The 110900-nt window shown below is 32.7% G+C and overlaps 6 protein-coding genes and 3 non-coding genes across 11 annotated transcripts; 4 read left to right on the forward strand and 5 right to left on the reverse strand.

The window, feature by feature from the left end:
• The first annotated feature begins 418 nt into the window (after positions 1–418).
• On the forward strand, positions 419–1993 carry LOC141445941 (uncharacterized). 2 transcript variants are annotated; one of them, XM_074112165.1, is made up of 2 exons: positions 419–748; positions 1133–1993. In XM_074112165.1, the coding sequence occupies exon 2, from the start codon at positions 1161–1163 to the stop codon at positions 1944–1946; it is 786 nt and encodes a 261-aa protein (XP_073968266.1). In that variant the 5' UTR covers positions 419–748; positions 1133–1160; the 3' UTR covers positions 1947–1993. The 2 variants fall into 2 exon arrangements, with proteins under 2 accessions (XP_073968266.1, XP_073968267.1); XM_074112166.1 differs by having other exon boundaries at positions 1142–1993.
• Positions 1994–4209: 2216 nt separating this feature from the next.
• On the reverse strand, positions 4210–48594 carry LOC139996433 (dynein beta chain, ciliary-like). Its single transcript, XM_074112143.1, has 21 exons — positions 48457–48594; positions 47970–48122; positions 46706–47052; positions 41763–41919; positions 39580–39812; positions 37623–37912; positions 35655–35803; positions 26491–26736; positions 25655–25879; positions 23950–24151; positions 22663–22829; positions 20013–20425; positions 18931–19201; positions 12984–13246; positions 11601–11911; positions 10986–11101; positions 10591–10802; positions 8899–9102; positions 7402–7473; positions 6996–7211; positions 4210–4924 (listed from the first exon to the last, which is right to left on the reverse strand). Exons 1-21 carry the CDS (start codon positions 48466–48468, stop codon positions 4660–4662), a joined length of 4524 nt encoding a protein of 1507 aa, XP_073968244.1. The 5' UTR covers positions 48469–48594; the 3' UTR covers positions 4210–4659.
• Positions 16024–17542, reverse strand: LOC139996571 (uncharacterized). Its single transcript, XM_074112167.1, has 3 exons — positions 16919–17542; positions 16502–16835; positions 16024–16401 (listed from the first exon to the last, which is right to left on the reverse strand). Exons 1-2 carry the CDS (start codon positions 17074–17076, stop codon positions 16652–16654), a joined length of 342 nt encoding a protein of 113 aa, XP_073968268.1. The 5' UTR covers positions 17077–17542; the 3' UTR covers positions 16024–16401; positions 16502–16651.
• A 3703-nt stretch (positions 48595–52297) lies between the features above and the next one.
• Positions 52298–52404, forward strand: LOC139996787 (U6atac minor spliceosomal RNA). The gene has a single exon (XR_011802365.1). It is a non-coding gene; the product is annotated as a U6atac minor spliceosomal RNA (small nuclear RNA).
• Positions 52405–60426: 8022 nt separating this feature from the next.
• Positions 60427–62699, reverse strand: LOC139996554 (uncharacterized). The gene is made up of 4 exons (XM_072020982.1): positions 62333–62699; positions 62201–62273; positions 61722–61895; positions 60427–61167 (listed from the first exon to the last, which is right to left on the reverse strand). Exons 1-4 carry the CDS (start codon positions 62559–62561, stop codon positions 61140–61142), a joined length of 504 nt encoding a protein of 167 aa, XP_071877083.1. The 5' UTR covers positions 62562–62699; the 3' UTR covers positions 60427–61139.
• A 5235-nt stretch (positions 62700–67934) lies between these two features.
• On the forward strand, positions 67935–68041 carry LOC139996785 (U6atac minor spliceosomal RNA). Its single transcript, XR_011802363.1, has one exon. It is a non-coding gene; the product is annotated as a U6atac minor spliceosomal RNA (small nuclear RNA).
• A 4342-nt stretch (positions 68042–72383) lies between these two features.
• Positions 72384–72490, forward strand: LOC139996786 (U6atac minor spliceosomal RNA). The gene has a single exon (XR_011802364.1). It is a non-coding gene; the product is annotated as a U6atac minor spliceosomal RNA (small nuclear RNA).
• Positions 72491–85506: 13016 nt separating this feature from the next.
• Positions 85507–88434, reverse strand: LOC139996434 (dynein beta chain, ciliary-like). The gene is made up of 4 exons (XM_072020803.1): positions 88235–88434; positions 87471–87662; positions 86053–86262; positions 85507–85785 (listed from the first exon to the last, which is right to left on the reverse strand). Exons 1-4 carry the CDS (start codon positions 88388–88390, stop codon positions 85507–85509), a joined length of 837 nt encoding a protein of 278 aa, XP_071876904.1. The 5' UTR covers positions 88391–88434.
• A 3990-nt stretch (positions 88435–92424) lies between these two features.
• On the reverse strand, positions 92425–100492 carry LOC139996548 (dynein beta chain, ciliary-like). 2 transcript variants are annotated; one of them, XM_072020965.1, is made up of 8 exons: positions 99687–100492; positions 99219–99377; positions 98614–98844; positions 97747–97854; positions 96266–96485; positions 94718–94870; positions 94226–94434; positions 92425–92788 (listed from the first exon to the last, which is right to left on the reverse strand). In XM_072020965.1, the coding sequence occupies exons 3-8, from the start codon at positions 98806–98808 to the stop codon at positions 92549–92551; spliced, it is 1125 nt and encodes a 374-aa protein (XP_071877066.1). In that variant the 5' UTR covers positions 98809–98844; positions 99219–99377; positions 99687–100492; the 3' UTR covers positions 92425–92548. The 2 variants fall into 2 exon arrangements, with proteins under 2 accessions (XP_071877066.1, XP_071877065.1); XM_072020964.1 differs by lacking the exons at positions 99219–99377; positions 99687–100492 and having other exon boundaries at positions 92426–92788; positions 98614–98973.
• Between the last annotated feature and the right edge of the window lie 10408 nt (positions 100493–110900).

The following is a 110900-nucleotide window of genomic DNA, read 5'->3' on the forward strand; positions in this document are numbered from 1 at the left end:
GGTGCTGTAGTATCTGTTCTGTTGTGGAGTGTTTGATTATATTTTTATCATATTTTTATCATTTTTATCATATTTCGGTTCAGTTTCATTCATAATCAGAAGAACTTCTAATTTGTAGAGTTAACGAAAAAGTCAGAGTTCTTCTCTGCGCCTCAATTACATTGACACACCATAAACCGCTAATTAGGATTTCAGCCCCTATGCACGTAACTTGTACCGATACCTTGGGTTCTTTCACTCAGATAACATATATTTCGCTCCATTATCCTAAAGGCGGTGTTTTTATGGGCGTTGCCAATGTTCAGGAAGGCAACTAATTCTTCATTGGTCAACGGTCTATCATTCTATTACGAATAGGATTCTCGCCTATGGTATGTTAGACGCTGTATTTAGTATTACTTATTCAAACGTACTAGAGTAAACGTCTAACCGCCTTTAAAGTTATTCACATTCTGTTGTTGCGCGATCTCATCTATTTTATACTTACTATATGAATTGTACAGTCCTCTTTCTCTTCCTTATTGTAATTATTTTATAAATTGCGAATATCGGGCGGCTCGGCGCGTTCTTTATTTCTTCTTTCCTTAATTTTCTGAGTTTGAAAATTTTAATTGGAGAATCGACAACAACAAAGAAGAATACCACGAATTACTGATCGACAGTCAACATCAAATCTGCAGAGTGAAGCGTGGAACGAGTTTTGAGGAAATCTTTATTTCAACTCGGATCAGACTAACCGGATAGTGAGGTAAATTTTAACCTTAATCCTTCATTTTATCTTTCACGTTCTAAAGGATTTCAGAGATACTGTTTTTATTAATACGTTGCTATAAAATAAGTGTGTGCATATTTAAAATTAGATGTTATTTATAAGCAGTACTATAATACAATACAATACAGAAATGTATTGTAGGAAGATATATATCCTAATAGATTTCTTATATGTAAAATTTGAATATATATACATATACATATATTAATCCATCTGTTAATAGAACAGTTTTGAACTATTTACACTCAAAATAAGACTAACAAATAGGAATGGAAAATGTACGATAGTTATATAATACAATAATAGTATAATAATATGATATAATATGATAAAAAATAATTTAATAACATAATAATTCAGGACATAAAGGATCAAGAAGTGAATCGAGATGTCTAAGAAAAAGAAATCGCAAGCTAAAAAGAAAATTGTTTGCCAAAGATGCCACCGGGTAGGACATACCAGAGAAAATTGTTACACGCTTATATGCGACTACTGTACAAAAACAGGACATGAGATCCTGGAATGTAGAAAATTACAAAATGATAAAAAATGTATAATGGAAAATGCTAGGCAGCTTTGCAAAGACGATTTTTCAAAAAATATACTATATGGTGAATATCCCGAGAACCAACCTACTACCAGCGACGGAACAAGCTCGTATAACGATACAGAAATATCAAGCCCACTAACAGTAGGAAATTGGCGTGAATTGTTACTGTCTTCTGAGAAAGATATTATCGAGATCACATGCGAAGAATTGAAGAATCGAACAGCAAAAATGGTGGTTTCTACAAACCTACCAATTTCATTAATAAAAATAGGGAAGTTAAAGGATAATGTAACTACTGCTAGAGAAGTCCTTATTTTAGAGGATGCATTCAGCTCTCGGGTTAAAACCATATGTATAATATGCTTATGCATACGCGTAAATAAAGAAACTATACTACATCCTTGTCGAGTAGTTTCTGATGACTTTTACATAGAGACAGATGGCGTATTAGGGCGCGATTTTATCATCAAATCACAAGTCACGTTTGGGGAATACGTAGAATTAGCTGGAGTACAAATACCATTCATCGGTAACAATCTTGTACGTCAAATACTAAAAGTTGATAATTTGATAGAAGTCTCGATCAAGGAATCAGATTCAGAGACAATAACAGATTCAAGTTAACTAATTAAATTCTTAAATCAGGTATTTCTCTCGCGTTATAATTTATATTATAACTAATTTATATTATATTATAATATTAGTCAAATGAGGTAGGTTATAGTTTCTAATAGCTAAATTTTTTAATTTTATATAGTAAATGACAATCTACCAGATTTCTATTTATAATTTTTTATTCTATGCTATTTTATTTTGCTAAATTTTTACCGTTTTATGAAGAATTAATTAAAATATTAACTTTTATCTTATGACATACGGATATATTCAAGGAAGAATTAAGTTTATCATTTCTTTTGCGATATTTTGACTTTTCAAAACCATTAAATAGATCACAACGGATGTGGAAGCACTTCAGATGTCATATTATTACATCAGAATTGAATTTAATGAAATAGTATTTAAAAATGTAATTCAATTATCCTTTCAATTATATATATAATAAGTTATACCCGAAAATCTAAGACTATTGATATTTAACCGTATAATATTGATAGAAGTACGTCAATCTGATACATATTTCGATTTATGTAATATTCAAATCAACGCAATTATCTATTATTTGTAAACACTGCGCGACACATAGTACAAGAGTTATAATTACGACTGAAAGAAAATGTATCATTTTAATTGTAAAATTCACAATATAGTAGATTAGTACACATCTAAATATAATTTAACGTTAGCAGATTTTCCCGAAAATACATATACAAATGTAAAATAATTTTAAAAAATCACAAGATGCATGTTCAATTAGCAAAAGCTTAACAGAATTAAAAACATACATTATTGAAAGAGATAGTACCGCCCCTGCATAATGTTATTAAATAGTCGTCTTACTTATTTAATTTATTTTTAGAAGAATAGCAATATCATTCATTCAAGTAAAAGGTTGATATCCATAAGTAAACTGCGAAAGTTTATCCTTCTACGAAAAATTTAAATGTGTAAAAATGTAGATCAAGGTAGAAATATCTAAAGTAAGGTAGTCATTTTGTTTTGGAAGGTAAATAAAATCTCTCCTTAGACTTTAGGTATTTTTTAATTGCATTTACAAACATCTAAATTTACGTAAATATTCGTAGTTTACAAATAATCAATTAACAGAACCGCCTATACCAATTATCCATATAGATTGAAAAGAAAATGTTTCCATTAACATCTAATGTACAAGTATAATTCGAACAATTTATATCTTATATTTTCATATTACCGATGTACACGAAATTCTTATCCCATTTATATTGTATTTTGTATTTGTATTGTATCACGTTGTTTACAGAATAAAAGAAGGATAGATAATTCGTAACATACTCATCGAAAATCAATAATCAATACTGAACGAAAAACTAGTCCGTTGTTATGACATTACTAATGTTTATTTGCAAAGTGTTTAGTTCCTACTCTTATCCGTAAATATCATCAATATCAAGCAAAAAGAATTTGAAGTCTTTGTATACTTAATGTCACATTTTAGTCAATTCATGTGAATACCTTTTAAGGCGTTAATAATATTGAAAATATTCCAGATTAAAGCATGTTTCTGTAAATGACTGATTTTTTGTACTTAAAACAATATTCGTGGATAAGCTTTCGTCTCTTTTATGCCTCTGTCTATTGTCCACTGCAAGTTTGATAAGAATTCAAAATGCGAATGAATTGCTTATGATATTGACAAATATGTACAAGATCGTGTATTTTATATTTAATAAATTTTCGCATTCATTGATCAAGCTATTTTTTTATGCTATTTAAATTCTATTTTATGTGTTTGTGTGTTTCTCTGCACAAGAAAGTAGGGAAAATTTTTAGGAGCATATAGCACCCATTAAAACAAGTAAAGAAATCTCAATGAACATAGGTACAAATGGGTTTATGGGTTTATTAAAACCTTTTTTGTTTGTTGTAATCATTACTACGCGTTCCTAAAGTTTTTCCTATTGTTCAACCTTTTTGTGCACTCTGTATATATCAAAATTATAAGAAATTGTATAATATAGGGTGTCTCGTCTCAATAGGTCCACGTAAATATCTGCTAACCTATATATTATTCGAAAATGTGTTTCAAATAAAACTTGCTTTAAACAATATATTTTACGAATATTAGAAGAATATCGACAATGTTACCTTGATGGAAGCATTTGACAGGAAAGGTTTATTAATAAATCTTATGACGATTTTATCTAGACGGACGTAGCTTGGAGGTTTCAATGTTACCTTTACTTTTTAAAGTGGAAACATACATTTTCTTTATTCATCATTCGATGCATTTTTTAATTCTCTCTAAAAAATGATATTAAATACCAGGAAAGGTAACGCTTTTATATTTATGTTTCGTTAGTCTTCTATACACTCCATTTCATGAAATTAGTACTGAAATATCTTTCAAGCTCTACTGTATAGAAAATATACAGTTCCATCCAAAAAAAGGGTCACCTTGAGGTGTTGAAAAGTCCTCCACACGGACAAATCTTATGGTTGTCATTAGACGTCCTCCTTGAGACAGAACAAGTTTTACTTGAAACACTTCTTCGAATAACATATTGTTTACATTAGATTGTGGTCGATTAAAATGAAATTCCTCGTATAATAAAGATCTACGTAAAGCATTTACAGCAGATCCTTCAGTAAAAAGAAAGGGTGAAGTTCTAGAAACGAGTCGAAGAATAAAAACTTAAATTATCTTATTCTAAAATTTGTTTAATATCTAAAGAATCTTTTAAAATGAAAAATTGTTTAAACGAACTTGGAGAGGTATATCAGGATCCAGTTCAAAGGCCTGTATCTTCTCGCTCCATGGAACCAACTTCTTTGTTTCGTTTTCGATGAAAAAATTAAATACGTTGCTGCCAGTAGGAAACTTAACAGACTTAAATTCATTTTGCCACCACTTATTAAACTCGTTTCGCCAATCGATCAATTGATCTTGAAAGGTCGCTGATCCGAACGCCCAAATACAGGCAAATGCAAAGTATAATTCGTACCTATTTGTAGAATGGCATTGAGGACAAAGAAAAGTATTTAAAAACGATTAGAAATACGATAAATTCGAGAGCAGTCCGAGAAGCCGAGAATCGGCTTGTTATAAAGAGAAAAAAAAAACATATCGGCGAGATAATAATAATGCAAGGATGAAACGTTTTTATTTTTAATTTTTGTTGACTAAAACTTACGCCGATGTAATCGTGAGGCTTTTCTGATTAAAGCAAGATCAGACACGATATAAGTTGCAACATGTTTCCTTATTTAGTGTCACTAACTTATTTTCTGTCTATTAGATTTTTAATTTCTATTAAATATGTACGTAAATATGATATAATTTAGGGGTGTGTGAATTTTACTCGGGATCGAGTTGCGATCCCAGTAGTTTGTAATGTTCGGGTACTTGAAATAGTAATGGGATCAGGTTAGGTCGGAATCCCGAAAACTTATAACGTTTCCATGAGATTTTGTCTTTTTTATTGTAGAAAGACGTGAAAATCATTCTGAATCTTGAAGTTAAAGTACAAAATCTGATTGTAAAATTCAGAAACAGCATGATACTTGTATGGTTATAAAGTTTTGGTTCCTAACCTGAGCCGATTACTATTTTAATGACGTATAAACATATTCGTACACCTACTATTTCGGGACCCGATTTTCAATTTGGGATCGGAGGATCCATTCAGAACATAATTGTTCTGTTTTCATGCACCTAAACACTGCTTAAGTGTACTAAAACAGTAAAACACTGAAATTTCATTTAAATTGTTACAATAAATATTTACAATTAGTTCAAGTACAAGTTAACCTTAAACTTAGTTTCAGTACAAGGTAAGAAAAAAAATTCGTTCTAAATTAAACTGCCGATTCCGAATCGAAAATCGGATTCCGATATGACCCAAATATCTTTGTATGTTGACAAACTTTCCGGATCCAGACCCGGGACCATAATTTCGGTTACTCGCACAATCCTAAATTTAAATTTCATCGTGTTTGGTCTTATTTCAATCAGAAATATTTCACAAATACGTTAGCGAAAGTGTCGCGACAATTATCGGTATGTATTTTTAATTTTTCTCTAGAACTAAAATTAAACTTAACCTCAATCTAGGAAAAACCCTACAAAGTAATAATTGACAACATATTTAAAGCTACATGTGAAATTTATAATTGTGATACAAAAATTGAGAGGTTAGCGAGCCATAAGTTAGATCCTGATAACGATCCATATGACTATTGAGTTTCATTCTTTTCATTTATTTTTTATTTGTTATTTTTAGTTATTTGAATTTATTGCCGACAAATATTAAATTAAATTTCTTTCTTAACTGTTTCCTGTTTACTTTCTGTTACTTAATTTGCGTTTATGCACTTAGAATTCTTTGTGACACTTTTTTAATGATATCTTATCATTTTAAATAGCCTTTATCAATATGTTGCGGCTAAAAAAGAAAAAAAAAAAGAAATGAATGATAACTATCTATGATAGTCACTAAATTGTATGCTACTACCAATTTATTGTATTTAAGGGAACTTGTCAAATGAATATATTTTGATTTTTGAATGAATTATTTTCTAAAATATGTCGAATTTTTCAAACGACGCCGCATATCATTTTTTACTATGTTTTAGTTGCTAGAAAAACGAATTCAACGATCTATAATGTAATATAATGTTCAGTTGACTTTGAATATCAGAATGAAGCGAAAATTTATGGAAAGTAATAACTGCATCCCGCTCTGTATCGATCCTAAGATCGACTCAAGTTCTCCACAAATCGTTCCGTTATGAAATTCGAGATCTATAGAAGGTTACATTTTCGTAGGTCGCTGAATTCGTCTTTCTAAAGGCTACAACAGTAAGCAATAAAAAATATACGTTATCATTAAAAAAACTGAAGGTTAAATTGATATCTCAGAAAGTATAATTCATCAAGAAGATCAAAACATATTCATCTAATTAATTCCTTTGAATACAATAAATTTCATTTGAAATGTTTGTTGATAATGTCGATAGATAACGAGTTCTTTCAAGCGTATATAAATTTTAGTACTGCTTAGGTCTTATTTATACCATTCCTTTGGACAATCCGGTGTTACATTTTCCTTAATCAGAAAATAGTCCAGTAATTTACAAAGCATTTCCACGTGACATATTTCTGGTAATGGCGTAATTTTTTTAAACCTGGATTTTGTCATTTCTACAAGGGATGGTACATATTTATCGAACAGAATGGTTAAATTCGCTCTCTCAGCTGGATCTCTTGTTTCTATCCAGCTGGTTGCAAATCTATTCAAATAATAATAATAATGATAATTCATCAATTAAAAACAATTATATAACATATATGTATGTATAACACATACAACATATATAACATAACTTTATAGTAAAAAATTAAAAATATTCAAGTTCTGCGTGCTATAATTTAGTTAAGAGAACTTATACGAACTACAAAAGTAAATAAATGTTTACTTACGGATACCACCCAATATCTTGTGGATTTATATAAAGAATTCCTGCTCTAGAAACAGTAGCTGGCGTTGCTGTCCTGAAATTTATTTTCCAATCTTACTTAATTCTTGTACGATAAGAAATATTCATACATATGAAAAAGACATAAAATATTAAAAGATGTTAATATAGAAATACAGCATTTCTACATGTATTAGAAGAAACAGTATAGCTAAAGACAATAAACAGACATATTGGGTATGTATATCTATACAGTATGTCCTGTTTCATTGGGAACGCTCATTGGAAAAATAGGAATGATACGAAAAAATGTTTGAAATAAAGTTGTGTAGTGCGATGACATACCGTACTTTTATCAATTTGACTATCCGCTATCGAGATATAAACTTTTAAATTCAGCGGAGCACTACGGTAAGCAGAGCAAGGAATTACCTAACCTAAAATTGATTACACGGAACTGACTGTTTTGAAAACATAAAAAAACTCATAAAGCTCATACATCGATAGCCAAAACGATGGTACAAAAGACAGGAGTTTGTAGTGTTTTGCAAACTGATCGTCAACTACAGGGATATGTAATCAGAAATAAAGATACCCATTTACAATTGTTTTCATTTCAATTTCAATTCGATATCATATAACTTCTGTTTGAAATATTTTTTCATATCGTTCGTATTTTTCTAGATATTTGAGCATTTTCAGCTAAACAGGATATATTGTATAATAAATAATCGTGTCGCGATACGTAAATATTGAATGTGCTTTAGCTTCCGCTTATAATTTGAGGAAAACAGTCACAGGAGATTAGTCTATTTTCCAATCTTCTGAAAATGTTCCCGGCAATACGACATCGTTTGCAGTAAAAATGTTGCGTCGATGACTGATAAGAAGATCGATAAGAAATCTATGTTCTAGCAAATTTGTGCTCGCAAGCTAAAAATCGATTGCCACTCAATTGGTACTTAAAAATACTGATTTACGATCGAGATTTGTGATCTCAATACTAATAGATTTCTGAAGAAATAACCATTATCGTAAATATGCAAAAGTGAGGACCTCGACTCCAATTTTGTTGAATTTTGGATATGTTGTAGAAGGGAGAGTCTCGAGTAACATACGCTTCTTCCGAGGCATGGAACGATCGTGTTTAAAAGTTATTACAAAAAGAAAATGATATTTGTTAGATTACGCTTACTCCAATATAAGTAATTACAAACGAAATTTCATATACATTTGTATATAATTACGATCCTAATAGTAGTAACCAATGATTAGGTTAGGTTAGATTCCATAACCCAAAACATCCAACTTAACATAACTTTTGAAGGCCTCGGACAAAGTGTATGTTATTTAGTCTCTGCCTCTCTACAACATATCTTAAGATCAAAGTCATTAGAATTGAGGCCTCCTTTTGTGGTTAATAAGCTATAATATTTATAATGATAGCTATAGTCATTAGATAAAAAAAAAAAAATACCAATGATAAAGTGCTGCATATTACCTAAGATTTGAAATCTCGAAGAGAAGCCTCATGTGTTCCGTTAAAGCGATTCTTTCGTTGCTAGCCAAAGTTAACACTTTGTTGTCATCCATGACAGTGTTTAATGACTCGATCCACATCGGATCTATATCACCGTCAAAAATGATCCATTTTGGATCATTTCCTGTCATGTTTGCCTGATCTCTCATTATCACGGAGAACAATCTGATTGATCAAGATAATTACTTATTAAATATTTGATATAATAAGTTAACGATTAAAAGATGGTAAAACTACGTATGATATAATTCATAGCGGGAAAATTGAAAATATGTATTATATATAAAATCATGTATATTAAATTAAAGTTTTTTAAATGTTAGTAAAACAGCCTCGTTCACAGGTATTAAGCCACTTACAGAAAATACTTGTATGTGTCGTATGCATAAGTATGACTTTTTATAAGTTAAAAAAGTAAAAAAAGTTTGAAAGTTGTTGAAACTATTAATAATTATTATTTAGTTTGAAACTTATATAAAGATAGGCAAAGATTATAGAATCTTACGATAGATAAAGCATTTATATACAGATACCCTCCCTATAATATGATAGTTAGATTTCGAAAAATGCTGTAGAAATGCGGAACAAAGAACTAATATAAAAGTGGAGGTTAGGTTCCAATAGTTAATAAGTATAGCAATATTGCTGTAGTAAATAAGTATATTTAATAATTCTTTTTAACTGTTTTTCGATATCATAATATACTATAATACACTAATATAGTATTCTATTCTATCATATTATATTATACTATAGTAGTATATATAATATAATATACTAATGTAGTACTAATATTAATAAGTGTATTACAAAAGTATGCTATTTTTTCATAGCCAAGAGAAATATATTTATTAAAACAATTAATAATTAATTCAAAGTACTACACATTTATATATTAATATTATTTATGTTTTAAAAACTGTCATGCACATTTTATATGAAAAATAATAAAAATCTTTGATTTTCTACTTCGATGTAGCGAAGACATTTTCGAGTACAAATGGTTAATACTCCTCGAATTAAGAATAAATTCAAAATTATAATACTTCTAAATTCCGCCTGCAAATTTGAGACAACACATATGCTTGTTCGAATGAACGAAATCGAATGACGCTGCTTGCACTTAACGATTCGTGTTTTTTTTTTACGGGAATTCCCTCAATTCTCAAATCGTGTTGGAGCGAATTTGTGTTTGTAAGAGTACCATATTATAGAGGGATACCTGTATCCAATGTTATAACATTAAATTTCTTCTCGTTAATATCTACTATATCTCTCGATCATTGCTTTGACCAATTCAGGTATTCGCGTTATTAATAAATTTTAATAAATGTAGGCAAACTTCTCTGCATTTTGCGTTTAATTCATACGAAATTTTTTAAATAAATTTGAGTATATAATCATACATAACAAACGTATGAGTTTTCACACGCATGCACATACTATATTTCCCTTACACTCTTCCTATATTATAGTATATTCTAAGAATGCAAAATTATGATTCCTGAATTTAAATCGATCATAATATCATCTCGTCTGAAACTATGAGACATTCTAACGTTATTGAATGGGATTTATATAACATTATGTAAAAAATATCATTAAACCTAGTGTTGCTGTAAAACCTATCGTTAATAGTGAGATGAATCAAACCCGTCTTTCCATTCCCGCGTTGCAGGATTGATAATTCCAAATAGTTCGTCATTAGTTACTGCTTTCGGATTCAAGTCATTATAATATGGCTTTAATTGTTGATTAAAGTATGTTCGATTAAGTGTTTTCCAAACTTCCGTTTTTCCGGTTCCAGCAAATCCAACAATGAAAACTGAATGACGAACATGAAGCAATTCCTCTAACTGTACAACCTAACGAATTTAATATAGTTTGAAATTTTACATAAACAAAATTATCCTTCATATTACAATGTCAACTTTCCTCAAAGTTATGTACAATAAACGACTTTAAACATAATAAATATGGGTATAATTATGTATACAACTTTAATACCAGCTATTAAACATTACAACGCAAATCTGTTTTACTCTTACTTTTAGTACAAAACCGTCTTCTGGTTGCAATTTGAGATCCAGAGTAGATTGTCGGACCGTTGATTCAAAATCTAAATCCCTTTTTCGCGGAACATCCAGAGCGGGAAACAAGTCGCCTATAGAAGCAGATGAACTAGGAGATTAACTTAAGTGTATAAACGTATAGGTTAACTTAGAACATATATACTATACATATGTATGGATAAACATTATACTCAATATGATCTTGTTTTTGAGTTATAAAGTCTATTTGTCATTTGGTGGTGAATTAAGATATTTCTTTAATCACTGGAAAATGTACTATTTGAAATAATGGTACGTATTTCTTTTACGCATGATAATATCTCACTTCATTTTAGTTGATTAGCAAAACAGTTTCTAAAGGTGACTCCTTGAAAAGGTATTCCCAAAAAGTAAATGTAAAAGGGAATAAGATAAATATTGTTGTACGGTAATACAAGTCACAATCCAATAAAAAAGAATATAAACAAGTTGGGAAAAAATAGTAAAAGAAAGTTAAGATTCTTGAGAATTGATGGAGAATCTTGCATTTAGTTTCAATTATGTAGATTGTAAATTTGTAAGGCAAATTTGAACTACAAGAAACCAATTTACCAATAAGTCCCATAAAAACTGGAACATCGTCGGTCACGATTTTCGGTATATTGAAATCTCTGAGAGCTCTCATTAGCACCTGATCCTCAGCTCTCCCGGGATCGTCTCTCTTTAATTTTCCTGCAACCACTAAAACCGACTTAATCGCCCGTAGACCCCAATCATAGTGATCTTGCTTCGACAAAAGTTCTCGGCAAAGCTGGTACAGCGTTATGAATTTTCTTGCTAGTAATCTAGCTTCCTGGAAACCCTCCGCTACCAGCATTATTTCGCAAATTAAGTCAAAATCTGGAACTACCATGGCGCAAGGCCTTTAAAACAAAAAAAAAGAAAACAGTGATAATTTTTTCTACAATAAAATAAAATTCATATATTTATATATATAAGAATAAACATTTTACGGTGAATGCGGAAAAATCAAAGATGATGAAGCTCAGGAAAGACACACGAAGAAAGAGAAAATTGAAGTAGTACTGGAAGAGAGCAAGGATGAAAAAAGCATCAAGGAGCTTCGTGCCTAAATGTACCACTGCAGAGGTAAGTGGAAGCATGGTAAAGCATGTAAAAGAAGGAAAAACAAGGCGAATGTGATACTTAACCAGATCCGAGGAACTAGGAAAGGGAAACTTAGAGATAATCTCAGATTAAGAATGTTCCTGTTTGATGTGCTGGTGATAGGAGTACTCATGTATGGTGTGATACATTAATGTTATGTGTATATCAAATTGTAACTGAAAATTTTATTTTGAGATGATATAAAATCTTATTCCATGTATGATAATTGACCTTCTTCATTTAACTATTACTTGTACTTTTAGTTATTAACTTGTCATATTCTTGAGTTATCAAACTGTGTTATCCATTGATTTCATTGTTATACACAAGAGTAATAAGTGAGAAAGTAAGAAATAAATTATTTATTAATTATTATCCTTAAGTAAGAAATAAATTATAAACAAATAATTCCATTTGTTGAAGCTAAAAATTTAAAAATCATATGTATATTTTTCACTTTTAAAATAATAGTATTAATTATACCAATAAAAACAATAATAATATCTTAGATAGGTATTGAAACAGTAATATTATCAGCGCCAAGCATATTCATTATTAATACCCTATATTAGTAAAGATAGTATTTTTTACGATAATATGTATGATTATGGCAAATGCATGTAAACGTATGTATACGTCCTTCGTCGTTATATTTTGACTCATATTAATTTTTCCTATAATAAATTTATTATATAGCCTCATTTTTTAAAATAAAATGCAGTATTTAACCTCAATATTATAATATTCTAATATGGAATGTAATTTGCTGTTTCGATGTTGGTATGATTATAGTCTTATGTAAGTACAAACATAGATGATTTAACGTACCTGAACAAAGTTTTCAAATTTTCGGGCAATTCCGTCCTTCCGGCATAACCAGGATTCATAGTAATGAACATTCCGACAGTGGGAACGAGATTCAGTTCTTCTCCGAAGAACAAAAATATCGGTTTGCGGCTTTTCACTCCGTCTAAAACTGATTTAACTTGCACAGCCACCACCGAAAGTACCTCCACCGAAATTCTGTTGAATTCATCGAAACAACCCCATGCCCCTACTTGAGCAAGACCTTTGTAAATGTTTCCGCAGGACTGAAAGAAAATGATAATATCACTTACGTTCAATCAACATTTGAAACGAGAAAATATATCTTCACGTAAGGGTCACCAGAAAGCTTACTATATGAAATAGTATAAAACAACACTTTAAATCTAAGTACCTATTAAGTTGTATAAGAAGTTTACTCGTATTTCTTTAAAAAAGTATTAAATATCGCTACATTTGTTTTACGTATGTAAGATATATTTAATCAAAGGTAATTCTTTATCCCATCACTCTGAAGCTTCCATTAAAAAATTCTAATATATATAATACATATGTACATTCGGATAGCCTTTCGGTCAAGTCGGAGAATGTCGTGCAGCCTCGGACGAAATATACGTGACCGTAATTCTATTCGAGGTTGTGTTTGAAATTGATTATTACGTTCATAATGTAATCTTTGATACTCGGTTTTTTTAGGCAACCAAATACTCAACAAACATGTGTAAAATCTTTCTCTGTATAGAAGTATGAAATAAGATAATTTTCTCTCGAAGAAACAAAATTTGAATGTAAGAAATGCAATTGTTTCTGCGACTTTACGAGCGAGAGATTATTCTCAACATCGGGTACTTGCTACGTGCTATTGCTACGAAATTTGGAACAATTGGGTTTTCTACATTCGGATTTAAAATTGACTGTATATTTGAATCATTATTAAACATCCAGTAACTATTTCTTTTCTATGCATGTAATTAGTATTGTAATATTAAAAAGTAATTTGTTAATAGAGTATATTTTTCAATTTCCATGAAATAAGAATAAAATTTATATGCTTCCTATAAAGTAAATTAAAAACAGGTTACATCGAACGAAATATATTTCATATATATCCATTAGAAATATTATTATTTCACAGAAAAATTATCTTATTTCAAAGTTTCATATAGACAAAGATTTTGCATTTGCCTGTTGGGTATTTGATTGCTTAAGAAAGCTGACTATCAAGGATTGTATTATGAGGATAACGCGATCAATTTTATTCTAAACACAATCTCAAATCGAATCATGATTATAAGTATCGCGGTATCTCGTCCAAGCTCGTTCGTTTTTTTCGATCTGGCTCGAAAAAGCCCAAAAAAAAACTACCCGAAGCAACGAGGCAATTTGAGTGTACGTACGTACGTAACCACTCGAATCTGCTCGAATTTTTACGGCCCAACCCGAACATGTCCGAATTTGCCCGACCTCTTTAGGCCCAACGCGAACCCGATATATCGTGTACCGACATACTACTTTGTAATTTAATATGTAATCTGCCTTTACACTCATGAACAATTTCGAGTAAACTTATAATATTAGTTTTCTTTTTATTATTAAATGTAAAAAATATAATAATAATTATAATAAATTATAATTATAAACAATATTTATTCATACTATTTGTCGTATGTTCATTCACTGTAGCTAACATGAGTAACGTCTCTATAATATCGTTAAAACTGCAACACCAAGAGGCGAATAAACTTAATGCATAACTTAACACAATTAGATACTAACACTTGGACACTAAAAATAAAACATTGTTGGAAATTCATAATAAAACGACTATCTGATGTACCATATCGGAACACTATCTTTTTTTATGCAAAATGAGTCACATAATATGGGAGTACAAGTATTTATGTTTCCATAAGATAAATTTGGAGTTTTCAGACTTCACTTTCGTTCATGCAAACGTAATGCTATATTAAATTCAAAACTTAAGATTCAAAACCACAATAGCAAACACAATGTGTCTCTTGTAAACATAAAGTAATTTTATTAATATAGCTTTAGATATAAATAATTGTTTAATATCTTTTTTATTATTTTTTATTATTGTTTTATATCTTATTTACGAGATTTGTAACAATTTAGGTACTTCAGCTATGATTTATACGAGGTAAATCACAAAAATTTCACAATCACATGAAAATTTATAAAAACTTATCTTATGCTACTTTATAGAAATCGATAAAAAATTGATGTAATATCGGAGAAGACGCATGATACTGAAATTTGAGAAGCTTTATTTTACAGTATTGATATTTGAGAAGGTAATTTAGATCTTTAAATATGTGTTCTAAATATGATAATTCCCTGTGGTTTCAATACCTATTTCAATTACCGTACATGGTCGAGCCTGAGAATTGATTGCCATACAATTGCGTAAATCAAATTGTCTGTGTAGTAAATATTGGACGAATGTCAGAAATTCGGTTTCTCATACCTTCTATTGTCATTAGCTGTCCGTAATATATCGTTTTCTATTGCGTACCACAGAAGGTAATATACCGACATCAAATTGGGAAATCGTGATGGTCATAAAAACTCTTCATAACTGTCCTTAATTGTCAAATTGCATGTAAGTCAACAGAAATTAAATACTTTGGTCGCCTCTTATGTAAGTTACGATAACTGGGGTACGCAGTGAATCTAAGGAAAAGGTTTTCGCGAATGTTTCGTTAATCAGAGCGAAACTTCATTTATCCGATACCGTGCACGGACAAGACGGGTCGGATATTTGGCACAGTTGGATAATAATAGACATTCGCTAGTTGTTCCTTTCCTCGCTGTTATTCGTACAATCGGAATTAAATGTAACTGGATTTTGCTTTTCATCATTTGATTGAAATTCGGTCACTACTGATATTGGAATACGTTGTTACGTAAAAGATTAAACTGAATTTTTTAGATACAGTGATGCGTGCAGTATTCGAATAAATGATGAGGCATATAACTATTTGGATGAGGAGATTTTCAGTTAATAGAGACCGCATCTCTCTTTATTATTATTATTCTATATTTCAAAACAAATAATACAAGAACAATCACAAAGAATACGATACAATATAAAAGGAAATCTTTTTTAAATTAGCTATGGATTTTACATCTTTTTACTAATAAGCCAAATTTTGTTACTACATTGAACTACGTTGAATTATATTCTGTTTGTGCCTCAAACCACCTAGTCCTCTTTCCAATGCTATTAACTCTTTTAATACTAAACACTATAAAGAAGTCTTTTCATTGTCACTTTTGCTGTACTCTCCTTTTTCTCAGTACGAGGACGTAAAATGTTGATATTTATTCAAATTTCAAAGCTTTCTTGTACAATATACAAGGTGTAACAGAACATGTGAAACACGCCTCAGGAATTGACCTGAAAATAATGAAAAAGGTTCATATAAACATTTGTTCTATTTATTTTCATTCATGAAATGTAAGCAATTGTTTGTTCTGATTTTGTGTTATCTACTTACCCTTAAAAGGATGCTCAAAATGATCACCTCGCATTTCAAGGCAAGTCTGTAGACTTGTCACAAGTCCTGCCATGGATCCAGTTGTACTCTGAATGGTTCCTGATGTTATTGATAGCCAAATTTACCGATAGGCTTGTTTCATTCTGGATGTTAGTATTTCAACATTTCCAATAGATTGTGTAGGTATACGATATATTTGTTAGAGATAGACCATACATTCGTATGAGCACCTTTTGCTGTTTTCAGATGTGCAATCAGATCCAGAATCACATATGTTCTGTAACATCCTGCATATCTAGATACTGATTCCTTTATTGCTGATTTATTATCATTGCTATAAAACAGAGAATAGGTATTTATTTTTCAAATCCATTAATAACGTTTTTCTGCTTCCTGAAACACTTGGGTAATTCTCACACTTGCTTCTTTCTGTTTTTGATGTCATTAATCATAGATCTTCTAATGCTGTACACCTTTGCAATTTTTGCAACACCGCCACACTTTTCTTCCAACTTTTGAAGTATCTTTCCTTTCCATGTAACGCTCAATACATCACGTTTTCTCTTTGATGTCATCAGAGACAAGAGACATTAACTTGTAGAATATTAGATTCGTTCTGAAGTCATTAGGTGATATTGACAAAATCCGCATTCACTTAGTTGCCAACCCAATAGTATGAAATTACTCAAGGGACATATAATGGTAAACGACACAAGTAAAAAGTATTGTTTCGTTAATTGAACGTGTGGATAGTGAAACATGCGGATAATAGATCTTCCGTTACTGGAGGTTCAACTGCACTAAGGCAAAAACATTTATTCATGTAAGTGGCATGTCGCGTGGTCTAGAGTTGGGTAATTTATAATAGGAGTTCAGGATAAATCGTGAATTATGATGATACCAGTCTGAATGAAGGGAGTTCGAATAAATGGAATTCTGTCGTATTAAATTTATAACAAATATGTTGTTCGTTGCTAAATTTAGGAAAAGCTCGATATAAATTTTAATATTTTGCAAACTTTTCTTATGGAAAATATATCACTCTCCCAAAATTTTACAAAAAATTTAGATATTTCGTTTTTAAATTATCATAAAAATTACGATATTTCGTACGAATATAAATTATTTGTCAAAGTAAGTTTATGGCATTTGTGATCTTCGTGAAACGGTGTAATTTATGTATTTAACATCCTTCTGTGATATATATGTATATACCTTAATATCTGGACGTAGTAGTCAAGTCACGTGTCTTATTCTACATTTTCAATAAATTTTGTATATTCCTTGAAGAGAAACATGAAGTAATTTTACAGAAATATTGTTCAAAATTTTCTGCTGAAGCAACGACCTCTACCTACCTATTTCTAATTGTATTTTATTGATTATTTTAAACAAGAATAAAACAATTTATTAATTTAAATGAATATTTTTGTCATTTCAATTAAAAAATTTAAAAATTATATATACAATATATATAATATAATTCTTAATCAATTATTAATTAAATATATATATTATTGTTATTATTATATATATAAAATTCATAACGTATAGCAATGTAAAATTAACAAAATCAATACGTTGAAAAGTTACTTGACTCGACGTACTTGCTTTATTAAATGCTTAAACATAATTCACTAAATACTTAAATACCCAAGAAGTAATATTAGCTCGTTACTTAACATTTGTATCATAATATGTGAAAGTCAAGTAGAGAAATTAATTTGTAGCCAATATACATCTCTTCATAGAAGGAATGTCTGAAACAACTCCAAGCATTATGTAACTCATATTCAGATGCACAGTGAGTTAAAACGTTTATTTATATTAGAGTTTGTTATAGTGAGACATAAATCAGCACGTTATGTCAAACAATAATTGGTATTAGCTTATGTACAAAAAAAAGGTACAAGTACAATTCAATTTTCCAAAATGTTATGCTACATTACTTCCATAATATGTAACATTCAACTTATGATTATTAATAATTAGATTTACATTTTTTAGGAAGTGGAAAATTCTGGTACAAGTTGGGAGCATATGAAACTTTTTGCATAGTTTAAAAATATATTGAGAAAGGAATGTGTGATAAAATGAAACAAATAAAAAATGTAACTTGTGTTCTTACTATTAAGCTCCTTATTCATTAATTATTGCAAAATAATTATTTAATTTTATTTAGACATATAAAATTTATTTGCTCCATACGAAGTACAGTAGAATTTCCAAAAATGACTGTTGTAAAATGACTGGTATAAACTTTACGTAAAATCAAAATTATAAAATAGAATTATAAAACAAAAATACAAAATAAAACTAATATGTTTGTTATAAAAATAGATCTCTACGTTCCAAAAGTTGTGTAAATTTTAATTTCAACGTGGAAGTTTAATATTAAAGATCTACCTATAAAATAACTATGAGTTTACCTTATAATCCATTTGTTCGGAACAGTTAAACACATAAACCATTTGGCCCAATGCTCTCCCTAAATCTTTCGTGGTTTCTGTCTTGCCAGTTCCAGCTGGGCCAGCTGGTGCTCCACCCATTATAAGATGCAAAGATTGTGTTAAAGTGATGTAACATCGATCGGTTAATGGTGTTATCACCAGCCGTGGAACATTTCCCAAATATTCGTAATCGTATTTGAAGGAGGCATCGCAGATATCAGCGAAACAATCACCAACTTTGTCGTCCCATCTGTAAGTTTTTCGGTCATTTGAAGCGAAACAAAAGAAGTTCATAAAATGTTGATAAATAGTTGAGTAAAAAACAAGAGATAAATCGAGGCAATAAATGAGTTTGCCTTTTAAGATGAGCTAGATAACAAACAAATTTTCCAAGCAATAGTTTCTAAAAATATCACAAAAGTAAAATAATCTGTAAACAATGACTAAACAAATTTGATAAAAGAATTATGAAATTGAATATGCAATTAACGTAATTATGTGCAATTTTTATGTTATTAAATTTATTCCATTGTTCATCCAATTCGTTCTATTTAATATTTTATTTAGCACATTTATGTTGAAATTTTAAATATATAGTTCATAATCAATTGCTTTATTTATACAGTGCAACCTCTAGTATCTGAAACACTAGGGAGACATGGCTATTCTCATAATTATTGTACCATTCAGGGTGAATCACAAAGACTGAGCCACCTAAATAACTCTTTCAGTTTTAAAGATACAGAGAAACGTTTGAAACAAAGTTGTTTGATTCTTGCAGTTTTTACATTATCGTTAATGTTACAATTTGGTAGTACGATGTCATGACACATAAATTATATTGACACGTATAATGTCAACTTTATAGCATGACAATGTACGAACGAAATGAGATTAAGGAAGGACATAACTACAGATACACTTCAAGTCAATTTGTTTGTTTGTGTGATCGAAGAGGACATAAGAAAATATAATGTCCGGATAATGGAAGGTTTGCATAGTGGAACGTTCGGATACTAGAGGCTCCACTATACGACTAAATCAATCGTCGTCGAGTTTACCTGTGCCTGAGTTGCGATTGCCACTGAAAACTAGAATAGTGATCTGCCTTCATCGCGATCATTTTCGCTACAACGTCCCTTGCATGCACGTCGATTGTACAGATTGTCATGATCTTCCTTCTATCGCTTTCACTCAAATCTCCACAGAGAAGTACTATCAACGCGTTTAGCTGATTAATTTGCTTTCGCTGATAATCTTTAAACGCATTCTCGAAACCTTCCTCTAATCTCATAAAGGCCATGTTTACTTCAGTAGTCCACCAGATTTGAGTTCCGCATAGCGCGGGTTGAGCTCGATGATCGAAAATCCATTGTTCACGTGGTTTCTCGTCGTACGTAGCTACTGCCTGAGATATATGATGCCTTACCGATCTCTTCATTGCATCTGTTACGTTGTTCAACCAAACTTCCACCTAAAAAAATAATAGGGAAAATGAAATATGTTTTATGATAAATGATAAAAGTATTTGCATCAATGTTATTGACACTTCAAACTACTAGAAATTTTAGTTTTCTACTACGGATACATAAATCCAACTTGGTCCATCCATCTCTGTATACTCTGCCAATTTCGACCGGTAATTTTAAGTAACACTTAATTTCTTCCATATTCTTTTTTAAATTTTACTTTGCTTGGTAAAACAGCTGTTGTTTAGAAGACCCACTTCCCATAACTCTAACCTGCATACATGTTATCGAGGTCACCCTTCCGAGTGACCTTCTAAAGGTTTTAGTCACCACTCGTTGTTCGATAAAAAGTTATTAACAGAATAACCTAATTTCTTCAAAACGAAAATGGCAGACCCAGTAATTCTCGCATCTGGAAAATCTTACAACTGTTACAAGCGTATTACCTTTGATTAGCTAAATACTATTTATTTGGTCTAATTCAATTTTGAATACCACGAGAGTAAAATGAGTATTGCGATCCATAAGTCAGTGAATTTTTGTATATACATATCTTTTATTTATATCCATTTTGTATCTTTTGTAATTTTTTTACGTTTTTTTTATTGCAAAAAAATTTAAGCACTTGGCTATCGCTTGTATCGTAAATTAGGGATTGTAAGAAATATCTCAAAATCTTTCCAATTTCTTTCAAATCCAAAACAATAGGAAGTTAAGCCACTGAATGGAAGACTCACATTGCTAGCCGCGTTAGTGAAAAAACATATTGCCAGTAGAAAGTTCGAGTCCGTACGTGATATTGCTATACATGTATATATACACATATATTTGATTGCTTGGAACGTTCGATCTTTTGATTGTGCTGGTCGTTTGAAACCAAGTTTGTGTCTTGTTGAGATCTTTTTACTAAGGAACTCAATCAAAAAGAAGCGCGACGGATAATGAGAAACATATAAGACAATGCATAAAACATATAGACTCGACCTGTGGATTGCTTCTTTGTTCCACGTTTTAAACAGAGCAATCGTTACGGAACACGTGGAATGGTAACGATCTGCACTTGTCACTTTGTCCATCCGATTTCTCAACCCTTGCGTCAGGCTTGATCCTTACCGGTAACAAGTTCGAAGTAGCGAAAAGCGTATTTGCATTTAGCTATCACGCACGATTAGACGACGAACGTTCTATTCCAGCTCTAGTGATATCCGTGATGTATGTTAGGTTTGTATGTTACAACGAGTGTTAGGTTTTCTGGATAAACCCTAATATCTTCCCGTATGCCGACTTTGTCGGTAATATATACATATTGTGCACTGTTTTACCGTCTGTTGTTTCTGCATCTGCGGGTTACATGGACATTTTGCGGCCGATGATATTGAGATAAGCAACGTAAGAGATTTGAAGAGATTTTGAGAGATAGTAACAAATTCCTCTATTGGATCTTTTATATTAATGTAAACATTTATATTTATTTAACGCCTCATTTTAGGTTTGAGTTAGGTTCAGTTCGCTAATTCTAGTCTAACTACGATTCGTATGGAATAAAGCAATTACAGATCCAACATTTACTTTGTGTAACTTCTTAAATTATTAAGTTTCTTTGGTTATATAATATTATTATTATTATTATTATTATTTAAGTACTTCGTAACTTCTTAACATCACCAATCGACTTGGAATTTTCTTGACAATTGAAATCATCATGTAGAATGATACGCAGTAAAAAATCTAAAAAGCGTGTTGGAAGTAAACGGATTATAGGATCCTTTTACACATTCAGTCATTATGACTGGCATTTGTATAAGTAGCCACAAAAAAAGTTATTTTGGTTTTGAATAACTAAAAAAAATAAAATAAAATTCATTATATGTTTTCTTTAGTTATAGCTGTAAAAGTCATTACATCATTGCGGAAAATAAATGTAACATGATTAGGAATTTTAAAATAAAATTGTAAAACCAGTCATTTTAACTGGTGTGGTAGTTCTAGCATTAATAAACAACGGGCGATGGCAAAAACCTTTTAAACAAGATAAGACCTTGATAACATATGTGAAATTGAAGGAGATAGATTCCATAAACAACAGTTTTATCTAAGAATTTTGGAGGGTTTTTTAAAACCTAAAAATATCCTTAAAAAACTGTGTGGTCTTAAACGACTCAGTATGTAGACGACGTTGGTAAAAATAAGGTTGCAAACGGAGGGTTGAAAGCCTATCTTCATATTTATTACCAGAAAGTACCTTCCCACTGCAATCGCAAGTCCCATGAATAGCCATTTCCTCACCGTCTTTGGCAATCATAACTCTCGCCTGTTTCGTTGGTTTCCCACCATCCATTTTCCAATGTAATTTTGCAATAGAATCGTACAGCTTTGACAGATGTCTACAGACCAATTCAGGATTGTTTCCTAAGGAGAAGTAATGTATTTAACAAATTTCAAATTCAATTAATTGTTTACAAAAATGCTTTACTTAAATCAAATATTATTATGTTACTAACGTTGTTCTGCAGTATGTTTTGTTCAACTAGGACCGTCCAAATACCTGGAAAAATACGAATGATACAAAGAAATGCTTCAGACGAAAGCTGTATCGTATCGACTGGAACATACTGTTCTTTTATCTATTTGACCTTGTAATGGCCTTGAAATATCCTGTAAAGGTGGCATTACAATTCTTAAATAAACGCCGCTATTTTTTATTACATATTCTTGTAATTAACAATCAAACATTTACAAAACACTTCAAACTCACGTCCTTTGCAAAATCCGCTATCGAGATACGAATTTTAACATTTGGTATGCCACCGGCATTGGCATTGCCCAATGTATACCATGGGAATAGATAAAGATGTTTTCCATAATTCTACCATAATTATAATATACATCTATTCGTAATTATAATTCTATTTATAATTGTGAAAATTTATAATTATAATGTAATATAATATATATAATTCTACATTAGTTCTACCACTGATATGTCATTGTCAAAACACAATTTCGCAATTTTCTAATGTTTTTAGAACAGTCAGTCAGTCTTTTCCTTGCTTTTTTTTTTTTTTTTTTTTTTTGAAAATTTGGAAACGTCTGAATGTTAAATACAAGAATATGTAATCAAAGATGAAGCAATTCATTTGAAAATTTTAATGTCATCCTTACAGGACGTTTCAACATGATCGCAAGATCAAACAGATAAAAGTACAGTACGTGTTCTTCTATACCAAACAGCTTTTGTCTCAAACATTTTTTTCCTAACAATCGTATCTTATCAGGCAGTTAAGCGTCCTGAGTTAGATAGAACATATTATACATTTCATAAGTATATCATATATAAGTTGATACGTTTGTATCAACTTGAAAATTTGACGTGACTGATATCTCATCATGCGCTATTATTGTGGTAGCAAATTCAGTTTCAAGATCGAGGAAGCGAATATGAGCGAAAAACGCATCATTTTCCCATCGTTCCTTTTTTTTCGCAGGAAAAGGCAATAAGAATTATTTATAGCTATCGATGTTTTCTAACCATTGCTTAAAATATCAAGTAAATCTGCTGCGGAGATGAAATAAAACCTTGGGTAAATTAATCTCTTTGTTTCCAAGTAATCGGCTAACGCTTTCTCGCAGAAATTCAGTTGCACTTGCAGCTCTTCTAGCTTCTCTAAAAGTTTAGGCCGGTTGGTTGCTTTGACGATATTCAAATTGCTCAACATTTCCTTCAGCAGTTCCTTAAAAATTGTTACACGTATCGTTATATTATGTTCTAATGTTCTCAAATATGTTTGAAAAGATATTATTTAATGTGTTAATTTCTTTAAACAAATGCTTAATTTAATAAAATTGTGGCATACTTAGATAATCTATACATGTATTATAATTTAATTGTAATGTAATTAGGTAATTTATATTTATAGAAAAGATGGACTGTGTTTTGCAGTACAATTGAAATGGAGGAAATTCGAAAATTGGAAATAAAGAAAACATTGAAAATTGGATTAGAAAACTTTCATCTTCAGGAAGAGTGCATTAGAAAATTAATCAAAAACGTGAGCACTGAATTGATAACTGTTGTTTTTTCTTTTGTCATATGGTTATACATGTATATTTATCTAATGACTCTGATTATTAATTAAAATTATTTCAAACCAGCATTGCCAGCCGGATGATACTCTGGCCCAACCTGTGATAATTACAGATGTAACCAATCTGAGTGGTTACATGAATGGTTACATGAGTTAAGTTTAGCTTGGACCATATAAAAATACATCCGGCTTCGTCAGAATGAAACGTAATCGTGACATAAATTGTATTCAAGTATTTTGCGAATATCTCGGAAACTGAAGCCGAGCGGCGGTTACATGCACAAAAAGAAAGTTGTTCAGAATGTTGGTCTTGACAACACATTTCACGATCATCAAAATCGGTGAACTCTTTTCTATATAATTACTATATTTAATTAGCTTGGTATTATTGCGTTTGATTGAAAGCTTATTACCTATGTATAGTATAATGTTAATTATATTAATATTATTAATAATATTGGAGGATAATATTATACCGTATATACGTAATAATATTATACATACAGAAAAGCTTTGTCGAATCTTTAGATAAAAATAAACTTTAACGCGAAGAATTATTAAAGTTTATTGTTTCGTTGCTCTATAACATAATGTTCGTGGTTGTTTCTGATTCAACATCGCTTTCGTGAATGTATCGTTTCTATAAAATTGTTTGTTCTTCTGTTGCATTAAATTCATTTACTAATCCATTTGCCAGGTTCATCTTTGGGACCTAAATTTCCTTTCTGTTATTTTTCAATTTCGTACAGATCCTCATCAAACATTCGACATAAATTTTAGCCCCAACTCGTAACCCATTCATTCTTCCTTTTTATTTCTATAACATTATAGCTATCTCTCTCCTTAATGAGTTAGGTTCAGGTATGAGTTAGGTTAGGTTGTACCATATAAAAATGTTATAAAATTAAATTTATGGAAGCTTTCTGCCAATACCTTGGCAATATATTTCAAGGTCATTGAGATCCGTGCCCTTTTGTGTATAATTGAGGAACATGCTTAAAAAAATGCAAAGAAATGTATTTATTGTGTGAAAACATTTATAAAAGACACCTAAGTATATTTTTTTGAAAAGAAAGATTTTTCGTATTACGAATGAAATTATCAAAGAAAATTTCGGAAGATGTTAATACAGTTAATAGAAGTACATACTTTGAACTCTTTATCAATTTTTTCAAACCGCTTGGTTTCTTCTGGAAGTTGGCTCCTAATATCTTCAGAGCCAATGAAAATGCTTTCAAGATAACCCCAAGCTCGTTGAACTTCGAACCATGCATTAATCACTGCATCTGCAGTGCTTAGTTTTCTCTGCCAGTCAAGAATTTCACCAAGAAAATATCCAACGAATTTCGAACCCAACATGTTTTGCAGTTGCACCTATTATAAAGCAATAAGAAAGCGATATAGCACGTTGTCATAAGTTAAATAAGTCAACACAAGCAAATATCAAATTATTGGAAAATAAGCGAATTAAATAGAGAACTAAAAATAATAAAATTAAAAAAATAGATGAAGAGGAATTTCTGAGGATACTAAAGTAAAACAAAACGAAATATCATTAATATACAAGTAGATAAATCACGCTGTGGTGAAGATCAATGTAATAAAAAGTAAATCGGTACATATAATTTATAAATTAGATACTTACTAACATTGGATGAATTTTAATTTTTATAAAAAATTTTTATAAAATTAAAATTTATATGTATAATGAAATTTAATCTCTCTACACGATGCTGAGAAAAGTTACAGCATACTGTAGACACTTATTATTAACGCAGAATGTCTTAATAAATTGAATATAACAATAACGACAGTGACAAGAAAACTGTAACTAAAGAAATTTTACAAGATAACAAATAAAAAAATAGAAAAAAAGTTCATAAATTTTTGTATTGTTTTGTATTGTTTAGTTTATTGCGTATGTATTTTGTATTGTGTATTTTATTATTTTATTTCTTTGACGAAGAAATATCTTGAAACGGTACCTGATTGTCCTCAAGGGTTTCAATAGTTTCCTCATCGATTTTAAGAATATTTAATTTCGTACGTTCGTGTATCTCTTTCCCAAATTCGAGCGTACTCCAAGTGTCGTTAAGTTCCTTTAGCACCTTTTCCATTGCCATTTCCTTCACTGATTTAGCAACAATATTTTTAACTTCTTCCTCATATTTGTGCAATTGTAACTTTAGCAAGTCTTCCAATGTTGTATTATCGGTCATGATAAATACCACCTACAGAATAATTAAATTCTATGATAAAACAATTACCTCTAATAATAAATAATATCATATTTATTATATTATATTATATTTATTATTTATAAATATATTATATTATGTATTTCGTATTATAGACAGTAATTTAAGTAGTGGAACTATTCCATAATCATACAGGTTCTTAAATTTTGTGTTTACAAAATTTTTCCATTTAAGGTCTTATTTTCAAGAAAATAAAATTTGAACATGTTTAGTTAAGAACTGGTTTGATAAACGCGAGTGATACATTTCCAAATTCATTTTTCTCGAAAATAAGGCATTTCGCGATAAAATTTTATTCTACGCCTTTGACTTATTTTTACATGTAGTTCAAACTCCTATCGATTATTTATTCTTGTACAATTCGAAATTAGCCGCTTAAATATTGTTGTCAAAACTCGATTTTGTTAGAAATAAAACGTCATATGAAAAGATTTTATTATATACTTCCGACTTATTTTTTTATGTAGTATCGCCCGCTACCCGGTTGTACAATATCATCTGTCAGGCCTCGGCCGGTATACAGAATGTAACGAAAATTGTAGTACAAGCTGGAAGGGGCTGATTCCCCATGCAAAAACAAGTGAAAAATGTAGAGTAGCAATTTTTGATACAAGGCTTCGTTTTCGAGAAAATCAATTATAAAATTTCGTTCGTCTGACTCTCGTTATTTTCAAAGTACACGCGTACTTATATGACGGAACCCTATAGCCCATCTTTTTTTTTTTTTTTTTTTTGGTAAGTTACGTAATATTTTACAGATTTGGATACACATATACAATTTATATAATATAAATAGTATTATATTTTTATATATTTTTTGTCAATAAATATTCAGTAATAAAAAAAGCTACTTCGGCTAACGCCAAACCGCGTTGAATGCACTGGTTCTCGTATCAACCAATAATTGACGAACGTAGCTGAGGTATTCCTACATTTCAAATATAAATTCATTTTCTTCTCTTCTACCAGCCAAACGAGCCAAATCTCCTCTTTTTTACCGAGGCCAATTTGCAGTTATCGCATTAAAATATTCATTTACCGCTGGTAGCTTACTTGCGACGTAATTTGTGTAGATATATATATATCGCGAATAGGGAATATAATTCGTAACGGTACATCGTCTTAAGAAAGTATTGATATCTGTCTGGAATAAAATCGTCCAGGACTTGATGGGAGCGTAAAAGTAACTCATATCATTAGTATCACCAGCTTTCGTGTAATGGAATTGCACATTCTCTTCTCCTTCACGCCTTTTCAACTCTTTATTACGGTCGTTTCTATACAAATGCGAACGATTAAAGTTGTACGCGCACCAACGCTCTACAGGTTGCAAATCATCCATAAAAAGGAACAAGATAGATACATATAGTTAATGTAACTAGACAAATTAAATTTAGTAGGATTAAAAATGATTTTGTTGATACCGATCGTTCGTCGAGTCTACGTACAAATTTCCAACTGCTTATCGACTGAATTTTCTGTATCATCGTCAGATAACTGTTTCGAAGTTAGATAACCAAAATGATATGTTACGCGGTATCGTCAATTTCATTTTCTCTGTTACTAAAACGTGTACGAAGAGGAAAGCAGAAATGTACTTCAATTTCTTATCGAATAAAGGCATCTCTGAATCTTTTTAATACGATTAATGAATACTATTAATGAATTTCCGTCTCAAACAACCACTGACCGAAGTATAATTATTCAAAAATAATTCAAAGAGAATAACTAGATATACGTCGTATATCAATTTCTGCAGTATCTTCTATAGTATCTGTCCAACGAAATATTGTAAAAGTATATACTATAGATAAAGAAACGCATTCGAAGAATAATTAGAAAAACATTATAACTAATCTTATTTCAATTCCTACAATATCCTCTGCTCCTCAACGGAACATTGTAGAATTATGTACTACATAGATAAAGCAATACATTGGGAATCTACAATTGCCATAAACTTCAATTATAATAATCTTCTTCCTCGCTTTACCGGCCTTCGGTTTTCCGTCTGCCGGTATTGTCCAACATCATCGTTAAGCCGAATGCAGAGATGACTAATGCCAAGGATCGGAGGCGGGGCTCTTCCAACAGAAGATCGTCCTTTACCATTGTAACGAGGCGAATCGTTACTCTTCATCACGGGTATAGACCAGCTGGCCGAGACTAAGAGAGACGGACGAACAAGATCGTAACCTGTGGCTATCTGCATCTACGAACAGCTACCGGTGCTTCTCGTCGATGGATTATCTACGACTATACACCCGCCGTTGTTGTCTGGCCGTGTGGCGCTGAAACGCCATAGGGACGTGGACTTCCGATGTTGGCCAGCCGACAATTCCTCTACGAATTCCGTTCCGGACGAGCAATTGTCATTATCTTGGTTAACTCGGTGGATTCTTTCTGCCTCTTCCTTGTTTCCCCACTCGATACGCGCCTGTGTCAGAGATACGATCGACGTGGCGGGTTCGGTCGGTACCGTGATCGATCAACTATTGGTAATTATCGGCTGATTACACGGAGCCAAAGTCACGCGTTAATTAAATGGTTACGCTGGCGGTGAGAATTGGAGCTGAACGTATCTCACAGGTTCATGCGGCAGTTAACCGACGTGTTTTTTCATTACGGCCTTGTTCGTACGAGCTTCTCAGTGGCTTCCGATGTCGAATTTTATCGACGGAGATGCGTCAGCTAATTTACACGGAAAGTATTCGAACGATTATTCTGTAAAATTTGTAACGCATATGTATGTAGTGTTATACGGAACTCGTTGAAACTTCGTTGGTACTTTTATTAACATTAATATTTTATTGGCATATAATCTATCAGTATTGTAGCGGTAAAACTAGCTAATGGAGTTTTGTAAATGCTTTGTATAACACACATGACGCAGTCATGAAAAGTTTCTACAAGCTTCTCAATGTTACATGTGTTGCGGAACACAATCACTTAGTTGCCAACCCAATAACTAGAAAATAATAACTAGAGCTAATGAATCGTAGTTTATCTTCGGTCGAGACATTTATTAATTTTCTTTAATGTTAATATAATGGTCACATTAACAACCGAAGAGATGTTAGCAGGTTTAATTCTATAACCTTCATTCGTTACATTTTGAAAACTAATTTAATGGTTGAGTAACTTTCCTCCATGGTATATTATTATAGTGTATTATATAAATTAAAGAAGATAAGGCAGAACACGTGCGTGGTGGGGCTAAGACAAAAGACAGAGAGATGCTAAGGGACAAAGATGAATTAATAGTCAATGTTAGTTGAGAAGTCAGAGAGCGTAATTCGAGTAGTCAGGGAGTGCAAATTGCGTTGTCGAGAGAGTGTAGTCAGTGTTAGAGAGAGCGATGAATCCGTGGTGACGAGAGTTGCAAATTAACTATCTAATTGTCTTAATTGTAATACGTTATTGTGATTAGTTCGCGTTAAACATCCATCGTCAACCTAACCTCAACATCTGTTTAATCCATTTATTCTAAATAAATTAATTGTAGTAATGATTCTACAGTATGAACCGAGAGAAAATTAATGTGCGAACCGATTTGCGCCCTATTAACGTCGCCTAGACACAGCTATAGTGGAGTGCAAAGGGTTAAACGCTGCGGATATTAACCTTGCACTTCGTCAACCAGTTATTCGACAGACGCGTAATCGGCGACGAATTGATTGATATTTTTGAAATCGCCAGTACTTATTTAATAGAAATGTCTACGAATCGAAAGAAAAGCAATTTGCGCGCTATTAATCTCGGCAAGACGTTGCTCTAGTCGAGTACAACGGGTTAAACGTTGCTGATATTAACCTTGAACTTTACCAGCGAATTACTCGTCGAACAGATACGGCGTACTGCGGATTGAACTACGGGATTGATGAATCGATCGAGTTTTTAAAAAGCAGAAGTATTTGCTTCGTGTGAATGTCTATGAATTGAAACCAATTTTAACGTTATCAATATCGCTGAGACGCCGTCTGCAGTGGAGCGCAAAGATCTAAACGCTGCGGATATTAACCTTGCACTTAGTCAGCAAATTATCAGACACTTTATGGTATACGAGATGGAATCGAAACGCCCATCAATCGATTGTTTTTTTTTTTTTTTTTAATGACAGTACTTATTTTACGTGAACGTTAACGATTTGAAACCAGTTTGCAGGTTATCGATATGTGGGGCAGCCAGCTATGCTCGTTAAGGTCCTGAAAGGAGGCACATACCTGGACATATGCCTAGCAGATTTCGCGACTAAAATTCAAAAATCTACGACCAAATAGCACTCTCAAAACCCTAGACTACGACAGCGACCATAACGCCATAGTCTTCCACATAAACAAGTACACATCCGACTTCCTAACAATTGAAACTCAAACCGAAACTCCCAAATACAATTACAAAAAGACAAATTGGAAAAAACTCCAAAATCTACTGGAACAGAAATGCGATCTAAAGATCTACAACAACGTCAACCTAACAAACAGACAAATCGACACATACATAGACGAAATAGCAAAACACATAGAAATCGCACTCCAAAAATCTATCCCAATCTTAAAACAAAAAAACTCTTGCGATCCCTATATCAACAATAAAATAAAAGGACTACAGCGAGACAAAAGCTACATACTCTCGAAAATAAACAATATAAAATACAACTACTCATACGACAAAAGAGAGGAACTGGAATTCCTCAAATACCTACTACACAAAATAAAAGCACATGAGAAACAAGAATTCACAAACTCTAGAAACCATTACTGGACAAACAAAATAAAAAACATCTGCAAAAACGACTCAGCCAACATGTTCCCACAAATAAATCAAATCTTTAGACCAAAAGATCAAAACCCCACCCCACCTCTCAAATTACCCCCAGAGAAAGCCCCCCTCATCCAAGAAGCAGGTATAGCGATACACAACACCAACAAAGACACCGAGGATAACTTCATAATAACTAAAACAACAGAGAAACTAGACATCATCGGCACCCACTTCTCCAAAACACACACACAAAACGAACATATGAGCTGAGAACAACTAAACAAAATCATCATCGCCGAAACAAACAAACTCAAAAACGAAATAAAACAAGACATAACTCTAAACAAAACAGTCTGCACATTCTCAAACGAAAACACCTCAGATAACCCTAAACAACCAGATCCAGAAATAAACTACTTTACAAACTACAATCAACTAAACAAAATCTTCTCCAAACTAAATAATAAAAAATCCTCCGATTTCGACGGCATCCCAAATATCCTACTCAAACGCCTCCCGAATAAAATAAAGTGGTACTACACAGTACTCTTTAACAACGCACTAAACAATACATATTTCCCCAGAAAATGGAAAAAAGCCAAAATAATGGCCATCGAAAAAGAGAATAAAGACGGCTGGTTACCCGCAAACCTACGACCTATAAGCCTCCTCCCCAACATTAGCAAGGTCTACGAAACAATTATAAACAACCCCCTAACCTCCTTCTGCATAAAAAATAACATCATACCAGAAAACCAGTTTGGCTTTCGATACAAACACTCCACAATCCACGCAATAAACAAACTTACGTCGGATATCTGCTGGGCGTTAAACGCAAAACAACGAGTAGCCGCCTGATTAATAGACCTAGAAAAAGCTTTCGACACAGTCTGGATCCCAGGCCTCATTTACAAATTAATAAAGAAAAACTTCCCTAGACACTTAATCAAAATAGTCTGGGACATGATCACAAACAAAACCTTCGTAATGTCCGAAGGTTTTCATACATCAAACACAGAATTCGCCATAAAAAATGGATTTCAACAAGGGACAGTGAATTCCCCGTTACTCTTCAGTATCTACAATAGCGACCTACTAAATCTCTGCGACCTGAACAAATCCACCCATAAACGCTCCATAGCCTTCGCAGATGACCTAATCATCTACGTAACAGGCCGCAAAACCAAAGCAATAAAAACATAGCTACAAGAGCTTTTCGACAAAATCAACGATTACTACCACACATGGAAACTAAGAATCAACGCAGACAAATGCAAAACCATACTTTCAGACCCAAGTCAAGCGAACTCGGCGCAATAGAAAGAGAACACTGTAAAAAATTTCAACTAAGTAGAGAAAACAAACGAAGGGGAACTCATACCACGCAAAAGTTGCGTAAAATATCTAGGAGTAAATATAGATGACAAATTAATCTTGAAGAAACACATCGAAATACAACTCGCCAAGGCCACTAAAGCTTTCTGGAGAGCAAAAAGACTATTCTATTCTAAACACCTCAAGAGCAACAATAAAATCCTATGCTACCAAGCTCTAATCAGACCGATCATATCCTACGGCTGCCCAATTTGATACAACATACCAGCAGCCTTAATGGAAAAAATTCGCATATTCGAAAGAAAATGCATTCGAACTTGCCTGGGTACAGATCCGAACACAGCGGATTCAAAAAATATATAAAAAACAAAACAATCTACGACCTAGCCAACATTCACCGCATAGACTGTCTTAAACTTAAACGGACAGACCCCAGACACCAGGTGGAGATACAACATGGCCCTCCCTCAAAAAGACACTAAAGACAACCACAGAAAAAACACAAAAAAATACTGGTGGATACCAAATCCATAATAAAACAAGAGAGAAAACCACTAAATCAACAAAATTCAACACTGCCACCGTACAACCTAGGTGCAAAATTTGTAAATATTGTAAATATTGTAAATAAAACTATTTAACCCCCCCCCCCCGAAGTCCCACAGCACCCAAAAAGTAGACTACTGAAGCGTCCTGTTTTGCAGCCAAGTTTTCAGGACAGAAATAACAACTAAAAACAAGATCACACAAAAGCTCCGCTCCCCAGCGGCTTAAATCCAAAGAATTTAACACAAAGAAATAAAACACAAAAAATTGTAAAAACGCCAAGACACAATACACCATGGCTACGTCGTACCGTCGCGTATCGGTACTTTTGCCTAATACATCTTATTATAATTCATAATTTATTGTGAATTACTCAAATGTAATAAAAAAAAATCTTGGTACAATAAATAAAAAAAAAAACTCATTCTCGTCCGATCACGAAAGTTAAGCAGCGCTGTGCACGGATAGTATTTAGATGGGTGACCGCTTGGGAATTCCATGTGGTGTTGGCCTTTTTTTATTTTTCCAATCTGTTTTAATTTTTTTTTTTTTTTTTTAATAATCTATTTCTAATAATCTACTTTAAACATCGAGAAGAAAAAAATGTTTTGGTATTACACGACTATTATCGTACATTATATCATTCTCTCATACACGTACAAATAAATTATCACATGTCTTAAAACTAAGAGAAATCCCGTTTCTTGATATGTTGAAATTTTACAACAGATTAATATCAAAAATTGTTATTCTATATTTTCGACTTTGCAGGAAAGTCACGCCCATTCGGCTTGTATTACCGAACAAAGTACCTAAATACGAAGAAACCTATTCAACCGACTGTCGTTACTTCCCAAGTGCACGCGTACTTGATGAAGCTTCATCGTAGATTTTCTCGAAAAAAATCTTGTATCAAAAATTATGAGTCTACATTTTCGACTTACTTTTAGAAGGGACTCTACTCCTTTCGTCTTCTACCACGATTTTCGATTATACTCTGTATAATTAACTGTAGTTTTCATTTTAATCGAAAAACTAGAAACAAATACAGAGTGTTTCATTTTCATCGGTCTACGCAAATCCTAAATCATATATTAGTCAGAAAAGTGCTTTAAATAAAATTTACTTTGTTTCGATGTTGCAACTTTGAAACTCGACAGTGCAATACAAGGAATGATCTAACCTAGGTAACTACTCACAACCAACTGACTGTTTTGGAAACATTAGAAAACAGTATTATGAAAGATATCTTTATGTGTTCCCGTGGTATACATTAGGTGACGCTAATGCCGGAAATATACCGAATTTGAAATTTTATCTGTCAATAACAGATGGTGTACAAAACACAAGTTTATAAGGATGGGGGTATCTATTGAAGAATCTAATGTCACTTTCACAGAAGGTCTAAAGATCACCGTAAGATCAAATACACAAAAGTATAGTATATCCCCATCGATATCGTATAATTTTTGTCTGTAACGTTTTTATTCATGTTTTTCGAAATATTTGAGTGAAACAGTATATACTGTATATATAAAAAGGAATAACTATTATATAAATACTCATAAAATATGATAATATATTGGTAGATATAAATAAAACAGAATGTAAAAAGGATAAATGCATGGACGTAACTTCTAAGAAGAAATACGTAACTTTTGGCTTTATTACGAGCCAATTTGACTCCGAGCCAATTATGCAATAATATTTGATTCTAGATATTTAAAGAGGTAAGAGGATTCTTGCACTTTAGAAATAGCTTGCAGGAATGATATACATTTAAATTAAAATTAATGTAGATAATATTAATTAGACATTGTTACTGCATTATCAATATTGTTATTTTCGTTTAATTTTCTATTATTATTATTATGTAATGCTATTTCTATTTGTAATTATCAATATTGCTATTATTATATTTTTCATATTTTCATTATATTTATGATACGCACATTTAATATTTATAGGTTAGATTATCTCCTTGTCGTTGATATTTAATAACTATCTGTCAAGTTTTCGGTTCGTTTCATATTAAATACTGCGCAGCTTTCATGATATTGTAATGTCTGTAATTAAAATTAAGGCCTAACCAAGACTTGGCCTAGTTAACCGGAGATCTAGCTTGGATTCAGTGCGTTCAAGTGTAAGCTGAATACTTGTTAATTAACACAACAATTAACTTGCAGCAATTTAGGAATAGAAATTGAGTTAACCTAAGTAATAACACGTAAACACAGAATTATTACCTTCGTTTCAGCCATTAATTCCCTCCAATGCCTGTCTCTAATTGCTGGATTCTGCAATTCTGAGACCGCTCTCAATGATGCCATCATGTTCCTTACTTGTGCTTCGATATTAGTGTACAATTCCCAATGACGGACATCTTTGTCCAGTTCTGTCAAATGACATTTACGAAATCTTGCAATGAACAATGTAGAAAAACATTCTATTCTATATTTACAAATACAGAAGTCAAATGCATGGTGTGCAAAAAAGTTGAGGAAAAGTTTTAGTAAAAGTCTTAATAAACATGGATTCAAAAACCATTAATTCCTGAATTATGGGATATTTACAGTATAGGAGTATACTGTATAGTAAATCAGTTATTTCGTTTAAATGAGTTAAACAACGAATTGAAAAATGTTATCAAGAGCTAAGAAAAATGCAGGAGGTCGACGTGTGACGTAATTAAACGTGCTGAAGTGTATGTTGAAATGAACGTGGGACATATCCTGTAAAGATTGCCACTAGGATTTCCGTCTGTGTTTTCCGTCATCCGATTGCTTGCTGTTCAAACGTCAATCTCCATCGATGAACCGTGTTATCGTGTTATGTGCGCGTTATGTCCGATGATTTGACATGCGTCAGACCACGTTACAAGTTCTGAAACTCTCGTGGTGGGAGATGTTATGGTTATGCGGCGACCTGTGTTTCTCCAAATCGTCAACGACCTTGCTGTAGAGCAGTCAAAACAATGGAAAACACAAGATCATAATTTTGTGTCCTCTAAAACGAAGTTTAACCATAAATAGAATTGTTTATGAATAAATAATGTATACCTACTTATTAAGTATTATAAAATATAAAATATTATAAAAAATATAGAAAGATTCACTTGGTTACTTCTACCACGTATTACTCTACTAAACTGTTTTGACTACTGACATGAATGTTCTGCGTGTGGTGAACAATATAAAAATCTTTTGTCCTCTATATACGACCGTGTGTTAAATCTATATTAATATACTAGACAGCAATTGTCATTTGTTTTTATAGGATTACCAAGTGTTGCGTTCGCATGAGATGAATTAGAAGCAGCTTAAATGTAACCACAGTGCTATCCGATTACAATCTATAATTCATAAACGTTTGTATTTATCTTAGGATATCGTACCTAACCTAAAGAGTAGTTAGAAGTGTTCGGGTTTCAGGCGGAAAAGTTTAGAATTTTAACAATATTTATATCAGATTAGTGATTTTATAAATGGCAACTCTATGTAGAGGTAATGCCTTACTGACAAAAACATCTCATAATTCCGAAATTAATAGTTTTTGCACTCATGTTTATTAACATTTTTTGCCTATTTTAATGAGTACTATGTGCTTTTAAAGTTTCTCCAAACTTTTTTGTATATCCTGTACACTGTAAATTCCTATCACATTATCTACATTACTGAGTTTCAAATTAATGTTATACGAATGAAGAGAATTATCTATATTACCGATTTTCAAATTAATGTGATACGAATGAAGAGAATATTATACAGGGTGGTCCGTACGTGAGAGTACAATAAAGTACGCGGTGATTCTACGAGAAAAAGTAAGGCGAAAATATATAGAATAAAATTTGTTAATTTAAATTTGGCTAATTCTGGACTAAATAAGAATATATATCGACAGGAGCTAAATTTTATTTGCATAGTATCAAATTTTGGAAATCATATGAAACTACTACTGAATAATACAAAATGTGATATAGTTGTACATTAATTAATGTACAAATGCAGATGTACAAATACTTTTTTTTACCCACTGTATGTTATTATAAAAAAAATTTTTTGATATCGAATAGAAACATTGGTATCAGAAAAATTCATATAAAAAAGCCTAAAGCTATTTGATGAAAATTTATGCCTAAAAAGTTTGAAAAATTAAATTTGATAACTTTTTATTACCGAGAGAGATGTAAGTAAAAGAAAAGAGCTTCTCCTTACGTCTTAATTCCCTGAGAATTTTTTTGCATTCTTGATCCATCCATTCAACATCTAGTTTCTTCCACGTGGTTTTCTTCCACTCGTTCAAACAAGTTGTAATAACATTTACATAATCCCACAAGGTTTTCAAAAACTGCATTTCCTTCTGTATCTGTTTCGTCATTTTAAATTCAGGCAATTCCTGCTCAAAAATGACTATTTGATCACGTAGATCTTTTTCTTCGCTCAGGAATTTTAAAACCTCTTCATGTATTTCGTTTAGTTTTTCATAATGATTTTCACAATCTGGGCTATAAATAAAATACTCAGCTGTTTCACACTAAATCATAACATTTAGAAAAGTATTCGAGACTTTTATAAATAAATCAATAGCACATTACGTTCACTATTAACAAGATTCCTATATTATCGACATGTTTTTCTATTTTGCATAGAGGTTATTACATTTACGTAGATAATTAAAAGATATAGTACAAAACAAAATAAAACATTTAAATACTTCTGTTATTATTGAAAGTATGATGAAGTATTTAAGACAAAAGTTGTACTACTTAAGATAGCAAATATGATGGAACAACCAAATTTTTTTTTCACGTTACTTTGAAGGTTATTTTAAATTCATTGGGTTTCATCCTCTTTTTTAAATGAAATCACAGCTTTTAGTAGTAAGTTTTACTGAAATAGCTTTAACTTCATAACATTACGGTTGATACCAACAAATATATATAAAAACAGGGTGACTCATGTAGCTAATTGTAAACAAGTTGTACGATAGTGTTCAGGTATACATATAATATGTGTAGATATATACATAACCACATATCTGTTTCGGCGTCGTGTCTCACTCTGTCATGCATGTGTCCAGAATTAGAAATACTTTAAAGTTAATTCAAGTATGGCCACATAGATAAACAAATTCGTAGCCATGTAATATATCTGAATATGTATATTCATGAGTAAATTGCGGATATTTATGGAAATTCAGTTTTTTGTGCAGATAATTAACCTACGTAGAAAAGTTTTTCACATACTAAATATTATAACAAGTGCTGTACTGGGGATATTTTATATATATTTGCATATTATATGCGTTCAGGACACTTTTTCAGGAATCTTCAAATTTCTCATAAATGCATAAAATCCGCAGTCTACTTACACGAGAATTACAGACGAGTAGATAAAAATGTCACAAGACTATGATAGTCAAAACTATTAAGTTCTATTTAGAAGAAAAGATAGAATTACGTTTCTCACACGTACCAATATATAAAGGTAAAAATATATAACATTATTTTTAAAACGTGTTTCACATGATATTTGATTTTAGTGTATAGGACTTTTGTCTATCTCTGAGCGTTTTCAACATAGAGTTTGTTCCAATTACATGGGATACTCTGTATATTAAAACAATTGAAAACTGTCTAAAGAAATATTTCAACAAATTTTTAATGCCAATGGTATAAAATGTAAAAAGAATTGTAAACTAATATGAAAAGTAGGCTACACATTAAAGATAGTCGATAAAGACGAAAAATTTGATGGATATCATGGTATCAAATAGTAGATCTAAAACTTAAAAAATTAGCTTCGGGAAGTCATGCATTTGGAAGATACAGATCCTTATATAATAGATCTTCACTACTATTAAACGCAATGTTTGACAATTAGTACAACAATGTGTGTGTATAAGTGATACAGATATATGGCTGAGAAATAAATATATGTACGTGTACATGTTATTCGGCTGCATCCTGCATGTATAGGGATTTTCGGAACGCATGATCTCCCAAACCTAAGATTTTACATGCAAATAATACCCACAAAATTTCGTCCTGTTTGACCACTGGTGCCATTTGGAATAGTATCCGAAATATAAATTAGAAGTAACTTTTAGACAAAATGAAAAATCGTATAAAATTATTTTATAAAAACACTTTCAATACTATTTTTAGCTTACTTGAAAACATCTTGTTCATGGAATTCGTTCAGGAAACGGTGTTGTTTAAAGTCATAATAGTTTAGCCTCTTCTTTAAAAGATCGATTTGACGAGTCATCAAAGGCTGGACGATATGTTTCACTTGAGCAGCCATCTTTTTCAATGTTTCCCAATTAACGGGCAATTCTCCGAGCCAATTAAAAATTTTCTCGTCTAAATACACGTTGTAGCTTTGTAGCAGTTCTATTGTTTTCTGAAAAATATTTGATTAATTTAATTCCAGAATGTATACAACGAAACTATTTAATCACAGAGCTAACCCCAACCTAACCTCAATCACAGAGAGTTTCGTGAGCAAACCGACAGAGTATTATACATCAGCATGTTTAGAATGATATTCCTATTAAATAATATTATTGATATAATGTATCAGTTCATCTTTGTCTGTAGTCTTCGAAAATATAATAATACAAACCACAAATACTACAATACAATACATTCAGGCTACTTAATTAATTGTCTAAAATTGTGTTTGTCATTCATATATTGTATTTTGATACAATATACACAGTAGCTGATGAAAGTGTTTAAATACTTGCCACATAATTTGTAATAAAATATTGTGATAATTTGTGCTGTTTGTGTGTAAATATATTATGTGTATTGTATACATTTCTTCTGAAATTTTGTTTATGCATTGTAATGAGACATTACTATTGAGATTGTCATAGTAAAAAATTTCGGTTTATAAATGTCTGATTTGAAAAATTAGTATATAGCGTGAATAAGCAGTCTTAAATACAGGGTGTCCCATTTCAATCGATTTGCACAAATTGCTCCTAAACTATACGTTATTGGAAGAAGCGTTTCAAATAAAACTTATTCTGTTTGAGGCAGAACGTCATATAATGACCATCAGATTTGTCTAGATGGAGGCGTTTTCGAGATCTCAGTGTGATCTATCCCTTTTTTAACTTAATTATACATTCTTTTACTATAACTTTAATTTTAATTTTAATTGTAACCTGTAAGACGATGGAGAATCAAAGATATAAATATTACAGGATCGGAATAGCAGATGTTTTGATAAATTCAGAACAACACAACAAAAATTGTAATGAAGAATAAACAACGAAGTCCTTGTAACATCACATTGTACAGTTAAAACAATCAGGTATGCGGCTCATACTCTGCAGGTAGCTGTTGCAGATTTGTTAAACAACTAAGAAGTTTCTGCAATTATCGAGAAAGTTAGAAAATTATGCTCACCTTCATTAAAGTCCATTTTGCTGGCAACACACGTAAAATGTGACATACTACAGTCGAACCTCGATTATCAAAATACATTGAATGAAGGAACAATCGATTATTTGAACATCGATTAATGAGAAATTTTGTTGCTTGTGAGAAAGAGTGGAAAATAACAAATAGATGAATAGAAATTAGAATAGAAATTGTTAGACTCTGACTGAAAGATTTCTGTTATTTAATATTAATTTTAGTAATTGTACGCAAAATGGAGGACATCGATTTCAATGACCATATACACGTAATATGTAGCCAAGATCAACATTCTAAGTATTTTCTTACTGTACATTCACATAACTTTCCGTCCCACTTAGTATCCAATATATTTGCAAAAAATATTTAATTACATTTAAATTACGATTACTCATCGATCAGGTAATCATTTTTGATATATTATATAAATAATATACATATACATATATGTATATAAGTATATGAATATATAAGTATAAATAAAAAAGGAAAATCAATGGGTTATAGGTTAGGTTATATAAGTTAGGATAGACTATTATATCCAGCGGCCTAGCGGCAACCAACATAGCTAACGTGAAATGATTTTCAATGAATCGACTGATATATGGAACGTTGTAGTAGGTTGTCCCAACAGATTTTTTCGTTCTATAAGGAAATAATAGAGTGCATAACATTTTTTGGCTCATATTATTTTATTGAATTATGTATGATGCATTTTGTAATAATAGAACAAGACGGGTCATACATAATTCACTAAAATAATATAAATATTTATGAGATGGCATTAGGTGTAGCTCTTTGTTTTAAAGAATTAAATTATTTGATTGTTCCAACAGCGTGTGCGTTTGATTAGTTCGAATAATTAAGGTTCTAATGTTCTATATTTATTATTTATTATGGAAACTCTTGTTACAAGTATTACCTTAATTGGATCAAACATGTCTTCGATTTCGTATTGACGATCCCTGACTTCTTTTAAATAGTATATAGTTTCTAGAAGTGCGTCATAGTCATCTTCGTGTATAGGACGCGAAAAATTTTCCATTGCTGCTCTCAAAAATTCTGATAATTTCTCCAATCTAAAGTGAACGAGAAGCGAAATTTCAATTGTTAAAGTTATGTTTTGTTCTCTGACATTTTATATCGAACGAAAAAAAAAAGGTTATGTGTGTATAGTAATTATATATATATATAGAACATTTACAGATCTATAGATCCATAAATCTATAAATATATATATATAAATATATATATAAATATATGTACGTAGAGAATCTGTATAATATAGAATTATCATATTGGGCAGCCCGGAAAGTTCGTTCCGATTCACATTTCGATTCAATATACATTTACTGAATTATATAGATGTCATTTTGCTCCACAAGCTTTCTCCATCTTTCAGGCAACTTGAATATTCCATCGTTCCATAACCTCTTAGGTTTTTTGGTGAAGAACTTTCCGGTATGATCTTTCATGTAGATCAAATTCCTGAAAAATCGGAACTAACTTTCCGGACAACCCAATACATCATTACTATATATCATGATACTAATTATTATAGATGCAATATAAATAGTGTTTACCTATCGTATCGTATAAAATTGAACGAATAAGAAAGATAAAAATTCATAATTACGCGCCGTTAGTTAGATGCTTCTGCAACTTAACCCCTACCTAATCCCAATATGATACCTTTGTTTGTTTAAAGAGCGAATATCGATGATAAGTTTCTAATATATTCTGTAACTAAGTCTGTACAAGAATTAGAAAATTTTCAACAGTACATGTAAACGTTGTTATTACATTAAAAAATGGAGCAATACATTAAGCATCAAATGAAAGGGCAATAGGTAAGCCTAAAATTATATCAAGTCAACATGTTATTCCAGTAATAGATAAATGATCAGTTTCACTAGAATTGTTTACATTGGTTGCGCGCGCAATAGGTACTTTGATAGTTTCCCGGAATAGTGATTCCGAGCCAAATACTCAGTTTACTATTCAGTTGCACAAATATACAGGACTAGTGCCAACAGCGAACGTTAGGATTGTGGTTTCAGAGAAATCGGCTCTATTTGCAGTTAGAGGTCAACATGTGATTCGCATTCATAGAACTCCCTTTTATAGATTACTCGGATGTCTCAATAATATTTAATTGCATTCGAAACGTCCAATGGGAAGAGTACACAAAGAGTAGGCTGTTAAAGTAACATTCTTCTTAACCTGATACCGATATGGTAATATTCTCAAACGAATGAAGTGAAGGATAGAGAAGAAAATAAATTATACAATTTTAATCCTAGTAAAGTAAAATATTATTATTACTGTTAATATTATTGATTTTATTTAACGTTGCATCGACAGTCGATTATTTTTATATTCGCTGGCTTATCAAATTCTGTCTAATATCTTAATTTCTTTACAGAAGTTGATGATCGTTTGTTGGAAAGGCATCGATGCGAGCATTTTCTTAAGATTATTATCGACACTATGCCCTTTTCCTTTATTATGTGAGTTATATTTGCACTGTTCCATGTAAGTTATTGCGGTTTGTTCTTTACGATTGAATTCTTGATTTATCTTCAAATCAGAGAAACTAGGGATTAATTTATGCAGTGAATTTATAGTCTTAGTTTCGTTCGCATATTTTTTTCGATATACTTTGTAATGTGAAATGACGTGTTGCATATGGGAAGCTAATATGGTTCTTCAGTGGATGCAATCTTTGCTGTTAGATCAGTTAGTTCATTTCCAAAAATAAAATAAAATATTCTAATGGATAATTCTTCTTATATCGTTTAAATACTAATCATTATTTGTCCAATATAAATATTATGCTCTATTCTGTACGACTATTTTTTTTTTTTTTTTTTTTTTTTTTTGCTAATGACAATACTGCTTAAACGAGATTTGCATACTATACGGCGCAATATTATATTTAGACGATAGCTTAATGATTCTTTAATGTAAAAATAATAGCGTGGCATAATAACTTTCGAGCCGGCCAAAATAATCTTTCGTATATAAAACTTGCGCAGTTTATTCGCGTCACGAATGCAAATATGCCATTCAGATTTATGTTTCACTTGCTTATGCGTCCAACTGAAACTGCAAACGAAAATAATTTCTGGAAAATCGTAGTCGGAATGTTAGTAGTATCAAAATGGCTTAAAATAGATATTTCTCATTAGACGTGGATTATTATTATACGGTATTGGAGAAAACATGTTTACATTTCGTTAGAAGTGTTTAGTATTGGTACTCCTGACCAAAACTATTTACGTTAATGTCACGAGTCATTAAATATACGTAGAATACCAGTACTTCATTAGTTTCCTAGTAAACAATCGTAAATCTAATAAAATGTCGCAATTTTTTTCAGGAACAGCATGGAACTTCGGAAGGTATTGATTAGAACAACTTCGATTGCAATGTTTTTAAATTGTAATTTGATGTTTTAAATTGTAATTTTAAAGGAGAAGGATTTGATTATTGCATGATAATATTCTTATTGAAAGATTACAACATAGATACCTATGTTTTGCATTATGTTTCTTAGGCTCCTCTTCAGCAAATATCTTCAGCTTATTGAAAGATTATAGCAAAAATTCCTACGCTTTGTATCATGTTCTATAGGCTTCTCTTCAGTCAATATGCAAAACTTATTGAAAGATTACAACATAGATACCTATGATTTGCATTATGTTTCTTAGGCTCCTCTTCAGCAAATATCTTCAGCTTATTGAAAGATTATAGCAAAAATTCCTACGCTTTGTATCATGTTCCATAGGTTTCTCTTCAGAAAATATCTTCAGCTTATTGAAATATAACAACATGGACTTCTACGTTTTGTATCATGTTCCATAGGCTTCTCTTCAGGCAATATGCAGAGCTTATTGAAAGATCACAACATAGACTTCTACGTTTTGTACAATGTTCCATAGGCTTCTCTTCAGAAAATATCTTCAGCTTATTGAAAAATCACACCACAGATTTCTACATTTTGTATCACGTTCCTTAGGCTTCTCTTCAGTATATTTGCTGATATATTATCTTCAGCTTACTGAAAGACTATAACAAAAATTCCTACATTTTATATGATGTTCCTTAGGCTTCTCTTCAGTCAATATGCAGAGCTTATTGAAAGATCACAACATAGATTTCTACGTTTTGTATCATGTTCCATAGGCTTCTCTTCAGCAAATATCTTCAGCTTATTGAAAGATCACAGCACAGATTCCTACATTTTGTATCACGTTCCTTAGGTTTCTCTTCAGTATATTTGCTGATATATTATCTTCAGCTTACTGAAAGACTATAACAAAAATTCCCACATTTTATATGATGTTCCTTAGGCTTCTCTTCAATCAATATGCAGAGCTTATTGAAAGATCACAGCACAGATTCCTACATTTTGTATCACGTTCCTTAGGCTTCTCTTCAGTATATTTGCTGATATATTATCTTCAGCTTACTGAAAAATTATAACAACAATTCCTACATTTTATATGATGTTCCTTAGGCTTCTCTTCAGTCAATATGCAGAGCTTATTGAAAGATCACAACATAGATTTTTACGTTTTGTATCATGTTCCATAGGCTTCTCTTCAGCAAATATCTTCAGCTTATTGAAAGATCACAGCACAGATTCCTACATTTTGTATCACGTTCCTTAGGCTTCTCTTCAGTATATTTGCTGATATATTATCTTTCAGTTTACTGAAAGACTATAACAAAAATTCCTACATTTTATATGATGTTCCTTAGACTTCTCTTCAGTCAATATGCAGAGTTTATTGAAAGATCACAACGTAGATTTCTACATTTTGTACAATGTTCCATAGGCTTCTCTTTAGCAAATATCTTCAGCTTATTGAAAGATTATAACAAAATTTCCCACGTTTTGTACAATGTTCCATAGGCTTCTCTTCAGCAAATATCTTCAGCTTATTGAAAAATCACACCACAGATTCCTATATTTTGTATCACGTTCCTTAGGCTTCTCTTCAGTATATTTGCTGATATATTATCTTCAGCTTACTGAAAAATTATAACAAAAATTCCTACATTTTATATGATGTTCCTTAGGCTTCTCTTCAGTCAATATGCAGACCTTATTGAAAGATCACAACATAGACTTCTACGTTTTATACAATGTTCCATAGGTTTCTCTTCAGCAAATATCTTCAGCTTATTGAAAGATCACAACATAGATTCTCACATTTTGTATCACGGTCCCTATCGCTTTCTATCTACAACTTTACGTACTCTATAGACTCAACATTCTAACACGCGAGGATTAGGGAAAGTTAGTTGACATTTTATTTCTTTTCAAAATTATAAATAACTTGGTAGACTGGTCCTCCTTATTTCGATTAATTAATTTCAATGAAGGAATACGTCATTTTCGCAACACGCTCGTCTACCGTGTAGAATTTTTTAATATCTCAGATTTATCAACCTCATTTATAGTCATATCACTAGAATCTGGAGTTATGCGAATAATATTGCTGATCAAGTTGAGTCTTTCGGATCAATCAATAAATGCAAGAGGGCGTCTATGAAACTCTTAAAAGACACTGTACTCACCTTTTTGTCTGTACTTTCAAATCTGTATCTTGCTAGATTAATTCTATAATATATTAATATAATAGATTAATTCTAGATTAATTCTATAATTCTATAAATAAAATATAATATAAATATAAATATAAATTCTCAATAGCAATTCTAATAAAATATCGACATACTTTCTCGAAACGACACATAACCTCGAAAAGTATCGATCAGAAGAATTTCAACCGTAAAAATCTTGCAATATCAAATGAAAGTTAAATTTGATAGAAATTTTAAAAATTTAATTACTGTGTGGTAATTCTGTTGACCAGATACTCCTTCAGCACGTTAGCCCATTTGCAAATTATGTTCAAAAGCGTCTGCTTGAAAGGCTTTATATCAAGTTTCAACCATCGACAAAAGATTTGCTCATTTTGCAATTGGTCGCATTTGTTGTACAGAGACATAAAATAATCGATTTCCCGCTTGAAGTCCGTTAAATCTGGTTTCTTTTCTTTTAGGTTATCTGGGATAAACTCTGGATGATGTTCGATCATTTCCCTTTGCTCGGGACTTACGTATTGAGAAAATCTCAAAAAATAGGATAAATACTGTTGCTTATCATCTGTCCACAGCCACGAGTAGATTTCGTATACCTGTGGATGATATTTGGAGTCAGTAGCTTCTTGTTATTAATTATTTGAGGTTATGTCAGAATATACAGGGTGAATCAGTGAAGACTATCACTTGAAATAGCTCATTATTTATTGACTTTAGCAAGAAACGTTTGAAGTGAAATTTATTCTACTTGTGGAGACCGATTAGATGAATATATTTTGATTTTTTGATGCTTTATGTTTTCTGAGATATCAAGTTGATTTTAAGTTTTTTAACGATTACCTCATATTTTTTAGGCACTCCGTTGTAGCGGCTAAGAAGACCAATTCAACGAGCAACGAGAATTCAAATATTCGATAGAATAAGCTGATCTTCAGTTGACCTTGAAACCCAAAACGAAACGAGAATTCTTCAAGGGTGACTCAACTTCAATTCAAAAACTTACAAAAACTCAAGATCACAGTGATATCTCAGGAAATATAAGACATCAAACAATTAAAATATATTCATCCGGTCTGGCTTCTTAAATGAATAAATTGCATTTCAATGGTTGGATAGTCTCTGCTGACACCTTATACAATATATGCACGTTATCGAAAGTTTTTAAACGAAAGAGAAATAAGAAATACGGTAATTTTTGTGAAATGACACGTTCGAGAATGTTAAATTCAAGTCCAGATAATTACATATACATGTCCTTTCACTTCTATTAAGGCCAGTTTTGCTCGGTTGCAAGTTTCTTCCAACATAAACACGATACCTTCCTCTTCAGCAAGATCGAGCTTCGACGATGAAAATACAATTACAATTAGTAAATACAAATACAATTAGTAGTTTGTATGGAAGGAAAAATTAGTCGACTATTAATGTTTTATCAAGAATTGTTCTATTGAAAATTGTAAGAACAGCGGTCTGTCTATATACTAGTTAGAAATATCAGTAATAAGTAATATACCGCGTAATTTTCTCGACCTTCATGCAACTCAGGATCGACGCGTGGTATGAGGGTACCCATTTTCATCATTTCAAGAAGAAGTGACTCGAAGAAAACATAGAAACCTTCCGGATCATCTAATTCCACTGGCGGTCGGAAAACAATACTAGGGTTCTATCAACATACAAAGAAGCAGACAGAATGGTTAAAGAATTGTTGCATTAGGTACATGCACCTGCTTCTTTTAACAATAAGAATTTTACGTATTTATAAAAATAGAAAATTGCAACATATAATTTAGTATTGTAGAAGTTTTTAATATTTATTAATTGTATGTTGATTAGACGTATATGAAAGTGATACTTAATTATGTTAGTAACATATTAAGGTCGTGTCTAGATTTCATGTCTTTTTAACTTCTTTTTCACTTAAAAGGTAAAGATATATAGTTAAAAAAATCGAGTGTTTTCGAATAGTTCGACATAGTCACATCTGCAGAAATACTCACCTCCAAACACATTTGAATCTCAAACGAAGGAAATATTTCGCCTTCGGGGTCAGTTTCGTCGAGAATGTAACAAATACTGCGAAAATGATAATAAATGATTATTTAATTCTTATCAAATGTTGCATGAAGTATTGTTTTAACGTTGCAAAGATTAAAAAAAAAAATAGTAACATTTAGATGAATATTAAATGTTATAAATTGTTTATTTTTCAATATCTAAATTATTAGGTAGTAGAATGGAAATAATGTTTTTCATGGAATTTAAAAATGTAGCTGTTGTCCAAAGGCAAAATGTTTTGCGCTCTATAATTTTCTTAATTCATAATAATATTTCTTTTTATAATACTTATAAATATTTAATTTAGTTCATTGTTGGTAGAAATGAAATAATACATATATGTTGAAAACAATATCAAATTTGTTTAAAATTTCGTTTTTAAAACAATTGACTTTAAATATTTGTCTGATAACAGTACTATTGTATTTCGTTATAAACTAGTATATCTACTACTTATGTTTGCGTTTATTCCATAACATAAAGAAGAACAAATAATGAAAGAAAATATCCATGCACGTAATAAATGTTATTAATTTTGAAATTTTTGAAAATGTTATCTAGTCTGTTAAATAGCACGATTCAAATATAGCACGATAAATATGCTTATCTTTTGAGATAGAAACCTATTTCTTTCTTATTCCAGCAAGAGTTGTAACCACAGCGATATTTGCTGACGATACAGCCTTATCAGCCTCGCACTCAGACCCGACAATTGCCTCCTCTACTCTCCAGCGAGGTCACGACGCTATGGAAGAGTGGTTCCACAAATGGCGCTTCAATGTCAATGAAAACAAATCCAGTCATATAACTTTCACGCTACGAAAAGAAACTCGCCCACAGGTGACGATAAACAATATACCTATACCAGATGAAGAGTCAATCAGATATCTGGGCGTGACTCTGGACAGAAGATTGACATGGAAACAACGTATCTTAGATAAAACAACTCAAAGTAAAATTTTAAAAATTCTACTGGCTCATCGGCCGACGTTCCAATTTAAACACGTAAAGTAAAATTACATTATACAAGGCCATATCAAAACCTGTTTGGACCTATGGAATCCAACTATGGGGAACAGTAAGTAATTCCAACATAGAAATTGTCCAACGATTCCAATCGAAAACCCTATGATCCCTAATAGATGCACCATGGTACGTTACCAACGAAACGATACATCACGACCTCAAGATACCCACAGTCAAAGAAAAAATATCAAAATTCAGCGATAGACATAGCACAAAAGTTAACAAACACCAAAACCCTCTAATTATTCAACTACTCGACACGTCGGAACAGATCCGCAGGCTAAAAAGACATTACACCTTAGACCTAAGCACTAGATTCAAGTAGAATCAAACATACTATAAACACTTATTAATCATGTCATAGTACCACGCCAGATAAATTTACTTAAAATTATCTACGAGAATTGATTGTAAATTAAACGCAAATAAAAATAAAAAAGAAACAAGGGTTGAATTTCGAAAAACGCTGAAATGTCTGCTTACTTTTAATTAGAAGCTCGTCTGTCAAATTTTATATCTCTAGCTTTAGCGGATGTACAAATGCGTTTATCCTTTATTCTTTATAAAGGAAATATTTTATAGAAATTATTCTGTGACGACAAAAGTATTAATTTAAAAAGATTTTTGTGGTTGGCGTAGTTGCTGTTTTTAATTGGCACCATATATTTTCGCTAACATTACACCGGCTTTTGAGACAAATTCAACGACCTGCTATTCGATGTTATTTCGTATAATAACTCATAAATTGGAATCACGACAGTCGCTAAATATCGGTCAGCTAAATATCGCGTAAGTCTGACACCTTCACGTGCCACGCCGTTGCTCCTCGCACGGGAAAGATGCTGATGCTGCAGCGAACGTTAAAAATGAAAGATTATTCTGTTAAATGGATAATCGATTAATGATCGATTTTAATTTTCATTGTCCACCATATAACTTTTAGCGCAACGTTGGAAAATGCTGGAAGACATTTTTTACAAATATCACAAACTACGGTCCAATTACAAACGTTACTGAATTAAATAATTCAAACTTATCAATTCATTGAATCTCTAATTACTGGAATCGCGAGAGTAATTTAAATACAATGTAACTGATTTACAGTTCGAATTTCTAAAAAACTATGGCGAATTTTTATATTTATGAATAATACCATATTCATCATTAATAGTAATTTGTTTCTGTTTGAAACCTTTAAAAAAAACTATGGTCTTTTCCTCTCCCCATTGCCTCTCAATTCGGATATCATTCAGTGTATTTCGTAATTTTATTTCAATTGCATTGCATTACGTAATTATATTTCAATTGTATCGTATTTTCTAATTATATTTTAATGAGATTGTTCTTTGTAATCGTATTTCAATTGCATTGCATTTTGTAATTATATTTCGATTACGATCACGAATTACATTGCGATTTAATTAACTGAGAGATCTAAATTACGAAATGCAATGTGATTGGGTACGACGTAATTGAATTTATAATTGTAATTCATGGAATGTTTAATTCAATTATTAATAATACAGAAACGTGTATTTTTAAACGATGGTAGCCACATTGAAGAATAAGGTACATAAAAGAATTATTAACAAACCCTTCTTACTTATAACAACATTTGTTTCACATACGATTTTTGTAAGAACATTTTTTTTATAACTTCGATTTCTCGTCAGATATTCCAGCGTACTCACTTAAACGGAACACTCTGTAGATTGTATCATCGTTATAATTACGATTTTTAATTATTTAGTTATTTGCAAATCAAACGATTTTGTACTTAGGCCGATAATATGATATAAACCTATTAAAATAAGAATGTATAATATGCTATTCAAAAAAATTAATCGAACAAGAAGTATTCCATGCGCTCATCGGCAAGAAAAGAACTTATTATTGGAATTCTACGATTACCACAATTCTCGGTATCTTTCATAAAGAATATTTTCCCTGAATTCTAGAAATATCGGTGATGATCTAAGTGAACGCAGTTGCTATTGCCATATGCTATGGAATTCTCACATCTTTAAGCCTATTTCGGTGTTCATAACATTTGCTTCTAACTTTGTGACTTATCACCTTAACTTGACTGCTTTCTGTATTTTATCGCGTAATTCATCGATTTACGATCATCTTTCATACAGAAACTTTTTCATTTTGATATTCAATACCTTGACTTATTACAATTGTTCATAAAATTCCAATTATTTTTAATCGCCTTTATATTACGTATTTCAACTGCCTTTACACGGCAATAAATATTTAATACGAAGCTGAATAAGAACGAGTACTAAAGCGGTTGAGGTATACTTGAATGCGATGTAGGTCGACTTTCGTTGTGGGGCTCTCAGCTACGCTCGTTAGGGACCTGAATCTATACATAACGATGCGTCGTGAGTTCGAATCTCGGCTTGGTGGATATATTTGCACAAAGGGTGGAAAAAAAGACTCTACGTTTCTCCGTAAGTTGGAGACCGACGCAAGATTTCGCGTCAATAACACGCAACACGCAACACGCAACAGGCAAAAGGAAAGTCTTTGCGTATTTAAGCACCAAGGGCCCGACGATCACTCACGGAATGAACAGAAAATATGTTCAAACACCGCCACCCGATCTTCGTGGAGGTTTTAGCCGGTAAGAATCCGGCACTACCTTCTGCTACATCCCCTCCTGTGTTTCTCGCCCCCGACACAGGGGTAGCGAAAGAAGGTGTCTATGAAGATTTCCTCCACGTTAAAAAAAAAAAAAAAAAATTTTTTTTGTAGTATGAAGGGAGATACGTTTAGCACTTCCCTAGCTAAGGATAGAACACATATATAAATAATAAAGCACTGTCGCCTTTCGGCGGCACTTGCCAGATTTTTTTTTACGAAGCTGTCTGTTCCTTCTGCGAGCAAGTCACGCTCGTAAAGAAGCCGGCAGAGAGGGAGAAAGAGAAAAACTCGCACCCTTGGCGGGTAAAGCGGCGGAGGGTGATGGCGGTCAAGCAGCCCAGGGTCGCTCCACCGCCGCCCCCCTTGGACAATGATTACCAGTGTGGGCGGCGATAGAGACAATGATCTCCCCTAGCGTCAGATTAATCAGCTAGGAAACTTATAGGATTGTTTCAGTAAATCATCTTACGAAAGAACAATGGACAGACTTCAATCGCGCCACTTGGTGCGATGTAAACGATGTAAATGTTCCCGATTATTATCATTTTACGTTTTACGTTTTACGTTTACATTTGACATGAAGTCATACACGCCATTCGTGTAATCGCTCGTGTATAATTTAGTAGTAATTTGTGCAATAAATCGTGTAATCCAACAGCTGGAATATTAACACTAAGCTTAGCAGGCCTGATGAAATACTCGGTTTCAAAGTTTAATTAAAAATTGCATATTCGTTGTTATTTCTTTTGATGGTCTAACTTTATGTAAATTCTTGTATTCTTAATAATTCTTATATAATAATTCTTGTATTATTTTCTAGGTTTACAGACATTTCGATTGCGTGGAATCTGACATGATAAAATATAATCTAATATAATAAAATACACCACATATGTAGGAAGCTTGGAGACTAGAAGGTTCCGAAGGAGATGAATTTCGATATATGTCTGTCTTAGAACTACTAAAACAAACCATCAAAAACACTGAAGTGTTAACAAAAATGATAAGCGAAAAAAATGCAGTCCTCAGACAGCAAACGCAACAAATCACAGCCGTGTTGCAGCTACTTACAAACATAATAAGCAAAAAATAAAAATGGACATAGTTGAAATAGTAGCCTGGAACTCTAACGGCCTACAACAGAGGGCTCTAGAAACTAAAACATTCCTGTATCACAACAACATCGATATATTACTCGTGTCAGAAACGCACTTCACTACAAAAAGCTACGTAAAAATACCTTACTACACTATATACGACTCCAAGCATCCCTCAGAAAAAGCACACGGAGGGACCCCAATAATAATAAGAAACGATATTAAGCACCACCTACACAGCCAAGTTAGTAAGGAATATTTACAAGCAACCACCGTTACTGTACAATCTAGCAACAACCATTTACAGCTGTCAGCAGTATATGTACCACCGAAACACAAAATTACACACAAATGTGGGAAGAGTACTTTCAACAATTAGGCGACAAGTATATCGCAGCGGGAGACTACAACTCCAAGCACACACTATGGGGATCAAGGATCACTACACCTTGAGGTAGAGTCCTGGTAAAATACATTTTAAAAAAATAACCTCAATCTATTATCCACAGGAAGACCGACATACTGGCCGACAGACCTGAGCAAAATCGCTGACCTACTTGAGTTTGCAGTTACAAAGGGATAACCAGAACCTTCGTAATAAAAATCAAAGACGCATACTCCGAAGTCAAAGACATTAAGGCAGGGGTTCCGCAAAGAAGCGTCTTGGGACAAATACTATACACACTATACACGGCCAACATACCAACAACTACCAATAGCAAAATACTGACATTCGCGGACGACACAGCTGTACTAGTCAGGCATACTAACCCTGTAACAGCAGTCACAATATTACAAAACCATATCACAAAAATAGAAAAGTGGATACAAGCTAAACAAATTAAAGATAACCTTAATAAATGCAACCACATCACATTCACACTGCGAAAACAGATACCACCAACCATCTTCCTGAACGACACGCAAATAATACAAACAAGGCAAGTCAAATGCCTAGACTCCACATAGATACACAATTCACATTGAAACAGCATATCAAATCAATTATAGACAAAATACAGACAGCAAGGAGACAAGTGCACTGGCTAACAAGGCAAAAATCCAAATTAAGTACAGAAAACAAATTTAAAATATACAAAACAATCATAAAACCAATCTGGACGTACGGAATTCCACTATGGGGAACAGCAGCAATGAGTCATGTAAGTAATATTGAGACAATACAAGCTAAAATTCTTAGAACGATAGTAAACGCCCCATGGTACGTTAGAAACGAGGACATTCGGAAAGACCTGAGAATACCAATGGTCCAGGAGGAGATTAACAGACTCGCAAGTAGGTACAGAGAAAGAATAGCAACTTTTTTTTAACGTTTATTTTTGCCAAGACTTGTTTTTTAGTACATTTTAGTAATTCACAATAAACTATGAATTCTAATAAGATGTGTTAGGCAAAAGTACCGATACGCGACGGTATGACGTAGTCATGCTGTATTGTGCATCGGAGTTTTTACAATTTTTGAGATTTTATTTCTGTGTTGGATTCCTGGATTTAAGCCGCTGGGTAGCGGAGCTTTTGTGTGTTCTTGATTTTTGGTTGTTGTTTCTGTCCTGAAAACTTGGCCGCAAAAACAGGACGCTGCTGTAGTCTACTTGTCTGTTGAGGGACTTTGGGGGTGGGGATGAGAGGGAGGGGAGGGGATGTGAAATAGTTTTATTTATGGTATTTACATATTTACATATTTACAATATTAGGAAGTCGGATGTGTTCTTGTTTATGTGGAAGACTATGACGTTATGGTCGCTATCGTAGTCTAGGGTTTTGAGAGTGTTATTTGATCGTAGATTTATTAATTTTAGTCGCGCATCTGCTAGGCATATCTCCAGGTATGAGCCTCCTTATGGGTAAGAGGGTAGCTCGGAGCTGTAAAGGTTTGTTTTGTAGTGTATACTGTTTTGTGTCTAGCCAGTTTCTGACGAAGTTTCCTCTCGTGTTGTTTAGTACGTTTTTCCAGCTTGTATGTTTTGCGTTAAAGTCGCCGGCTATTATGTAGTAGTTTTCCTGTTTGTCGAGCTGTAAAAGTTCGAGGAGTTTATTGAATTCGTCGTTAAATTCTTTTTGGTTTCCGTAGGTTGCGCAGGCTGAGGTGATGGATAAGTTTTCCTTGTTGCTTATTTTTATTTTTATGATCGTCGTTTCCAGGATTTTGAAGCTCGTTATTTTGTCATTTTGGAATTTTTAGAACTTCAGGGGGTTTCTTATGAGGAATGCCGTTCCTCCTGCTTGGCTAGCGTTCGGTCTGTCGTGTCTTATCATGGAGTAGTTTTTGAAGAATACGTTGAGTTTTTTGTTCAATTTTGTTTCCGAGATAAGTACGATGTCGGGGGTTTCTTTATTTAATAGGGTTAGCATACTGTATCTTTTTCGGTTTGAGATTAGAGAGTTGGCATTTGTCGCAATTATTTTCAGATGTTTTAAGTTTAATTTATATGTTTTTTGCTGTAGTTGTTGGTTTGGTGGGTTTTGGTTAGTTGCCATCTGTGATTTCTAGAGAGTTAATGATGATGTTGAACCTCCCTTCGTGCGATGACAGTGTTTTTTTTATTTCGTCTAATTGTTTTTGTTGTTCTTTTAACGCTTGGAGACAACTTTTTTTAATGTCTCCGAGGGCGTTTAGAATGGTTATTTGGGGGGTGTAGTCGGTTGTAATTGGGCTTTGGTTTGCGCGCGGGTCTAAGTTTAAATTTATTGTTTGCGGAATATTTTTGATTGCCTGATTTAACCTTGTCTGTTGTTTTACTACATTCGAGAACTTTAGTTCTGTGGTGTATTTTCGGCTTATCTGGCCAATTCGTTTTATCTTTGCTACTTTGTCATTTTTAATTTTTTCGGCTAGCCTTTTGCGCAGCTCTATGATTTTGGCGCATCCCTTGTATGACGCGGGATGTCCGTAGTTTTTGCAGTTGACGCAGAATATTTTCTCCTTGGTTACTGCGTCTCTCTTTTTTATTTTGCACTCACCTGGACCATGAGGCTCGGTGCATTTTTCACAGCGGTAAATTAGGTTGCGGTTTTGCGCTGTGTGGCCTATTCGTTGGCATTTGTGGCATTGAGTAACATCGTTTTTTCTTATTTTTTCCCATGATACTTTAAAGTAATTTAGTCCGTTGATTTTTAGTAGTTTTCCTATGTTGCTGTTGGGGGATACTTGTACTATGTAGATTGGGAGCAATGTGTTATGCTCCCTTGATTTCCTTGTCGAGAAACGCGACACTTTCGTGAAGTGCATGTCGTCTATTTGTAAGGCTTGTAAGTGGTCTAGTATTTCTGTTTCTGTGAACATCCGAACCAGACGAACCTCCTAGCCAAAAAAGGCTTATCAGGCCCAGGTCCGAACAGTTTTTTTTTTTTTTATTGATTATTTGGTAAATTTTTACAATTTGTCCAGAAGGACATTTGGTAAAATATTATAGCTTAGAGAATAAAAGAATAAAAAAAATAAAAAAAAATAAAATAAATAAAATATAGCATGTGGATGGTTACCCCCAGCGGGGTAGGTCCGAAAAGTGCGCGCGTCAAACCAGACAATCTTTCACCGAGAGAGCATAAAAAAGTTGTCTCCAGGCGTTAAAAGAACAACAAAAACAATTAGACGAAATAAAAAAAACACTGTCATCGCACGAAGGGAGGTTCAACATCATCATTAACTCTCTAGAAATCACAGATGGCAACTAACCAAAACCCACCAAACCAACAACTACAGCAAAAAACATATAAATTAAACTTAAAACATCTGAAAATAATTGCGACAAATGCCAACTCTCTAATCTCAAACCGAAAAAGATACAGTATGCTAACCCTATTAAATAAAGAAACCCCCGACATCGTACTTATCTCGGAAACAAAATTGAACAAAAAACTCAACGTATTCTTCAAAAACTACTCCATGATAAGACACGACAGACCGAACGCTAGCCAAGCAGGAGGAACGGCATTCCTCATAAGAAACCCCCTGAAGTTCCAAAAAATCCAAAATGACAAAATAACGAGCTTCAAAATCCTGGAAACGACGATCATAAAAATAAAAATAAGCAACAAGGAAAACTTATCCATCACCTCAGCCTACGCAACCTACGGAAACCAAAAAGAATTTAACGACGAATTCAATAAACACCTCGAACTTTTACAGCTCGACAAACAGGAAAACTACTACATAATAGCCGGCGACTTTAACGCAAAACATACAAGCTGGAAAAACGTACTAAACAACACGAGAGGAAACTTCGTCAGAAACTGGCTAGACACAAAACAGTATACACTACAAAACAAACCTTTACAGCTCCGAGCTACCCTCTTACCCATAAGGAGGCTCATACCTGGAGATATGCCTAGCAGATGCGCGACTAAAATTAATAAATCTACGATCAAATAACACTCTCAAAACCCTAGACTGCGACAGCGACCATAACGTCATAGTCTTCCACATAAACAAGAACACATCCGACTTCCTAATATTGTAAATATGTAAATATGTAAATACCATAAATAAAACTATTTCACGTCCCCTCCCCTCCCTCTCATCCCCACCCCCAAAGTCCCTCAACAGACAAGTAGACTACAGCAGCGTCCTGTTTTTGCGGCCAAGTTTTCAGGACAGAAACAACAACCAAAAATCAAGAACACACAAAAGCTCCGCTACCCAGCGGCTTAAATCCATGAAACCAACACAGAAATAAAATCTCAAAAATTGTAAAAACTCCGATGCACAATACAGCATGACTACGTCGTACCGTCGCGTATCGGTACTTTTGCCTAACACATCTTATTAGAATTCATAGTTTATTGTGAATTACTAAAATGTACTAAAAAACAAGTCTTGGCAAAAATAAACGTTATTAAAAAAAAAAAAAAAAGAAAGCATTCGTTCTCGTCCGACCACGAAAGTTAAGCAGCGCCGGGCACGGATAGTATTTAGATGGGTGACCGCTTGGGAATTCCATGTGGTGTTGGTCTTTTTTATTTTTCCAATTTTTTTTACTTTTTTTTTTAATAATCTATTTCTAATAATCTACTTTAATCATGGAGAAGAACAAATGTTTTAGTATTACACGACCATTACCATACATTATATCATTCCCCATACACGTACAAATAAATTATCACATGTCTTAAATCTAAGAGGTTACGTTTCCTGATATACTGAAATTTTATAACAGACTAGTATCAAAAATTGTTCTATATTTTCGACTTTGCATGGACAATCACCTCCATTCGCCTTGTACCACCGAACAGGGTACCTAAATGCGAAGAAACCTATTCAACCGACTGTCGTTACCTGCCAAGTAAATATGAAAATTAATACGAAAAATTTTACTTGTACTACCGAACAGTGCTTCGCTAAGTGCGAAGAAATCCTTTTAATCTATGATAGTGAAATATCTCGTAAACTAAGCTCGAAACTTCATCGAAAAATATGTTTTAAATAAAGGTTGTAGTGTTCGGAGGGAAACATTTGATGCTGTTGCGTTCTAATATTGAGTTAAGGTCGTTCAGTTGTATCACGACCAGCTTAATTTTTCTTAGATAACCTCTTCCTTTTTACGGTTACTGATTGTATGGTAAAAGATAAATACCTTTTGCTCTTATCAATTTTTCGATTTGGCCTTCTGTTTTGCAGATATTTGATTTCGGTGTGAAATCAATATCTGTTTGAATTTTTTAAAACTTTATTGTTTTGAATTTGAACCATACGATTAAAACAGTATCAAAAGAAAGTGTTCAACTGATGGTAATAAGTAACAAGATGCGGAAAATACGTATTGATTTAAGTACGTGTTTCTGTGTATTACATGTTCACACATTCTCGTACACAATATTTTTCACACAGCGCCATAAGTAAAAATCAAGTGAATTAAGATTCGTTGATTCCGGAGGTTATAAAACTGGTCCTTTTCGCCCCATCCATCGACTTGTGTGTTTCACATCTAAGAACCACTAACATCACTGACACAATATACAGGAGCATTATCTTGCTGAAACCATGATCTCTGTCGATCGTTCTGATAAATCCATGTCGAACGTCCTCGTTCAAGATATCCTGACAAAAGTTTTGAGACAAATTCTACATAAATTCGACCGTTAATAGCCGCAATGAAGTTGGAAGGAACGCAGTCCGATGATTTTGACTTTCACATTGAATGTTCCAGCTCAAACATGTAAGCTGCAACGATGTTAATTGAGCACTTGTCGGAACCAATGTGGATGTAACCAATAATGACAGTTGCATGTATTGAGACACCCACTGCTATGAAATGTTGTTTCATCGCTGCAGTAGACAACACACAAAGAAATTTGCCTCTGCTCTAAATTATCAAGTGCGCATCTACAAAAGCAAATTCTTAATCTATGATCTCTACCACTCAACTCCTGTAGTAAGTACGATATTGAATATATTCTAACATTCCTAAAAGTCTAGGATCATTAGGATCTTGTATTTGGTTTCTTCGTCTCTGCTGATGTAATAGATTTTGTAGAGATTTCCTTATTATTTATATAATCCAATATTTGTTATCTTTCGAGCATTCGGATGGTAATGAATATTAGAAAATTGCTGAGCATAAAAACGGGAAGCATGTCGGTAATTTCCATAGCGTTCACTGAAGGTAGAGCTGCCATTCGCCTAATAGGTTTCCCATAATTTTTCGTAGTTTCAATGGCGTCCGGAGATACCCGGTGAGATTTTCTGTGATCATCCGGATTTACCGATGCTCGTTTGCTGTCGAAACGATCATCGTCCACCGACCATCTGTGTCATTATGCTGTGTGTACGTTGCGTACGGTGTTGTGGCACGCGTTAGAGGCATCTATACTAAAATACTGGACAGCAATGCAGTCATTTTTCTAAGAATGACTTCCAAGCATTGCGTTCGCATTGTAGACGCATTAGAAGCAGTCTAAATGCAAACACAGTGCTATCCGATTACAATTTATATTGGGTTGTCTGGAAAGTTCGTTCCGATTTTTAAGGAATTTGGTCTATATGAAAGATCGTATCGAGAAGTTTTTCGCCGAAAAACCTGACGAGTTCTAGAAGGATGGAATATTCAAGTTGCATGGAAAGCTTGTGGAACAAAATGGCACCTATATAATTCAATAAATATATTACATCTAAGTTTATAGAAGCTTTCTTCTAAGCCAAAAAACAATTAAGAGTACCGAGGTTTCAGGCGGAAAAATCCGGGCTTTTAACGCCCTCTATTCTAAATTAGTAATTTTATAAATGGCAGCCCTAACCAAAAGTCATTAACATATCGATAACTCCATTTGCAATACAGATCGCCATTCTACAGGTACAATGGTAACTTTGTCGTTGTTCTCGGTAGTCGATTGCCTCTTCTTGCACGCAAATCTCGTTTATGGGTCTCGCCAACGTATGATTTCTTTACCTCGAATAACAAATACGGGCTCTAATTAGATCCGTCGATAATCTTCTCGAAGCATCTCGAGGTATCTCTACTCTCCTGCTTCAACCATAGAGCGATAAGATAGCGTTTGTGCGTTGGGAAGATGAAATAGTGTCCTCTTTAGCGTCCGGATTTTTGTTTTCCCGTTTTAGCTTCCGTCGGTATTCCCACGAATTCTTGGAAATGTACTTCAAGCGTGTCGTATTAAGTTACATTGTCTAACTGCCATCCGCATACTCTAGTGACGAGTATCGGTATCTCACTCGTGCTCATTCGTTCTCCTTCCCTCAGTCGAATTCTAGGAATTCAGCAATCCAGATAAGCGTCCAGATTAATTTCGGACTGTGAACGCTAAAATGGACAGTTATATAGAAATAACCTCTTTGTATGGTCCGAATGGACGCTGTATCCAGTGTATGGCTTCCGCTAGACGACTCGCCGTGCGAAAATTAATCTGCAAATCAAATATTTGTGAAACAGAAACTCAGATCGAAAAGTCGATAAGAACAAAAGGTATTTGATTTTTACCATACGATCGGAATGTGTTATAAAACATGGAGGTTCTCGTAACCTAATTACATGCGTTATTAAAAAAAAAAATAAAATGTAAGCCGAACGAACTTGACCCAACATCAAATATTTTCCTCCAAACTTTATAACTTTGTGTAAAATATTTGTTTCGATAAATTTTCAATTTCCGCGATATTTCGTTGTCAAAGTTAAATTGGGACCTATATAGACGTCTGTCGAGGTTTCTCGAATAAAAAGAACCTACCACATAAATTCTATTTCACATTTCCGACTTATTTTTTCATGTAGAATCACTCCTTGTTGGAGTAATATTTCTTACCGGACAAGAAATATTGTATAAGCAAAATGTTGAAACCAAGTATCCATAAATAACAATATTTTAAATTTTCACTTAGTTTTTCTAAGTGGTAACTAATAATGAGTGTTAATTTAAAATAAGATAAATTTTAATCGAGCACCGTAATTATTATTAATAACCTTGTGGAGACAGCCTGAATAAGACCTTTGGAAATTAAATTGTCAACATAGAGTAGATAAGGCTGCCATTTCTCGCGTCTCATTGCTAACGTTTCTTCGTCAACCTCTTCTTCTTCTTCTACTTGTTCTTGTTCTTCCGGTACTTCTGCTTCTTCCATTACTTCCTCATCCGGCCTAATGAAATATTAACGCAAAATTATAAGACAATACTCCTTAATACTGTCGGTTATAAATTTTAAGCAATTATTAAAACAAAAAAATTATCTTATATCTAAATTACCGGTCGTCCGCCTTTTTTATTATTGTATTTTAATTTCTATAATTGTTCATTCATTTATTAAAAAAAAATTGATTACTGACAATAAGAAATGATTACATGTAGTGAATAAGAGTTGCCGTTAATTGTTATCTGTTACGAAAAATACGATAAAAATGCGTAACGAAACAAAAATGATGATATTCAAGTTTCCTAATTTTACTTTGCAGCTTCAGCATCGTTTCCTTCTTCTTCTGCTTTTTCCATTTCTATTTCCTCTTCTTCTTCAGTGTGGGCTACAAACGTTTTGTTAATCAGTTTCCATAGTAAAATATAAAAATCACTGAACGCCTACCGTCTAATAATTCGAGCTCTTCTTTATTGTAGACATGATCTGGGAGCAAGTCGAAAAACAGTTTATAATTTTCTTTTAATACGTGTTCCAGTTCTTCAGCTGTCGCTTCGATCTCCGCAAATCTTTCCGCAAATCTGTCGTCTTTATCAGCGACTGATAATAAATTTTCATCTTTCGCATCCTTACGGTAAATAACTGGCATCATTGCCCAAGTATACATTTCATCCATAATATTATTCAAGTTCTTTTGCGCGCGAAACACTCTGGCATGTAATTTCCAAGTAATTTTTAACAAATTATCGATGTATTCTGGAACCTCTAAAATATATTTGTTTCAGTAAGTTGGAGAATTCGATAAACACATCCGCGTATTTCTTAATTAAAGTTTAACTATGCGCTAGAGATGTACGAGAACCCGAAAATATTGAGTCGTGTCGTGTCGTATCCTGTCGTGTTGGGTCGGGTCGAGTCGTGTCGAGTCGGATGGGATCGGATTGGATCGGATAGAATTGGTTCGGATTGGGTCGGGTCGGGTAGGATCGAGTGGAGAATTTTGTTCGGAATCAGGTTGGGCTTTCTAAAGTATCTGGTAATTCGAAATTGTTAGAATTCCTGTAAATTTCGGGTTTTTCGAGAATTATAAAATTACATAATCTAAAATATGAAGCAAAAATAATAACAAAATATGTGATAGATATATACATAATATTTTATAATAAAATATTCCTGTCCCATCCCGAGATTCTCGGGAATCCCGACAATTTTAAATTATCTAATATTTCTGAGAATCTGACCCGTCCCGAGCATCGGCTTCCTGATGTTTTTGGGATCTCATACATTTCTAAATATTATGTTCGCTTCAGTATTACTTTTCGCTCATGTTCTAACCTTTGTAATTTTATAATTCCCAGGAACCCGAGTCGCTCCCGAGATAAATTATCGACCCGAGCCAACATTTTCGAGCACATGCGTGCTATGTAGGAATTGAATAAATTACAAAAATTCCAAAAAGTTGTATGTCACTTTTCTTATCGATATAAATATATTTATTGACTGTAATGCATGAGTAATAGTGTATATACAAGGTGTTCCTGATAACGTAGTTGATCAAGTAAGTAGTGATACTGCAAAAATATATTGAGGATATAGAATAATATCTTTTTGTCCCAGCCTTTGATTTCAAGAAAAATGTGTTTGAAAATTTGTCAACTGTACTTGAACTGGACTAATCCCGGATTGGTCAGATGCGAATAATCGACAGGAAGTTGTTATTCTATATGTGGAATTAAGTAGGAATTGTATAATAAATTTTTCTCACAACACATTTTGTTCTCGAGAAGATTTATCACATTTATCTGACGATTTATCATACGCCTGCACTAGAGCAATTCTTAACATGCTCAAACTCTATTTTCTTGAGAATGAAACTTTAAACAAAGAAATTTTATTCAGCATATATTTTTAGTTATTTTCACACGTTGAATAACTTCTCACCAATTGTACCTATACTCGGACCTAATCAAGTGTATTTTATAATTAGTCACATCCAAAAAACTACTCGACAAGTAATCAAACCCGATTTCCTCGAAAATGAAGTTCCGGACAAAAAAATATTATTCTGCATTATCGACTTATTTTTACACGTGCAATCAGCCTGTAATCGACTGACAACGCTTTTGTGGAATACTTTGGATATATAGATATACTATTAGGTTGCCTAAAAGTTTCGTTCATTTTATAAGCAAATAGGTGCACAATATTTTTTGCTTTATATTATTCTATTGAATGTTATAGATCCATTTTGTTCTATTTCTATTATTTTATTGAATTATTGCTTGAATTATCGCACGTCAGCTCGTAAATCAAATTATCGTCTGTATCGATGATAAATTATCGTACATCGTATATATAATTGTACAACTTTCAACAGAACTCGATAGTATGTAATCATAGAGAAACTCGTACAGACATGTTTTGTATACACCCGAGATATTAGATTAGATTGTCTCAAAACCCCGCTGGGGGTAACCATCCACATGCTATATTTTATTCTTTAAGCTATAATATTGTACCAAATGTCCTTCTGGACAAATTGTAAAAATTTAAACAAATAGTCAATAAAAAAAAAAAAAGATTGTCTCAAAAGTTTCTTTCCATTTTGTAGTAATAGACAAAGTGGAACATACGCAATGCAATAAAATAATATAAAACAAAAAATATTGTGCAACTATTATTTCCTTATGAAACTAAAGAAACTTTTAGGGCAGGCTAATATTACACATTACATTGCGACGTAATAATAGAATCCTAACCTCCACCGATTCTACGAAATATTTCAAGCGACCAACAGTTACCTTCTGTAGTTACTCGCCAGATGGGTAAACATTTGTACGAAATATTTTCTACAAATTAATATGCTTTTACAAGACTCAACGCGTTTTATGAATTTATTAGACAATATATATATTTTTTACTTTACATTTTACTTACATTTTTACTTTTGCTTTATTTTACCGCCAGTCATTTGCTAAATAGATTAAATCATGAAAGAAGAACAGTAATTTAGGACTTAGAAAATCGATTCTCGATTTTTCAGGTAAAATTTGTAGTAGATTTGTTATCAACTATTATTATATTTAATTTAATTATTTCCAAAATAAACTTGATTTTCCAGAATCGATCGTCTGATCTACCCTAAGGATATATATATATATAATATTTTAGGTAGACAAGGGACGACTAGTGGTACTTCTACGAAATTCTGTTATAACTTTCGTTATCGATAGAAATCAATTTGATGATAAAAAGTAAATGGTAATAGCAGATCCAATGATTTAAGTAAACAAAGTATGTATAAAGCAAACTGTGGACAACACATGAAACGATACAAAATAACAATAATTATATTTTAATATAATTATTAAAATAATATAATAAAAATTAATATAATAAAAACTAATGTAATAAAAGTAATTAATAATTATTATTATGATACTTATACGTGTATGAAATTGTTGAAGAGCGAGTATAATTTAATTTAAAAGAGATGTACAAATTTAGGAATATTATCAATTCTATACCTATCGAATTCCAATCATAATGTTCTTGGCCATAATTAATCAAGTTGTCAATATTTTCAACTTCGTCTTCTACTAACTGAAATTCTACTGGAGCGCTTTCATTTCGTATTCTGTTATACCTGAAATATATTCTTTGTTTAAAAAACAACTACATTACTATAATATACTTTTATAAAAACTATAAAATACCATTTAAGTATCATTTAATAAATTTTGGAAAATACTAATTATCTTAAATTTGTTGACGGGAAACATGTATATACAGGGAATTCCGTTGAAGTGAGACATCTTGCGGTGAAACGTGTCACGAGAGATTGAAGTTATACAGGAAATATTTTATAGAAATTATTTTGTGACCGTAAAAGTATTAATTTAAAAAGATTTTTGTGGTTGGCGTAGTTGCTGTTTTTAATTGGCACCATATCTTTTCGCTAATATTACACCGGCTTTTGAGACAAATTCAACGACCTGCTATTCGATGTTATTTCGTATAATAACTCATAAATTGGAATCACGACAGTCGCTAAATATCGGTCAGCTAAATTTCGCGTAAGTCTGACACCTTCACGTGCCACGCCGTTGCTCCTCGCACGGGAAAGATGCTGATGCTGCAGCGAACGTTAAAAATGAAAGATTATTCTGTTAGATGGATAATCGATTAATGATCGATTTTAATTTTCATTGTCCACCATATAACTTTTAGCGCAACGTTGGAAAATGCTGGAAGACATTTTTTACAAATATCACAAACTACGGTCCAATTACAAACGTTACTGAATTAAATAATTCAAACTTATCAATTCATTGAATCTCTAATTACTGGAATCACGAGAGTAATTTAAATACAATGTAACTGAATTACAGTTCGAATCTCTAAAAAACTATGGCGAATTTTTATATTTATGAATAATACCATATTCATCATTAATAGTAATTTGTTTCTGTTTGAAACCTTTAAAAAAAACTATGGTCTTTTCCTCTCCTCATTGCCTCTCAATTCGGATATCATTCAGTGTATTTCGTAATTTTATTTCAATTGCATTGCATTACGTAATTATATTTCAATTGTATCGTATTTTCTAATTATATTTTAATGAGATTGTACTTTGTAATCGTATTTCAATTGCATTGCATTTTGTAATTATATTTCGATTACGATCACGAATTACATTGCGATTTAATTAACTGAGAGATCTAAATTACGAAATGCAATGTGATTGGGTACGACGTAATTGAATTTGTAATTGTAATTCATGGAATGTTTAATTCAATTATTAATAATACACAAACGTGTATTTTTAAACGATGGTAGCCATATTGAAGAATAAGGTACATAAAAGAATTATTAACAAATCCTTCTTACTTATAACAACATTTGTTTCACATACGATTTTTGTAAGAACATTTTTTTTATAACTTCGATTTCTCGTCAGATATTCCAGCGTACTCACTTAAACGGAACACTCTGTAGATTGTATCATCGTTATAATTACGATTTTTAATTATTTAGTTATTTGCAAATCAAACGATTTTGTACTTAGGCCGATAATATGATATAAACCTATTAAAATAAGAATTTATAATATGCTATTCAAAAAAATTAATCGAACAAGAAGTATTCCATACGCTCATCGGCAAGAAAAGAACTTATTATTGGAATTCTACGATTACCACAATTCTCGGTATCTTTCATAAAGAATATTTTCCCTGAATTCTAGAAATATCGGTGATGATCTAAGTGAACGCAGTTGCTATTGCCATATGCTATGGAATTCTCACATCTTTAAGCCTATTTCGGTGTTCATAACATTTGCTTCTAACTTTGTGACTTATCACCTTAACTTGACTGCTTTCTGTATTTTATCGCGTAATTCATCGATTTACGATCATCTTTCACACAGAAACTTTTTCATTTTGATATTCAATACCTTGACTTATTACAATTGTTCATAAAATTCCAATTATTTTTAATCGCCTTTATATTACGTATTTCAACTGCCTTTACACGGCAATAAATATTTAATACGAAGCTGAATAAGAACGAGTACTAAAGCGGTTGAGGTATACTTGAATGCGATGTAGGTCGACTTTCGTTGTGGGGCTCTCAGCTACGCTCGTTAGGGACCTGAGTCTATACATAACGATGCGTCGTGAGTTCGAATCTCGGCTTGGTGGATATATTTGCACAAAGGGTGGAAAAAAAGACTCTACGTTTCTCCGTAAGTTGGAGACCGACGCAAGATTTCGCGTCAATAACACGCAACACGCAACACGCAACAGGCAAAAGGAAAGTCTTTGCGTATTTAAGCACCAAGGGCCCGACGATCACTCACGGAATGAACAGAAAATATGTTCAAACACCGCCACCCGATCTTCGTGGAGGTTTTAGCCGGTAAGAATCCGGCACTACCTTCTGCTACATCCCCTCCTGTGTTTCTCGCCCCCGACACAGGGGTAGCGAAAGAAGGTGTCTATGAAGATTTCCTCCACGTTAAAAAAAAAAAAAAAAAAAAAATTTTTTTTTGTAGTATGAAAGGAGATACGTTTAGCACTTCCCTAGCTAAGGATAGAACACATATATAAATAATAAAGCACTGTCGCCTTTCGGCGGCACTTGCCAGATTTTTTTTTTACGAAGCTGTCTGTTCCTTCTGCGAGCAAGTCACGCTCGTAAAGAAGCCGGCAGAGAGGGAGAAAGAGAAAAACTCGCACCCTTGTCGGGTAAAGTGGCGGAGGGTGATGGCGGTCAAGCAGCCCAGGGTCGCTCCACCGCCGCCCCCCTTGGACAATGACTACCAGTGTGGGCGGCGATAGAGATAATGATCTCCCCTAGCGTCAGATTAATCAGATAGGAAACTTATAGGATTGTTTCAGTAAATCATCTTACGAAAGAACAATGGACAGACTTCAATCGCGCCACCTGGGGCCACGAGCGTTAAAAACTGTTGTAAACAAACGATGTAAATGTTCGCGACTATTATCATTTTACGTATTACGTTTACATTTAACATGGTGTCATACGCGTCATTCGTGTAATCGCTCGTGTAATATTTAGTAGTAACTCGTGCAATAAATCGTATAATCCAACAGCTGAAATATTAACACTAAGCTTAGCAGGCCTGGTGAAATAACCGGTTTCAAAGTTTATTTAAAAATTGCATATTCGTTGTTATTTCTTTTGATCGTCTAACTTTATGAAAATTCTTGTATTCTTAATAATTCTTATATGATAATTCTTGTATTATTTTGTAGGTTTACAGACATATCGATTGCGTGGAATCTGATATGATAAAATATAATCTAATATAATGAAATACACCACATATGTAGGAAGCTTGGAGACTAGAAAGATTCGACGAAGATGAATTTCGATATATGTCTGTCTTAGAACTACTAAAACAAACCATCAAAAACACTGAAGTGCTAACAAAAATGATAAGCGAAAAAAATGCAGTCCTCAGACAGCAAACGCAACAAATCACAGCCGTGTTGCAGCTACTTACAAACATAATAAGCAAAAAATAAAAATGGACATAGTTGAAATAGTAGCCTGGAACTCTAACGGCCTACAACAGAGGGCCCTAGAAACTAAAACATTCCTATATCACAACAACATCGATATATTACTCGTGTCAGAAACGCACTTCACCACAAAAAGCTACGTAAAAATACCTTACTACACTATATACGACTCCAAGCATCCCTCAGAAAAAGCACATGGAGGGACCCCAATAATAATAAGAAACGATATTAAGCACCACCTACACAGCCAAGATAGTAAGGAATATTTACAAGCAACCACCGTTACTGTATAATCTAGCAACAACCATTTACAGCTGTCAGCGGTATATGTACCACCGAAACACAAAATTACACACAAATGTGGGAAGAGTACTTTCAACAATTAGGCGACAAGTATATCGCAGCGGGAGACTACAACTCCAAGCACACACTATGGGGATCAAGGATCACTACACCTTGAGGTAGAGTCCTGGTAAAATACATTTTAAAAAAATAACCTCAATCTATTATCCATAGGAAGACCGACATACTGGCCGATAGACCTGAGCAAAATCCCTGACCTACTTGAGTTTGCAGTTACAAAAGGACTAAATGGAAATAAAATAAATATAGCACCCAGCCTCGAGCTTAGCTCCGACCATACACCCATAATAATTACATACAGAAACAAGCCAGTACTTTACAACAACTCAGAGATACTACGCAATAAATCCGCCAAATGGCAAACATTCAATGAAATAATCGAGAGCAAAATCAACTGCAACATCCCACTGAAAACACCTGAACACATCGACCAAGCAGTAACAACACTTACAGAAACTATACAAGAAGCAGCAAGGGCAACCACTATACCTGAATCAACCATTAGACAAACAAAAATAATTTCGCCAGACATCCGCGAAAAAATTAGAGAAAAAAGAAAAGCGAAAGCAAAATGGCAAAGACATAGAACAAAAGAAAGCAAAAAACATCTAAACAAATTTGCAAAGGAAATAAAAAACAAAATAAAAGAACACAACAACAACGAGTTCACAAAGTTCATAGAGTCACTATCTGCACACGAGAACTAGAACTACTCACTACGGAAAGCCACAAAAAAAATAAAGAAGACAATAAAACTAGTCCCAGCAATCGGAAAAGCAGACAACACATGGGCAAGAAGCAACGAAGAGCAAGCTGAAGAATTTTCCAACTACCTATGCAACACATTTACACCACATAACATCAATAACAGCAACCTCAATTGTCATACGGACGAGGATGCGCTAACCACTAGTTTAGCAACTGACAAGCAATACACCATACCTACAACAACAGCACAAGAAATTAGAAACATAATCGAAGAAACAAAAAACAACAAAATACTAGGAATCGATCTAATCAATGGTAAAACCTTGAAAAACCCTCCTTCAAAAGCGATGCGACTAATAACCATAATTTACAATGCAATACTAAGAATCCGATACTATCCTAAACCATGGAAACTAGCACAGATCATAATGTTACCTAAACCAAGCAAAGACCCACACCAAACATCATTCTATAGACCAATTTCACTACTTCCCGTGCTCTCCAAAATACTAGGAAAAGTAATATACGCCCGATTAAAAACAATAATAGACAAGGAAAAACTAATACCAGACCACCAATTCGGATTCAGAAACAAACATTCCACTATAGAGCAAATGCACAGGCTTGTCAATGAAATAATAACAACACTTAAAAACAAACAATATTGCACAGTCCTCTTCATGGACATAGAGGAAGATTTCGATAAAGTAAACCACGAAAGACTACTACAAACAATCAAGAAACAATTCCCGGAGCAAATATACCAATTAATAAAATCATATCTAAGCAGCAGAACCTTCGTAAAAAAAAATCAAAGACTCATACTCCGAAGTCAAAGACATTAAGGCAGGGGTTCTGCAAGGAAGCGTCTTAGGACCAATACTATACACACTATACACGGCCAACATACCAACAACTACCAATAGCAAAATACTGACATTCGCGGACGACACAGCTGTACCAGTCAGGCACATTACCCCTGTATCAGCAGTCACAATATTACAAAAACATATCACAAAAATAGAAAAGTGACTACAAGCTAAACAAATTAAAGATAACCCTAATAAATGCAACCACATCACATTCACACTGCGAAAACAGATACCATCAACCATCTTCCTGAACGGCACGCAAATAATACGAACAAGGCAAGTCAAATGCCTAGGGCTACACATAGATACACAATTCACATGGAAACAGAATATCAAATCAATTATAGACAAAATACAGACAGCAAGGAGACAAATGCACTGGCTAACAAGTCAAAAATCCAAATTAAGCACAAAAAACAAGTTAAAAATATACAAAACAATCATAAAACCAATCTGGACGTACGGAATTCCACTATGGGGAACAGCAGCAATGAGCCATATAAGCAAAATTGAGACAATACAAGCTAAAATTCTTAGAACGATAGTAAACGCCTCATGGTACGTTAGAAACGAGGACATTCGGAAAGACCTGCGAATACCATCGGTCAAGGAGGAGATTAGCAGACTTGCAAGAAGGTACAGAGAAAGAATAGCAACCCACTCGAACCGGCTGGCAGCGGAAACGATCGACACAACAAGCATTGAAAGAAGATTATAAAGAAAACACCCAACAGATCTCATAAAGGATAAAACCTAGCAAACACGAAGATGGTACACATGCCATATTTTTATTTTTATTTTTATTTTTTTATTCACTAAGATATAATATTTTACCAAATGTCCTTCTGGACAAATTGTAAAAAAAAATTTAAATAAATAGGAAAAAATCTTTCATACAGAAACTTTTTCATTTTGATATTCAATACCTTGACTTATTACAATTGTTCATAAAATTCCAATTATTTTTAATCACCTTTATATTTCGTATTTTAACTGCCTTTACACGGCAATAAATATTTAATACGAAGCTGAATAAGAACGAGTACTAAAGCGGTTGAGGTATACTTGAATGCGATGTAGGTCGACTTTTGTTGTGGGGCTCTCAGCTACGCTCGTTAGGGACCTGAATCTATACATAACGATGCGTCGTGAGTTCGAATCTCGGCTTGGTGGATATATTTGCACAAAGGGTGGAAAAAAAGACTCTACGTTTCTCCGTAAGTTGGAGACCGACGCAAGATTTCGCGTCAATAACACGCAACAGGCAAAAGGAAAGTCTTTGCCTATTTAAGCACCAAGGGCCCGACGATCGCTCACGGAATGAACAGAAAATATGTTCAAACACCGCCACCCGATCTTCGTGGAGGTTTTAGCCGGTAAGAATCCGGCACTACCTTCTGCTACATCCCCTCCTGTGTTTCTCGCCCCCGACACAGGGGTAGCGAAAGAAGGTGTCTATGAAGATTTCCTCCACGTTAAAAAAAAAAAAAAAAAAAAAATTTTTTTTTGTAGTATGAAAGGAGATACGTTTAGCACTTCCCTAGCTAAGGATAGAACACATATATAAATAATAAAGCACTGTCGCCTTTCGGCGGCACTTGCCAGATTTTTTTTTACGAAGCTGTCTGTTCCTTCTGCGAGCAAGTCACGCTCGTAAAGAAGCGGTCAGAGAGGGAGAAAGAGAAAAACTCACACCCTTGTCGGGTAACGCGGCGGAGGGTGATGGCGGTCAGGCAACCCACGGTCGCTCCACCTCGCCCCCCTCGGACCATGATAACCAGCGTGGGTGGTGATTGGGACAACGCCCCCCCCCCCCCTAGCGTTAGATTAATCAACTAGGAAACTTATAGGATCGTCTCAATAAATCATCTTACGAAAGAACAATGGACAGACTTCAATCGCGAAACCTGGGGCCACGAGTGTGAAAAACTGTTGTAAACAAAGGATGTAAATGATCGCGATTATTATCATTTTACGTTTTACGTTTTACGTTTACATTTAACATGATGTCATACACGTCATTCGTGTAATCGCTCGTGTAATATTTAGTAGTAATTCGTGCAATAAATCGTATAATCCAACAGCTGGAATATTAATACTAAGCTTAGCAGGCCTGGTGAAATAACCGGTTTCAAAGTTTATTTAAAAATTGCATATTCGTTGTTATTTCTTTTGATCGTCTAACTTTATGAAAATTCTTGTATTCTTAATAATTCTTATATAATAATTCTTGTATTATTTTGTAGGTTTACAGACATTTCGATTGCGTGGAATCTGATATGATAAAATATAATCTAATATAATGAAATACACCACATATGTAAGAAGCTTGGAGACTAGAAGTTTCCGAAGGAGATGAATTTCGATATATCTGTTGTTACGTCGCGAGGCTTAGTATGGATCGTGTTTCTAACCGTCTCTAGCGGTCCTCCAGCGTCATATACGAATCGTCTTATGTTCCCGACGGAACATACAATGTATCGACGAGCGTGTCACGTAAAATAATAAAAGAAACACAAAAAATAATAAAAAAACATAAAAAAAAGACAGAATTTATTTCTTCACGCTTGATTTACACTTGACTTCCGAACTCTAGGAGCGACTTTTTAAGACTGAAGCTCTTACAATTCCGCCTTTAAAAACTGATTTGTTTCTTTCTTTGTCATCCCTCAATATCCCCACTATCCACGCGTTTGTTAGCCGTTCTCGAATATTCGGCAAAAGGACCGTTGGGATATTGAGGGTTCATTGAGCACTTCGCCTCGCCGACATACACTGTCGCCGAGTGCGGCCGCATCTTTATTTCTATCATCAGCGGTTCCGAAGCGCGGCCCGGTCTTTGATGTAGATCGAGGTGTAGTTGATGTTACAAGCGCATGGTTGCCGCCCGGCTGCGAGTTCCAGAAACGTCCATTTCGGTCCGTTCTTTATTTTCACAAAGAAGTCGGCATACGTGATCATCGGCGCAAGCGGTGGCGTGATCCGAGCGCGGTGGGGGTCGTCTCCCTGTGAGGACAAGGAATTTATCCAAGGACAGTCAGTCTCAATTCAAAATTCATATTGCATACATCGAAAGCCCTGACGAATAAAATCGCTAGTCTAACGAATATCGAAAAATATCAAAAGTCAAGTTCTTGGTGGTCTACCCATCAAATCGATCAACCTTCGGATCAATCAATTATTGTACTTTCCGGCACGACGAAGTCAAACAATATCTGTCGACGCAACAAGTATTGTAGGCTGGTTAAATAAATAAATATAGATTATATAACTGTAGATTCCAGTTATATTCAAAACCAAACACCCCTATTATCCCATAAGAAATAAGGGGATCGCCCTTCTCGTGGTGTCGATTCGTTTAATCGTAACGGGAATTTACAATTCCCGTTGACGCGCTTCAACGCTACCGCGTCTCCCCGCGACTGGACGAAAAAACATCTGTCTTGTTAAATGGAAGAAAGGCAATAGAAACGGTAAGAGAAAAATATAAACGGCTAATTTTTCTCGTGAACTTCGAAATGTGTCAAAATGACGTGTCACGTAAACCTGGTGTTAACAAAAATGGAGAAATTGATTAGTTTGATGATATAAGAAATCACATAAAGTTAGACGATCAAAAGAAATAACAATGAATTTACGATTTTAAATCCAATTTTGAAATCGGGGCTGGTAAGGTTAGCAAATAATAATATATATAATAATGATAATAAGGTTTTCGAAATGTACGATTAGTATGCTATTTGCAGGTGTAAATTGTCTAAATTCCATAAGGCGTTCATAAAAAGAAGAAAAAGAGAAATTGTAATTTAGATTATGGAACTTCCTTCGTCATACCCGTTGTATTCCACGATTTGTCCATTTGTGACGTATGTTTCGTCACTAAGAAGCTTGCCAAACACGTTTGAGGGTAAGATGACTGTTAGCGCTCACTAAAGAGACGCACATTTCTTTCGTGAAACACGTAACAGTCACACGTGATTTTCATCGACTGTCTGAAATTCCTAAATTCGAGTCTTGATTAATTCTCATCGTATTTGGAAAAGAGTAAATTACGTATCGTACGAAACATCGCGGTTAAACATCTTCCAGAAAGTGATTTCGAATTTCTCACCAGGAAAGCTGTCTTTCCATACGATTACCTAACATCTTACGATAAACTTTTTTTTTTTTTTTTTTTTTTACTGATTATTTCGTAAATTTTTACAATTTGTCCAGAAGGACATTTGGTAAAATATTATAGCTTAGAGAATAAAAGAATAAAAAAATGAAAAAAATAAAAATAAAAAATAAATAAAATATAGCATGTGGATGGTTACCCCCAGCGGGGTTCCAATTACGATAAACTGTGCGATACTTGTCTGCCCATGCACGTGTCACACACTCAAGAAGATCACCCGCTCAGTAACCAGATAGACCGAACACCCTGCATGCCACATCTGTTGAAACAACAACTAAAAAGGCCCCTCCAAAGGGACTAGACCCTCGGTAGAAGGACCTTCCTAAAGCAGCGCTCGAGCAGTCCGTTGTAGCATCTCGAGGCAGTCTGTTCTAACATTCCGAACCGCGCTGTTGTAACGCTTGAACCGTCACTTTTTTGGATTTGTGCAATAAATCTCATTGTCGCATACGAAGTTCTATTTTCTTCGCCCTATTCGTGAAAGAATCATTTAGTTCGAACCGCGACGCGAGGAGATCACCGACGATCCGTTAATCTCGCGATCTCTTGTGTCTTCGACGTGAAAAAATTGGCGATACTTGCCAGGATCCATTCATCGCATCAAGAGGAAACTTCAACGCGAAATCTACGGATTCTACAGCGAAGGACCACGGTCACCTCCTTGATCAAAAGAAGGATCCACGAAGAATCTCGGTAAGCTGGCTTTCGTATATTATCGAAACCCTAAACCCGAAATACGTTCTGAAGGTAGTGACTCTTCTGAAAATATCGTATCTATCAAGATGAATCCAACCGACATGAGTACGGCAAAGCAAAGTGAATTAATTACGACTATCCTCGAACAACTTCAAAATCTTACTCACGAGTTCAGAAACTTTAAAAGTAATACGGATCAGAATATTAGCAGTATAAAAAAATTCACGGAAACTAGTGATAAAAATCGGGCCAAAGAAATACGCGGCTTTGCAAAAGCTATGGAAATAAAGTACAACACTGAAACTGACCAGCCGCTCACGAGCACTCCTTTAGGAACCGGTGTCGGCCACATGACAGACGACGAAACCAACGGACCAAATATTTCACGAAGACAACGAATTAGTCACGTTACGACTAGACAAAGAAACGACTACAACGAAGACCAAGAGCTCGACGCAGACAAGGCCATACAAACTATCGAGACACTACGGGGTCGAGATGACGTAGGCGTTGAAGATTTCATCTCATCGGTCCGCAAAGCAAGAGCCAGATGTAAGGCAAGTGACAGAGAGCTACTATTAGATCTCATACTGATCCAAAGAATTACCGATGACGCAAAACGAAATATACGATATCTAAAAATTGACTCGTTCGAAGACTTGTATTCGTGCTTGAGGCAACGCGTATTAACACCGACAACTATCAGCAATTGTAGGGACAAATTAAAGAATTTAAAACAAGGAGCAACAGAAAGTGTACAATCTTTCAATTCTAGATTCCGACAACAGCTAAATGAACTAAATTACGCAGTGCAAAACGAAAACCGCACACCAACCGAGCGACGCGTAGCTATAGATATTGAGGAACGCGAGGCACTTAAAACATATTTACTCAACCTACGATATGAAATAGGGCAGATGGTAGTAGTCAGCGACCCGAAGAACCTGAACCTTGCCCAACAACTAGCCGCTAATAGAGAAGAATGGCTACGGGAAGCGAATCGTGTCGGCAACCGCCCAAAGAACCAATCTCACAATACCATAGTAGAACCCAAGCAAAATACTACCGATGTTATCAACACTGGTAAGCAAATCTGTCATATTACAAACGAAATGGAAAAAGCCGATAGACTAACACAAATTAGTAAATTTGCACGAGTAATAGGCACTAAACATATTGATCCAGAACTTCGAGAACCTCTTGAGAAAATCCTTATCAACTACTTAGACGTTTTTAACATGGACACAGACTCACTACCATGCACTAACTTAACCGAACATACGATCACACTCAAAACAGACAAACCTATAAACGTCAAATCTTATAGACCGCCCGAATGTCATAAAAAAGAAATCGAGACTCGAATCAACGACATGCTAAAGAAACGCATCATAGAACCATCGGACAGTCCATATAACGCACCAATGTGGGTAGTTCCAAAGAAATTAGACGCATCAGGTAAACAAAAGTGGAGGATTGTCATAGACTTTAGGAAGTTAAACGGGCAAACAGATCAAGACGCGTATCCTTTACCGAATTCGGACGACATACTCGATCATTTAGGCAAAGCTAAATTTTTCTCAGCCCTGGACCTCTCGTCAGGATTTCACCAGGTACCTATGGAACAAAAATCAAAAAGATATACTGCGTTTTCAACTCCACAAGGTCACTTCCACTATAATCGCATGCCCTTCGGACTCAAAAACGCACCGGCGACGTTCCAACGCATGATGGATACCGCGCTACGGGGATTAGTAGGAAATAACTGTTTCGTATACTTAGGCGATATCATAATATTCGGAAGCACCATCCGAGAACACAACCGAAATCTAGCTATTGTATTAGACAGATTACAAAATTTAGGATTAAAGATACAACCGGACAAATGCGAATTTTTAAAAACAGAATTGGAATATTTAGGACACGTAGTAACGAGAGAAGGAGTAAAGCCTAATCCCAAGAAGATCCAGGCCGTGAAGGATTTTAAAATACCAAAAACCGCGAATCACGTAAAATCATTCTTAGGACTCGTTGGGTACTATAGAAAATTTATACGCAATTTTTCCAAAATCGCGAAACCACTGACGGACCTCACAAAGAAAAACACTCCATTCCATTGGGCTGATGAACAACAGCTTGCATTTGACACACTGAAACAAAAACTCTGTGAAGCTCCTGTACTGCGATACCCGGACTTTGAAAAAACATTCACGTTAATAACAGACGCAAGTAACGAAGGATTAGGAGCAATACTCTCCCAAGACGGACATCCATGCTGTTACATATCCCGAACCTTAAACCCTCCTGAGAAAAACTATTCCACAACCGAAAAAGAGTTACTAGCGATAGTATGGTCAATCAAAAGACTAAGACATTATTTACTTGGTAGAAAATTTAAGATTCAAAGTGATCATCAAGCTTTGAAATGGCTAGAAAATGTTGAGGAACCCTCGTCGAGACTCATGCGATGGCGCTTGAGACTCGAGGAGTATGATTATGAAATAGAATAGAAAAAGGGAAAGGAAAATACAGCTGCAGACGCTCTGTTCCGATTGTATCCTATCACCAATGAAGAAATCCAATCCGGTTTAGAAAACCCGAACTATTACGACGAATATATCGACTGGAAAACAAATATCACCCCAGCTCCAATAACTCAAAAGACTAACAGACCACACTATAAATAAATTACAAAGACCGAATTAGGAGACTTTAACGAACAGCACTGGTTGCATCGATTAACTAATAACTTTATTAACCAGAGTGGACACTTGCATATAGGAATAAATGACAATAGCTTCAGCACCTTAGAAAAAGTAAACATTCAACTCATGTTAAGGTTTCTAACAAGCAGATCCCCTCAAATTAAATTGGTATTTGGACAAGATCCGCCAATAGACTACGATAACGAACAAAAACAAACTATACTGCGCGAGAATCATAGCGAAATAGTAGGACACTTAAATATACGCCGCACCGTGAAACGAATACAAGAACACAATCACTGGACAAACCTAGAGCAGGACGTCACAGAATTTATACAAAACTGCGAAACCTGTCAACGAGAAAAATTAAACCGTATTAGAGCCAAAGAGTAACCCGTAACAACTGTCACACCCGTTAACCCTAATGATAAAATCGCGATGGACATATTCGGACCTCTAACCAAAACCAGACGAGGCAACCAATTTATCCTATCTATCCAGGATCAATGAACCAAATATCTCGTTCTCATACCTTTAAAAGACCAAACAGCCAACTCGATTATTAACGAACTCCTGGATCACTATGTATATATATTTTCTGTACCGAAAAGTATCCTCACGGACGTGGGACGAAATTCCGTATGTAAACTGATGGATACATTTGAAGAGGCTTTCAAGATTCGACACGTGAAAACCACTTCTTTCCACCCGCAATCTAATGGATCTCTTGAAAGAATACATGCTGTAGTAAAAGACCTCATTCGAACTTGTACGACCGACCGACAAAACGACTGGGACGAAAATTTGAAACTAATATGCATGGGATACAATACTTCGGTACTCGAAACAACCGGGCATACTCCATTCGAACAAACTAGATCACGAATGGCTAGGACCTGCAGAAATAATCTCCTCCAATCCACCCACCTATCTTATGGAATATTCAAACGATCATACGCAAAGAATCCACGGTAACAGGCTAAAATCGTACTTCTCAAGAAGAAGATCATAACATGGATCATATAATACTTGAATACATTAAAAGCGATCTAGTAGTAAAACCACTAAATTACGCCAACATTTTCTTGGAACACATCGACGAAATTTTAACACTGTTACGTTAGGAAAACAATGAATGGAAAATAAATAAAATTTATCCGATACCTTCCAAACAAAACTCTGTATTCATTGCGCCTGTAATAGAAACTGACTTGATACTAACCAACTAAGAACAATACACCTTTGCCGATAGTCACTACTTCGACAAATATTGTAAACGAACAGCAATCATCCACATTTGTAAAAGAACTCAACCGAGTCGCAATAGAATGAATTCACCTGAATACGGGTCAGAATTAATTAATAATCAATGGATAGTTAAAACTTGCCCGACTGCTGTCTTCAAATTGGAAGGATCGACGTTCGTACCTTTGCAGACAGCAAACCATTATATTATTATTCCTACGAAGAATGTACAAATGTGAACTTTTCGAATGTCTACGCCGATCACTTCTCATAAATGTATGTATCAAAATACTCTGCCCTACCGCTCGCGTAAACAGGATCGATCAAACATCAACAGCACCAAGGACGGTTACTTACCAAAACATTGCAGAAGATGAAGATAGCGGGGTCATTCAAATCAGGTGAGCCATACGTTTCAACGGAGCAAAGCGAATCTAAGAAGGGGGGAATGTCACACACTCAAGAAGATCACCTGCTCAAGAAGGGCCATTCGCTCAGTAACCGGATAGACCGAACACCCTGCATGCCACATCTATTAAAACAATAACTAAAAAGGCCCCTCCAAAGGGAGTAGACCCTCGGTAGAAAGACCTTCCTAAACTAGCGCTCGAACAGTCTGTTCTAACATTCCGAACCATGCTATTGTAACGCTAGAAACCGTCACTCTGTTGGATTTCTATAATAAATTTCATTGTCGCATACGAAGTTCAATTTTCTTTACCCTATTCGTGAAAGAATCATTTCGTTCGAACCGCGACGCGAGGAGATTACCGGCGATCCGTTAATTTCGCGATTTCTCGTGTCTCCGACGTGTCACGGTCAAGGTTTGGTCACGTTTTCACATCGTGGATCTAGCGACTTGTATCTAAAATTAGGCGTATTATATTATCATAAAGTACATATTACATATACATGTTATATATGATGTATATTATATTATAATATGTATTATATCCTATTATATTATAACATATTATTATATATTAATAAAGTATGATATATAATGTATATTATATATTATATTATAATATAATACGTCTTTACATTATATTATTGTATAGTATATATTATATACTACATACAATGTAGTAATAATAATAATATTAAATATTAAATATTATAATAATACAATAATATATATGATATATAATTATACAGGGTATTTCCTGCTTCTCTGGCAAGATCGTAGGAACATGATTTACAAGTGAATGTAAGAAAAAAATAATATAAACATAATATCCTAATAATACATGTATCCTAACAATAATATGCACATAATTTTAGGCAGAGAACTAGCGGACGGTATTAATCTACATTGTCTCTGGTCTTGCCAGACAATTTCAAAATTAGATTGTGAAGAAATGTTGGAGAACGTAACATTTGATTTCAACAAAATCCAAAGAATTCAAGCCAAACTATAAAATCACGATAAAAATTTAACGATTGACTGGTTAGCTGTTGCGAGCTTTTTGAAAACTTTGAAGAGTACCTAAAATTTGAGGCAAAGTGTAAGCGACGACGAGTATACTCATCAAAAACAGAGCATGTGTGTAATAATATAAAATTAAACTGTAACGCAACAACCGTTTTATTTTTTAATTTTATTACTAATAGTGCTCATCATAACACAAAATATTACACCACTTCTTCATGACGAGTATACTTGTAAAAAACAGCTACCTGGTTAGGAACTGATGTTACAATACTGTTTATTGCGCAGCAACCCAAAATGAAAGTTCTTCTTTATTTGATCCCATTCAGTTGAGTAAATTTATGATAAATTATATGTCCTTCTAAATGCGTAGTTACGCAAGGAACGAGACCTGCTTACAATCCGTGAAAGTAGCCGATAATATTCCGAATAACCAGGGAATAAGTAAATGTGATTGCAACAGTAAGCATAAGACACCAACGGAATGCGATTCTTCTGATGATTACATAATGATGAAGAATATTGATGTTACGGCAACAATGAACAAGGAATTAATTCAAATATTTGGTTGTTTCTATATATGTATTACTGGCAAAATTATGTTGTGATCGTTTCTCATTTGTTTTTCTCTTTTCAACTCCAAAATTCTTTACAATTTGTCTACGTGGACATTAGACAAATTCTTACGTTTAGTATTGAATTGAATATCACGTAGACGATTTCTCCATTGGGAAAACGTATACAGGTGAATTCTATCTTTCTATCAGATCTACCGGATGATCTCTTTGAAGTGTTCTCCGTGTGCTGGTTATATAAATTGTTAATCAATGGGATGCTATGAGCTTTTATTGTGCTTCTATAATTTACCATCGTTTTGATTATTTTTTCGTGAACTGTAGCAATATTAACAACTACATTAATATATAACAAACTATAATAATAAAACAATATGAACAGCTATAGCAATATTAAGAAGAATGCTTTTCACTAATATCGTAGAACTCAGCGAAAATAAAACCATCGATCGAGCCAAAACATTGGGAAAGTATCGTACATTATTATCATTTTGATTATACATATAGGGCGTTTATTTTGAAAGTGGTATAGGTTCTTTTTTGGAAAACTTTATGGAAACATGAATTTACGTATACTTTCGTGCAACCTCCTTATTTGTAAACAATTTACAATTCGAATCTTAAAATGCTTGTCTGTTCTAATCGATTGAAATTTCATTAATAAATGAAGTTGCGTAGAAATTTCTTTTGAAAGTGATGTAAGTTCATTTCTTCTCTTCACTACTACTAACTAAACTACTAATGAAAAACAAATAATGATTAATGACAACGACGTGATATTACACGTATGGATGTGAACAAGTTGTTTAAGTGCGATTCAGTGATACGCTCGTAAATTATTATTACATTTCAAGTATTATTGAATTAATAACTATTTCACATTTACATCAGGTTGCCATCGAAGCGTAATCTTAAGATTGAAGAAGGCGCAGGGATATTAACACGTTATTAACAATTTAATGAACCACGTAGGGTGCTCCTCGACAAAGTTTGCACATTTTGTAAATATTTTCCTAATTTTTTCGATATTTCGTATTTTGTAAAATATTTAAATTAAACTCTGTAAATATTTTTTTATCTACAACTTTAGAATCTGCGAAGAGAATACGAGCAACTGCATTTAAGATTTTTAGTTTACTTCACACCCTATAGCGAGGGACGTGGCAGAAGCCCGATATCTCTGAAGAGTATGCTGTAACCATATTGTGATGATACAAGTCGCTGAGATTATCTGACCTGAAGGAATAACACGACATTTGGTTGGTTACCACCCCGTTGTTACAAGAAGAAGGCGCGTCAAAGTCGCGTAGAAGAGTCGTCGTGACATTCGATGTTGATCAGAAAATTAATTTTCTGACAAGAATCAACCAGCGTGTGTCCTGAAGTTATACCGGATTGCACTGTTTTCGTTATAATAATTACTTTCTACACACAACTTCTGAGTTTATCAGAAATGACCAAATTATGGGAAAATTATTCGCTCGCATAATACAAGACTTTCTTTCCTGGTTGTGCAACGGGTCTGTCAACAATCAGCTCTTCTACATTACAAAAATCTCGTATCTGCTGCATACATACGTACTAGTTTGTTACAATGTCGCGTTACGTTGCGTAACACTTGTCGTAATATCTACTTTCGGAATCTTAATAAACGTCCTAAGCGTAGGTGCAATGGACGTTCACTGAGAAAATACATTTTCCACGTCATCAGTAGCTACTCTTGTCTGTCCTGCAAAAAGGATTAATGAAAAAGAAAAATATGAAAATATGTGCGTGAGAAATGCTGATCTTCAGACCAGTCAGTATATGAATTTCAATTTATCGAACAATATAAATATCAGCTTGACAAAATGATAAAGGAACAGTGTTTCATGAGAACCTAGTCGTCAAACATAAGCAAAGGGATTCAGACGAGGCGAAACCTGGAACATTAGGAGACAAGAAATATGTAGAAAGCTAAGGTAAGGTAAGGTAATGGATAACGAAACACAGAGCATATAAAGTGTAAAGAAAGTATTGAAATGTAACTATTTTAAAATAGTGCAGGCCTACTTTCTAAATGTATGTGAAATTATGTATTAGATTGCCCCAAAAGTTTCTTTCGTTTTATGAGGAAATAATAGATACACAACATTTTTTGTTTTATATTATTTTATAGAATTATGTATGATGTATTTTGTTTTATTGCTGCAAAATATATGATTCAATAAAATAACATGAAACATAAAATATTGTGCATCTATTGGACAACCTAATACATGAAAATTGATCAGATTTGCATGAAGATATACAAATTTTAGATAAAGAACAAAAAAGAATATAATACAAACATGTAGCAGCAGCACCATAGCCATCACTGCTATCACTAGTATGACCACACCAATACTAATACATATTAATGGTGTTTGGACAATTAGTTGTACAAAGTACTTGCTATTAGCTATATCAAAATTTTGGATAGAATTAGTCTGTAAAATAAATGTAGAAATATTTAATGAACAAATAACTTGGTAAATTCAATAGTACCATGAAGGTTTCAAGCTATTACAGGGTACCAACGGAATAGCAGAAAATGTTCTATTTAGAATTTGAATCTGGTGGTTTCTTGCACTTCCATATATGTATATGTATATATATATTTATATTATATTATATACACATATATAATAATATAAAATAATATTATATATATAATAATAATATAACAAAATAATATAAAATATACTTTATATTATTATATATATATTTATTATTTTATTATTGCATGTATTAACCAACTACATGTGTATTTTCAGTACATGTTCAGAATCAGAGACTCTATTTATAATAATATATTTTATTCAAAGATATTCGTCTATTGTAAATGATAAATGATAAATAAATAAATGAAAGTATAAATCTCATATATATTTACTTTTATACTGTCTTTTATATTGATGCTGCCTTTTGTTTCTTTGCTATTTTTTACATTTCAAGACTTGTGCACGACTTTTAAAGGAAGCTGTTTTGTCATAATAATATTTAACAGGCCATTAACGATTAGGGCAAATTCTATCGCTAATAATAGTTATCGATGTCAGAAATTATATTTTAGTTGCTCATAACGCTGTAAAGCGTTGTTTTGCACTTCACAGAGACAATTCGCCGTATCCGCACTAAAACGGTAGTTTTGTTGGTCTGAAAGGAACTAAAAGAAAAAACGGTCTACAGGAAAACGTCGAGAAATTTATGTTTACTAAATTGAATATCAATCTATGATTTTAATTGCAAATAACAAGGTTGATAAATATAATTTTCTATGGAACGAAAAGTTTCTTCGAAACTCGCTCTGTTGCAATTTATTATGGTTGTTAATAATTAAAACGATATTTTCTTCTTCGATAATTACTGTGTGCAATGGAAATGCCAATAACTATTACGATCTACCGAAATAAATTTCCCTCGTCGATAATGGTAATCGAAAATAAAAAATACTTTTCGGTCATTTACAATCATTATTCGCAACCAAAAACATTTCAGTCGAAAAAATAATTGTTATTTCATGGCTGTTTTGATTTTGACTGTCACAGTTGTGGCCCCTAATTGTACATTCTCTCGCTGTTACTGACCTAATAGTATTATGCAAATACCAAAATGATTTTCAAATGTCTCTTCAAAAAAAGGGAACATTTTACCTTTCTGTGATGTATAAACTGTGAATGAACTGTATAGAAAAAAAAGAGGAAGAAAATATATGCCTCAAATTGAGATATCTTCCTTCTTTTCTATATCTATGTATCTAAAAGAATAAAAACATGACTTACCAATTCACTATCAGATTGAGATTGTAAGTGCTGATAAAGAAGAATTGTGATCTATTATAAAAATCTATGGCTTCTTGAGGAAGATCAGGAATCTTCGCAATTGTCATATAACGAATCTCTTTCAAGGCAGTTCTTAAGGCAAAGTCGAAATTCGTTTCCAGCAGTTGATCCTCTCTAACGTTTAAAAGAGTTTTCGTTAAATGGGTTTCCCAAATTTCTGGCAATTTCTCCGCCCAAGCGGTAAATATTTCTTTTTCCTTTTCGTCAATAATAGCCTTGAAGAGATAAATATAATTAATATAATATTATCGATATGATAAATATACCGTACCGTCGTTATTTATTGTATATTCTGATCAATTACAAATTATTGTAAATCAATGAAAAGAAGATCTTAGAGAAACACATAAGGAAACATTCTATCCATGACAAGATCAAATAAGAAGAAACAGTATTGTAAGAAGAGATTGATCAAGTTCAATGCAAGCTTTAAACGTGCTTAAATATATATTAACATTTATTATTATTTTATCGCATATTACCTCAAGTTCTTCGTATTTGCCTTTGAGTACGTTTTCCATTTTGTCATTAATTAAAGGATGGTCAATTAATTTCATGCACTCAACTGGGAGAAGAGTTCTCTTACGAAGTCTCATTAAAAAACACAGGGATGCACTCACTACAGGTAAATATGAATTCAATGTCGAAAGCTCGGTGTCTTTTACGGAATTAAAATTCTTGTCGAATAACACCTACAAAACAAAATTTTTGTTATAATTAACAACTCGTAATATTTCTTATAAGATATTAACCCATTTACATGAGGCAATTGTTTATTTCCTATAAAAGGTTGCCACTCTGTTGCAAATGAATTCTAATTAATAACCGATTTTACTTTATACCATCCTGCCCACGTGCTTAGTTCTTATCACTGCTCATTAACTATAGTTAATGGTTTCTTCGTATCAATAATGTGTAATAACGCACAGGAACAATAACAAAGCTATCTCTGATAAACAATTCTTTAGTATGCGAATGAATATTTACAGACTTGTAATTACCCTAATCGTTTCTTTGCAATGTCTAAAGCCTTATTAAATAATCTGAAGAAGAAAATGGAATGTAGAAAAGTGAGTCTGGCAATGGTAAAATTAACTAATCTTTAACATTCTTTTCTTCAAGAGAGCGGTTCAGTTGCAAAGGTTCCTTAGAGATGTTTGGTCCTCATTGTGTGTAGGATACGATGCAATAAAAAAGAATTTAGACTTGAACTTCAAGTACAAGGCCAATTTTATGGCAATCTTTCTTTTCAATTTGTATAAGAGATACTTATACAAATGTTCAAGACAATAATAACAAAAATGATAACTTTCACATGTAGAGTATTGTTATATTCTATTTGGAATATTTTCTTTCTAATTTTCTCTGCATATAATTTTATGTAATTCTATACAGCAATAAGATTGCATAGCAGACTGAGAAATATGATAATATATGTTAGTTCATTGATTCATTGATTCAATTCATTAATAAGGAAATTAATTGATTATGAAATTAAATGAATGTTACTTTTAACAGTTGAAACACGTTATTAACACCAATCTTGCCAGGCCCAGTCAAATGACCGGTTTCAAAATTTAATTTAAAATTGCACATTCATTGTTGTTTCTTCTGTTCATCTAACTTCATGTAAATTCTTATATTATCTGATTAATAAATTTCTCAATTTCTGTTATGATAAAATTATGACACTTAGATCACCATATAACAATATACTCATATGAGAAATTATTAAAATTATTATCAAGAGCATTTAAACTTAGCCTATAAAAAACTACAGTTCATTTCTATACAAAATATGAATAATTTCAAGTCATTTTTGTTAAAGCCAGAGTATTATTCTTGCTAATTATAAGTAAAAATTAATTTCTTAATACAATAATATATAATTCAGCCCTACCTTAAGGTCACTGAAATGTTGATCTACTCTTTGAATTATTTCTTCATAATTGTGCCACAATTGGGCCATTATTATAGGTCTGTTGGCAATTACGCCCATTATCCAAATGAACTTAAAGAACGACTCTAAGTTGTAACATTCAGCAAATGCTTGGTCGAAAATGCTTGCCAATCGTCGATCAAACTGCTCTATCTTGTATTTCAGGAAGAATTTTTATTAATTAGTAAACATGTGAAGTAACAGGTAAATAAACATTTTAGAAAATAAATACTCAAATTATGTACTAATCAATGTAATTATAAATATAATATAGAAAATATGAAAGAATATATCAAAATATTGAAACAAATGATACGTATATTTAATAAGAACATCAAAATCTGTGATAGTATTTATTATATTGTTATATGTCTTATTTAAAAAATTGAAACTTCATTGAATAGATAAATTTAAGAAATTCTTTATTGCTTATTGCTATATGAAATAGTATAACATGCTACTGTATCAAATAATGATTTTAATAGAGAATTGTAATTTCAAAATTATAATTGACACAACTGATAATACTTCTAACTGGACACTCTGTATACATCATAACGTATTATTAAATATTACTGGTAAAATATTCATAAACAACATATTTCTTGACAAAATTAAAACCTGTTTGTTCAATAAAATTATGTACCAACGTGGCTTTTAAGTTATTAAACTTAACTAGAGAATATTCAGAAGCTAACGAAGAGTCTAGTAAATAAATTGCTTACCGAGGCGAAAAATTCATTTAAATCTGCAGTAAATTGTTTTTCTTCTGGCATTAAAACTTCGTAAGGCACGTCTCCAAATTGTTGGTACAATTTATTAAATTCTTCGTAAATATTATTAATCATGGAAAGTAGTGACTTCGCTTTTAAGCCAAACATTTCTATTCTTTCCAGTTTCAAATAATCTTGTACTGTATCAAATAATGACTGTAATAAAAAATTATAGTTATAAAATTATGATCGATACAGGCGACAGATTAATATAAAATATATTATAAACACAAAGTAGGATATCATCAAAAGTGGAACACAATTGAGAGATTAAGAAAAAAATAAACTGAAATTTGTTTTCTAATTAAAGTTCTCAATTGAGCATAAAATTCTATATGTAAAAACATTCACGAATCCTCCTCATAATGTCTTATCTTTCTCCTTGCAATATTATCTAACACGCTAGAACGCGTACTTATAATCAGAATCAAGAAGACAGTAATCAACAGTAAACAATTAATGCCAGGTCGCCAGCTTAAATCTAGAGAACAACATTCCACAAGAGCGCAGGCTAATTAACAAAATTGTAACAGCTCTGGGAAACCATAAATACTGCACATGCCTATTTTTAGACATAACAAAAGCGTTCAACAAGGTCTGGTACGAAGGTTTGCTGAAAACCAGAAACAGCATTTGCCAAACGCAATTTGTCAACTATTAAAATCTTATCCAAATAACAGAACATTCTACGTAAAAGAATAAAAGATTTGAACTCAAATACGCAAGTAATAAGCGTTGAAGTACCACAAGGAAGTGTGTTGGACCCAGTATTTTACACTTTATACACAGCAGACATTCCAGCAACACAAAACACTGTAGCCTGTATATCCACAGATGATACAGGAATAATAGCAATGCATGAAAATCCAGTAAGCAGTTAAGATCTCACCAAGTCATGTAGGTGCACTGAAAAAATAGTTGGTAGATCAGAGAATAAAGGTCAATAATAATAAACATAATCGTATTACCCTCTAGAATGAAGATACTGCAAAAATTACACTTCACAACAATGAAATGCCAGAAACGAAAGTGGTCAAATACCTGAGACTCCATTTGGACTCAAAATTGATTTGGAAACAGTATGTACACAAAAGAATACAACAAGAATTAAAAGAAAAGACACGTACTGTTTAACCAACCGTCGTCCAAAACTTAGCATAGGAAACAGACTACTAATCTATAGAGTCATAAAAAAACCAGCATGGTCATACAGTGTTCAATTATGGAGTACAGTGGCTAAAAGCCATATTGCTAAAATGGAAACCATGCAATCAATCGTACTTTGTAGAATAATAGACTGTAATATACAATACTGTAATGTACAATAACAGTGAAGAACTACGCAGAGATCTTCAAGTTCCCACTGTAAAGGAAGAAATTCAGCAGATGTTCAATAAGTATAAAACAGCAACAATGAGTCACTCAAACGAGCTAGCCAATACACTGTACACTGTCAGGACCGTTAGAAGACTGAAAAGGAAATCACAGTACCAATTATAAATCCATTCAATTATAAATACGTTCTTGTAATAGTGCTAGCCCAATAAGGTTAGCACCCACAAGCTACCCTTAATAGCTGAAGGAACCTGCCGAATATTCTACAGGGCAAAACTCTACCAGAAGTTATTTAAGAAAAGAGGAAAAATGTGCCACGTACAGCACGTTACAACAATGCATTTAATTACGATTGAGAACAATCTATTTATATTACTGAAGTATTATAATAAATGAATGTTGAATATTAGTATGAATAAAAATAATTATGTACATATTATTCAAAGTTCGTGAATACAAATCATTCGCGTTTACAAGGATGTTGCGATGAGATTAATTAAGAAATCAGACGACATATGCTAAGTATTGCAACGCAGAGTTAGTGATAGATACATAAGCTAATATTATGCGTTACATTGTAATATTATAAGATACACACAAGCTAGGATTTGGGTTTCATTAATATTATTATCTAATGGAAAATGCTCAAATAAAAGTTGGACAAATGATTTCGAGGTGGATACATTTTAATGTTGTTAGTTTTTAATTCGGTTCAATTCTCAGCAAGAATTTTTCTTAACGATCAACGATATTGCTGGGAAAAAGATGATGCAGTCTCATAAGCAGCTAAATTTGAAGGATTGCTACTGTTGTATGGCGGCGTATGCTTGGCTGGGCTCCAAATGTGTGACACTAAGAAGAGGATGGAAAAAGTTAATGAACTTCGTTGAAGACATCATACAGAAAGAAGCGGAAGATAATACGACACATGTAGAAGGAACTCTTCCTGCATTGAATACAATACCAGGATCCGGTGATTGTGACAACGTCGACGTGATGGAATGGTCGCAATGTGATGAGTATTCTTCGATTGGCCATGACACTAATCTTATGTGTGCTTCGAATAATGGATCGAGACACGAATATAATGTCAATGATGATGTTCCTCAACGTTTTGAAGTATTTGAGGCCTTAGAAACCACAGCTAAGACGGAGGCACACGAGGAACGTAAATTTGTAGAATTAGACCTGCTAAAAAAGTTGTATAATTTATTTTAGGGCCCATAAACCTCCAATCGAATCATATTTAATTTTATTATTTGTATCGGTATTATTGATATCTATGTTCTTTATTTAAATATATGGAACAATGATGAACTTTCAGAGATCATCTTATTTCATTTCATTATCTGCTTTGTTGCTATTATAGTTTAATTTTTCAACTTTTTTCAAATACATGGAACAAAAATGAAATTGCGAAGATGAACATCTTTTTGAAGACGAATTATCAGGAAAGTAATTGTATTATCCGAACACCCTTACGCTCCAATTAATTCGGGTAACTGAGGTTCTACTGTCCTATTGAAAATATTACCTTCATGTGTATTTCTGAAGCTATATGTATTTGTGAAATTACCCAAGACGTTTACCCAACATCATTGAAATCAGTGAGACGTGTCCTGTTCCATGTATTGTACAATGCAAAAATGTTTGCATTTTGGTAAAACTGCTACTTAAGGGAACCACCTCCAGTGACCTTCACAGATGCTATCAAGGTCCTGAGTGACCTTCAAAAGGTTTCAACCGTAGCTCCTTATTTGTTAAAAAATTATTAACAAAATAAACAATGGCAATATAAAATACTCTTGCAAGTGGAACAAACCTTCTCGACGCTAGATATTCCCACATTTTCCTTTTCGCTTTGATTTGAGTTTGGTTTGCGTCAATTCGTTCATTACCGGCTACGCTGTTTAAGCTATTGGCTTGAACAGTAAGTTCGTTTCGTTTTTCGCAACGAGATGAATTTGAATTTAAACCATGACCATTAAGTTTAATTTAATTGATGTAACCTGATATTGATAATTGGTTAACAGTTAACTGTATAGTATAAAATAAACATTATCGAAAGCATCTTTTTCTACTACATATAACTGACTACATGTGTCAAACGTCACACGACAAATATCGCTGCAACTTGGATGAGATGATCCACGCCCAGACTGTCACTTATTCCGCTCGTTACAAAACTATCTTGACAATTATAAGTTGTCTTTATTGGAATGCTGCAGTAAGTTATTTATAAGGATTGTATATATATATATATATATATATGTACATTTTTGTATTGTACATTATATTGATTGAAAACAATACACGTAAAGGAGAAAACACATCCTTCAGATTATCCTTAAAGAGGAAACAAATTTTCATATCAAAGAATGAAACGCACAAAATCCCAGGAATTGCAATCGGGAAAACATAATAGTTGGTGGAAAATTATTCTAAAGTAAACTACCAAAGTAACTAATATGAATCTCTTAACTATTTTATCATCAACTAGGTTAAGGTTAGGTTTCAGCATTTTACCTTGCCTATCCTAACCTAACCCATATGGAATAAGACAGTGATAGGTTCAGCATTTGTACCTCCATTTTCACACGAAACATTAATATCTTTAACAAACAAGCAGCAACAGCTATAACCTTCTGAAGATAACTCACGACGGTGACATATGTGAAGGTTAAGGTCACTGGAGGTTGGACCCCTAAACAACGAAACTTTGCCAGTTTTATTTACCAGTTTTAGCAACGAAACTTACCAAACAATAACAAAAGTTAACAAAATATGGTTAAAGCGATCAAAGTTTCCCTGTAACTCTAGATACAATCTTCTTTTGTTAACCACTGCTGTTTCTTCATATCGATAAAAATTACACCTTGTTTAAACGGTATAAATGTTGCTAAATTAAAAGCACATATTTATAGATATTATTCAGCAAACCTCGATTTCTTTAAGCCTCTTCTCAAACATATGAATCCTTTCGAAAACTAGCTTCTCGTGAAACGTCCAAAGTATAGGTTCTTGCGATTTAAAGTAAGTTTCTACCTTTTCTTTATATGATCGAAACAATTCTTGATAATTACTGAGCGTCGGTATTACCTCCGCTATCTTCGCTTTATTGTCTTCAATATCTCCTTCGAATAAAGTTGACGGATTTATATGTTTCACTGCCTATAAAACAATAACCAAGTGACAAAAATATCAAATACAACTGTTATCTTCCTGTTAATATTAAAGTAACGATTAGCAGAAAAATTGTGCTTATTTTCCAAAATGTTAATTTCCATACAGAATGCGTCATAATTGAATTTCGCGGGCTTCGATAATTGATCCACAACACCGATAGGGGACGATTAATGGTCAGTCTATATATTATATATATTATATTGTATTCTTATCATTTTTTTACATTACTATTATTATCTATACGGGAATGAACGCATTTTGCAGTGTAACAAATGTTAGAAAAAAAGCGCTTAAAACTGTGAGCTTATAGTACTCGCTGACAAGATGTAAAGTATGTTTAATCAATATAAGTCCTAGAGTCAGTCCTTTCAATGAAGAATAGTACTTTGTTTTTACATTTGTAAAAGACGTCCGGTGTGTCTTCCATCTATTTCAAAGCAAGACTAACATCTGCTAATTATGGATTGTCGTAATCTTTTTTCAGTATTCATTCTGTGTCTTGTATTACACAACATACGTTCATTTTCCATTCATTATTGTAAGTCTATTGCATTATTTATCATTGACAAAAAGACTAAGACCTTCAAGTGTCGCCATAAAACACATCCAAAGGAGTCAGATTATTCAGAGTCATTATCATTTAGAGATCATTTTGAAGTTTACGATACGGAGCAGAATATCTACTATTTTTCTTAAATTTAATATTTCGCTAATTTTGCATATGTTAACTTTATTGCCAAGGACGTCATAAACTTAATCACCATTTAAACCTTTGATGTTTTCTATTCGATAAACGTATCGTAAATTATTCTTAGAATTAGAAACTACGAGAACAACATACATCTTAGACACTTGGAATAAATTGGACTTTAATTGCCGATGAACGACAAACGGACGCAGGGTACAATAAATTTGTGAATGAACTTGAAATAATAATGTTGTAGATAATGTAATTTTTATTCCTAATAAAATTTTATCAGGTGATAATAGGATAGGACGTAAACAAGAATCAAAAAGTACATTAAGCGATATATTGAAAGTGTCAAATAAAGCATTAAATAAAGTAACTGATTGGTCTAGTAGCAACTAGAACTCTGAAATAACAAATGACTCTCTATTTAAATAATTCTTTTATCCAGTTAGCTGTTTCTGACGAGTATACTCGTCATGAGGAAATGATACAATATTTTGTGTTATGACGAGCCCTGTTAGTAATAAAATTAAAAAATAAAATAGTCGTTTCGTTACAACTTAATTCTATATTATAACAGCCACACATACTCTGTGTTTGACGTATATACTCCTATTTTTTCCGACACATTTTAGGTACACACTTTTCAAATAATGGTTAATGAAAATTTGTTCAATAATGCTTAACAATAATATTATTTGTTGTGTGATTATACTATGTGAATTAAATACCTGAGAAATTAATAAATTTGAAATTTCTCGTAACAGAGCAATAATTCTTTCCATAGAGTAATATTTCGAGTTCGACCACATTAAGCAAACACAGTGAAACAGTAACTTTAATTTCCATATTATATCTCTGAACTCAACGTTTTCAATTTCATTGAAATACATTTCCAGAGGTTTCAAGTAAAGATTGATATCCCTTGTTTCCAACAATGCTGAAAGATTAGAGCAAAAATCATTTGAACATCAAAAATATATCTATCAAGTACAATAGTAATTTTTATTTTCAATTTAACAAAAGGTTTAAGATTTAGTATTTCTCAAAGATTAACTATGAATAGGAAAAGAAGAAGCAATTATAATTTTAAATTAAAACATACGTGTCTATATTCCTTAAATTAGGAATAAGAAAATGTTATTTCAGTCAATATAAAAGAAAGTCAATAATTCCAAAATTACAAGAAATAAAACACTTTCTTTTTCCTAACTATTACTTACATGCAGTCACGTTCTTTACTAAATTTTTGAAATACACCGAATATGGACTTTCCATTTTTTCTAGAAATAGATCCATCTGTTGTACTTTTGGGTCTTTTAATTGGTAATAAAGCGATTCCATATTCTTTAATCTCATGTCCCAATAGACCAACTCTAGTGAAATAAGCGATTTCGTATGATATTAAGAATTGTCGTACCTTCCTTGTACAATGATAGGACAATTACAAGTGAGATGAAGTTTTTCTTCAAAAACACGCCATATTTAATATTTTTAAAGTGAAAAACTCAAATATTTTTAAATTGATAAAATATACTTGCTACTTGAAGTAGTGAACTGTCCTTTCTAAGACATGTAATTATCCCAATAGAATATTTTTATAAATATGGAAAATCCGCAAATACAATTTTGGATCTGGTCTATCTTTATTTTTACTTACTTTTACTTACTTATACATAGATAAGTTGAATTCAACAAAACCTACATTATTCTATTGAATTAAATTATTAATTTAATGTAATTATAATAATTATTATTATTATTCTGAACAACTTTTTTCTATACATACAGTGTGTCCTGTTTAACTGTTAATGCTCAGATATCTGAGAAAATACGAAGGATACAAACAAAAATTGAGATAAAGATTGCACTATACTGTACTCCTGCGCACTTGACCTTGAAACATTCTGTAAAGGCGACGTTAAAATTTTTAAATGGACACCACCATTTTCTATTACATATTCTTGCAGCTGACATATAGACACATCTATTTACACATGTCCATTGTTGTCAGATAAAAGAATAGACCTTCCATTTCTTTTAAAAAGAACACTAGTTCCTACTCCTCTTGGAGAAATGAAAACACAGTTTAGAAAACTTCTAAGCTAGTCTTCAACATCTACTGCAAATTTTCTCAACGGATAATTGATAATCAATATTTAATATGATTCGGAATATTTACTTACTATCGTCTAAAAGATGGTAGAAAATAAGATCACAATCGTTAGAAACAGAAAAATGGTCAAATTGTTTCTAAAACAAAAATTTGTAAAATAATTTGTTAAATAATACATACATATATATAGCATTATGCATAAAGTGCTTGTAATTTGAAAACTAAGGCTGAATGGCGGTTTATTTATAGGAAAAAGTTGTTCAGAATGTTGACCTTGACAACATATTTGAAAATCATTGAAATCGGTAAAGCCGCCCCTATTCAGAATAATTACTAATTAATTAATTAGATTGACTTAAAAATTGCAGTATTGAATTAGAATTATAATTACATTCTTATAAATATGCAAAAAATTATTATTATCTAACACGCTCAAATTATAATCATTACAATGAAACGATACTGATCCACTACGCATTTCACAGATACATAGTTTCAAAAATTTACCTGATTCATTTCTTTGCCTAATCTATCTCTACCAGGATTACCCTAATAGTAACATAGCATACTTAAAGTATGCTAAATATAATATTATTATGAACTATGTATAGTTATTTATCCTAAACCGATATGGTTTGAAAAATTATTAGATTACCGGACACAGGAATTTCCTTTTCATTCGTTGAAGACTTTGAGAACTCTACGTTAAGGATCTCATTAATTTGAGTCGCCCATTTTATTACAATTTCCTCTATGTTGTTCTTTACTTGGAGTAATTTAGGAGACTCTAATTTAGAATTGAATTGCTGATCAAGAATTTCTTCGATGCCCATTGGCATTGGTAGTAAAGTTTGTCCTGTTATTTTTCCTTTCACCTGTGTTTTGTATAAGTAATAATATTTTAAATTGTTCTTCACATAGCTTTTAATATGTATATGAACGAATACGATAGGTCAATTAATAACTATAAAATTATACAGTTTGTACTTAAAGATGTCAACATAAAAATGCATTCTATAAAGTTGAAGCAAAAAATTTCATATCAGATATTTACATATGAATTCATTACTAAATCATTATTAGTAGATACAAATACATAAGAACAGCGGGTAAAGCGGAATATGTGCAGAAGGAAGGAAGGACAAGATGCGGAAATGTTGAGGAGCGTAATCGTTACCAGTTGGAGAAGGGAAAAAGAAAATGTGTTTCATGTAGTTTGGAGATAGGCACCTTAAAAGGCTTATTAAAAAAAATTGCTATAGGTTAGATTCTAGTGTACGAAGAATTGAAAATATAGTAAAAGGTAGGATAAATGAAGCGGTTATAAGCTGGTTAATTCAATTTTGGAAAACAATCCATAAACATATAGGCACCGAACTGATTGTAAGGCAAAGACAGATATGTGATAGCATATAGGTTAAGTATTGAATTGTGTATATAGGTTAGGTTAGGTTGGGGATAGGAGAAATAAGGATATACTAATACGTTCAATTTTTAGTATTAAATATGAGGGACAATATGTGTGTTTGGGATAGAAGTAGGAATGGGTATGGGTCTTTGGATGTGATGGATGCTCTGAGAGTTATATGACAATGAGTAGGAATTAGAAATACAAAGAAATAAATATTATACATATACGGTGCATCCCGTTTATCTCGAACTACTGAAATATTTCGAACATGAATGATACAAAACAATTGCACGATATCAAAGTGGACATATTGTACTTTTGCGTATTTGACCTTGCGATGACTTTGAAACGTTCTGTGAAAAAGGTGACACTCAGACGTTCTCAAGACACTACAAACTTGTATCTTTTGCGAAAGACATAAAATTCTAATGTTTTAAAAACATCTGAATGTCAGTTACAAAAATATACAATAATAGATGGATGCTTCCATTTAAAAATTGCAATATCATTTTCACAATCGGCTTCAAGGTCATCGCAAGATTAAATGAGCGAGAGTATACTATTGTCCATGTCGTGTAATTTTTGTCTAAAACATTTTTTCGTATCATTCGTGTTTTTCGAAATATTTGCGTGCTTTGAGATAAACCGGACACACTGTATATACTCAATCATTCTTAAATATAAAATTAATTGTTTTACTATTTTTTAAATAAATATCTTTGTACCTGCCATATTAGACTTCGAAGGTCGTATACTTGTTTCTTAACATCTTTCCGAACAACTTCCGGCCACCCAACGTGATTTTTTGGATTAGATAAAATGGGTACGTATGCCTGGAAATATTACATTATATAAAAATTATTTAAAGACTGATATATAGTGATTTAATTAATAACTGAATTAACATAACAGTTTTCATATATATCTAAACTGTATAAAATAATATTTTGAAAGTAAGTTCATTTTCTTTTGTTTCTTTGTTTGTTTTATGTTTTAATACACTTTTGTTTATAGATAAGACCAGGAAAAACAAAATACTGTTATTTAATTTTATTTCTTTTCGAATATTAGTACCTGACTATTTAGACAGACTATGAGTTATAGGACATAGAATTACACCACTTTGAAAATGGATGATTATGCAACTTCATCTAATAGAAAAATTTCGATTAATTAAAACAAATGAATCCTTTAAGTCTTAAATTATAGACTGCTTAATTGATATTTTCAAAAATCACATTTAGGAATTTTTCTATATTTACCTACTGTTATTTTTACCACATATTTTGCTATCTTAATTATCTTCCATAAACAAAAAATATCCAGGAAAGAAAGATAACAAAAAAGTAAGCTTGAAAATTAATCTTTAAACTCAATTAATGTTACGATAAATATCAAATATCAAATTTTACTTGCCAAATTAATATTTACTAGTTTAGAGAGAGACGTTATATATTTTTACACTATATATATAATTAACATAGTGTTGCAACTAAAATCACAAAATACAAAGAAAGGAAACTACATTTTCCTAAGTCGAATGTAATGGAATGTTTCGTTAAAGAATAATTAGAGAAAGTTAGAGAACTAACATCTTCTACAAGCACCGCCAGTTCCTCGATCGGATTCGGTGCCATGTCACCTGGTATCAACAAATCTTTGTAGTTATCCTCAGTGACCTTTTGGGGCTTCCTCTTCAAGAAGTACGTCTGCTTTCTCTTAGATTGCGTTATTTCGAGATAGGGTACTAAGACACCGGCGGGTGTCAGTTGCAACACAAGGACCATCTCCGATGCAGTTCCAAGGAACTTCGTGATTAAGTCCTGTATGTGAAAGTCCCGTAATTCATTCATCATTGAATTAAAGAGACAATTTCAGTTTTGGAATCTCTTTAACCTATTGTATTATTCTGAATCTTATACAGGGTGAGTCAGTAAGAAGTACTACCTAAAATAACTCGTTACACATTAGTTTTATCGAAAAACGTCTTAAATGAATTATGTTGCATTTTATGGGACTCATCGAATGAGCGCAATTCTATTTTCTAATATCTTATATTTTCTGAGATATCGAGGCAACATTGAATCTTTTAAATGACACCGTATATTTTTTATGACATTAGTCGGGCCAGCTGGACATTTTCAGCAAAAGAGATATTAATCTATTTATAACGAAAAGACATTAGCGTGGCAGATACCTTGATTTGAATTTGTTAAATTTAACTTATGAAAGACGAAGACAACGTAAGCACAAAAATACCGCGTCGCATCACTCCTTGTCTTTCATATTAAATTTGACAGTTGACAAATTAACCCATCCGCAACCGTGGCACTGTCGCGTGAACTGACTAAATGATCTACAAAAGAGTAATAAAATCCACATATGTCAACAACTTAATAGTTTGGCAAATATTTTGTGGGCTACAGAGTGTTTGGTTATAAACAAAATATGCGAATTACTGGAAAACTATCCACTGTATGAAAAAATGGTTCAAACAGGAAGTAAATGGTTTCAGAGGGGACATAATGTGGTATAATTATGATTTTAGATGGTCAATTAGAGATCATATTCTTTTAAATACAACTAACATATTTATGTGCAAATAAATAAATAGTATTAAAATCTATTTATATTAAAAAACTATTAGTGTAGCAGATGTTTTAACCTTAACCCATTCGCAATCCATGACGTGCTGATACGTGAAATTCGAACTAATCAAATCCGCCAATGACGTATTGGTACGTCAAAATCAAACTGGGTCATTTTTGCCAATGGCGTATTAGTACTGAATAGTGACTTTAATCCATTTGTATCACGGCTCTCTAACTTTATGACTTATCGCTTATAATAACAACAGCAATTTTGGCAATGAGTCTATATGTCCGGAACATGCACGACTGATCATATGTAATTTATCAAGTCACTTATAATTCATCCAGATTTTGTTTTACTATGTGGTGCCACTTTTTCAACTAAACTATGGTTTGGTCGATACAGAAGATCTCAATCGATATGTAATATCAAATCGATAATATTCTTTAGTCCTTATTGGGTTACGAGTGTTCGAGACGTGCCCCATTTCACTGCGTGTGTCAGTATTACGATCAATAAATATTTATTTTCAGTCATAAGACTCTATTTGTACTCTGGTGTAACCTTACACATTACTAATTAGTAGTTAATTAATCGTTAGTTCTAATTTAATCTAATCTAATCGAATCATACTATATATAAACTTTTTAAACATTCAACAGAATAATAAAAATATCTTTACATCTACATACGTACATATATTTCATGTCTATACACCATCTGTGTGTGAATTTACATATACATTCGCTTGCACTCAGCATATCAACAGGTCGCAAAGAAAACTTGCGGAATGTTCCGCTAGAGTGACATCGGTCAGTTCGTCGTATGGAAGTTTTAATATAACAAAACAGAGCCGTAAAATTAAGTGGAATAGAATATGTTTTGATTCTAATTCTGATTCTAACTTTAATTCAAATATTCAACAAAAATATAAAACTGAAACAATTGAAACAAGCGAGTTGAGTAGTGGCGAACATTGTAGCGTTAAAAATGAGGAAATTGGATATCAGTGGACACAATGTGGTGTACAACTGAAAATTTATAAATTTGGAGGACATGCAGCAATTTTAAATACTATAAATATCAAAAAAAACAGAAAGATCGGATGAGATTAATATACATATGACTAAATAATAAATAAAACTTCGTGACAAAACAAGACATTCGAGGCACTAGTGCAATAATACAATGATACATTAATAATAATAATACATGTTTTGGCCGAGCGACTTGGCTCGTTACATTCATCCACGATAGATGTGCAGTTTGAGTCAGTCGACGCGACACTGCCATGGTTGCATTTGTCAACACAAATTAACCTATTCAAATATGAAAAACAAGGAATGATGCACGCGGTATTTTTGTGCTTATGTTGTCTTTGTCTTTCGTGAGTTAAATTTGACAAATTCAAACTAAGATATCTGCCACATTGGTTTTTCACTATAAATAGATTAATACCTTTTTGCAGAAAATGTTCAACTTGACTACTATCAAGAAAAATACATGGTGGTATCTAAAAGAGGTTGTTTTGATATCGCATAAAATGTAAAATATTAGAAAATAAAATTGCACCCATCCAGTGAATCCCATGAAATGCAGCATAATTCATTTAAAACATCTTTCAATATAAACAATAGGTAACAAGTTATTTTAGATAGTACTTCTTGTCGACTCACTCTGTATAAAGATAGATAACATGTTAAAATGCAAAAGAAATCCTACTGTACATGCACTTATGTAATCAAAGATTGTACTAGGTTTAAGCCTAGCTGCAATAAATAATATACGTATGCACATACATTACCAGAGGTCTTTCGATAGGTCGTTATGACTACTTCTTTCCAGAACGCATTTCTATCTTGACTTATGATGTACTCTATCTTCACTTATCGAAAAAGGCAGACAGACGCAAATTGTTTTTTATCAAAATGCATAATTCGATAAATTAATGAAACAATAAAATTTTATTACTCTGTTTTATAAGCACAATTTATGATTCTTTTATTCTTACTTCAGATGATCACTTTATTGCGTTAATCTGTATTATTACGTTCTTTTAGGTTACGCGTGATCACCATAAAAACAGAAAATATTTTAATGAAAATTAATCGTATACAGGATGTATACTGAAAGCATCTTTCAAGCATTTCCGATAATTTGTCCAAAAAGAAACTTTAAAAGACAGTCAGTCAATTTTTGGTCCGCTACACATTTGGATATTAGAAATTACCAAAAAAGTTTGTTTCGTTAAAAGATAATCACGTTGACCTTTTAAAAGGTATATATTTTGGACTTTACAGAATTGTAGCAAGACGAATTCAAAGCCTACTACACAATGTCCTTGAGATAACCTTGTATTCAGCAATTTAGGTTAGATCAACAGAAAGAATGTGGAAAATTATTTTATTTTGATCAAATTACATATTCAAAATAAGACTAAGACTGATAAACTAATAAGTTTATTAAAAAGATCCAACGATAACAATAATACCGTTTTGCATTACGATAAACTACTGCTATTGGTGGAACTTACATTTCTAAATTCAAGGTCATCTTAAAATTACCTCAAGGTCGTAATATATCAGGTCATTGAATTTGTCTTGACGCCATTTACAGCTCTGCGAAGTCCAAAATATTTAAAAATATCAAGGTGACCTTGAGTTTTTTTTGAAAAAATATATTTTTCAAAAATTTCTAATATCCAAATGTGTAGCAAGTCGAAAAATGACTAATTTTTGTCCAAAACATTTCTTTGGCACATTGTTGGAAATGCCTGAAAAATGGTGGTTAATCTTAGAAGATACACCCTGTATATTAAAAGGCATCCTACGATAAATTCTTCTTTGAAATATAACTTTTTAAACTGTGTTGTCAAAAATAACAAGTAATAATAAGTTGTGACGTGATAAAATATTTTAGATAAATGAATCAAAATAAATGTTCCGCTACTCATTCAATGAGTTACGTTCACGTAATTGCGATTTCTCTGACATTTTCCTCCCAAGTTATTCACAATGTAGCACATATTTTATTTATGACCTTTCAGATAATAAAAATTTCGAAGATGAAAATCGAAATGAAAAGTTTAAATGAAAGTATCCAAGTGCGACTTATGTAATATCATGTAACCGATAAGATCATAGTGAAAGGTGTGCAATAATGTTTACCTTACAATAAGGAAATATTTAAGTGGCTTTTGTGATAAAATGCCTCACAGCTGTAGTTCGGAGAGGCCCCGGTGACCGTCCGAAATGAAATTTGAGTAATCTACAGAGGGTTTCACCTACGATCTGCCCATCTTTTTTTAAACTACGTTTCAATTTCTCTGGCCAAAACATGTTAAGTTACGATATACCGTATATATGTATATACAGGGTGTCCGACGTAACGCGATTTATTTTTCATATTTTTCTATTATTTGCAACAATGTAACATTTTTTGTTTTGAACTGTACTTTAATTATGTCGAACGTAATACAAATGACGATAAAAAAATTATGATTTCTGCGAAATTAATTTTCACATTATACGCAACAATATCTGGTTGTTATTCGTCTGGGTTTTCCCGGAATTGTTCTAGTTTTTAAGACGACCGGGAGATTTTCCGTAATCCGGATTTCCCGATGCTGACTTATTTCCCAAACGGTCGGCCTTCATTGATCGTCCATATTATCATGGTATACATGTATGTGTGTGCGTGCAGTGATCTGCCACGTGTTAGGACACATCTATATGTGTTCTAATATACTAGGTAGCAATACATTTATTTTTCTAAAAATGATTTCCAAGTATTGCGTTCGTATCAGATGCATTCGAAGCAGTCTAAATGCAAATGTTGTGCTATACGGTTATCGCATCTAACCTAAAAAAATATGTAGTTTCGGAATTTCCAAGTTTCAGGCGGAAAACTTTGGAGTTTTAATGGTCTTTATTCTAAATTAGCAATTTTCCAGATGGCTATAGATAGAACCCTATTCAATAGGAATATTAATCCAGTCATCTTTTGACTGCGTAATCACTTTCAAGATGTAAGATATCCCGTAGTAACTGAGGTTACAATAGCATATCTTACGTGAGACACCCTATAGATACTAAGACTGAATATCGCTATTGCATCATCGGCTATTTAGTTTATTAATTTCTCGAAAACTAATGAATACTCGAAGCTCAAATTTCGTATCGATCAGCCACCGGGATCTTTCGGAATTTTATCCTCTTTCATATTTATAACGCAAAAGTAAAACGGGAATTTACCTGTGAGTAATACTCAAGTTTCGTTCCTTTATCTTAATAGCCTTACACGCGCGATAAGATCCAAACGAACATGTAATTGCATTTAAGAAAGAAATATATTTGCACAATGTAGGTATTCCAATGCGTTTGGATGATGGAGATGCAAAATAATAGTTAGTTTAAACATTTTTCATCAATGAGAGAAAAGTCATTGAGTAAAAATGAGTGTATATTTAAATAGCAATCAGTTATTAATAAATCTCAGAAATTTTCCAAAATTAAAATGATTAAAAAATAATAATTTTTATTTGTTCCGATTACAAATAACCATTATGAATAATTACAATTTTTTTGGCTACTAATAAACATTATCGATGGCGAAATAAGTAAATTATGGTTATCAGTAACCAGTATATGTACATAACAAAAATTTTTGTTGGTTACCAGCAGCCATTATCAATGGTCTGAATTTTATTTTAGTTATTTATTTAGTTATATTTATTTAATTGTAACCGAAAAAAGATTTTCGATGGCGAAAATTCTTTTTAATTATCGCTAAGCAATATCGACAACAAAAATCTTTCCTATTTATATTCGACTATTGTTAATTATTATTAACATTACTGATAAATAATATTCATCGACAACATAAAAAGACTTAATTATAAAACTTGTTTATTAAGCAAACAACGGTATAAAAATATATGAAACAAGGAATAGGATAATAAATATTGCAGAATAATATTTTTATTAACGCTTGCATTAATATTTTACCAATATCTCTTATTCTATTCTTTGTTTCACATGTTTTCATACATCTTTCTTGCTTAATAAGATTAATAAGTTTTAAAATTGTTTTTTTTTATGTTGTCCATGAATATGTATTAATTATCAGTAATGCTAATAGTTGACAGTAACCGAATATGACTAGAAAAAAATTCTGTCATCGGTAATGGTTACTGTAACCAAACAAATTCCGCTCATTTATATTGGTTACTGGTAACGTAATGATTATCTTCAACCAAAATTCGTTTAATTGAAGATATTAAATCTTATATCATAACATAAAAATTTGTTTTATTACAATTATTATTTGCAGATAAAATGGCGTTGTAAAAGATGAAAGCTTTATCGAATTATATAACATTTTTGTTTATCCTTATTCGAAAAATAAATTGAAGCACTTCTATCAAACCACTTCAAACGTATTCAAGTTACCTTGAAATCCGCATTGGATAACATTTTCGCCCATCTGTCGGCTTTTAATTTTCTCGAATACGTCAGATAATTAAACATATATTCCAATCGCGGATCCTCCTCCTTTTTCTCATCATCCTTCTTATCCATTTTTCTTGCTTACAACTTTATTTATTGAATTAAATATAACATTTTATATTACTATTAATCTGTTTCTTTATCGTATGTTTATACAAAGAAATAACGACTTCTATGACATGAACGTATTCTATGCAGATACCTTCAAAGGTTTCTTCTCTGATCTGAAGTTAGATCTTGGCTAAATTCATACTGAAAATTGCACCTTTACTATATATGTATACATGTATATATGTATATTTGCTATATATGTATACATATATACATATGTATAGAGGAGTACGGGACGAAATAGGATACTATTTTGTAAATATATTATTCTCTTTTATACAGAGTGTCTCATTTTGATCGATACGCACAAATATCTCTTTAACTATACATTTTCCGAAGAAGTATTTTAAATGAAACTTGCTCTGTTTGAAGGAGGACGTCTTATGGTGATCTTTGCTTTTATTAACTATACATCTTTCATACACCATATAATACATTTTTTAATTGTCTACAGGAAAAATATTATTACGAAAAGTAGTATATGATTAAGGTATTTGTATCTGACAATGCTTAGTTTAAAAGATATTTCATCGTCAATTTTACATATTTTACAATTTTACATACATCACTCCATCGCCCATTTAACCCCACATTCGCTTACATATGTACAATACTTTTAGCTACACTTAATTAAATAATCAATTTTTCATTCGTTCCAAGTACCAAATTTTAAACACTGTTTATTTTATTTTCAATGACCGATTTTGAAATAAACAAACATTTTTCAAGGAATAGATTTTTGCTCATCTGATATTTTCCAATTACGCTATCAATGTTGAGTCAAAATATTAAAAATATTGCTTCATCTATTAAAGACTTAAATTTCTATTTTTATAAAGCTAAAAGATATCTTTTTCTAATTCTACGTTACATAATAGTGAATATTTGTAATTAGGCACTTGAAATATTTTTTGTTATGTTATGAAGGTTATGTACTATGTGCTCGTATTATCGAATCAAAGAGAACACTTTTAAAATCTATACAATTTGTACCAATCAACAAGATTAATGATTGCAGTCATTAAACGTAAAATGGGCCTATTTATTTCGCTTAGAATTAGCACTATATTTCTACAGATAGTGGATTTCTCCTCCGCATTCAGTTTCAATTATATCGTTGACCAGAGTTTTTGATTACGAGTTTTTAAACTACATTTTGCTTAAATGAATTCGAAGCTACTTTCTCTTTCGCTAAATGCATGAAAAAAAGCTTTACAAATACCAACAGAAGGAAATAGTTAATGACAGAGGCATAACATAGACATGTATACTAACAGGCTGTTATTATATCTTCTGAACACCTTAGCTTAGCGATTATTCACGTGGAAAATTCCTGGATAGAAGAACAAAACGTTTTAGATCTTTGAACAACAGGAACAGAATAATTACATGGTCCATAACCTCATATTATTAGTTAAGGAAGATATAAAACAATTTGCGAGAAATATTTATAATTCATTGTACATATTGTAGCCAAAACTAAAATATTTTCTTATTCTTACCTTATAATGATAAATAATGTGGCCTTAAGTATTAGACCAAATAGGAAAACAATAATAATAATAGTTATCTATTGCCACTCTGACTCGGTAGGTACAGAGATTTGTTTTATTTCCTATTCTTATATTCTAAATATCGTTAACACTAACTTAATAAAAAAGATGAGTTTCTCACTTATTTTCAATTGCATTTATTTATATTACAATAATCTGAAGATCTCCTTGCAAAATATTAAAAATTAAACTGTTCGATTGAGTTGGTTTTGTGCCGTTAAAGAGAATTCAGTTTACGCGATAAATGCAAAACTTTCAATATCTCTGAACGATAAATGTATGTGTACAACACTTAGGTCACTTTCATATGTTCTTTGGTTTCCAGTTTCTAGTTATTACATATCGAACACTACATCTTTTACCTAATCTTATGGAATATATCATTTCTACTACTTGAGCTGATTTCTTTCCTCTCAGCTGGTCTAAGCTGCGCTATGTTCCTTATCATGTGTGTTGGCAGTTGTAACTGGATATAGTCTTCATGTTTGTATGTCTGCAGGTCCTTGTTTCTTTTGCCCTTCGTATCATAGCTGACGTTTAAAATTCTACGATTGTCCTTTAAAATAAGTTTCTCTCTCTGACCTTCTCTAGGATGCTTGGTAGGTTTTCTCCTATTTTTTTTTTTGCCGACGGGTTGTTGCATAACTCTTCCTGGCTAGTTTTACCGAGTACATTTTTAATTTGTATATACTAATTTCTTACCAGTTTTCTCGTTTTTCTACATCGTCCAGTTGGTCTAATCTATCGCAACTTCTCCTTGAAACCTTGTGCCCTCCATTTTCCCCATTTTCCCCCCATAATTTACCATTGTAGTAACCCGAATACCATTTGTAGTAACCCAGTAATCTTTCAAGAAGCACAGATTGTTTCTATATTAGTTGTGTATCCAACGATAAATCTTTATATCCTAGATGTATGTGTAAATGTGGTGGCTACTGTTGCATCGAAGATTTTCATTTTTGCTTGCCAGTTATATATTTCTTTCTTTATGAATGGTTTGCAAAGCGCTCCAAGAGCTTATCTGGGTTTCACTACGAACTGTTGGCAGGTCTGGATACCCCTGAAGCCAAAAAGGTAATTACTTTTGATGTGTATACTTTTTATTATTATTGTTATTGTTATTGTTATTGTCAGGGAGGAAATGTACACTCTGGTAATAGCAATGGTAACAGTAACAATAGTAATAGTAGAGAAAAATGGGGGTTGCTCACGCTTATGGTTCTGGTTGTTCACGAACTAGTGCTGCACCATGCGGCCAAGTGCTGAAGGTTGCAGACGCTAGCACGTACAAGAACCTATAATGCACAACAACATAGACGAGAACCTATTAATTTCCATTTTATATGAACTTATCTAATTGTACTACGAGAAAGTTCATATCTATTTTCCCATCCAATAAACACGTATAAGAATAACAAAATTGCGAATAATTAAACTAATTGAAAGTTGTCAAAGGAAGAGAAATTAATTGTTTACTATATTTTTTCTAGAGAAGAAAAAAGAATATTCCCTTTAAAACGATAATGGATCAGTGGAATGGCACAATAATCTTAATATATTTTCCTTACACGATAGTGTTTTAGATTTAACATTGAATTTACTTTTGTCCAGATAATGTTTTTGTCATAGTGAAACCAAAATATCAATTTTGTTTAATAGTAAATTCACTAGTTGGTGAACAGTGAATAATATTTCTGACAGAATGTATCCATCTCTGGTATCTATTTTGCATGCATGTTCGCCTACAAGAATGATAAAAACAGAAATTCCAATCGACTATAGATAGTATGTAAGAACATGAACACGAAACAACTAATTTGTGTAATGACGTAATTGGCTAGTGCAACTAGCCACGCTCTTTATCCATTTTATTTTCATTACTGACATAAATTTATTAATTTTATGAATCTTAATCTTGTTAAAATTAGGAGAAATGTATTGAGATAAACATTTCACATAATATTGACATCAGACGAAACTTCTCGTTTGGTATCTAGCGAAAGAATGACGAATAAACAGAACGATATAAAAAATAAAACGGCGATACAAAATCTTTCAGCGAAAATTTAGAAAATAGGCAATTAGGATTCTCTACTAAAAAAAATTATTTTTAAAAATATAGGAAATTATGTTATAATATTGGTAGCAAAAATTTCATTTTAGAAGAAAAACAAAATTTTTGCGGAAATTTAATATATTTATTAATTTTTTTAGGCAAATATAATTAAAATTCGTTTACTATATTGTCGTGTTTTGTGTAATTTTAATTAAAAAAATATCACGAACATGTTAATGAAAAATAGGGCCAATAACATAAATTTTATTATTGCATTGTTGCCTTATCGATTACCGATCTCGGATTGAGTAATATTGCTCGCCACTACCTCTGTAGTTGGTAACAGATGTTCAGTAAAGAAAATGTAATTGTAAAACGTAATTGTTTTATTGTATATCCAAAGATATCAAAATACTAAAATATTTCTAGCGTAAGTGTATCTTAATTGAATTATTTTATTATTATTAAGTAATATTATTATTAAGTAAGTATTAAGCAATGATTGTTGCGTTTACATACAAGAAAGTTACAATACAAGAAACATTCGATAATTACACAAGAATCTGGAGCCAAATAACGAAGATGTAGAAACGATTCTATTTTTCGAAACTGAGACGTATGTACGCCGAAAAAGTCAGAAACTGATCGTAGAAAATAAGAATGCGAGTAACGAAACGATCGACAAATATTAAATATCCGCGATAAGGTAAGACCTTTAACACAAAAATCAAACTTCCTTGTTTTGATTTATTGTCGATAAAACCTTTACCGACATGTTTCTTACGTCCTTCTGATTGAAATGACATCAAACACCATATAATATGGAGTATATTTGCCTATTCATTTTAACCTAAAAGATCTCACAAGTACATTGATAAAAGTTTAATTTTTAAAAAATCAAAAATAAGATAACTGTTGCTTTTAAATTGATACCTAGTTACATTGTTTCAGCAATATCTGTCATGTCACTCGATCGCAGCGGGTCATCGAGCTTCTCGAGGCGCCAGAGGGAATTCCTCTTCATGGTGGGGATGACTTGTCAAATAATTTTTTGCAAAAACTAATGAACACTTGGGGATGAAATTTGGCTTGCGCCTCTATCATTTAAAAATATGTAGTGTTCCTAAGCATCAAACGAACATTCCATGCGATTCAATCAGATCATTCCCATTTCATCCATTAATTTGCAGAGAAGTATGCCACTTTTGATGCTTGTTTCATCTTTCGAGTATCCATTAACATTAAGCCTTGAATGTTATTTGCATGTGTTCATGTTGTACAATTTTTCTTAACGACATTGCTAATGCTTCTTTCTATTGGGCAGGATCCTTGCACAGATACATTACATGAATATCAACAATGAAGCTTCTAGTTTTCATCATAAATCTGGTAATAATCCATGATTCTTTCACAACATCCGTATAGAGCGTTCAGTATCGTCGTGAAGATTATCCGTATCGTTTTCAAACAGATTATTTTCGTCGTTCAAGGAAACCGAAGCTACACTTACGAAGTTATATAACACAAAAGCAAAGGCTTCCTTGTGAACATTCTTTATCCCTATCAATTTGTGGACCAATAATATTAGGTAACCAATTTAATGGAGAATGAAGTAATCGAATTCTTCTGCCATTTGCCAACAAGGAAGCATTGGGTTGAGTAACATGAACCCTTTCCAAATCAACAATTAACCAACTACGATAGAAATTCTCAACTAAATAAATATTCTATTATTCTTTCCTCTTATGTAGAGTGCGGTACAACGATTCAACATTCTCAAGTACATCTTCAAAAAGAAAACAGAAATATTGGCAATGTTTTTGTAAAGTAATCTATGTTTTGAATATAAATACTGGAAATTATTATATTTTTTTAAGGAATATTTTTCTTAGAAATGAAAGGGATTAGTTTACAAGATGTCGTGCAGAAAAATTTTCGAAAAAATTGCCATTCATCAGAATCCTGAAAAAGATATCCTGAGCCTGTAATGAAAATTTAAACAATACGTTTCTGCATACTCACATCAGTTGTATATTGCCAAGTTTGTAGCCAAATCAAGG

The sequence above is a fragment of the Bombus fervidus genome, chromosome 18 (genome assembly GCF_041682495.2).
Source record: "Bombus fervidus isolate BK054 chromosome 18, iyBomFerv1, whole genome shotgun sequence".
Lineage (NCBI taxonomy): Eukaryota > Metazoa > Arthropoda > Insecta > Hymenoptera > Apidae > Bombus > Bombus fervidus.

What these genes read in the sequence shown, in the direction of transcription:
- LOC141445941 (XM_074112165.1), top strand. Translation starts at nt 1,161, where the DNA reads ATGTCTAAGAAAAAGAAATCGCAAGCTAAAAAGAAAATTGTTTGCCAA.
- LOC139996571 (XM_074112167.1), bottom strand. Translation starts at nt 17,076, where the DNA reads ATGACATCAAAGAGAAAACGTGATGTATTGAGCGTTACATGGAAAGGA. An exon ending in AAAAACAGAAAGAAGCAAGT is followed by an intron (nt 16,836 to 16,918) that starts GTGAGAATTACC and finishes TCTGTTTTATAG; the next exon opens with CAATGATAATAAATCAGCAA.
- LOC139996433 (XM_074112143.1), bottom strand. An exon ending in AATTCTCAGGGAATTAAGAC is followed by an intron (nt 35,804 to 37,622) that starts GTAAGGAGAAGC and finishes GTCATTTGACAG; the next exon opens with AACTGGACAAAGATGTCCGT. An exon ending in AATTTGAAAACTTTGTTCAG is followed by an intron (nt 11,912 to 12,983) that starts GTACGTTAAATC and finishes TTTGTTTTAAAG; the next exon opens with GCCTTGCGCCATGGTAGTTC.
- LOC139996554 (XM_072020982.1), bottom strand. Translation starts at nt 62,561, where the DNA reads ATGGATGAAATGTATACTTGGGCAATGATGCCAGTTATTTACCGTAAG. An exon ending in AGAGCTCGAATTATTAGACG is followed by an intron (nt 62,274 to 62,332) that starts GTAGGCGTTCAG and finishes AAACGTTTGTAG; the next exon opens with CCCACACTGAAGAAGAAGAG. An exon ending in ATTCAGGCTGTCTCCACAAG is followed by an intron (nt 61,168 to 61,721) that starts GTTATTAATAAT and finishes TTTGATTTGCAG; the next exon opens with ATTAATTTTCGCACGGCGAG.
- LOC139996434 (XM_072020803.1), bottom strand. Translation starts at nt 88,390, where the DNA reads ATGTTTGGCTTAAAAGCGAAGTCACTACTTTCCATGATTAATAATATT. An exon ending in TAAATGAATTTTTCGCCTCG is followed by an intron (nt 87,663 to 88,234) that starts GTAAGCAATTTA and finishes CTGAAATACAAG; the next exon opens with ATAGAGCAGTTTGATCGACG. An exon ending in AACATTTCAGTGACCTTAAG is followed by an intron (nt 86,263 to 87,470) that starts GTAGGGCTGAAT and finishes TTTGTTTTGTAG; the next exon opens with GTGTTATTCGACAAGAATTT.
- LOC139996548 (XM_072020964.1), bottom strand. Translation starts at nt 98,877, where the DNA reads ATGATGAATGAATTACGGGACTTTCACATACAGGACTTAATCACGAAG. An exon ending in TGGCGGTGCTTGTAGAAGAT is followed by an intron (nt 97,855 to 98,613) that starts GTTAGTTCTCTA and finishes TAATATTTCCAG; the next exon opens with GCATACGTACCCATTTTATC. An exon ending in TTCGAAGTCTAATATGGCAG is followed by an intron (nt 96,486 to 97,746) that starts GTACAAAGATAT and finishes TACAAAACACAG; the next exon opens with GTGAAAGGAAAAATAACAGG.